Source organism: Erythrolamprus reginae, chromosome 1 (assembly GCF_031021105.1).
Source record: "Erythrolamprus reginae isolate rEryReg1 chromosome 1, rEryReg1.hap1, whole genome shotgun sequence".
Classification (NCBI taxonomy): domain Eukaryota; kingdom Metazoa; phylum Chordata; class Lepidosauria; order Squamata; family Dipsadidae; genus Erythrolamprus; species Erythrolamprus reginae.
The window spans coordinates 218400475-218522370 of NC_091950.1; the positions used below are offsets into that span (position 1 = coordinate 218400475).

Genomic DNA, 121896 nt, shown 5'->3' on the forward strand with positions numbered 1-121896 from the left:
AATCTTGATTTAGCAGACTAATTGGGCGGTAGGAACCTGGTTCTTTTAAGTCTCGGTCTGGTTTAGGAATTGTTACAATTTCAGAAACCTTCCATGTTTGTGCAACATCTAATGTTGTGAGGATATTATTATACAATTTCTCCAAATGCGGTAACAAAATTTCTATATACGTTTTATAATATTCACTTGTAAATCCATTGGGGCCTGGTGCTTTACCAGGTTTTAGCTCTTTTACCACTTTAATTATTTCATCCCTTGTTATATTTGCATTTAACATTTGTCTTTCTTCTTCATTCAGCCTTTCTTTAATCTCTATTTCTTGTAACATAACATATTCTTTTTCATATAGTTTTGCATAAAATTCTCTTATTACATTTTCTAATTCTCTGTTACCATATCTCATTACTCCATCTTTGTCCTTCAGGCCATTTATTATTAATTTTTCTTTTCTTTTTTTAAGGTAGTTCACCATTTGTAATGCTGATTTCCCCCCCCATATTTCAATTCTCTGTTTCACTGCTGTTCTCATATTATTCCAGTTTTCTTCCTCTATGTCCTTTAATTGTCTTTGTTTAAGTTTTAACAGGTCATTCCATTCTTTATTTCTGGTTATTCTCAAGTTTTCTCTTACTGATTCTATTTCCCTTATTCTTTTTTCCCTTTCCATTCCCCAACTTTTTCTGATATAAGACTCCATACTAATTAGATTATCCCTAATAACTGCTTTCTTCATGTCCCAGATAACTGATTGTCTCCTTCCATCATTTTGATTTATTTCATAAAATTCCTGAATATCTCTCTGAATTTTTTTCTTATTTTCTTCACTTATTGAGACAATTGTGTTATATCTCCAAATTCTTTGTCTACCAGTAGGGTCTATCTTTATAACTGCCGTTATAGCTGCATGATCAGATATCCAATTACTTTTGATTTCTGCCTTTTTAACTTGGATGTTTCCTGTTTTGTTCATGAATATATAATCAATACAACTAAACTTATTATGTCTTGCTGAAGAATATGTTCCTCTATTTAAATTAGCAGCGTGTAAATCTATCATATTTAACTTATTCAAATTTAATTGCTTCTTTTCTTTGTTATTAGCTGTTATTTCTACATTAAAATCCCCAGCAAATATCACCATCCCCTCTGAAAATAAATCCAGTTTACGTTTTGCATTCATAATAAATTGTTTAGCATTTACATTTGGAGCATATATTACCGTTAATGTTATCATCTTTTGATTCATTTTTCCTTTTACAAATAATAATCCTACTTCTTTGTCCCCTTTTGTTTGTATCACCTGAAAAACATTTCTTTGATTTATTAATATAGCCACTCCTTTACTGTTTGTTTTTCCTCTAGACTCAAAAATATATTTCCTTTCTTTACTCTCAATCAATTTATCCATCTTTTTCCTTCCCTTATGGGTTTCAGTAAGAAATAAGAAATCCACATAGTTTTCTTTTGCTAACTTCAATAACCTATACCTTTTCACAGGCGATGCAAGACCATTTATATTTAATACCATAATTGTTCGATCACCCATAGTATTTCCATTTAACATTTTCCCTCCTGCAACCCAGAGTTCTGTTGGTTTTTTCATTTTTATAAAAGAATCTCCCCACCCAGGTGCCTCCCCCCCGAATTTCTCTCACAATGAGAGAAAAACGGGGGGGAAATCCGCTGCTTTGGTTAGGCACCGTAAGGGGCATGGTTCCACAGAAAGCTAATGCCCCCCAAACACCCTTTTAAAGTTGGAAATAAAACCCCACACTCCCCTCCCTAAGTCTCCCTTAATTTGATTAAAGTTAAAACAGATATTGAATTGAAACAGACCTTTACTTTTTCCCTTAATATGTAAAACAGTTAAGACAAAGATTTTTACAAACATTTCATTTCTTTTTTTGCCTCGTGACTCTTGCATCCATCTTGGAAGATTCCGGTGCTTCTTTCTCCTTCCCCAAAAGAGCTTGTTTGCTGAGGAATGTTGATTGTAAAAGTTCCATGAGATCTTTACTCCCTCCTCCTCCTGATGCACCCCCTCTTCCAGCACCTCTGTTGTTTTTCCTACCTGCTGCTGTAAATCCAGATTCAAGCCGAGTTTCGCCAGCATTTCTTTTCCTTCTTGGAATGTCTTTGCTCGATACATCCCCCCCCCCCGGAACACGACGACAATGGCCAGATATTGCCAACTGAAACGCACATTTCCTTTGAAGAAAACCTCTGTTATCGGACGCATTTGACTTCTTGCTTGCAGAGTTGACACCGACAAATCTTTTAAGACCCGAATCGTGGCTCCTTTAAAAGTAAGGTTGGTGATTTTTCTTAGTTCTTTGTAATCTGTTTCAGCCGTTCTTTCTGAGAGGAATTTAATTACGATGTCTCATTGGTTTGCATCTCTTCTTGCTCCAAAAACCCAGCGTGCTCTCTCTATTTCATGATCCAACACTTCAATTTTATTCTCCTTAAACCATTGCTGGATATTTTGGATCATGTTTCTGTTATCAGCAAAATCCGCTTTAAAACCCCTCAGACGTAAATTTGCTCTTCTTAATCTGTCTTCCAACATACTTATACGCTGACGGTCGTGTTCCCTTTCTTCTTCCAGTTTTGAAACCCTATTACCCTGGGCTTGTTCTATTTTCACTGTTTGTAGCTCAGTTGCGGTCTTAGTAACCACGTCTTGCATTTCTTTTAACTGCTGACCGACCATAACAAAAGTTTTCACCAAGGCTTCCATTCTCTCTGTGAGCTCCTCCCCAACTTTCTCCGCCATCTCTTCCTCTTAACTTATTATTTACTCACAGTTCCGAATGGAAAACAGGCTGTTTCCAAGTTGTTTCTCTCTCCTTCAATAAGCCCAAGCTATCTCCGGATTCCAAATTAATAGCTTTTTTACTTAGTTCAATTTATTTGAGACTTCGGGAGGTTCGACAGGGTTTAAAATCCAATGTTTACTTTCTCATTTGAAGAGCGTTCAGCAGAGCGTCTACACTCACCGATGCATGCGCAAACCCCCCCCCCCCAAAGTGTTGGTAATGACCTATGAAGCCCTACATGGCATCAGACCAGAATACCTTCAGGACCGTCTTCTGCTGCACGAATCCCAGTGGCCGATTAGGTCCCACAGAGTTGGCCTTCTCTGGGTCCCATCAACTAAGCAATGCCATCTGATGGGGACCCAAGGGAAGAGCCTTCTCTGTGGTGGCCCCGGCCCTCTGGAATCAACTCCCCCCACAGATTAGAACTGCCCCCACCCTCCTCGCCTTTCGCAAATTGTTGAAAACCCACCTATGTCGCCAGGCATCGGGAAATTGATATACCCCTTAGCTTTTACGATTTATGTATGGTTTGATTGGGTTGTGTGACTATTTTAATGACAAGGGTTTTTTTTAAGTATTGGATTTGTACACTTTGTTGTGAGCCGCTCCGAGTCTCTGGAGAGGGCCGGCATACAAATCTAATAAATTATTATTAATAATTATTATTTAAATTTGGATACATCTTTGCCAATTGTGTAGGAGCCAAATACCATCTATAACACATTTTATAGTAATTTTCTTTATATGCTACTGCTTTTGATAGTTTAAGATTTCTGTTCCAAATCTGCTCCCAATCTGCCAAGTGAATATTATGTCCTATGCTTTGGGCCCAGGCTATCATTGGTCCTTTAACCAGTTCTTCATTTCTTTTGTATTGTAATAAATAATTGTAAAGTTTAGATAGACTCTTGTTTTCCAGGTCTGTCAGAAGTTTGTCTAATGTGCTGGATTCAGTTTCAATTCCAGTATCTTTCATATCTGCTTTGTAACGAGATTGTATCTGGGTGTATGGCCACCAATCTATTTCCATGTTTTGATTGTTTAATTCTTCCCTCTTTCTCAATTTCCCATTTTTATCCAAAATATCTTTATATTTCTAAATTTTATTTGTCAAATGTGTTCGGGTAGAGCATAGCTTCCATGGTTGAAAGCCAGTTTGGAACTTTGATGTAATGTTCTCTTTTAATTTCCAACCATGTTGTTATCAATGTTTCTCTCACTAAGTGCCTTCTAAAATATTTATCTTTATTCCATTAAAAGAAGTGCCAACCCATTAATAAATCATGACCCTCTAGTATCAGGGTGCGATTATAGTCCAAATTAATCCAATTTCTTATCCATGTTAATGTTGCTGCTGCCTGAATGTATTATTTTATTTATTTATTTATTTCTCTGCCATATATTCATTAAAAAATTGTAATCAGCATTTAACGAGATTGGCCAGTAATTTTGTATCAGATTTGGATCTGCTGGATCAAGCTGGAGGCGCCCCATTCATTCTCTGTGATCGGTTCACTTTTGTCTTCTTTTACCGTAGCCACCACCACTGAGGTTATCTGGGGCTGGCAGTGGCGGCTTTGAGGGCTAATCCCAAATCCAGGAGCTCCCCGCAGGTTTCAGACACTGACACTTTTGTCCAGCTTGTTCTGGACAAAAGCTCAATCTGAGTCAGAGTCCTCCCCACCTCCCCGTCCTGCCCACTTGAAGCTGCCGTCCGGGATCCTGAATAGCCAGCCGGCAAAACCTGTCTCCCGAGCCCTCTTGCCCAGCGGAAGGTGAAGTGCTGGGGGGGAGGTGTCAGGCTCTATCAAGCGGGCGATGGCTGGGAGCCTCCGAAATGAGAGAGAACTAGGGACTAGGAGAGTGAACTGGTGGCTCCCGGCCATCGCCTGTTTGATCCAGCCTGACACCCCTCCCCAAGCGCTTTGCCTCCCATAGGGCCAGAGGTGTTGGGGTTCGGGTTCAGCGAACCTACCTGAACTCCGCCGTCAAGTTTGTCCGAACCCGCCGAACCCAAACTCCAACGGGTTCGCCCAACACTACTTATGACCATCTTTCACTTAACAATGCAGCATCTCCATGGTCACATAATCACCTTTTTGACCTGACAAGCAAAGTCAATAGGGAAACCAGATTCACTTAACAACCAGGGTTACTAACTTAACTGCACCGATTCATTTAACAATGGTAGCAAGAAGGATCACAAAATTCACACAACAAATGTTTGCTTAGCAACATAAATTCTGGGGATCAATTGTGGTCCTAAGATACAATATTCCTTTAATATTTGAAATTTATACATTTGTATTAATGTAAACAAACACAGACATATTTATGTGCATATACATTTTATTAATTTATTCAATAATATTCAATAGTTATTTATAATACAAAATATATATTTATAATACTCTCTCTCCCTCCCTCCCTCCCTCCCTCTGTGATGTTCCTTCAATATACCAGGGTGATTCGACACAAAATGTAACCCTTCCCTGGTACAGAGCTGAAGGGATTGGATACTGTAGCCTAGAGGATAATTCTCTGCCTTACAAGGCAAAGGTTGCAGGTTCAAGTCCCAGTGGGTATGGCTAGCTGATGAGGCCAAAATAAGGCCGAAATAGATCTATCCTAGTCTCTCTTAATTTTCAAATTCAGCTTAAACATGTGACATATATATATATATATATATATATATATATATATATATATATATATATTTGTTTTCGTAGATTTTCACGGGTATATGTATGTAGATTGTTCTGTGTTCGGGTTTTGCCCCATGTAATATTTTGAGTGTCTATGCGACGTTTCGGTGAAATCACATTCACCATCATCAGGCTGAAGTTTTAAGCTTTGTGCTGCTGTAAATATGGATATTTATTCCATATTTATATATTATATATTAGTATATAAATATGTACATACATACTAATATATATATATTAGTATGTATGTATACACAAGCACAATTATTTTTAGATTCTAAGTATATCGCACTATCCCCGACATTGCTGAAACCTGCAAATCTAGCTACCTTACTAGCTTTGCATAAAGAAAACCTTAATGCAAGGAACAATCGTATACCAATACTACGGAATTTTGCATGATACAAAGGAGGTAGAAGATACTGTTACCGCCTCAAAACCATTTATTCCAAGCAATGTTCCCTCTAATTTTTTTTCGGGGTGGGCGGAAAAGTATAGTGTCTGAGCGGCAGTCCCCTTGGGACTGGGCGGCATAGAAGTACAAACAAACAAACAAACAAACAAACAAACAAATGCCTTCTTTTTTATTAAAAGAAATTAATAATAAAACAAAACAAAACTCGATTACTATTAAAACTAAAATAACCAGAAAATCCAAAAACATAACTATTAATAAAAACAGGTGAGGGCTGGGGGTTTTTTACTCTGCTATTATTTAAGTGATTTTACCATATGCTTTAAATCAAGAGTCACTTCTCTCTCTGTTTCTCTCTCTTTCCTGTCATTCTCTGCCTCAATCATTTTCTCATTTCTCTTTTATTCTCCCCTTTTTTCTATCATTTCTCTCTCCCTCTCTCTTCCTTCCACTCCTCTCTCTCTCTTGCTTTCTTTCTTTCTCTCACTCTCTCTCACTCTCTTCCTTCCTCTCTCCTCTCTCCCACTCTTTCTTTCTTGCTCTCTCTCACTCTCTCTCTTCCTTATCTTCTCTCTCTCTTTTTCTCTGTCTCTCCCTTCCTTTCTTTCCTTCTCTCTTCCTTCCACTTTTTTCTCTTTCTCTCGCTTTTCCTTCCTACCCCTCCCTCTCCCTCTCTTTCTCCCTCTCTCCCTTTATATTTATCTCTTCCTTCGTTCCTCTCTTCCTCCCTTTCTCTCTCCCTCTCGTTCACTTTTCTCTCCCTTCCTTCCCTCCCTCCTTCTTTCCTCTCCTCTTTCCCTCCCTCTCTTTCCCTTCTTTCTCTCCACGTCTCCGGCGGGCAGCCGGCTTTGCTGACCGGTACAAGGCTCAAGCCAGCTGCATGGGAAAGCCAGGAATGTCCTCCTGCCCCCCCCAGCCAAAAACACAACGGAGGTCTGCCGCCACCAGCTTGAGCCCCCTGTTGCTCCACGCCGCTTCGCCCTGCCTGTCTCCGTTGTGTTTTCGGGGGGGAGCGGCAGGAAAGCCCTGTGCTGGCCAGGAAAGCTGGCTTTCCGGGAAAGCAGCACGCTTTTCAAATGCGCTGCTTTCCTGCAACTCTTTCCTGGGCAGAGGGGTGGGAGGAGGCCACTTCCCCCCCCAGGAGAGAGGTGCAGGAAAGCAGCGTGTTTAAAAGGCGCGCTGCTTTCCCGGAAAGCCGGCTTTCCTGGCCGGCACAGGGCTTTCCCGCCGCTCCCCCCCCCCCCGAAACACAATGGAGGTCCAGGATGACAGGCAGGGCGAAGCGGGGTGGAGCAACAGGAGGCTCAAGCAGGCAGCCTCCACGCTTTTCCTTCGGTGGAAGAGGAGGAGAGGGGGTGGATCGGGCGGGGGGCAGCGCCGAGAGACCGGGGGCACGAGGGGTCCGGAGGCAAGGTGGGGAGGCAGGGGTGGCCGCGGCTCCCTTTCCTTTTACTGCCGGTGCCTCTCTGCCCCCCCCCCATGGGCTGGCAGCGGGATGGGGAGTGCACGCCCGTGGAAAAGGGTGCGCGGGGGGGTATTTTGGGGCGCGCGTGTGCTCACACGCTCAGTTTACAGGGAGCACTGTTTGTGATACTTGAGATCCCCTACCCTAGCTGACTCCAAGGCTGAACAAACCTAGGTTGGCTCCCTCTGGGGCCATCCCACAGCTTTCTCCCCAAACCGAGTGGACCTCGTATTCCCTTTTGAGGTGTGCCACGATGATAAGAGTCAAAGAGGGGGCAGGGTGAGTGAGGTCATAGCATACCCCTCCTCACCTGGTCAGGACTGCAGCAGTGTCCGCCCACTCTACATATAGCAGGAGTGTCCAACTGGATTTCTTCAAGGGCTGGATCAGCATAGTAGATCTCTGTGGGAGTGGCAGGGAGGTGGGGCACTGTGGGGCAGGACGGATGCCTCCTGCAGCACCCTGCAGGCCAAAATAGGCCACATATCTTATGTTGGCAGTGGACAGCATGAAACCAAATAAATTAAGGTGTCACTTAAAGACCTTATACCCAATCACGCTGGTATGACAAAGCGTATACAGTGATCCCCCGCTCGTTGCGAGGGTTCCGTTCCAGGACCCCCCGCAACGAGCGGGTTTTCGCGAAGTAGCGCTGCGGAAGTAAAAACACCATCTGCGCATGTGCAGATGGTGTTTTTAACTTCCGCAGCGCTAGCGAGGAGCCGAAGATTGGGGGGGCGCAGCTGTTTTAAAACGTCCCTGCCGACATGGGGGGCTCGCTAGCACCCCCCCCGAACCCCCAACCCGGGTTTGGGGGTGTGCTAGAGAGCCCCCCATGTCAGCGGGGACGTTTTAAAACACCCCGCGCGCCTTCCCAACTGAGCCCTCAAGCCAACCGCCAAAGGCGAACTTCTGCGCTTGGCTTGAGGGCTCAGTTGGGAAGCGGCCCAAGCGAACAGCGTGGGGGGGAGAAGGGCGCGCTTCCCAGCTGAGTACTCAACTGGGAAGCGGCCCGAGCGAACGGCGTGGGCGGGAGAAGGGCGCGCGAGCCGCGGGCGTGCAGGCAGGCTGCGGACAAGCCGTTCGCTCGGGCCGCTTCCCAGCTGAGTACTCAGCTGGGAAGCGGCCCGAGCGAAGCGGCAGCAGCGAGGAGTTTGCGTGGGTGGTGGTGGGGAAACTCCTCGCTGATGCCGGCCAAGAGGGGGAAGACCTAGGGAAGCCGCCCAGCAGCTGATCTGCCCGGCGCCATCTACGCATGCGTGCCCATAGAAAAAAAGGGCACGCATGCGCAGATGGTGTTCTGACTTCAGGGTTCAAAAATCACAAATTACCCTGTTCGCAATGGTCGGGGACGCAATAACCGGGGGATCACTGTATAGCGCATTGAAGGTCTGAAGCCCCAGATTATATACAGAATACGAGTGTTGGCCCTGTGTGATAACGGATCTCTGGGTGTCCCCATCGATGAGGTGGAGGTCTCCACATCACTGGAGAAAGAAGATGCAAATGATATAGACTACCAATTCCTTCAGGAAAGCTCCCTGGTGGAGGACAGGCAGCCATTAATGTTTGCCCTCACCACTCCCTCTTTCTCTCTCTGTCTCAAATTCCTAGGTTCTATCATATCTCACCTAACATCAAAAACATCATCAAAAAACCACAACAAAGAATGTTCTTTCTGCGCCAGCTTAGGAAGCTCAAATTGCCCAAGGAGCTGCTGATACAGTTCTACAGAGGAATCATTGAATCTGTCATCTGCATCTCTATAACTGTCTGGTTTGGTTCTGCAACCCAACAAGACAGACACAGACTTCAGAGAATAATCAGAACTGCAGAAAAAACAATTGCTACCAACCTGCCTTCTGTTGAGGATCTGTATACTACACGAGTCAAAAAGAGGGCAATGAAAATATTTACTGACCCCTTGCATCCTGGACATAAACTGTTTCAACTCCTACCCTCAAAAAGTCGCTACAGAGCACTGCACACCAAGACAACTAGACACAAGAACAGGTTTTCCCCGAACGCCATCACTCTACTAAACCAATAATTCCGTCAACACTGTCAGACTTTTTACTAAATCTGCACTTCTATTCTACTAGTTTTTCTCATCATTCCTATCACCCATTTCCTCCCATGTTGACTGTATGACTGTAACTTGTTGCTTATATCCTACGATTTTTATTAATATTGCTTCTTCATTGCTTATTTGACCCCTGTGACAATCATTAAGTGTTGTACCACATGATTCTTGACAAATGTATATTTTATTTTATGTACACTGAGAGCATATGCACTAAGACAAATTCCTTGTGTGTCCAATCACACTTGGCCAATAAAATGCTATTCTATTCTATTCTATTCTCTCTCTCCCCACTCTCTGCCCTTTCTCCCTCTCCCCCCTTTCACATTCTCCCTCTCCCCACTGCATCTCCCATCTTTCCCCTCTTTCCCCTCTTTCTCTCTCCCCCTTTCTCTCTCTCTATCTCTCCCCCCTCTTTCTCTCTCTCTTTCTCCTCTCTCTCCTTCCCTCTCATGGGTACAGAGAGAGGGGGGAGACAGGAGAGAGAGAACTGCACACTTCCCTTTCTGCAAGATCCCCACAGCTCTAGGGCTCCAGCCAAGATATATATATACACACACACACACACACACACAAACACACACGGGTCCAGAGATGCTTCCAAGGAAGGAAAGAGAAGAGGGAAAATGGTTCCTTTTTGGAAGCTACTACAGGACCCTCCAGGCAAGACCCCTCCCTTCTTGCCACAGACAGCACAGCCCGACACCCACCCCCGGAGGACCAGAATTTGAAATCTCACTGGGGGAGGAAGGGGAGAGGGGAGATTGCATTGAGAGTCTTTAAATGTCTCTTGATTCCAGCTCTCTTCTTGTTTGGCTGTCTGGGCAGAACTTGGCAGCCTCCTCCCCAAATGACCTGGAATATCCTCCCCCTCCCAACAACACACAGGTGCTTCTGTGCCGCAGCTGTTGTTAAGGCACCTGCTGTTCCCTTTTGCTTTTTCCTCCACCTCCATCCCCTCTGCTAACAAGGAGGGCAGGATCCTGAAGGTCTCAGCTGTTCCACCCACCCATTTCGGACATGGGGATACTTATTCTCGTGCCAACAGGAGCAACTATCAATCCTAGGCCTAGAAAGCTTAGAACTACGTCGCCTAAAACAAGATCTAAGTATTGCCCACAAGATCATATGCTGCAACGTTCTACCTGTCAATGACTATTTCAGCTTCAATCACAACACAAGAGCACACAACAGATTCAAACTTAATATTAACCGCTCCAAACTTGACTGTAAAAAATATGACTTCAGCAACCGAGTTGTCGAAGCGTGGAACTCATTACCTGACTCAGTAGTGTCAACCCCTAACCCCCAACATTTCTCCCTTAGACTCTCCACGATTGACCTCTCCAGGTTCCTTAGAGGTCAGTAAGGGGCGTGCATAAGTGCACCGGTGTGCCTTCCGTCCCCTGTCCAATTGTCTCTCCTTATCTCATTTATCTTTTCTTCCTCTCAAATATGTTCACCTATACTTTTATATCTTTTCTTCTATTCTTTTCTTTACTTATATTATTACATATCTTTCTCTTCAATGTGTATTATGTATTGGACAAAATAAATAAATAAAATAAATAAATAAATAAACTCCTAAGATTCTGTAAGGGTCTCCTGCTCGAGCAGGGGGTTGGACTAGATGACCTCCAAGGTCCCTTCCAGTTCTGATAGATTCACGTGCCTCTAGGGTTTGACTTCCTTTGGGGGGGGTCTTCTCCACATCTTCACAGATCCAGCAGGCCTCAGACCTCACATTTCTTCTCCCTCGGCTTTAGAATCACAGAATTGCAGAGTTTGAAAGAAACCAGCTCAGCTTCAACATCTGAATTTTCTCTTCCCACAAGGGCAACTCCGAAAGAGGATGTTGAAAAAGAAAGTGAAAGCCCTTGTTCAGCTGAAGCATTTCGGAGAAATCTCCACAGATCCTGGAAACCGAAAGTAGGGTTGGTTGTTATGCAAGGAAGCTGGCTTGACCGAGGGGTCAACAAACACATCCTGGCTCTGCAGGGCAAAGATTTATCTTGCCATCCCTGCCATGGGGCAGCAGAGGAAGGAGTCAGCCTTGAGGAGTTCTGGGTTCTGTCAAATGAGACATTGGCTCTTTTGGGGGGAAATCTTCTGAGCTTCTCCAAGAGCTTTAAGACTGAACGTCCTCGACACTGGCAAAGTTTCAAAGTATGTTTTGGACACACGTACACACCTACCAACCCCCTTGTGGACCATGTGATTTCACATGCATACCCGAAAATGTTCTGCAACCGACTCTTCTGCAGGGGAGGGAAAGAGGGATGGATGGATGGGTGGATGGATATACACATGGATGGATAAACAGATGGGCGTAGGAATGGATACATGGATGAATGGATAAACAAATGGATGGATGGATCGATTTATTTAATTAATTAATGGGCTTTCCTAAATATGCCCAGGTTACACCAACACTCCGCAGTCTGCACTGGTTGCCGATCAGTTTCTGGTCACAATTCAAAGTGTTGGTTATGACCTACAAAGCCCTTCATAGCATCGGACCAGAATATCTCCGGGACTGCCATCTGACGCACAAATCCCAGCAACCAGTTAGGTCTCACAGAGTTGGCCTTCTCCAGGTCCCGTCAACTAAACAATGTCGTTTGGTGGGACCCAGAGGAAGAGCCTTCTCTGTGGTGGCCCTGAACCTTTGGAACCAACTCCCCCCAGATATCAGAGTTGACCCCACCCTCCTTGCCTTTCGTAAGCTCCTTAAAACCTACCTCTGTCGTCAGGCATGGGGGAATTGAGACTTTCCCTTCCCCCTAGGCTTATAAAATTTACACATGGTGTGTCTGTATGTATGATTGGTTTCTTAAATTGGGTTTTTTAAATTAACTGAAATATTAGATTTGTTTACCTTGTCTTATTATTGCTGTTAGCCACCCCGAGTCTACGGAGAGGGGCGGCATACAAATCTGATAGATAGATAGATAGATAGATAGATAGATAGATAGATAGATAGATAAAATAAATTTGTATGCCGCCTACTCCCAGAGGACAATGGATGGATGGATGGATGGATGGATGGATGGATGGATGGATACACACACAGATGGATGGATGGAGGATGGGGGATGGAGGAATACGAGAATGGATGGATGGATACACAGATGGAAGATAGATGGATTAATACACAGATGGCTGGATACATGTATGGAAGGAAGGATGGATAGATGGATGGATACACAGATGAATAAAAGCATGGATGGATGGATGATATGGTCATATTCTTTCTCCCTGGGCTTCAGGAGATCACTAGTGATTGGACAATTAAGGAAGAAGAGATGGCTGAGGCCTCCAAGACGGAGAGAGGCTCAACTGCTCTGTGGTGGCACCCTCTCGACTTTTGACCACGCCCTGAAGATATTCCTGAAAATCACAGTGATTTCACACATTATCAGAGGCTGAGAATCTCAGATCACCCTCAGACACACAGAGACACACGGCACAGAGAGCCAAAAAGGTTGTGAGGACTAGAACATCCTTTGTCTTCTTCAACCAGGGATGCTCCGTTCCCCCAGTCTAAAGTCTTTCAAGGGAAGCCCCCCTTCCTTTCCTCCAGGAGCCCAAATTAAAGGAAGGAGAATCAGACTTGCAGGGTGTAGAGTCAGTGTTGTCCCTCCCCTTATATTTTTTAAAAAAGAAACTTGTGGAAGGAAGCAAAAGTTAATTAGCCTGCTTTCCGCAGTTGTGCAATCTTTGGATTCTCTTTCTATTGCCAGCAGTTCAAAGAACAGAGAGATCATTGAGCAGAGAAGCAGAGAAGGGGAGCAGCAGATATTCCACCCTCGGCTGGAGATTCCTGATCCCTCCAACCAAGTGAGACCCCACCTCAGAAACACCAGAGAGTTAAGAGCAGTGGAGCAAAGTAGGGATGAGGGAAGGGATCCTTCTTGGTCTCTGGTGGGAAGCAGGCTCTTTTGACCCAAGGATGGGTGGTCCTTCCTTTCTGGGGGGATGCAAATGAATGGAAGGGCTGAACTGAGACCCTCCTCTGAGGAAAGGCAAGTGGAGAAAGAAGGAGGGAGGTGTAGAGGAACAGAAGATGCCTTCAGAAGTTGTGGGAGCTTCATCCTTGAAATCTTTCCAGAAGAGACTGGACTGCCCCCTGTCAGAAACAGTGTAGGGTCTCCTGCTTGGTTGGGAGGGGATTCAACTAAATGAGCCACAGGGTCCCTTCCAACTCTGAATAGCTGAATTAACAACTGAGATCCTAATGGGGACGGGACAACTGGATCGGTCTGTCTTCTGCCTTAGCAGAGTCAGAGGAGAGAAGGGGTTAGAGAGAAAAGCCAAATCAGAGAACAAAAAAAGAACTTTAAGAGAACTTTAAAGTCGGGTTCTCCATTTAGGCAAGAAAAACAAAATGGACAGGTACAGGATATGTGGTACATTGCTCAACAGTAGTAACTGCGAGAGGGACCTTGGAGTCCTAGTGGATAACTATTTAAATCTGAGCCAGCCGTGTGCAGCAGCTGCCAAAAAACCCCAACACAGTTCTAGGCTGCATTAACAGAGGGATAGAATCAAGCTCCCGGGAAGTGTTAATACCACTTTATAAGGCCTTGGTAAGGCCAACATTTGGAATACTGCATTCAGCTTTGGTCACCACGATGCAAAAAGGATGTTGAGACTTTATAAAAAGTGCAGAGAAGAGCGACAAAGATGATTAGGGAACTGGAGGCTAAAACATATGAAGAACAGCTGCAAGAACTGGGCATGGCTAGTTTAATGAAAAGAAGGACCAGGGGAGACATGATAGCAGTCTTCCAATATCTCAGGGGTTGCTACAAAGAAGAGGGAGTCAACCTATTCTCCAAAGCACCTGAGAGTAGAACAAGAAACAATGGGAGAGTACAAAGAGAGAAGTAACTTAGAACTAAGGAGAAATTTCCTGAAAATCAGAACAGTTAATCAGTGGAACAGCTTGCCTCTAGAAGTTGTGAATGCACCAACACTGGAAGTTTTTAAGCAGATGTTGGATAGCCATCTGTCTGAAGAAGTGTAGTGTTTCCTGCCTAAGCAGGAGGTTGGACTAGAATAGAATTCTTTATTGGCCAAGTGTGATTGGACACACAAGAAATTTGTCTTGGCACATATGCTCTCAGTGTACATAAAAGAAGACCTCCAACGTCCCTTCCAACTCTGTTGTTGGTATTATAATTGTAATTATTCCGAGGTGACCAGTTAAAAAAGGTTTCAGTTTTTACATTGTCTCTTGACTAGAATATAGCGGGTCTAATTCAGAGATCGCTCCGTTCTTTCACAGCAACGCCAAATTTCCCCGCACTTCTTTTTAGCGCTATATCTCAAAGTCTCAGCCATTCAGTTCTCTCCCCGCTTTCCCGGCATGCAATCGTAACCCCACCCCCTTCCTTCGATTACCGCCTCCTCATTTATATCCACCCGCGAGGAACTGGCTTTCTTTCTTGCTGTTAGTTCTTCTCCGGCACTGTTTTCTTGCGGAGGGTCCACAACAATGGCTTCGAGGCAGCAGCAGCAGCAGCAGCAGCTGGGTGAGTCTTGATTGCCATGCTAGTATTTCGACTCTTGCAGGTTCACTGCACTGCAAACGTTTCGCTCCTTTACTTTCTCAGCAGCAAAATACGCTCCTCTTTGAAAGGAGAAGGGAGTACATCTATTACAACAGCCTGTTGGGTTTTGCCTTACTGGAGGGCTCCGCCCCGTTTGGTGATTGATTTGCGGGAGGGTTCCCCTTCAGCCTGGCGTACGTTGTGTGTTGAAGTTCTGTCCGATCTTACCCGTGTTATTCAGAAACAAGCCTCGTGACTTGCATTGACGTTTTTCTCCATATGACAAAATTGAAGGGAAACCGTTACACAAAAGTTACAAAGGCTAGAAAACAGAGTGTCTGCGTGGACTACTAGGTGATTGCGTGTTAAAAATCAATGTGCATAGTTAATCAATGTCCTGATAGGTTAGAGCAGTGTTTCCCAACCTTGGCAACTTGAAGATATTTGGACTTCAATTCTGGGAGTTGAAGTCCAAATATCTTCAAGTTGACAAGGTTGGGAAATACTGGGTTAGAGGTTTTAACCACCCCATCCAAGTTGCAAGTTAAGGCCCGCGAAGATCAGCTAAAGTGAACGGAGTTTCGTTCTTGGGTTGGATCAGTTTCAACTATTGGTACAGAGTTGCCTTTTTCTGCATTTTCTTTAGCTCCAGATGATTGTAATCCACAAGTTTTTCTTCCTGGTTTGTTGGTTTCTTTTGTGCATATTTTTCAAGAGGAGCTTGTTAAATACATAGGGACAATTTGCAGTGTTAAACGCAAAGTGCAAAGCGATGGTCGCTATTTGATTCTCATGACTGTGGTGCAAATTCACAAACTTCAAATGAAATGGAATCCTTCCAATCCCATGGAAGAGGACAGACTACAAAACCATATTTTTAAGAATAGAGGAGCTCTTACCCCATTGAAAGACATCAACTGCTTAGAATGACATGAAAATGAGAAATAAAGCAGATAGTCCTGCCTAATTACATTTCTGTCCATGTTTGATGAAAAGGTCTTTATCCTGACTGAAGTGGATTGATTCAGGGTAATAGAAATATGAATATACAGATTTTTGTAGACACACTTTAAATCAAGGAAAAAAGATGGAAAGAGTTAGCATTATCTTGAAAGCCCCATGCTACATTTAAGTTTAGATTTTTCTCATCCTGACTGTTACATTCACATTACACTTTGCCCTCTTATTTATGGCCAATACATTTTTCTCTTGTGGAATTCCTGGAAAACATATACAATAATTTGAGTGGGAATAAATTTACAGCTAGAGCAGCTGCCCCATTATTTTCAGTTATCCCAAGCATTATATCAATTGGAAGGCAACATAAAAGGTTGTTATACAAGTCCTTTTCATTCTGTTAAAATTTATTCTAGCTCTCCTCCCCCACCAGTTGTGCCTTCCTGGTGTGAATTACAATGGCAACAACACTGAAGATGATTGACACTAATTCAACATACTGTATATTGGAAATGCTGAATTATAGAAGGTTATTGCTGAATTATGCTTAAAAGAAGTGGCAGTGTTTCCATATAGTGGTAGCAGGAAAGACAATGTATTTTATTTATTATTTATTGGACTTATATGCCACCCTTCTTCAAAGAGTTAAAAAGGCTCATAACATAGAATGTATCACAGAAACCTACTTGGTAGATCAGTTTGTAAAAACAATCTCCTTTTTCAATTGATTCATTCATTCACCAGTCCTTAAAATAGAACTGTAATAAATTTAGGTGGTCCTGTATGAATGTAGGGTTTTGCTATGTATAAATATTCTCATTAAATGATTTGTTTTTCTTTCAGCTTTATTTAGTGTCTCAGATAAAACTGGCCTGGTGGAATTTGCAAAATGTATGACTTCTTTGGGTTTGACTTTGGTTGCCTCAGGAGGAACAGCAAAAGTTCTTCGGGATGCAGGTTTGAATGTCAGGTAAAATAAAAGATTGGACTTAATTGGATCTTACTGTGTTCTCTTTAGGCCTCTCCTAACAACTGGGGTGACAAGGTCTCACTTTGCTTCTTCCATTACATCTCAAATAGAGCTTTCTGACATCAGTTCTGGGAAATGTTATTGTATATCTCAGAATTCTGTTCTGTTAAAATTTGCAAGGTATTCTGATAAAATTGCTCATAATGCTTCCTTTGTTAATTTTCATCCTTTCTTTAATTTTCATCCAGTGTAATATTTACTTTGAAAGATAATGAAGTCTTAATAGTGGTAAGTTCCCAGCTGTGCAAGGCTTGGACGAAGCAGATTATCTACAGGTGAAACTTGAAAAATTAGAATATCATGCAAAAGTTCATTAATTTCACATCAAAAGGTTGCATTATATGAGAGAGACACATTACATGCAAAGCAAGATAGTTCAAACCGTGATTTGTCATAATGGTGATGATTATGGGATACAGCTCATAAAAATCCCAAATCCACAATCTCAGAAAATTAGATTATTGTGAAAAGGTGCAATATTCCACATTCAAAGTGTCCTACTTTAATCAGCTAATTAAGCCATAGCACCTACAAAGAGTCCCTAAACCTTTAAATGCAACAAGGGCCTTCTCTGTGACTGCCCCGTCTCTTTGGAACCAGCTATCTCCAGACATCCGGACTGCCTCCCCTCTACTGGTCTGAAAAGCCATAAAGACCTGACTTTTCCAGCAGGTCTGAGGTCGTTGATCAGATGGCACGTCATCAAGATCCAACCAGGAAAGATATGCATGTTGTTCTTAGCTGTTAGTTGTTCATCGCAGGTTTTTAATTGGCTTGTACTGGTTTTATGAGGTTTTGTATTGTATTTTATATTTATTTAACTATGAGCCACCCAAAGACCTCTGGGAGTGGGGCGGCATATAAGCCTAAACAAACAAATAATAGTCCCTCGAGTGCCAAAAGAGAGTGTGTGTGTGCACTATTGCGCATGCGCGAGTGCCCATACCCATAATTCAATGCCTGGGGAGGGTGAAAACAGCTTCCCACACCCTCTGGAGGCCAGAAACGGCCTATTTCCCAACTTCTGGTGGGCCCAGTAGGCTCGTGTTTCGCCTTCCCCAGGCTCCAAAGGCTTCCCTAGAGCCAGGGGAGGGTAAAAATGCCCTACCCCATCCCCTGGAGGCTCTCTGGAAGCCAAAAACACCCTCCCTGAGCTGTGTGCAAGGCAAAAATCAGCTGGCCAGCACACACATTCACGTTGGAGCTGAGCTAGGGCAACAGCTCGTGTGCCAGCAGATATGGCTCCCCATGCCACCTGTAGCACCTGTGCCATAGGTTCGCCATCACTGTAATAGTTTCAGTCTGGTTCAGTAGGAATCACAATCATGGGAAAGACTGCTGACCTGACAGTTGTGCAGAAAACCATAAAGAGGGAAAACCTCAAAAGGTAATGCAAACGAAGTTGGATGTTCCCAAAGTGCTGTATCAAAGGACATTAATAGAAAATTATATGGAAGGGAAAAGAGTGGAAGAAAAAGGTGCACAAGCAGCAGGGATGACTGCAGCCTGGAGAGGATTGTCAGAAGGCCATTCAAAATTGTTGGGGACTTTTACAAGGAGTGGACTGAGGCTAGAGTCAGTAAATGAAGAGCCACCACGCACAGATGGATCCTGGACGTGGTTTTCAATTGTTGTATTCCTCTTGTCAAGCTGCTCCTGAACATTAGAAGTGTCTAACTGGGCTAAAGAAAAACAGATCTGGTCTGTTGCTCAGTGGTCCAAATTTCTTTTCTGATAAGAACAACTTTTGCATCTCATTTGGAAACCAAGGACACAGAGTATAGGGAAAGAAAGGAGAGGCACACTGCAAGATGCTTGAAGTCTAGTGTGAAGTTTCCACACACTGTTGACTTGGGGAGCCATGTCATCTGCTGGTGATGGTCCACTGTGCTTCATTAAGTCCAGGGTCAACACAGCTATCTCCCAGGAGATTTTGGAGCACTTCATGCTTCCTTCTGCAGATGAGATTTATTTTCCAGCATGACTTGGCACCTGGCCACACTGCCAAAAGCACCAAAACCTGGTTCAATGACCATGGGATTACTGTGCTTGATTGGCCAGCAAACTCACCTGATCTGAACTCCGCAGATAATCTGTGGGACATTGCCAAGAGAAAGATGAGAGACATGACACGGAACAATTCAGAAGAGCTGAAGGCTACTATTAAAGCATCCTGGTCTTTCATAACACCTCAGCAGTGCCACAGGTTGATAGCTTCCAATGCCACGTGGCATTGAGGCAGTAATTGCTGCAAAAGGGCCCCCAAAATATACATGATTATGCTTTTCAGAAGTCTGCACAATCCTTGTTTTACTGATTGCATGTAATCTAATTTTCTGAGATGGTGGATTATGAGCAGTATCCCATAATCATCACAATTATGACAAATCACAAATCACTATCTTGCTTTGCATGTAATGAGTCTCTCTTCTATATCAGTTTCACCTTTTAAGTTGCATTACTGAAATAAATGAACTTTTGCACAATATTCTAATTTTTTGAGTTTCACCTGTATACCCTTTTAAGCCAGGCCAGGCTACATGATATTGAGACATTAATTATGCTAGTCATTGACCTTTGGAGGGCTCAGGATGAAAGTGGCTAGTCTTTTTTGGCCCTCCTGATCTCTTAGTGGTTTTTGATACCATTGCTTGGTATTTTGCTGGACTAGCTCTAGGGATTGAGAGTGAAGATGCTATTTTGCAATAGTTCCCCCATTCCACCCCTTTATGGCTGATAGCATTAAGTTATGATAGAAGAGAAGTTCAACCCTTGGCCCTGGTATGTTGAGTTACTCAGTTCATGTCTTCCTTCCTCTTTAACATCTGTATGAAGCCTCTGGGAGAGTTTATCATCATCGGTATCCCATTTTATATATATATATATATATATATATATATATATATATATATATATATATATATATATATATATATTATATATATATCTCATTATACTGTATACCTTTATCGATGATGGACAAATTATTCTATTCAGATACTAGCTCATTGCCCAGAGCAATGATGGCGAACCAATGGCACGGGTGCCACAGGTGGCACGTAGAGCCATATCTGTGGGCACACAAGCCATTGCCCTAGCACAGCTCCAACATACATGTGTTTGTACCAGCCAGCTGATTTTTGGCTCGCACAAAGCCTCTGGGAGGGCGTTTTTAGCTTCTAGAGAGCCTCCAGGGGGATGGAGGAGGGCATTTTTACCCTCCCCTGGGTCCAGGGAAGCCTTTGGAGCCTGGGGAGGGCAAAACACGAGCCTATTGGACCCATCAGAAGTTGGGAAACAAGCCTTTTCCAGCCTCCAGAGGGCCTCCGGGGGGCGGGGGAAGCTGTTTTTGCCCTCCCCAGACATTGAATTATAGGTGTGGGCACTTCTGTACGCACGATAGCACACGCACACACTCTTTCAGCACCCGAGGAAAAAAAGGTTCGCCATCACTGGCCTAGAGACTAAAACGACCTGGAGAGAAGAAACTCAACCTTAATCAGATGGAGTAGTTATGGATCTTTTCCCCCTTGGAGATAAGACAGTTGACATCTCTGGCTCTCTCTAACATTCCTCCTGACTGATCTGGTATGCAGTTTGAGGTTCCTCTTGTATTTATGACTTCTGATGGAAATGTCATTTTGTTTTTATCAGTTGTTGAGACAGGAGAGAATGTACATCCAGAAAATAAATAACAGTTTTCTCACTGGTGTCTGTCAGCAATATTTTTTTTAATCTAGATTTATTTCATGTTTTAGATTAATAGTAGGTTGGAATTGACTGGAGTCACCTTAATGGCTGACCCTTATTGAAAAATCCTAATAAGTCTTGTATGCAGTCATTACAGAACTTGAATAAGATGCCATCAGTATATTGGTGATATTGAGTATTATTATTTTATTTTATTTATTCAATTTTTATGCTTCCCTTCTCCTCAGACTCAGGGCGGCTTACAACATGTTAGCAATAGCACTTTTTAACAGCCAGCATATTGCCCCCACAATCCAGGTCCTCATTTTACCCATTTGGAAGGATGGAAGGCTTACTATATCTTACTGTGACAATTGTGTTTAGCTGCAACTGCTTCTAAGATCCAACTAAAGCAAAAACTAGCTATTAATTGAAATACTACATGGATTGTTGTAGTTTCCATGTGATAAAAACTCTTAGAATGCCATCAAAGTTAGCTACTAATATTAAATAAGAAATCTATGAGCAATCCAAGATCAGGCCACATCAAAGTATGTCTTCATTTGTTCTAATCCTGTGGTTAGCTGCAGCTTTCAAGGAAAACTCTGATATTGTCCTACAGCTTAGATATTTTGTTTGTCTTACAGATGCCCTTATAACCAATAAAAAGAAATTGACTAAAATAAACCAATCAACCAGGACATGGCATTTAATTATGATTGTAATGTTTGTATTACCTGTCTGAAAATAGTTCAGCACATATTTGCAGCAAATCCAAACTCAAAGTAGTATTTGTACAAAAAGTACCAAAAAAATGAAAGCCATGAGTAGCCATACCTAAAACTGATGTAATCAAATTAAAGAACAGAGATCCTCTGGTAAGAAGAAAATCAAACAAAGGATGCAAAAATAATGGATGAGAGAGAACCAGATACAGTATATGTTGTCTTACGAACTTAATTGGTTCCAGGACGAGGTTCGTAAGGTGAAAAGTTCGTAAAAGGAAACAATGTTTCCCATAGGAATCAATGGAAAAGTGATTAATGCGTGCAAGCCCAAAATTCTCCCCTTTTGCCAACCGAAGCGCCCGTTTTCACGCTGATGGGATTCCCCTGAGGCTCCCCTCCATGGGAAACCCCACCTCCAGACTTCTGCGTTTTTGTGATGCTGCAGGGGAATCCCAGCATCGCAAAAATGGGCGCTTCGCTGGCAACGGAAGTCCGGAGGTGGGGTTTCCCAGCAATGGGAGCCTCAGGGGAATCCCACCAGTGTGAAAACGGGTGCTTCAGCTGGCAACGGAAGTCCGGAGGTGGGGTTTCCCAGCAATGGGAGCCTCAGGGGAATCCCACCAGTGTGAAAACGGGTGCTTCAGCTGGCAACGGAAGTCCGGAGGCGGGGCATCTCAGCGGCGGGTTCATAAGGTGAAAATAGTTTGGAAGAAGAGGCAAAAAAATCTTAAACCCCGGGTTCATATCTCGAAAAGTTCTTATGACGAGGGGTTCGTAAGATGAGTTATCACTGTACAAGTAATAAAAAAGGTACTTTGTACCACTGGAATTCAGAAATTGCTTGTAGAGGTTTGCAAAGAATTGGGTTCTTAATTTTCAGAGGCAGAAAAGAGATTCTCCTGGACAAGTGGTTGTCAGTCCTGGAAGCCATCTTTTTTGTTGGAGCTTCAGGGCTGCCACATTTAGTGCCTGGAAAACTGGAAGGGGGAATTACAAGGAGTGGTGGAGGATTAGCCATAACAACATTCCTTTCTCTGGGAGTCAAGGGCATTTGACCTGCACCTGAATGGGAATTACTGGGAGATACCTCCAGTTGGGATGGTGAATTGATTGGACCATGTGATGGACTTGTGGGTGCAGGGGATAAATCTTTGACTTTTTTTTGGATGGGGAAAACCTGGAACTCTCAGATTCAGGTTTTCCTGAATGTGGCAATATAATATCTATAATAAATTGAACTTTGAGGAACTTCAAGCCTCAGAGTCTTCTTTTGTTGGGGCTGTTACCTGAACCCTGACATTGGTAGGATGATTGACCTCTGAAAAATAGAGAGAAGCAGCTGCATCTAGCACCTGGCTGGACCCAGAGGGAGATGTTCCTCTCTCTGAAATGTGCCCAGACGGGTTTTAGGTGTGGCACTAGCCACGATCGCAAGGAAGTGGGGAAGGTGTAGCTATTAGAGCCAAGAAGACCATCAGCCTATGCAGGCTCTCTGCTCCTGAGATAATGGGTTGTGAATCTCTTTTTGTGAAGTTGGACCTAGGGGTTTAGGTGGGCTTGTTGCTCACATACCTACCTCCCAGCTGCATGTCAACAGCCCTGCCTGTGCTAATCAAGGAGGTAGCCGGGCTGGAGATAGAGGAAGTAAGTTCAGGATACTAGGAGCTCAAGAAGTCTTCTTCAATCATTTTCCCAATCTTGAAGAGGCTGGGGAAGGAATATAAGAACTCAAATAATTATTGGGTTTGCAGGAAATACTTGGTTTCTGTTTCAAAAGTCTGGATGATGACAGATTGTTGGCATGAGATGGGTTGAAACTTACAGGGACTACAAAAATATGTGTAACTGAAATATAAGCTTGCTTAAAAGATTAAAATTGAAAATTGAGGGGTTTGAAAATGAAAAATGTGAATGGAGGTTAAATACCCCAAATAAAATTTCAAGCCTCAATATGGTGAAGAATTTTCATTCAATTTGTGTACCTCTACTAATATTCAGTATGTGAAATAAGATGAGCTTGAGTTCTTAACATAGGAAGGTAAATACAATTTAATAGTTATAACAGAAAGGATGATCCTTTCATTAGAATAGTTTAAATATGTTATGATCAAAGACCAAAATAAACATTCCAGAAAACATTATTGCTATTGCTATTCAAATAACCAAAAATTACAATCAAATGCTTACATTAAAAATGTAATGAAAGGACATAAAATGTTTTATCTCCTTTATTGCCACAGTTGTTAAGTGAATCACTACAGTTATGTTAGCAACATGGTTGTTAAGTTAATGGCTTCCCCATTGAGTCTGCTTGTCAGAAGGTTGCAAAAGATGATCACATGACCCTGGGACATTGCAACCATCATAAATACATTCCAGTTGCCACATGTCTGAATTTTGATTGCATGACCATGGGGATGCTGCAGTGGTCGTAATGTGATAAGTCTCTTTTCAGTGCCATTGTAACTTTGAAGTTACTAAATAAATGGTTGTAAATTCAGGACTACCTGTATATAAATGAGGTAAATTGATGCAGATAATTATCTATTACATCAGTGACATAAATATACCCTTTCTCTGCAAAGTGGTCCATTAAATCAACATTTTACTGTAAGATAGTCCTTGACTTACAACAGTTCATTTCGTGACCATTCCAAGTTACAATGGCACTGAAAAGTGTGATTTTTGACCATTTTTCACAGTTAAGACAGTTGCAGCATCCACATGTTTATGTGATCAAAATTCAGATACTTGACAACAGGTTCATATTTATGACAATTGTTGTGTCAGGCATTCACAACCTCACAAGCAAAATCAGGTGAGCCAAGTTCATTTAACAACCAGGTTAATAAAATATCAACTGCAGTGATTCACCTAACAGCTGTGGCAGGAAAAGTGGTAAAATGGGGCAAAACTCACTTAACAAATGTTTCATTTAACAACAGAAATTTTAGGCTCAATTGTGGTCCTACATTGAAGACTACCTGTTTAAATAGTATACTAGGAATAAGTATTATCGTATTTTTCAGAATATAAGATACACCTTAATTTTGGAAGAGGAAAATAGGGAGGAAAATCTCTACCAGATATTCATCTGACTAGCATCATTAGTCTGGTCAGATTATTCTATCCCCTGGCTAGGGCTTTAAAAAAACCCTTATTTGGAAAGAGTAACAATGAAAGAGCTTGCAAGCTGCTAAGAGCTGGGAACATCATTAGCACCTGGTTACAGCTAGAAAGAAACATTCTGAATAAGTAAAGTAATAAAAAAAACCCTGCACAGACATAGGGCTTGGAAAACATTCTTTGCAGAGAATAACAATGAAACAGCTTGCAAGCTGCCAAGAGCTGTTTAGGGCTGGAAAGAAACATTCTGAGTAAATACAGCAATAAAAAAACCTGCACAGACTTAGGGCTTGGAAAAGATTTTTCGCTGAGAAAAACTATGAAAGAGCCTGCAAGGTAAGAGCTGGGAAGATTGTTAGCAGCTAGTTAGGGCTGGGAAAAAAGGCTACATTCAGAGTATAAGACGCACCTGAATTTTCAGCCTCTTTTAGGGAGTAAAAAGGTATGTCTTATACTCCGAAAAATACGGTATATATCTCCCATGGGTAATTGTTTCCTTCAAATTTAGGGTTTGCTACACAACTCAAGACTTTAATTCTATGCCCTAGCTATATTATGATGGTATATACCAGTGATGGCAAACCTTTTTGACACCGAGTGCCCAAACCGCAACCCAACATCCACATATTTATCTCTGAGTGCCAATAGGGCAAATTACCATATTTTTTAGACTATAAGACACCAAGATTATGAAGAGGTAAGTAAGAAAAAAACTTTTGTCTCCCCGCCCCCCCCCCGGAGTACTTTGCAGGCCTCTCAAACCCTCTGCACACCCCACTGTTTGCAAAAACGGGTGAAAAACAGACCCATTTTTGCAAAAAAATGGGGCACACAGAGAGTTTGGGCACAAAACACCCCAGTTTTGGTGAAAACTGGGTGCCATACGTTCACCATCACAGGGCTATAGGATGAGCTTAACATCTTCATGATCCACGTGGCTTAAAGGTAGCCTTGGCTTCTGCTTAGGAAATGCACAACTAGCAGCAGCTGTGGCACTCCACCAGTAGTAAGAGCTGGAAGGGACCTTAGAGGTCTCTACAACCTTAACACTCCAAGAGCCCTTTGGACGCATCCTTTCCCACAGTAAAGAAAATACCGTGAGCCCCAGAACCTTGATGGGCATGGTCAACATCTCCCCCCACCCCCCACATAAACCTCTCCAGCTACGTGGGTGAATTTTGTGGCTCCCGGTATTTTCTGTGGGAAATGTCTTCCTTCCTTCCCTCCCTCCTCCCTTCCTCTTCAATTCTTTCTTTCCCTCCCTCTCTCTTTCCCTTTTCTTTCTTTCTCTTCACTTCTCTCTCTCTCTTTCCTCTTTCCCCCTCTCTCATTCTCTCCGTCTAGGTCTCTCTCATTGTGTGATTGTGAGTGCCCTATTGTGTGATTGTGCCCCCTCCCTCCTTGCCTTCCGAAAGAGCTTAAAAACTCATCTTTGCCGCCAGGCTTGGGACTTTTAGATCGTCCCCTGACCAATGAATGCCTTAAGTATGATAGCTGAATGTTTGGTTAATAAGTTATTTTTTGGTTAATCTTCTCTTTTAATTGTTTTTAAATTGTAGTATTAATTGGATCATATTATTGTTCTGTTTTATATATGCTGTGAGCCGCCCCGAGTCCTCGGAGAGGGGCGGCATACAAATCCAATTATGTTAAGTCTGTATAAAAAATACTGTAGAAAAAGCTGTCTCCGGGCAGAGAATGTAAATATAACAAGATCGCGTCTGATTGGCTGAGACGCATGACAGTTCCTTTTAGGCGCGAGCCTCAAAGAGTATAAATAGAGCTGTATTTTCCACTGACAGCTCAGACGAGTTCCCCGCTGAGTCACTTCCAAAAAGAGCTAATAAAGGAACCGTCTTCCAAAGTACTTGTCTGGTCTCCTTCACTTCACTGGCGACGAGAGAACCGAAGAATCCACGTGTCAAGAATGAGCAACCTGCAGATCGGCCGGGCTCCCGACTACTTTGATCCCGAGAAATCATCATGGGACGCCTACATGGCAAAATTCGAAATCTTCCTCGAAGCGGCAGGAATGGGAGAAGCCGAAGCCGTCAGGAAGCGGGCTATTTTTCTCAATTATTGCGGTCCAGAACTCTTCGACCTCGTTCAAACTCTAACCGACCCGCTCCCGGCTAAATCTGTTCCATGGGACGACCTACAAGCAAGACTCGCAAATCACTTCAAACCAACGAAGCCTGCCGTAGTCTACAGACACCAATTTTCGAGAATGGCACAGCGTGAATCAGAGTCGATAAACCAATTCGCCACGCGACTTCGAACGGTGCTGTCAAAGTGCAAATTTGACAGCCCGGAAGCTCGCCTCACCGACGCTCTTATTTTCGGAATGAAGAACGCCACAGTCCGAAATAAACTCCTAACCGAGGACGAGCCAACACCTCACCTCAATCTGTCATTAAGTTGGCTCAAACCGCCGAGGTCGCTGACGCGGCCGCAAAAGAACTAAAAGAGCACGACAAAAAAGAAATCGTTTCAAAAATCTCCGTTGCTGTTTCCCACACCGAGGCCCCGGATGACCTCAGCCCAGCAGCCGCGGACGACGACAACTGTCTCCTGCTTCCAACTGACCCAGCCAGACAGCCCAGATACCCTCGAGCATCCAACCCTTGCTCCGGACGCCATTTGCCGCCGCTGCAACCGGCGCGGGCACATCGCCGAGGCATGCAGAGCCCCCCTACCCGAGGAGTCCTTCTCTGCACCTCGCCCTCAGAGGTACACCAACCAGGCACAACAACCGCGAGACAACAAATTTTCCAGAGGCTTCAACCGAAGAAACTACTCAACTGCTAACCATGACTACTCACGAGGTAACGCACAACTTTACGTAAATTGCGCAAATACAAAAAAAGGGAGCAAAATTGTTATCTCGTTGCTCCTAAATGGCAAACCTTGTAATCTGGAATTGGACACAGGGTCAAAATATTCTATTATGCCTTGGGACAAATTTAAAATGTATATGCCTAACTTTCTTAAATCTGATTTAGCTCAAACAACTTTGGTAATTAGAGATTTTCAGGGAAATGTTATACCTGTCTTAGGGAAAGTGGATGTGCCTGTCCAATTTAAAAAATGTAAATGTTCTCTTCCATTAATTGTGGTTGAGGGAGCTAAACACTCCCTCCTTGGGTTAACTTGGATGTCTCCTTTGGGTATTGAAATTTCAGGAATCTGTAACATTAATTCTGATGATGATATTCCTAACTTTGTGCAAGAATTTCCAGAGGTTTTCAGCCCCACATTGGGCACTTATAATGGGCCCCCTATCTCTTTTTCTATAGACCCCAAGGTTCCCCCGGTCAGACTCAAGCCTCGCAGAGTACCTTTACCGCTCCTACCTAAACTAGACAACCAACTGGATAAACTCATAGCTCAGGGCATTCTAGTCCCAGTGGAACAAGGGCCATGGGAAACCCCCATAGTCACACCGCTTAAACCTGATGGCTCTTTAAGGGTCTGTGCGGACTACAAAGCAACGCTAAACAAAGCCCTCCAACACCACCCATATCCAATCCCGGTAGTCCAACAACTCCTGCATTCCCTAGGGGAGGGGAGGGTCTTTTCAAAAATCGACCTCGCACAAGCATACCAACAGCTTCCGGTCGATGAGCCCACATCTCTGGCGCAAACCATAGTGACCCACAGGGGTGCCTTCAGATGCACCCGGTTACAATTTGGAGTCAGCATAGCCCCAGGCATTTTCCAAAGCCTAATGGAGCGTTTATTGGCAGGCATCAAGGGAACTACCCCCTACTTTGATGATATCCTTATTTCAGGGGAAACCCAGTCACAATTGAATCAAAGAATCAGGGAAGTGTTGTCCAGGTTACAATCCAGGGGATTGAGAGTCAAGTCAGAAAAATGTGTATGGGGAGCCAAAAGCATAGAATTCCTAGGTTACAGGATAGATGGTAATGGAATCCACCCCACAACAGACAAATTAAAAGCCATAACAGAAGCACCCGAACCAAGCAATAAGATAGAATTACAAGCATTTCTGGGCCTTCTTAATTTTTATTCTATCTTTTTAAAACAGAAGGCAACGGCAGCAGAACCCCTACACCGGCTGCTGCAGAAGGGAATTCCCTGGACCTGGGGCACACCTGAGCACGAAGCTTTTCGTAAAATAAAACAATTATTGACCTCTAAAAGCGTAGTGGTTCAATATAGCTCAGTATTGCCCATAAGGCTTACGTGTGACGCTTCGGCTTATGGGGTAGGCTGGGTATTGGCTCATATAATGCCTAACAAGACAGAAGCCCCAATCGCTTTTTTCTCTAGGACATTGTCCATGGCTGAAAGAAATTATAGCCAACTGGACAAAGAAGCATTGGCTCTAGTAACTAACGTAAAGAAATTTCATAACTACCTGTGTGGGAGGAGTTTTGAATTAATCACAGATCACAAGCCCTTATTAGGTCTGCTGGCTTCTAACAAGCCAACTCCTCCTTTCATGTCCCCCAGATTAATTAGATGGGCATTATTCCTATCGGGATATCAATATGAATTAACCCACAAGGGGGGAAAGTCAATAAACCATGCAGATGGCCTAAGCAGGTGCCCCATGACGGAATTAGTTAAAGACCCAACCCCGTCAGAGGACGTATTACTATTGGATTTCGAAGAAAACCCTCTGACCACAGCCAAAGAGGTAGCAGAGCACACTAAGAAGGATCCAATTTTGCTAAGAGTTATTAATTGTATACAAAAGGGATGGTTGGGAGACCCTGAGGAAGCAGGGCTAACAGACTTTAAATCAAAGAGGTTAGAATTGTCCTACATGAAGGGTTGTGTCTTATGGGGTGACAGGGTGGTCATTCCTAACAGTCTAAAACAAAAGGTGCTCCTTATGTTGCATGTGGGCCATCCCGGCATCGTCAGAATGAAGGGTTTGGCCAGGGGACACTTGTGGTGGCCAGGCCTAGACACCGACATCGAACAGTGGGTAGCAAATTGTGACCCTTGCCAGGAGTCGCGTCCCAAACCCCCTAAAACTACACCAGTAGAATGGGAGAAACCCACTGGGCCATGGTCACGAATACACATCGATTTCGCAGGCCCTATTGGGTCTCAGAACTTCTTAATTGTGGTAGACGCTTTCTCTAGATGGGTGGAAATAATAGCTATGCAAAACATCACCACTTGTGCCACTATAAAAGCTTTGTACCATTTATTTGCTACTCATGGGTGTCCAGATATTCTGGTCTCTGATAACGGGCCACAATTGACTGCCAGACAATTTGAATGTTTTTTAAGCAATTTGGGAGTCAGACACGCCCTCACATCCCCTTACTCGCCATGGGTTAATGGTCTGGCAGAACGTTATGTTCGTGTAGCCAAGGAAGCACTGCGCAGGGCAGGCCCAGGGGAAATACAACACAATTTAGATCAATTTCTACTGATGCAACACATCACCCCCAATTCCATCACAAATAAAAGCCCTGCAGAAATTCTAATGGGTCGGAAAATAAGGTCCCCCCTGGACAGGTTACACCCTCGCTATTGTACAAAGAAATATAATGATGTAATATGTATAACACCTGAAAGAAGTTTGTACCTTGGACAAAATGTTTTTGCTAAAAATTTTGATGGGGGTTTAAATTGGTTCAAGGGAAAAATAATTCAACAGACCGCTCCAAAAACATATGTTATACAACTAGAGGATGGCCGCACATGGAAACGGCACATTGATCATTTGCGGGGGCGTATAGCATCTAACAACGAACGGACCGCTAACAAAACTTCTTCCCCCCAAGCAGACTCTCACACACAGCCTGAAATTTTGGATTTACAAATGGACTCACCAGGGCTGGAAGAATCCTCCGGCGACGCCGAGCCGTCTTCCTCTTCAGAGGTTGGTGCGGCACCAACATATTCTTCTCAGCAGGCCGGAGCCCCAACTCGGGCCCAGCCGCACTCAGGAAACAACAGCGAACCGACCTCCACCGTAGAAATCCCAGACTCAAATGATCTGCACAGGTCTGAGCGAGCTTCACGCAGGCCAAGCAGATTGGAGGATTACATCACATGGCTCACTGATTGACATTTGTTACAAGACTAAGGAGGGAGGGGTGTTAAGTCTGTATAAAAAATACTGTAAAAAAAGCTGTCTCCGGGCAGAGAATGTAAATATAACAAGATCGCGTCTGATTGGCTGAGACGCATGACAGTTCCTTTTAGGCGCGAGCCTCAAAGAGTATAAATAGAGCTGTATTTTCCACTGACAGCTCAGACGAGTTCCCCGCTGAGTCACTTCCAAAAAGAGCTAATAAAGGAACCGTCTTCCAAAGTACTTGTCTGGTCTCCTTCACTTCAAATTAAATAAAATTTCTGTGTACCTCCCTCTCCCCCTTCCCGTTCTCATTTGTTTCTCTCTCCCCCCTTTTTGCTCTCATTTCTCTCACTTTCATTTCCATTTTCTCTCTTTCTTCTCTCCCTTTTTCTTTTTTATTTCTTTATTTGTTTCCCTTTTCTCCCTCTCTCATTCTCTCTCAATCTTTCTCTCATTTCTCTCTCCCTTCTCTCTTATTTGACTCTATTTCCTCTACCTCATTCTTTCCTTCCATCATTTTCTAATTTCTCTCTCTTTCTCCCTTTCTCTCTCTCATTCCCTCCCCCTTTCACTTCCCCCTCTTTTTTTTCCATCCCTGTCCCTTCCTCCGCCCCCCCCCCCGGCCGGGTGTGTGTTCACTCTTGAACCATTTCCAAACACAGGTGAAGGCTGTTTTTTCTCTGTCCTTTGGATTCTTTTTAACCATATGATTTAAATCAAGAGTCACTTATCTCTCTCTTATTTCTCTCTCTTTCCTTTCATTCGCTGCCTCCATCATTTTCTCATTTCTCTCTTTTTCTCCTCTTTTTGTTCTCATCTCTCTCACTCCCTTTCATTTCTGTTTTTCTTTTCCCTCTCCCTCTCTTTTTCTCTCCCCTTCTATTTCTCATTTGTTTCTTTTTCCTCTCCATCCTTCTTTCCCTTTTTTCCCTCCATTATCTCATTTTTCTCTTTCTTCTTTTCTCTCTCTCACATTCCCTCCCCCTCTCACTTCCCCCTCTCTCTTTACCTCTCATCTTTTTGCCTCTGTCTCTGTCTTTCTCTTTGCCTCTCTCTGTCTGTGTCTTGGCTTCCTCCCAGGGCGACTGTGGTGATGGCGGGCAGAGGCTCCCTGTGTCTCTTTCTTCCGGGGCCATGTGGGATCTGCGCCTCCAGTTGCTGTGGTGCCCCTGCCAAGAAAAGAGAGCGAACAGAGGACTGGCAGGGGTGGGCATGGTCCCCATAACCGAGAACGGGAGAAGGCCAGGGAAAGCTGAAGCTGCAGCAGTGACTATCTTGGCATGGAAAACTGGATCGGGAGCAGCAACTGAACCTCTGCACCCCACCAATCCCAGTGGAATTGGCCACAACACAAGCAAGCTGCTGCCCACCTGGTTTGCGCCCCCTGGCCCCCACTGACACACAGCCATAGCGCATCTGCCACAGGCAAGTGGGGGCTGGGGGACGCAAGCTGGGCGGATGGCAGCTTGCTTGGTGCTGCGGCCGATTCCACCGGGATTAGCAGCATGTGGGGTGCAGAGATTTTGGACATTACTCCCGATCCAGCTTTCCATGCCAAGTTAGCCGCTGCTGCAGCAGCAGCGGCTAACCTGAGCTTCAGCCACCACACAGCTACAGAGTGACTGTCAGGCAGAAGGGGCACAGCAGCAGAGTGTTCCTTGGCGGCCCGCAAGGGCTGAAGCTGCAGCAGCGGGTATCTTGGAGTGGAAAGCCAGATCGGGAGCGGCAACTAAAACCTCTGTGAAACCAATCCCGGTGAAATCGTCCGCGGTGCCACCCATCTTGCACCCCCCGCCGACTCACAGCCACAGTGTGGCTGCTGTGGGTGGTTTGCTTGGCCTCGTGGCAGATTCCATTGGGATTGGCTTGTGCCCCCTCGGCCCTTACTTCCCCACATGGACTCACAGGCATAGTGCGGCTGCCGGGCAAAAGGGGTGCGGGAGCAAGCTGCTCCTCAGTGACGCGCAGGGGCTGAATCTGCAGTAGCCCTTATCTTGGGCACAGAAAGCCAGGTGGCGGCTATCAATCCTGATTGAATCAGCCCTGATGCCAAGCAGGCAAGTTCTAGCCGCCCACCTGGCTTGCACCTCCAGCCCTACTTGCCTGCGTGGACTCACAGCCATAGTGCAGCTGGGTTATACCAATGCCGTCGCTTTCCTCTGGAGCAGCCATGGGCATGCAGCGGTTCTCTGGTTGGTGCTGATCGGAGAAAGTGCAATGCAGCACGTGCCATGGGAGGGCAAAGGAAGGAAGATGAAGGGGAAGTGGTGGGAACGAGCAATCAGAAGCATGCCTGGGCAGCCCTGCCAAGTCTCTTCGCAGCTGTGCTTGGTGGCCTCTCCCAGGAAGCGGGTGCCCTGCTGGAGGTCCTGCTAGAGCCTGGTGCCTGGGCTGAGGGCTCAGCAGTGGCAACTCAATGGATAGTCTGGCAGCGAGTTTAGAGTTCAGGAAAACAGTTGTTAAAGAACCTAACAATGACAAACTGCCTTTTTCCAAACATCTGGTTTGTTCTTTGGGTGATTTTTTTGCCTCCGGAGCTTCAGGGAAGCTTCCCTGAAGGGTCTGGAGGATGAAAGGTCTTTTTCAAGGCCGAAAATCAGCTGGCCAGTGTGCATGCGCGCTAGAGCTGAAACCTGGCAAAGTGTTGCTTGCCCTCCAATATGGCTCCGCGTGCCATAGGTTCGCCATCACGGGTATATACCATCTTAAAAAGTGGCAAATATATCAGAAAATAAATAAAAAGAAAAAAAGTGCAGTAGAAATCTAAGTATCGATAATGGCATCCACTTTGGAATATACAGTATATTAGCATCTTCAGTTTTTCAAGATCAGACATTTTACCTGTAATTATTTCTTAAAAGGTACATATTTCTATATTCAAGCCAATTTCTATAAGACTGGACTTCACTAAGTCCAGTCTTCACAATTTCTTAAGAGTGGACTTCATTCAGATTCTCACTCATTGAATTATAAGGCTAGCTTAGAGTAAATAATTCTCTTTTTAACTTTTGTCTTTCACCTGAAAAGCAAAATAGGAATTCCTCACTGCATCTTGGAAAAAATCACTTTTGTGTACTTACAGTACTTCATGTCTATTTTTCACACATAATGACCATTACAACCTCTCCATGGTCATGTTATAAAAATTCAGATGCTTGGCAACTGACTCGTATTTATGACATTTGCAGTGTCCTGGTGTCATGTGATAATCTTTTGTGACTTTCTGACAAAGTTAAGGGGAACCCAGATTCACTTAACAACCTTGTTACTAATTTCATTGATGCAATGATTAACAACTGCAGCAAGAAAAGTCATAAAATGGAGCAAAATTCACTTAACAAATGTCTCACTTAGCAACAGAATTATTTATTTATTTACTAGAGTTATATCATGCCTTTAACTTAAAGTGATCAATAATTCTTGTTCCTCCTATTTTCTGCACAACAGTAACATGGCAAATGTACAAATGACAACTTATCCACTACTTCAAACTGGCTTTTGGTGTACCCTATATTCTTTTAAACTTTGTTTCATGTATCTCCACTAGCATAGTGGTAATTCCATAATCTTTTGAGTGACTTTTTAATGGTGAAATTTACTATTCCAAATCATTTTTTACATTTTTGGCTTTTTAGTATGGAAACATTTTTAGGTATTTTCAAAAAGCTTCTTACCCAATCCTAATAATGAACTCATTGACAGTAGTGATAAAGGTTTGTGGCATTTCTACTTCTGTGACTCAGGTTTTTTTTTGCAATTATCAGACATTGATCAGAACAAGAAATAAAATTCAAATGTCAACAAAAGTAAGCAAGTTCATTCATCCCATCAAAACATAGTCATAAATATATTTAAATAAAATAAATATTTGAAAATTAAAATATACAATTATGTAAATGTTTTATTTAACATATATTATAACATGAAATTTAAAAGTATTTCCTTGCCTAGCCCTTATGCCAGTGAATGCATTAATTTATTCATAAATTGGGTTGCATAAAGTTGTTTATCTTTTAAGGAATCGGTTTCAGAATTTGAGAACCTCTATGGTTAGATTCATTAACTATTAACAAAATACATAGCACTGCTCAGGCATGAATATTTATTTATTTATTTATTTATTTGTTTGTTTGTTTGTTTATTTATGCATACATACATACATACATACTTCCCGAAGGGACTACCGCTCAGACACTATACTTTTCCACCGAAAAAAAAATTAGAGGGAACATTGGTTAAAATTCATTAGGTCTTATTTTGGGGGGATGTCTTATTTTGTAGCCGGTTGGCCATTCCCTCCTACCATTTGCTTGCCCACAGTTTTTGCCCCAACCCCACCCCGACAGAGAGACAGAGAAATAATGGAGACTGGAAGCTTTGTCTGCTTGCAATTGGGACACTTTGAAAAGGAGTGATTTAGTTTCAAAGTGCCTCATTTACAAGCAGACAAAGCTTCCGGTCTCCTGGGCGAAAAGTGTGGTGGAGGTAGTCAGAGGCAGGGGAGGTAGGTGATCCCAACGTACCACCCACTCTTTCCCACTGTGTCTCAGCTTAATCGCGTCTACACTGGGGCAGGCATGTACATGGAGTGTCAGGATCACCTGCCTCCATCTGTTGCCGGTTCTACCTCACAAGCCTCCCATGAGCCAGACAGCTGCAAAATAGATCTGGATTCCCTGTCTCCCCCCACCTCTGCTTCCATGCTTGCACTTCTTTCTGCCAAAGGCCGTCGGGCTGTGGTTGCTGCTGAACACTGTCAGCCTCCACATGTTTGCCTTCTCTTGTGCTAGCCATGCCATCCCCACAGGCTTATTTTTGGGGTAGGATTTATATTAGTTGTCCCGTCTCCCCCAAATATTGTATGTTAGTAATATATAATTTGTATATCAGTGTGCTGAACGACCTTTGCAGATGCCATACACTAAACAATAAATAAATAGAATCATAGTGCTGGAAGAGACTCGGAGCATGCAGTTTGAAGCATAGATGTGAAGAAACATCAATAATTGCTTATTAAAGGAAGGAATATATCATGGTTAAGGTATTTCCAAATGGTTAAAAAAATCTTTGGCAATCTTGGAGGAGGAGGAGAAAATGCCCTAAGAATAATGGCAGAATTTGACTTCCGGTCTGGCTCGGGACCGCAGCAGAGTCTCCCGGGCAGGGCTCTGCCCCGAGACTCCTTTCACCTCTCCAGGGCTCGCTGATTGCGATCGGATTGAGTCCGGATAGCTCGATCCTAGAACAGGGGGCTTCCCTCTGTCCGAGGAGCTGTCGCCGAAGCTCCGGAGGCAGCGGTCTGTCCTACAGCTCTGGAGTAAGGAGAAGCGATCCTCCATCCAAGAGGATACGGCCATTGCGTTCCCTCCAAACCATCGGGAAGCAAGAAAAGCTCAGCAAAAGTAAAGATTTTAAATCCTCTTGAAGTGAAAAGGAATACACAAACGCAAGGCAAAACCAAGGTAATCTTTTTTTACGTTCCATGTTAAAATAAGATCGGAGTTAAAAGAAAGTTGAAAGTAAAAGTATTTCAAAACAAGGCGAAAGAGAAAGTTATTTAAAAAATTATATCCAAGCGCGAATCAACAGCCGGATCTATTTCTTTTCACTTTTACTTCTCGCTTTGAATTTGAACTTGAACTTTTGAACGTTTAAAATTAGAGAAAACTACTTACAAAATATTTGAAATGAGATAATAAAAGACTAAATACATTTAAAGTGAAATACTACTTAATAAATTTTGGACCTAATTTTTGCTAAATATGGAACAATGAATCCCGGGCTCTAACTTTATTAGCAGAGGGATTACAACTGCTTTTGACTCAACTACTAACAAAAAATATGAGTAAAATACAAGAAAGCAAGTTGGAATGCATTTCTGGAATAAAAGTAGTTAAAAAGGTCAAATATTTGGGAATATGGTTAACAGCTAAAACAATAACATTAAAAAATGATAATTATACAAAATTAATGACGGAAATTAAAAAAGATTTAGAAATTTGGAATACAGTGGTCCCCCGATTATCGCGAGGGTTCCGTTCCAGGACCCCTCGCAATGATCGGTTTTTCACGAAGTAGCGGTGCGGAAGTAAAAACACCATCTGCGCATGCGCAGATGGTATTTTTACTTCCGCCGCAGCAGCGAGGAGCCGAAGATTGGGGTTTCCTCGCCGCCCATGCAAACTCCTCGCTGCTGCCGTGCCCGCCGCTTGTCTTGTCCACCCGCCGCTTGTCCGCCGCCTGCCTGCCCGCGCGCCCGCCGCTCGCCTGCCCTTTGCCCGCCCACGCCGTTTGCTCGCGCCGCTTCCCAGCTGAGTCCTGAAGCCAGAAGGCAAAGGCGAACTTCCGCATTTGGCTTCGGGACTCAGCTGGGAAGCGGCGCTGGGGTTTCCCCACCGCCCACGCAAACTCCTCGCTGCCGCTTGCCCGCCGTTCGCCCGCCCACGCCGTTCGCTCGCGCCGCTTCCCAGCTGAGTCCTGAAGCCAAACGCGGAAGTTCGCTTCAGGACTCAGCTGGGAAGCGGCGCGAGCGAACGGCGTGGGTGGGCGAAGGGCGGGCGAGCGGCAGCGAGGAGTTTGCATGGGCGGTGGGGAAACCCCAGCGCCGCTTCTCAGCTGAGTCCCGAAGCCAAACGCGGAAGTTCGCCTTTGCCTTCTGGCTTCAGGACTCAGCTGGGAAGCGGCGCGAGCGAACGGCGTGGGCGGGCGAAGGGCGGGCGAGCGGCGGGCGCGCGGGCAGGCAGGCGGTGGACAAGCGGCGGACGGACAAGACAAGCGGCGGGCGCGCCAGCAGCGAGGAGTTTGCGTGGGCGGTGGGGAAACTCCTCGCTGATGCCCACCGCTCGCCCTCCCGCCAGCAAGAGGGGGAAGACCCAGGAAAGCCGCCCAGCAGCTGATCTGCCCGGCGCCATCTACGCATGCGTGGCCATAGAAAAAAGGGCGCGCATGCGCAGATGGTGTTTTGACTTCCGGGTTGAAAAATCGCCATATAGCCTTTCGCAATGATCGGGATCGCGAAACGCGGGGGATCACTGTAATTTAAAAATATCCTATTTGGGAAGAGTGGCCACAATTAAGATGAATATTTTGCCTAAAATTTTATTTTTGTTTCAGGTGATCCCAATAAATCCAGGGGAAAACTTTTTTAAAAATTTAACAAACATCGTTAAAAAAATTTTATGGCAAGGGAAAAAAGCAAGAATAAATATAAATATGTTAGAAGATATTAAAGAAAGGGGAGGATTCGCACTTCCTAATTGGAAATTATATTATCAGGCAGCCGCCCTAACGTGGATTAGAGATTGGATAACTTTAGAAGATAAAAGAATATTAAATTTAGAAGGACATGATCTTATGCTTGGTTGGCATGCCTTTATATGGTATGACAAGGATAAAAACCACTCATACTTTAAAAGACATACTTTAAGAAAATACTTATTAGAAGTTTGGAAAGATATAAGAAAAAATCATTTTCTAACTATCCCTGAATGGGTCGCCCCCCTAGAAGCAATAATACACCCAAAGTCTATAAAGGATACGAAAATAATAAGAAATAAAGACTTATTAAATGATCAAATGAAATTAAAATCTAGGATTAAACTACAAGAAGAAGGGACAATAATTGATTGGTGGCATTATGCACAGATCCGATCTAGATATCAGAAAGATACCACGCTCTATATTTTTAACAAGAATAAAAACTTATTAAGTAATTTAATTACTCTTAATCAACCTAAAATAATAGGGAAAATTTATAAATATTTGATTGCACACAAAAACATAGATCTGACCCTAAAAGACAATATGATAAGTTGGTGCAGAAATATCGGAAAAGAAATAGATATAGATACATGGGAGAAAGTTTGGACTTACAATTGGAAAATGACAAAATCAGTGTCCCTAAAAGAAAATCAAATTAAAATGTTTTATAGATGGCACCTCCCACCAAATAGGATAGCAAAAATGTTTCCCAAAACTTCCCCGATGTGTTGGAAATGCAAGAAAGAAATAGGGTCTTATTATCACCAATGGTGGACATGTAGCAAAGCCAGAATGTATTGGAAGATGATAGAGAAAATAATGAAAGAAATAGTAAAGCAAGATATAGAAATTACCCCGGAATTCTATCTATTAGGAATTACAAATCAGAGCTATAAGAAAGAAATTTTATATTTAATTATACATATTTTAACTGCGGCTAGGATTATATATGCGCAAAATTGGAAAGGGGAGGATATCCCCAAAGAAGAAGAAGTCATTATAAAAATATTGGACTGCGCCGAGATGGATATGATGACAAGACGCTTGAATGATCAAGAAGATACGAAATTTTATGAAACATGGAACAAAGTTTATATATGGATAGATAAGAAAAAATAATAGAATATTAAGAAACAAATGTGTAAATTGTTTTGGTTTAATAGCGTTAGATAAATTAAGTTTGGTTTAGAAATATATTAGAATTAGCTTATATATAAAGAATTATTATGAGAAGAATTTTTTTTAATGAAAAGTTTAACAAATCTTTTTTTAACATTCAATTATATATTCAATTATGTATTCTTTTTTATGTACTTAAATTCATACTTTTGAGATAAGCGGGGAAAATATATCCCCACCTTTTATGTTGTATGTATGTATGTCTGTTTGTCTATTTTATGAAAATTAATAAAAAAAAAAAGAAAAAAAAAGAATAATGGCAGAATTTGAACTATTAATACATAATCAAAATTTATTAGGTTGCATTTACAAAGTTACTTAAATACAACATTGAGACAACAAATAAAAAATGATAAGAGAGATGTGAAATTTCAAAGAAAAAAACCCAGTGGAGCAAATCAATAAAATTTACATCAAATTATAATCTGAAGGAAAACTGGTACAAAATGTCTTATAGGTGGTACCAACGTGGCCAAATGTATTGACCCCTCCACTTTCCCCCAAGAATCCCAATTTGATATGAAATAAATTGGCACAAGTAAATGGTATCCAGCATTCTTTATTCTATAGAATAGACACTTTGCTTCTGATGCATGACTTAATGTATTCTTGTATATAGTCAAGAGCAGTGATGGCAAACCTTTTTCCCCTCGGGTGCAGAAGTGTGTGTGCACACACTATCGCACCTACATGAGTGCCCACACCCATAATTCAGTGCCTGGGGAGGACAAAAATTACCTCCCCTGCCCCTCAGAGGCCCTCTGGAGGCCAGAAACAGCCCGTTTCCCAACTTCTGGTGGGTTCAGTAGGCTTTCCTGGAGCCTGGGGAGGGCAAAAACACCCACCCACATCCCCCCAGAGGCCCTCCGGAAGCCAAAAATGCCCTCACAGAGCCTCTGTGTGAGCCAAAAATCAGCTGGTCAGCATGCACATGTGTGCTGGAGCTGAGCTGGGGCAACAGCTTGCGTGCACTCAGATATGGCTCCACGTGCCACCTGTGGCACCCGTGCCATAGATTCGCCAACACTGGTCTAGAGGCAGCAAAATCGAAGCCTAGATGCTAACCCTTATGTTTTATGAATGCTGTAGGTGCTGTATAATGCTTTTGAATCTTTCCCTTTTGGAACAGAGATATTTCGGATCTTACTGGCTTTCCAGAAATGCTTGGAGGACGGGTGAAAACTCTTCATCCTGCAGTTCATGCAGGTATGTTATTCTGTTGGGAATGGATTACTCTATTATGGCCCTGGAACAGCTAATAATAAAAAAACAGATTCTGTTATACAAAACTGATCCAATTTCAATAGCTATTTCTGTTCAGTTTTCTCAAAAGACACTTTACAATATAATACTATAGATGGATATAGCATTGCTTCCAGTGATCTTAGAAGCCGATGTCTTAGAAGAACTTGAACGATTAAAGATAAATAAGGCAATGGGTCCAGATGGCATCCACCCCAGAATTCTGAAAGAACTCAGATTTGTCATTGCTACCCCCCTGACTGATTTGTTTAACCAATCCCTGTTAAAAGATGTTCCTGAGGATTGGAGAATGGCCAGTGTTGTGCCTATCCACAAGAAGGGCAGTAGAGAAGAAGCTGGTAACTACAGGCCAGTTAGCTTGACATCAGTTGTAGTTAAAATGATGGAGACTCTACTCAAAAAGAGGATAAATCAGCACCTAAAAAACAATAACTTATTGGACCCAAATCAGCATGACTTTACTGAAGGCAAATCATGTCAGACTAATCTCATTGATTTCTTTGACTATGTCACAAAGGTGTTAGATGAAGGTGGTGCCATGGATATTGCCTCTCTGGACTTCAGCAAAGCCTTTGATACGGTTCCACATAAAGAGCTGATAGATAAATTAGTGAAGATTGGTCTTAATCCCTGGATAGTTCAGTGGATTTGCAGCTGGCTGAAGCGTAGACATCAGAGAGTTATTGTTAATGGCGAGTATTCTGAGCAGAGACAGGTTACAAGTGGTGTGCCACAAGGGTCTGTTCTGGGTCCTGTTCTTTTTAATATGTTTGTGAGTGACATAGGGGAAGGTTTGGTAGGGAAGGTTTGCCTATTTGCCGATGACTCTAAAGTGTGCAATAGGGTTGATATTCCTGGAGGGGTCTGTAATATGGGAAATGATTTAGCTTTACTAGATAAATGGTCAAAGCAATGGAAACTACAGTTTAATGTTTCCAAATGTAAAATAATGCACTTGCGGAAAAGGAATCCTCAATCTGAGTATTGTATTGGCAGTTATGTGTTAGCAAAAACTTCAGAAGAGAAGGATTTAGGGATAGTGATTTCTGATAGTCTCAAAATGGGTGAGCAGTGTGGTCGGGTGTTAGGAAAAGCAAGTAGGATGCTTGGCTGCAGAGCTAGAGGTAAAACAAGCAGGAAGAGGGAGATTGTGATCCCGCTATATAGAGCGCTGGTGATTTGGAATACTGTGTTCAGTTCTGGAGACCTCACCTACAAAAAGATATTGACAAAATTGAACGGGTCCAAAGACGGGCTACAAGAATGGTGGAAGGTCTTAAGCATAAAACGTATCAGGGAAGACTTAATGAACTCAATCAGTATAGTCTGGAGGACAGAAGGAAAAGGGGGGACATGATCGAAACATTTAAATATGTCAAAGGGTTAAATAAGGTTCAGGAGGGAAGTGTTTTTAATAGGAAAGTAAACACAAGAACAAGGGGACACAATCTGAAGTTAGTTGGGGGAAAGATCAAAAGCAACTTGAGAAAATATTATTTTACTGAAAGAGTAGTAGATCCTTGGAACAAACTTCCGGCAGACATGGTTGGTAAATCCACAGTAACTGAATTTAAACATGCCTGGGATAAACATATATCCATCCTAAGATAAAAATACAGGAAATAGTATAAGGGCAGACTAGATGGATCATGAGGTCTTTTTCTGCCGTCAGTCTTCTATGTTTCTATGTTTCTATCCTGTAATTTGCATGGCATTTGCAAAAAGATGGATTGATTGGAGTTTCAGTTAATCTGTAGCAGGCTTCCTCAACCTATTACATTTAGTATATCATTTCAGTCAAAATGGATATGATAAAGGAGTTGAGAATTGAAGTCTGGGACATTTCATGAATAGCCAGCTGGAGAAGGGTGATCTAAAACTGTTGTTATTCAGACAGCTAACTTGTGTCCCAGCTGCATCCATTCAGACTAGAAACTGGTAACCTGTCATAAAGGATTCTTCTATATGAATGCATTTTCAGCAGGATAGATGTGCGTGACAAGATAAGGCATTTTATTTCTGATATTTTGTTTCACACATCAAAGACTAAAAGTAATCTTATATAGAATAACTTAAAATAGTGTGCATTACAGATATTGTTTCTCCGGTAACACTTTTAATATACAACATCTTCATGTGTTTCGAGCAATATGGGGATAGCTAGAGTTAAAAAAAGAAACTTGCTTGCTTTCAAGAGTAAAACTTTTACAAGAGAATGTGATGGCATTCTTTTTCATACACCAACTCTTTTACATTATTTTTTTAATATAAGTCCTACTACTATTCCCCATTGGCCATCTTTAGCAAGGGCTTGAAGGGACTGGATTGTCTTACATTTTCTGAGCCTCTCTTTCTTTTTCTCACCACAAAAATTAGGCATCCTGGCTCGTGACATTCCACAAGATAAAGCTGACATGGAAAAATTGGATTTCAGCCTTGTAAGGTAAAAAGGGTATTTGGGGATTAATAAATAATTATGAAAACAACCTTTGATATCAATTGATGGAAGTTAACTTGCACAGAGATTAAAAGTTTTTCATTATAATAAATTACCTCTCTCTTTTCTTTCTGAATGCACATTTTCAGAATTGATTTTTGTGAAAGTCGAGAGGAATTTGTAATTGTGCAAGAGATTGCCAAATCTTGACTTCTCATCATTTACTTTAAAGCATTGGCAAATACACCCTTTTGAGATTTACTTAGCTTTATTTGAATTTCAACATGTAAATCAACTTCAGACGTAAGAGGACAAAGTGTCAGGGTCAGTCTTTGATGCTGAGATTTTGTTCTGCCACGTTACTTAGTCTGTGACTACATAACTTTTACCTCTTTCTTTAATCAAATATTGAAAGAAAAAATACTTGATGGAGACACAAGTATTGCAAATAAAATTTATCTGTTTATTTATTTATTTAGATTTATAAGCCGCCTCTCTCTTGACGGACTCAGGTGGCATACAACAATAAGATCAAATACAAATGTTTGGCTTTATTTATTTATTAAATGTTTATGTACCCATCTCAGTAATACAACAACTCTGGCTGGTTTTCGCTATAATAAAAGGTGAAAAAGGTAAAGAATGCAATTAAAATTAGGAGAGTTAAATAGAAAAACTAAAAAACCAAGATGAATGGCAGCCTCAGGCTGGAGATTTTCTCTACATTGTTAGCTACCTCCAACATAGTATGCAGAACCTAGTTTTCAGGACCTTCCAGAAGTCCAGAAGTTTGGAGACAGACATTGTGAAAGTAAAAGTTAGATTATGACTTTTCTAACCTTTCAATATGTTTAATAGTCTTATTTTTTCCCCAATACAGTATTCAAAATCAAATTCATTTGCAGCCAAAAGGCTAAAATGACTTTTCAATAGGATTAAGACCCTTAATGTTGGTGGATGAATAGGATCCTATTTGGAAGTGCACTGCATCAAAGAAATTGCTGAGACTATTCCCTCTATATTTATTTTCCCTAGTTCACAAACATTCTAGAAATAGTATATAATAGAGACAGTCTGTTGATATGATGTAGGATCACGAATGTGGTCTTATCTTGGTTTATTGTAGTGCTCTTCCTTTAACCATACTTGATAGAAACTATAGGAAGATCCCTATCATCAGAGCACCAATGTCTTGAACTGTCTTAAAATATTTCTCATGTGATGATTCAGGAAAGTCTAACTAGCATAAGACTCTTCATCGGCCACAGTAGGGATAAAATAACAATTGCATTACATTGAGACATGATTAAAAAATGGCTGAGAGTCATGCAAATGACACTTCTGTTTGTTGAATTTAATTTAAAATTATTCCATGCTTCTTTTTCTAGAATTGTAGTTTGCAATCTGTACCCATTTGTCAAAACGGTTGCCTCCCCAAATGTCACTATACAAGAAGCTGTTGAACAGATTGATATTGGTAAGTCAGTATGGACTACATATTGCAAATGCATTGCTTTGAGTCAGTACGTTGGATACAATCACCTTTTAAGTGAAAGCAGTCTTTACATATTGTGTTCATATATTCTTTCTTTTATTGACCTTCCCATTTTGTTGCATAATAACTCTGCTAAGGAAAAATTTGGAATTATTAAGTTGGAAGGGGCCAAATAGACCACTGAGTCTAGGCTCTGCTCATTGATGCTTTGCTCAAATCTGAGCTCCCCAATACATGGTTTCATTAAGGTAAAATGCTTCTGCTATTGAGCTATTTGTGCTGTTAGAATTGTTGTTCAGCATTTAATTATAATCTGCCTTCTTGGAACTTAAATCCACAATTTTGCATCCTGTATTGTGGAGCAGAATTGTGATCTTACCCAGATATTTGAAGAGCAGTGTCATATCCCTCCTTGGCCTATCTTTTCAAGGCTAAACATTCCTGGTACTTCCATTCTGTCCTCATTAGCTCTTTTAAATCTCTTTTTCTTGATTTGATGATAGGAGTTTTAAATCCATTCAGAGTCAAGAGATAGTCAGAGTCTGCGGAGAGGGGCGGCATACAAATCTAAATAAACATAAACAAACATAAACATCTGTCAATCCTACTATTACACCTTTCTCTTTTCCTAGTGAAATGGATAGAAATGAACAAAAATAAAGTTTAAAAGTGCTAATTTTTTTTCATTACCTGAAACATTTTAGCATATTCAACCCCTTTCCTGATTAACTTCTGCCATTAACAGAAGTAACACTTGTGTTATTATCCAAGATACCTGTTTATGTTCAGTTTTGCTTGGAATCTGCATGAAGAAGATTTCATTCAAGAACTTAACATTACACAATATCTCTCTCGAATTTTCTTTCTCCTGGTACTTTCCTAATGGTCAGTAAGAACTGAAGGATAGCTAAACCTCTTGTGCCTTCTTTTATCTTATGAAAGAGAAAGTTATGGGCAACTTTCCTGAAAGAAACACATTGCAAAATACGTTGTGGAAATTAAAATCATTACTACTTTGACTCCCTCGCGCTGCCTCCCATACACCCGGTGTGAGGTTGCCTCCCGGAGTGTCTGGGCGCGGAAAGGCAAAAGGGGGTGGTTCGCCCTGTCTGGATCAACTCGGCTTTAGCCAAACCAAGGAGTCACCAGAGGGGGAGCCCTTCAGCATGGGAAGGAAGAGGAAGCAGGTAGCAGAGCAGCAGCCGCCTTTCAGTCAAAGGAGCAGGAGGTTCCCCTCTCTCGTCCGCCTGGGTTTCTCTCTCTGGCACAGTGTATGGGAGGCAGGCTTGCGCCGGGTGTATGGGAGGCACATGCTCGTCCTCGCCACCTCAGAGCAATGTTCCCTCTAATTTTTTTTCGGTGTGGGCAGAAAAGTATAGTGTCTGAGCGGCAGTCCCTTCAGGACTGGGTGGCATAAAAATCTAAATAAATAAACAAACAAACAAACAAATAAATAAATAATATATAGCAGCGCTATGTATTTTGTCAATAGTTAATGAATCTAACCATAGAGGTTTTATTTATTATTTATTTATTACTTAGATTTGTATGCCGCCCCTCTCCGAAGACTCGGGGCGGCTCACAACACGTGGAAACAAATCATAAATAATCTGACAATTTAAAATATTAAAGATTTTAAAAAGACCCCATATACTAACAGACATACACACAAGCATACCATATATAAATTAAACATGCCCAGGGGAAGATGTTTCAGTTCCCCCATGCCTGACGGCAAAGGTGGGTTTTAAGGAGTTTACGGAAGGCAGGAAGAGTAGGGGCAGTTCTAATCTCCGGGGGGAGTTGGTTCCAGAGGGCCGGTGCCGCCACAGAGAAGGCTGTTCCCCTGGGGCCCGCCAACCGACATTGTTTAGTTGACGGGACCCGGAGAAGGCCCACTCTGTGGGACCTAATCGGTCGCTGGGATTCGTGCGGCAGGAGGCGGTCTCGGAGATATTCTGGTCCAATGCCATGAAGGGCTTTAAAGGTCATAACCAACACTTTGAATTGTGACCGGAAACTGATCGGCAGCCAATGCAGACTGCGGAGTGATGGTGAAACATGGGCATACCTAGGTAAGCCCATGACTGCTCTCGCAGCTGCATTCTGCACGATCTGAAGTTTCCGAACACTTTTCAAAGGTAGCCCCATGTAGAGAGCATTACAGTAGTCGAACCTCGAGGTGATGAGGGCATGAGTGACTGTGAGCAATGAGTCCCGGTCCAGATAGGGCCGCAACTGGTGCACTAGGCGAACCTGGGCAAACGCTCCCCTCGCCACAGCTGAGAGATGTTTTTCTAATGTGAGCTGTGGATCGAGGAGGACGCCCAAGTTGCGGACCCTCTCTGAGGGGGTCAATAATTACCCCCCCAGGGTGATGGACGGACAGATGGAGTTGTCCTTGGGAGGCAAAACCTACAGCCACTCCGTCTTATCCGGGTTGAGCTTGAGTCTGTTGACACCCATCCAGGCCCCAACAGCCTCCAGGCACCGGCACATCACTTCCACCGCTTCGTTGACTGGGCATGGGGTGGAGATGTAAAGCTGGGTATCATCCGCATATTGATGATACCTCACCCCATGTCCTTGGATGATCTCGCCCAGCGTTTTCATGTAGATGTTGAATAGCAGGGGGGAGAGGACCGACCCCTGAGGCACCCCACAAGGGAGAAGCCTAGGAGTCGACCTCTGACCCCCCACTAACACCGACTGCGACCGGCCAGAGAGGTAGGAGGAGAACCACTGAAGGACAGTGCCTCCCACCCCCAACCCCTCCAGCCGGTGCAGAAGGATACCATGGTCGATGGTATCGAAAGCCGCTGAGAGGTCAAGGAGCACCTGGACAGAGGATAAACCCCTGTCCCGGGCCCGCCAGAGATCATCCATCAACGCGACCAAAGCGGTTTCCGTGCTGTAACCGGGCCTGAAACCCGACTGCTGGGGACCTAGATAATCGGCTTCTTCCAAGGACCGCTGGAGCTGGAGTGCCACCACCTTCTCGACAACCTTCCCCATAAAGGGAAGGTTGGAGACTGGACGATAGTTGTTAAGCACAGCTGGGTCCAGGGAGGGCTTCTTGAGGAGGGGGCGCACGAGCGCTTCTTTATAGAGTGATGGAAAAACTCCCCTCCCCAAGGAAGCGTTGGTAATCTCCTGGGCCCAGCTCCGCGTCACCTCCCTGCTGGCCGAAACCAACCAGGAGGGACACGGATCCAGTAAACAGGTGGCAGAACTCACAGCTCCAATGGCCTTGTCCACTTCATCAGGTGTCACCAGATCAAACTCTTCCCAGACAGGTGGACAAGTACGTGCCCCAGTCACCTCGACTGACTCGTTGTCAGTCGACTCTGTTTCACAATTGGAGTCGAGGTCGGCCCGGATCCGAGCGACTTTATCAGCGAAAAACGTGTTAAAATCCTCGGCACTACTCTGCAAGGGCTCCCCAACTCCCCCCTGGTTAAGAAGGGAGCGGGTCACCCTAAACAGAGCGGCCGGGCGGGATTCCGCTGATGCAATCAAGGCGGCATGGTACGCGCATCTTGCCGCCTTGAGCGCCACTTTGTAAGTCTTAATAAAAGCTCTTACAAGTGTTCGGTCGGATTCAGACCTACTCTTCCTCCATCGCTTCTCTAGACGTCTCTTCTGGCATTTCAACTCCCGGAGCTCCTCGTTGAACCATGGAGCTCTACGGGGTCTAGTGCCTCGGAGAGGTCGCAAAGGCGCAATCCGGTCAAGAGCCTCCGCTGCGGCCTTGTTCCAGGCTTCCGCAAGAGACTCTGCCGAACTGTGGACAAGTGCCTCTGGTATAACCCCAAGCGCCGTCTGAAAGCCCTCTGGGTCCATCAGGCGTCTGGGGCGGAACATCTTAATTGGTTCCGCCTCCCTGCGGGGAAGGATTGGAGCCAGGAAGTCAAGCCGTAGTAGGAAATGGTCTGACCATGACAAAGGCAACGCATCTAAGCCCGTTAGTCTCAGACCATTACTCAGTTGCTCGGAAAGGAATACCATGTCAGGTGCGTGCCCTCCCTCGTGAGTCGGACCCTGTACTACTTGAGTCAAGTCCATGGCTGTCATGGTGGCCATGAACTCCTGTGCCAACCCAGAGGTTTCGCCGAGTGAAGGCAGGTTGAAGTCCCCCAGGACAATAAGTCCGGGGAACTCCACCGCCAACCCGGCTACCTCCTCGAGTAGCACAGGCAGGGCTTTTGACACGCAGCTGGGAGGCAGGTACATGAGAAATAAGCCCACCTGAACCCCTAAGTCCAACTTCAGCAAGAGAGACTCGCAACCCGCAATTTCCGGAGCAATGAGTCCACGCAGGCAAAGGCTCTCCCTGGCTATAATAGCCACTCCTCCCCCCCCTTCCCTGGGGTCGAGGTTGATGCCATATCTGAAACCCGGCTGGGCAGATTTCAGAGAGAGGAACACCTCCCTCCGGGCCCAGCCAGGTTTCAGTAATACATGCCAGGTCGGCCTCCTCATCCAGGATCAAATCCCGGATGAGGAGAGCTTTATTTACCACCGACCTGGCATTAAGCAGCAGCAACCTGAGCCCAGGGCCAGAGTTACACTCATCACCAGTACCCAAGATTGGGCTCACAGAGCCAGAACAAGGGACCGTTATTAAGCAACGATCCCTCGTTCCCCTGGAACGGCTAACTCTGTGGCCCCCGCCATATCTGCCTCTCCCCAGCAACACTGGAATATTCCGACCCTCTGCCACCCCAGAGATCAGTGCCCCTTCCTCTCCTGTCTCCCGAGCGTCAGGTGGGCCAAAACTCCCATTCATACTATTATCAATCAACTCATCCATACCATAACCCCACCCACCCCCACCAACCCAGTTATACCAATCATTCCATTCATACCCACAAGTATACTTATCCCAGTCATCCATTACTTAACACCCCAATTATATTAAAAAACAATTAGATTAATAACAGTATAAAATAGCAATTGATAAAAATTTAAAACACAATAACATTAAAATTATACTTATATAAATATAGGATAAAAATTATAAATTAGTAAAAATTGATTTTCTTTTGATGGTATAAAATCAGATCTTAAAACATTTTATAATCATCAGTAATCAAACAGTCAGTCCAGGTGCGGTGTTCCTCGGTCTCCATGGTCTAAGGTCTTAATCTAGTTCAGTTCAAAGAGTCTTGATGTTAAACCTCCTCTCTTTCTGGTTGTCTTTTAAAATCAGACCACAAGGGGGCATAGTTCTTCAATCCATCCACAATCCACATAGTTCTTCAATCCATCCACAATCCACAAGGGGGCATAGTTTCTCAGCGATGATACACAGAAATACACACGAATCATGAATCAAGGTTAAGAGGGGAAGGGGGGGGGAAAGTTGGAGAAATAATCCTCAGTTCCTCAGTTCTTAGTTTTTTTAATCTCCCCCTGGCCCCCAGCAGTTCTCACCCATTGGTGCCATATGGGGGAGGGGGCTGAATTATTGCCCCTAGATGTCTTCATTCCTTCCCAAAGAAAGAGCTGTCTCTCTCCCCCACGTTGTCTCCGTCGTTCCCCGACACTGCCATCTCGACACCGGACCTCTCACCTCCGGAGTCGGGCTGGAGGTCTATTCCGGCGGGGACTTGACTCCTCTCGCTCCCCTCGGCTCCTCTCATCGCCTCCCTGCCGGCGTTCCGACCCTCCGTCCTCCACCCGGTCCGGTCCCGCCGCCCTTTCTCCGCATTTCTCCGCACCGGCAAGATGTTTCTCCAGTGCCATGCTTTCCCTCGACTCTCCCTCGGCATCTCCACAGCGGTGGCTCGGCGTTCCTCCGTCCTCTCCTTTCTCCAGAAGGCCGCATCTCCTGAAAGGCTGCTTCCTCTGCGAGGCTCCACCAGACGCCGCCGCCATCTCCGCGTCTTAACCGGCCACCTCTCCTTGCCGCGGTCTCACTTGGCGTCCCCCCCAACAGGCGGGACATTCCCAGCCTTCAAGCTCATAACAACAGGGGGACAAAGTGGCCCGTGGACTCTGACCCATCGTCGACCGCCTCAGACCTGGACTGACCCATTTTTCTGATGACTTTCCGTTGTTTCAGAGGAGCAGCGGGCCCACCATACTCCTCACTGCTCGCACCGGAACCGGATGTTTCTCAAATTCTCAAATTCTGAAACCGATTCCTAAAAAGATAAATACATTTATGCAACCCACTTTATGAATAAATTAATGCATTCACTGGCATAAGGGCTAGGCAAGGAAATACTTTTAAATTTCATGTTATAATATATGTTAAAACAATTACATAATTGTATAATTTAATTTTCAAATATTTATTTTATTTAAAATATGACTATGTTTTGATGGGATGAATGAACTTGCTTACTTTTGTTGACATCTGAATTTTATTTCTTGCTCTGATCAATGTCTGATAATTGCAAAAAAAAAAACCCTGAGTCACAGAAGTAGTAATGCCACAAACCTTTATCAGCACTGTCAATGAATTGATTATTAGGATTGGGTAAGAAGCTTTTTGAAAATACCTAAAAATGTTTCCATGCTAAAAAGCCAAAAAGGTAAAAAATGATTTGGAATAGTAAATTTCACTATTAAAAAGTCACTCAAAAGATTATGGAATTACCAGTATGCTAGTGGAGATACATGAAACAAACATTTTTGACAGAAGCAATGCACCGTAACATTTGTTATTATAATTTAAATGATTTAGTTGGCCGCTCATACACTTCTTGCCACTACTAAAAAAAGAAGCTGAAAATTGATTTGTAAGCATAGCAATGCCCACAATTCCAAATTTGATTATCATGTCTGAAACATATCTTTAAAAAATTTCCTACATACCACTCCCAAACCAATGTTGAACTTTTTACTTTATAGAGAAGAAAACAATTGCTAGCTTTATTTTCCAAAACAAATATTCATGGTAGACTTTTTACAAAAGTTATTAGCATTATTTTGGAAAGACAATTTAGAAATGGTTACAGATATATTGTGTAGGCTCTACTAGTAATGCATTCTTCTGAATTATTGGGAGAGTGCCTGCAAATATAGTACTGTGTTTAATAATTGTTCAAAATTACAACCGTCTCAAGAGAGGGTGATTTATGGCCTGTAAAGCACTTCTGGCCATCTTAAAATGTCATATGTCACTTCACAATTACCGTATATACTCGAGTATAAGCCGAGTTTTTCAGCCCAAAAAATGGGCTGAAAAACACAACCTCGGCTTATACTCGGGTCATTGACAAAGTCACCACACGAGGGCGCCATTGCTTGAGCCAGAGCGAGGAGGCACCAGCTTTTGTCCCCTCTCGCACCCCGTAGTTCCTCTCCCTGGCTCAAGCAAAGGAGGCAGCCATTTGCTCCAACCGAGAGGGGAAAAAAGCAATGGGAAGCCGATGAGGTCGTGTGTGTGTGTGCATGCCCCCTCTCCCCCCCACCGTGAAAAAAGCCAGCTACCTCTTGCTGAAACCCAGAGGCTTTTTTTTTTTACTCCCTGTGTGTATTTGTCAACAGGTTTACAGTAACTATTCCTTGCTCTCTCTGCATTGCCCTTAGTTGGATTAAAAAGGCCCCCTGCTGTCAGATTCTCCTCCCCCTCCTTTGAAAGGATTTAAACTGTTTAAAAAATGGTATTTTGTGGTAGTTGCTGTCCTTGCTTGGATAGGATCTAATAATGTGTTATGAGGCAGAGCTAGACAGGAATTCTTTTTCTATCTGTCTATCTTTCTATCTATCTATTTTTCTATCTATCTATTTTTCTATCTATCTATCTATCTATCTATCTATTTTTCTATCTGTCTGTCTGTCTGTCTATCTATCTTTCTATCTATATCTATCTGTCTGTCTGTCTATCTATCTATCTGTATCTATTTCTATCTATCTATCTATCTATCTATCTATCTATTTTTCTATCTTTCTATCTTTCTTTCTATCTATCTATTTTTCTATCTATCTATTTTTCTTTCTATCTATCTATCTATCTATCTGTATCTATTTCTATCTATCTATCTATTTTTCTATCTGTCTGTCTGTCTGTCTATCTATCTTTCTATCTATATCTATCTATCTATCTATCTATCTATCTATCTATCTATCTATCTATCTATCTATCTATTTGGTTTTCTATGCTGATAACCTCACAGCAGCTAATGCTGAAGCTCTTCTTTGGATACACTTATTTGTTTGTTTGTTTGTTTGTTTATTTATTTAATTGGATTTGTATGCCATCCCTCTCCAAGGACTCAGGGTGGCTCACAGCATATATAAAAACAGAACAATAATGTAAATCCAATTAATGATGAGAAGGAATCCAGTTTTGAAGGATTTTAACTCTTAGGTTTTAGCTTTGTTGCTGATCGAGCTACTTTTTTTACTTTTTAATTTATTGTTAATATTGTTAATTTGTTTACCCTCTTTTAAATTTACAGAGCTAGTTTACTGGTTTTCTTTAAAATAAATATTCTAAAACATGTCTCAATTAATGTAATTTTATTGTTTTCCATTTTTATAAGTTACCAGTAGCCACTGCATTTTCTAACCTCGGCTTATACTCGGGTCAATACGTTTTCCCAGTTTTTGTGGCAAAAATTGGTGCCTCGGCTTATACTCGGGTCGGCTTATACTCGAGTATATACGGTACATGGCCACATTTTGGTGTTTGATAACCTGTTTTCATTTACAACTGTTTGTCAAGTGGTTGTCCATTATCATGTAATTACTATTTGCAAGTTTCTCTAGAAAATCAATGAGGAAACTGGCAGAAAAGACACTGCTACCTGCCAAGAGAACTGAAAATCTGAGCCTCTTCTTTGCATCATGGCAGAGGCATCCTCTTCTATACAGAGAGGAGTGTTCAGCACCCCTGAAGCTTTCTAGCCTTATTTCCAGTGAACACCACTGTTCTCAAAGCTACAAAGATTTGTAGATTTCAGAAAGATGACATTCTCTATCTTTCTTGGGAAGACTAGAAAATTAGGATTACTAGCCTTTAGAATGATCGTCTGTGCTAGTTTCTAAACTTCCTAGGCTGGGAAGCCTAGCAAACGTGACTATTCTTGGAAGGCCCCTTCTCCAAATCATACATTTGTAAAAGGAGTCTTCCAATATTGAGAGAACGGGGCTTGGCTGTAAAAAAAGAGAAAGATAAATGGTCCTAGCATGTTGGAGTGGAGAGAGAACCCAGCCCTCCCAGACACAGGAAAGCAGGCAGAGGGGCCCCTCCCTGGTGCTCAACTTAGCAACCTGTGCAATTGCTTAATATTGGAACCAGGAGAGCCCGGTTTGCGACTGTTGAGTGAAGCAGTCATGTCTCATTTCACTTAACTGCCTCCTACAATGTCTGAGAGTCTGCTCCTGCTGTGGATGGAAGTCGAGAACTATCTGAACTTGAGCTATAAATTGTAATTGTGAAAGGTAGTGAGCTATAAATGCTGAATATGATTTTTCTGTGCTTCCATTTTTATCATAGGAGGTGTTGCTTTACTGAGAGCTGCAGCAAAGAATCATGCCCGGGTGACAGTTGTTTGTGATCCTCAGGATTATATTAATATAGCAAAAGAAATGAAAAACTTCTCTGATAATGATACCAGTTTGGAAATTCGGCGTCAGTTGGCTTTAAAGGTAAAGTGTACTTATGACAAACTAATGACAAATATATAATGTGCCTGTGTTCTGTTACACAGATTTTTTATTTTCATTACTTTAATGATATGCTGCATCTCTCACACATTTCTTGTAGGCCTTTACTCATACTGCTCAATATGATACAGCAATTTCTGACTACTTTAGGAAAGAGTACAGCAAAGGAGTATCTCAACTTCCACTGAGATATGGCATGAATCCCCATCAAATTCCTGCTCAACTCTATACTTCAAGACCTCAACTTCCTCTCTCAGGTAGGAGGCATTCAAAATCCATTTTAAGGCACTCCAGCAGGTTCATTAATAAATAGCAATATTGTTCAAAATATTATGTTGCTACAGTTATAGCAGTAATTTTATCAGGTAAGTCAAACCCATTATTTTCATTTTCCTACTAGTTTAAGCTAAAAACTGCCAATGTTTTTGAGTTTAAATCTCCAGCACCTGATTAGTAAGTGATGTAGATATTGATGGTCTGGCTAAAGTTTTGTTATGCAAAGAACAGAACAAGTGCCCAGAGGATGCCTATTTTCAAAAGGGCAGGGGAAAGAAGAATTCCAGGAGCTAAAGGCCAATATGACTTCAGTAACTGGGAGGATTTTAGAGCAGATCATAAAGTGCTCAGCCTGTAAGTACCTCCAAAACAATGAGATTATGAAAGCGAAGCATCTGACAGAATTCTCCATGATATTCTGATGAGTAAGTTAGTGAAACATGTGCTGGATTATAGATGTGTAACTAGATGAGTAGAAAATTGTACTCAATAAATGCTTATTTGTCAAGCTAATACGAAATATCAAATGCAGAGCTACAAAGTTCCGTTAGACATTGAGAGAAGTTTATTAAATTTGCAGATGACCCAAATTAATTGCGATAACTAGTGTCCTAAAAAATCAAGTAATCTTGAGAAGTTAGAAAAATGAAGTAAGAAAATGAAATTTATGAGAGACAAACACAAAGATTTACACTTAGAAAAAAGAAATCAGATGCACTGGTATAGAATGGGATAGCTGGCCTTGTTGTATTTGTGAATATTTGATTGTAAATGGACTATAAGTTAGCAGTATATTGTTATGCAAAAGAGGCAAATTAATTTTATGAAATATCAACAAAATAAAGGTTTTTTTAAATTATAAGGAATAATCATTATTTCTTTTTTCCTGTGTTAGTCAGATCCATATCAAATAATTGTATTCATATTTGGGTGACACAGCTAAAAAGCGAAGCAAAATAAAATAGACACAGACAAACACTTTGAAGCTGCTCAGTAGACTAGAGACCAAGAAAAGAGATTGAAACAACTAGAAACAGTCCAGAGATGACAAGCCTGAGGTATATTGGGAGAGGGTGGCTGTTAGCAAACCAAATAGCATTTGAGAAATAAATCACATTCCACTCCTGTGCTCTCACACAAGGTTTGATTTATTAGCAAAGCCATTTTGGATTTGTGGCTGATCATTCCAACACTGAATTTCTCTTCAGTTCCCATCCAGCTTAAGGTTCATTTCACATCCTCCCACCCACAAGTGCAATCATGTAGACCAATCCAGGGCAGGGATTACTGGCTTCTTCATTAGTTCAGTTGATCTAGAACTCTGCGTAAAGGAATGTGTGGTGGTATCTCTCTCTCTCTCACCCCTCCCGTTTCCCTATCACTGCTAACTGTGTCAGGCCAAAACATCTAACTTCACATAATGATTTTGGGCCTGACAGCGGCATAGAAGTTAAATAAATAAATAAATAAATAAATAAATAAATAAATAAATAAATAAATAAATAAATAAATTATATATCTATGAAAACAACATCTACTAATATATATATATATATCATATGTTTTTTGCTGAAATTTTAAAATTAAGGGAGACTAGGATGGCACCATTTCGGCCTTGTTCTGGCCTCATCAGCTAGCCACACCCTTACTGGGATTTGATCCGGCAGCTTCTGCCTTGTAAGGCAGAGAAGTAACCTCTAGGCCACCAGATCTGATCCTTTCTCCACTGCATCTGGAAGGAGAGTCCAACATGGGTAATTCACCAATCTTATTGGTAGAGACTGAGTTAATTTAAATATTTAAATATGAGGTAGTCACCGCCCCTTAGCAGCCCCCAATACCTCAGTTTTAAAAACTCAGTCTTAGTGTAGAGTCAGTTTTTATGGCTGGGTTACGTTTGAGGGCTGGTTTCCAGATGTCTGGAAACGTAACCCAGCCATAAAAACTGAAACTAGACTCAGAACACACATTGCAAAACAATCAAGTAGCCTGCAAGCTCCAACGACTCAGGATATCACGCCTAATCAACAACCATTAACTAATCAGCATACTTCAGCTACATCAAAGCCCCCAGATGTTACCCCACTGACTCACCAGGAAGTTTCTACACAGCAGGCAATTGCTGAGCCATCAAACCACACCCAGCCACCAGTATTTCTAGAAGGAAGGCAGCTCAGGTCTCGCAGTGTTCGCCTTAGAACAAGGACAGAAACACCAGCCTGAAGATGATGAGTGGGACCTCGTCGAAACGTCGCCAGAAATTTCCAAATCCTACACAGGAAGAAACCCGAATATACCAAGACCATCATACCTATACCCCTGAAAATCTACGAATATATTCAAATTCAGCTTAAACATGTGACACATACAGATAGAATTGTCGGCTATCAATAAAATTAACTGCCTTGGAAATGGCCCTGGGTTGGGCCGAGAGGCAAAAAAGGAGCTGTGATGTTCCTTCAATATACCAGGGTGATTCGACACAAAATGTAACCCTTCCCTGGTACAGAGCTGAAGGGATTGGATACTGTAGCCTAGAGGATAATTCTCTGCCTTACAAGGCAAAGGTTGCAGGTTCAAGTCCCAGTGGGTATGGCTAGCTGATGAGGCCAAAATAAGGCCGAAATAGATCTATCCTAGTCTCCCTTAATTTTCAAATTCAGCTTAAACATGTGACACATACAGATAGAATTGTCGGCTATCAATAAAATTAACTGCCTTGGAAATGGCCCTGGGTTGGGCCGAGAGGCAAAAAAGGAGCTGTGATGTTCCTTCAATATACCAGGGTGATTCGACACAAAATGTAACCCTTCCCTGGTACAGAGCTGAAGGGATTGGATACTGTAGCCTAGAGGATAATTCTCTGCCTTACAAGGCAAAGGTTGCAGGTTCAAGTCCCAGTGGGTATGGCTAGCTGATGAGGCCAAAATAAGGCCGAAATAGATCTATCCTAGTCTCCCTTAATTTTCAAATTCAGCTTAAACATGTGACATATATATATATATGTGAATGCAGTCAAAAAAGAAGAAAAGACCTCCTCCCTTGTCCAGCACATTAAAAAAACAGGGCACGAAATTGACTTTGAAAAAACTAAATTACTCCACAAAACAGAGAATTTATATAGAAGAATTTCTCTAGAAGCTATAGAAATTGAGAGGAGACCCCTTTGCATAAATAAAAGAGATGACACGTCCCGCCTACCAGAAATTTGGAAACCAGCCTTAAACAAAAAAAAAAACACTTCATAATAATCAGCATGTCAATCCTTCTAATAATTATGATTTTAGAATTTTATATTTGGAAATCAGCCTTAAACAAAACACTTCATAAAAATCTCCATGTCATTCCTTCTAATAATTATGATTACACCAACCAATCAGATCACTGAAACATAATCACCCAATCTATTTGCTACATTCAAAACAAATCTCCACCCCCACACTATATACTAGGAAGAAATGACAGTTGCTAACATTCAATTTACAACAACACAAAGATTGGAACTTCAGCCTGATGATGGTGAATGTGATTTCGCCGAAACGTCGCATAGACATGCAAAATATTACACAGGGCAAAACCCGAACTCAGAACAATCTACATATATATATATATATATATATATATATATATATATATATATATATATATAATATGTCACATGGTTTTTTTTGCTGAATTTGAAAATTAAGGGAGACTAGGATAGATCTATTTTGGCCTTATTTTGGCCTCCTCAGCTAGCCATACCCACTGGGACTTGAACCTACAAACCTTTGCCTTGTAAGGCAGAGAATTATCCTCTAGGCTACAATATCCAATCCCTTCAGCTCTGCACCAGGGAAGGGTTACATATTTTTGTGTCGAATCCCCCTGGTGTAAGGAAGGAACATCACAGCTCCTTATTTGCCTCTCTGCCCAACCCAGGGCCATTTCCAAGGCAGTTAATTTTATTGATAGCCGACACTTCTATCTGTATGTGTCACATGGGTTTTTTTGCTGAATTTAAAAATTAAGAGAGACTAGGATAGAACTATTTCGGCCTTATTTTGGCCTCATCAGCCAGCCATACCCACTGGGACTTGAACCTGCAACCTTTGCCTTTTAAGGCAGAGAATTATCCTCTAGGCTACAGTATCCAATCCCTTCAGCTCTGCATCAGGGAAGGGTTACATATTTTTGTGTCAAATTTATAATTTATATTATTATATTATATATATGTTTTCTTAGATTTTCATGGGTATAGGTATGAAGGTCTTGGCATATTCGGGTTTTTTCCCATGTAAGTTTCAGAGATTTCTGGTGAGGTTTCGATGAGGTCCCACTCATCATCTTCAGGCTAGTGCTTCTGTCCTTGTGCTAGGGCGAACACAGTGTTCCCAACTTACACGGGAAGAAACTCGAATGTGCCAAGACCTTCATATATATTATATTATATGATCATATATAACAAAACCAAAAATATCCTAATGTAAGATCAATTTTTCATTAGTATTAAATTACTGGACTTTTCAGAGTATAAGATGCATGTCTTTACCCCAAAAGAGGGTAGAAATGTTGGTGCACCTTATATACCGAATACAACCATTTTTGTCCTTTCAAAACCCTTCCCCAGGTTTTTCATTTTCACTAAGAATAGGTCTGGTTTTTTTGCAAAAATGGGACGTGCAGAGGCTTTGGGAGGCTTGCAGACCTCCTGGGGCTGGGAGGGCAAAAACGTGACACGGGGCTTGGGTAGGTGAAAATCGAGCCCGTTTTTTTTTTTTAAACAGTGCGCAGAGGCTTTGGGAAGCCTGCAGAGTGCTCCTGGAGGCTGGGAAAGGCAAAAATGTGACATGTGTGGGGTTTGGGAAGCAAAAAAAATGCCTGTATTTTGCAAAAATGGGAGCGTTTTTGCCCTCCCCAGCCCCCAGGAGCATTCTGCAGGCCTCCCAAAACCTCTGCACACACTGTTTTCCATCATGAGTGGAGCCAGCAGTCGTGATGTGTTGCCCTTATCCATTCAGCAATGAGGACTGAGCCTGTCTGTTTTTGTCAGGATCCGCCCTGCTAGGACCCAGCTTTTGTCTCGGTCCTCTGTCAGACAGACGTGACAAAACTTGCTCCCATCCGGATTGCTGGCTTCTTTGAGGATTTCTCGGCAAAGACACACTCTGAATTTTGGGATTCTCTTTTGACATCTTGAGAACCCGAAGATCTATATTCATATTAGTGTCCCGTGAGATTTAAAATTATGAATGTAGTGGTCCCTGAGGTTCGAAATGTTGGTGGCCCTTAATCCAGAGTATGTTGTAGAGCAGGGCTGTCAACTTTCGACCAACGGGCCAGATATATCACATGCATGACCATTGGCATGGTCTGGTGCAAATTATTTCATCTTTGTTCAAGGTGAGCCCCCTGGGAAGGAACATGCATTTACACTCTCAGAAACCATCTGTGCCAAAAATAATTTTATTGATGGGCAGCTGCAGTTATAGAATTGTCAGAATTTGAACCCAAACTACACACAATTTTTTGCATAAAAATAGACCTGAATGTATACATGCATGAATTTTACAGCTGTCTGGGGGGGGGATGGGATGTGATGTAGGTGGAAGTTGCAAAGGAGGAGGAGGAGGAGGAGGAAGAGGTGGTAGCAAACACTCTAACCACTCACTCAGGTGATGGCCCAGCCAAGTCCCATGGGATCCTGGTTCATTTTAAGGAATGTAAGTATATCCACGTTGTCTATGGATAGGCGGATCCTTTTGTCAGTGGTGACCCCTCCTGTGGTACTGAACACACGCTCGTAGAGGACACTTGCCGCAGGGCAGGCCAGCACCTCCAGGGCATAGAGGGCAAGCTCTGTGTCCAATTGACCTACCCCAAAATTGAAAGGGGTGGAGGCATCAATAAGTACCATGAGACGCGTGGACAGGTAGTCATCCACCATGCATGTCACATTCTGCCTTCTGGTATTATGGGCCATCACATCCGATGGTGGGGGATGTGTTGGATGATGGAATAGGTTTTCCCACATTGTGGCCATGTTCACCCTCCCCTGTGAGATGCTGCCAGTGGCCCTGCTGCGTTGGCAACTGTGTCCTCCTACTCCGCGTGCTACCATTCAGCCCTCCAAGTCCTATGGGAACTCTGCAACTAGCGCGTCCACCAGCACACGCTTGTACTCTCTCATTTTGCGCTCCTGCTCGAGTGCTGGTATCAAGGAGGTGATGATGTCCTTATAACGGCGATCCAGCAGGGCGGCCACCCTGTAACTGGCAGAGGTGACGATGTGGGCTACCCTGGGGTCATTGCGCAGGCACTGGAGCATGTAGTGGGTCATGTGAGCCAGGCTGCTCTGAGTCAAGGAGAGGTTGTCAGTAACAGGTCTCTCCTCCTCTTCCTCCTGGGCCTCCCTCCAGCCACGCTCCATTGATGCCCGTGAGCTGCACTGGGGACCGCCGTGCTGCAAGTCCTCCTCCTCCTTCTCATCATCCTCCCCCAAAACTATGCTGGCTGGACAGCAGAGTACCTGGCTGCTGTCGGCCCAGCCACCCACCCTGCGAGTCACGTATGCGCTCCCTTGATGCCTGGGAAACTGGGCCTTCCTCCTCCTCCTCCTCTGCTTCCTCCTGTGCCACATTCTCCATCATAGCCTGAAGGGTTTTTTCCAGTAGGCAAAGGATGGGGATGGTAGCACTGATGATGGCATTATCAGCGCTGACCATATCAGTGGCATACTGGAAGCACTGCAGCATGGCAAAAATGTCCTTCATGGAGGCCCAGTCATTGGTGGTAAAGTGCTGTTGGTGTACTTCTACCGGGCGTTTTGAAGCTGGAACTCCACTATTGCCTGCTGCTGCTCACACACACTTTCCAGCATATGCAGTGTGGAATTCCATCTGGTTGGCAAATCGCATATGAGGCAGTGGTTGGGAAGGCCAAAGTTCCTCTGCAGGGAAGATAGGCGAGCAGCAGCAGGGTGGGAATGGCGAAAGTGCACACACACGGCACATACTTTATTCAGCAGCGCCGACATGTCTGGATAATGGGTCAGGAACGTCTGCACCACTAAGTTGAGCACATGCGCCAGGCAAGGGATGTGCGTCAACCCCGCTCAGCCCAAGGCTGCCACAAATTTCCACCCGTTGTCGCACACCACCTTGCCAGGCTTCAGGTGCAGCGGCAGCAACCACTCGTCTGTCTGCCCCTGGATGCCGGTCCACAGGTCTTGGGCAGTCTGTGGTCTCTCAACCAAGCAGATGAGTTTTAGCACCGCCTGCTGCCATTTCCCCGTGGCTGTGCTCAAATCGGTAGTTGCTGCGCTGCGCTTACTGCATGTGGAGGGTGAAGAGGAGGAAGCAGAGGAGGAGGAGGAGGCTGCAACAGGAGGCAACTACTGATGTCCAGCAATCCTGGGTGGTGGAAGGATATGCGCTAAATTGCTTACCACCTCATTCCCAGCCGCCACTACATTCACCCAGTGGGCAGTGAGAGAGATGTACCGACCCTGGCCATGTTTACTGGTCCACGTGTCAGTGGTGATGTGGACGCGGGAACTGACAGCATTGCGCAGTGCACATCTAACTTTCTCCACTACATATTGGTGCAGGGTAGGGATGGCCTGGCGTGAAAAGTAGTATCCGCTGAGAATGACATATCGTGGGACAGCCATTTCCATAATTTTTTTGAAACTTTCTGTATCCACCAGTAGGGGAGCATTCCAAATGCCAGCAGCTTTGAAATGCTGGCATTAAGTGCCTGGGCTTGTGGGTAAGATGGGCCGAACGTCCGCTTTCTCTCCAAAGTTTGAGGAATGGACAGCTGAAAGCTTCCCTGGGATGGTATGGAAGGCTTGGCGATGGTGGTGCTGCTGCTGCTGTTGGTGGAGGTGGTGTTGGTGGTGATCTTATATTGTCCCTTTGGGGAGAGACAGATGGCCTTGTTGTTGGGGAGCCAGGGGCAGGGGCCGAGGCAGCCATAGCAGAAGAGGAAGACCAAGACATTTGAATACTTTTTAAGGTATTGCTACCATCGAAGCTCATGTTTTCTATTCAGGTGCCTGGTCAAAAGTTCATTTTTTTATTTTTATGCAATAATTCTACAAGAGACTTTCTGTCGGCAATAAATACAGTTAATGTATTTTCTCTAATCAAAGAATCTCTCAATTTCACCAATCATTCCTCGATAGTGGATAATCTTTCCATCTCTGTGTACACAGTACTTTCACAGCTGTTATTAAATATTGAAATAATCTTCCAATAAGTGGCTATCTGTTAATCTTAAAAATAATAGTTGTGGCTTCAATATTAATTTTAAAAATTCTCTGTATCAAAGCATATATTTGGATTAGCTTTTTTACACCAGGAGTGGATTAAATGTCCCTTCGTGTTGTTCACTTTTCAAAATACGTTTGAAGTATCTTTATACTTTCTAGAAAATTTATCTGGCATCATGCCAATGATGTTTCATTTTATAAAAAATACAATTTAATCACATGCTTTCCAATTGATATATTATTTCCAGAAATTGATAGCCCACTTTATCATAGATTTTGCACCATCTTGTCCTTTCTCTGCTTCAGGTTTTAATGATGTTTGTACATGTTCCTCAACAATAGACAATTGTATTTCAAATTCTGATCTACTTTCCTTTATACCATTTTAAATCTTTCAGATAACTGTACATGGGAGAACCATTGATAACTACATGTAGCCCTTGACTTACAACAGTTTAGTGAACCCTCGAAGTTAACAATTGCACTGAAAACTCTGGCATATTACTCTTTTTCACACTTAATGACCTTTGCAGCATCCCCGTGATCATGTAATTTACATTCGGATGCTTCACAAGTGCTTCATAATTATGACTGTTGCTGCCTCCCAAAATCATGGGATCACTTTTTGCAACCCTTTGACAAGCAAAGTCAATGGGAAAGCCAGATTCAATTAACCACCCTGTTACTAATTTAACAACTGTAGTGATTCATTCAACAAATGTGACAAGAAAAGTCTTAAATGGGACAGACCTCACTTAGCAACATAAATTCTGGAATCAATTGTGGTTATAAGTCAAGGACTACCTTGACTTCTGTTATAGTTGTTATTTTAATTTCATTATAAAATCCCCTTGATAATTTTCCCATAAGTCCTGATATGTCAACCATTTGTTTTTATTGGGACTTCTCTTTTACACTATGCTTATTGAGCTGAGATCCATAAAGTGGTTTTCGAGCACAGTTTATAGCTATTCACAACTGCTGTTCTAACTTGAATTGATGACAGATGTAGTCTACACATGCTTTTGGTGCTATCTTACAGAATGGCTTTTATAACTGAGTGAGCCTTTTCATCTCTTCACAGTTCTGAATGGTTCCCCAGGGTTTATAAATCTATGTGATGCTCTGAATGCCTGGCAGTTGGTCAGGGAATTGAAGCAAGCATTGGGCATTCCCGCTGCCTCTTCATTCAAGCACGTCAGTCCAGCAGGTAATGCTGAACTTCCAAGTTCTCACCAGTTTTTGACATGATCTTGTAAAAAAAACATGACAGGGTTTTAGCTAAAGAAATTGACTTTCTAACAAAGTTGTGTATAATGTAATGAAAAACAATGATGTGGGTTATTTAAGTGGAATAGAAACAATCATGGGTCTCAGGAAACATGTGGGTAATAATGTTACACTTTAGTAACTTGAGAAGTCACCTTCAGACCTCTGAAAAGCAGCTCTTATTGTCTTTCACTTACTAGGTGCCGCTGTTGGTGTGCCCCTCAGTGAGGAAGAAGCTCAGGTCTGCATGGTGCGTGACTTGTACCCTACTCTAACACCCTTGGCAACCGCATATGCCAGAGCAAGAGGTGAGTGGGGTCTCAAAAGAAGACCATATTTTCATTTAACATTCTGGTTAAAATTGTCTGTATAATGATGGTAGACAATGGGACTGGCCAAACTGTTTAAGGCATTTTCTCACATCTGTCTTTCAGAAATGACTGACAACTTCGTACTATTCAAATACTTTATAAATGCCAGTTGCTATAAAGTAGTTGAAAGATACTTGATTTGTCAAGCAGCAAGTAAAGAAAAAGCTTCTACATATTTTAAAGCTTTAAAGCTGGATCCAGCCTGGAGCAGGTTCCATCCAGTTGCTGTGTTTCTTTATAACATGGGTATTTCTACATAATACGGGTCTTACTCAATGAGAGTTTCTCAGTTTGAAAACATTTTTTCCAGGTGCTGATAGGATGTCATCTTTTGGGGATTTCATTGCTTTGTCGGATATCTGTGATGTTCCTACAGCTAAGATCATTTCAAGGGAGGTCAGTGACTAGCATTTTCTCCTACAGTCATAATTGCAGTGAAAATAATTATATCAGTGTATGACTGCCCAGAGTCACCTTGTAAATTATTAATAAAGTAAGTAAGTAAGTAAGTAAGTAAGTAAGTAAGTAAGTAAGTAAGTAAGTAAGTAAGTAAGTAAGTAAGTAATGACAATGCATTTGGGGATAGTTGGGGGACTTCATGGGTCTTCATGGGTATCTTAAGCTTTGTGAAACATTAAGAGATTGATTTCGTCCCCCACAGTCCCGCAAATAAGGCTAGTTTTTATCCATATCCCCAACAACCAAGACACAAGCTCTAAACTTAGAGGAGATCACAACATCATGGTTACATACCCTGTGCTCTAATAATGATTCTAACCATAGTAATTATATACTCCTGCACTAGAGGATTGATCTTATCCTACTTCTAGTATTTATAATAAACTGGAACTTGGGAAAGTAGTGCTTTCAAACATGGAATTGTAAAAGGATTTTATGAAAGTGAAAAGGATGCTGATAATATTTTAATTCTGCAGTGCTGGTTAAGGGCTCCCAGAATAGGCAACTCCAGTTGAGGGAGCATTTAAGCTTTTTCTGGTTGGCTGCAAACTGCAAGAAATTGCACAGCAAACAGATTAACAGAGTTGGATGCCCAGTCAGGAGACCCTACATCATTTCTGACAGATGGCAGTCTAATATCCTCTGGAAAGCTTCCAATGATAAAAGCTCCCATAATTTCTGAAGGCAAGCGGTTTCATTGATTAATTGTTCCCATTGTCAGTGCTGAGAGAACTTCTGGTCAGCTCCAGTGTAGGTTGTGAGGAACCCCACAAGTATATGCCAAAATGGCACTTAGGATCCACAATTGTTGGCTGTGGACTTTGCATGGACTTTGTTCTGAGCCACAGAACATTCCCACCAACCCCCATTTATTTTTTTTACCCCCAATAAATTTTATTATTTTTGATCTTTCAACATCTCATGTCGTGAGCATTTGCTTTCTGAGTTTCATACATCCATATAATAGTCTTAACAATATATAGTGGTACCTCAAGATACGAACCTAATTGGTTCCAGGGGGAGGTTCGTAAGACAAAAGGTTCGTAAGACGAAACATTGTTTCCCATAGGAAACAATGTAAAGTCAATTAATCCGTGCAACAACAAAAAAAAACCCCGCAAAAAAACGCTGCGGCCCGGCTGTCACCTTTTAAAACAGCTGGGGGGGGGGGAGCTTCCCAGCAGCCTCCCGAACCCGGAAGTTTGGCAAAAGTTCGGGGTTCGGGAGGCTGCTGGGAAGCCCCGCAGCTCGGCTGTCACCTTTTAAAACAGCCGGGAGGCTTCCCAGCAGCCTCCTGAACCCCATCGCCAAACCCTCCATGCACTTCGCCCTGAATGCCTCCTGGCTCAAGCTGGTGGCGGCAGACTGCCTTTGGGTTTTCGGCTCGGGGGGGGGAGCAGGAGGACCTTCCTAACTCCCTCCTCCCCGAGCCAAAAACCCAAAGGCGGTCTGCTGCCGCCGCTTGAGCCAGGAGGCATTCAGGGCGTGGAGGAATGGGAAGCTCAAACGCCGGTGGCTTCAGCTTCCCATTCCTCCATGCACTTCACCCTGAATGCCTCCTGGCCACCTGGCAGAGCGCTCGCAGCCAGCGGGGGACAAAAGAAAGGCCAGCACCTGGCTCCTGCCTCTCCGGAGCCGCCAACCGAGTGGAGCAGCGGCGCGGGGAAGGAGAGAGAGAAGCAGGCGGCGGCGGGGGGGGGGGACAAAAGGCAGGCCAGTGCCCGGCTCCTGCCTCTCCGGAGCCACCGACCGAGCGGGGCGATCTTCTGCCGGCCATGGGCGAAGGGTAGGGAAGCCGGCGGCTGTAGCAACTGGTGCAAAATGCCCAGCCCAGCCCCCCGGAGGCGTTTTCCTGGAAGGAGTGCCATCACCACCACTGAGCTTTTTGTAATCTGTTTCAATTTTCTTCACTCCCCCCCCAACATTCCCCGCCAAGCCCCGCCTTGCTTCGCTTGACTGGTCGGAGGACACGACATTCACCGCCTCCCGTGCTTCCTTCAGCTTTGCGATTGGGCAGAGTGACGGGAGGCGCGTCCATAGGCTTGGCCGGGTCGGCGCAGCACCCTCCCTTCGCCAACCCTTTGGCGGTCACCGGTGGGGTTAGGCTGCCTCATCACTGACTTCGCTGCCCCCGCCCCACCCACCCCTCCGCCACCACTTAGGTTAACCTTCCCCGTCAGCCAACATGAGCGGTAAGGAAGGGACCATCGTGTCCGGGCGGGGAGCACCGCCTTCTTTCTCTTTTTCCCGCCCCTCCCAGCCCAGCCCCCCAGGCGGGGAGGGGGGGAGATCCGAACGGGGGAGGGGTAACGATTCTGGGGAGGGGGAGTCGGTGACGAGGCAGCCAAACCCACCGGTGACCGCCAAACGGTTGGCGAAGGGAGGGTGCTGTGCCGACCTGGCCAAGCCTATGGACGCGCCTCCCGCCGCTCTGCCCAATCGCAAAGCCAAAGGAAGCACGGGAGGCGGTGAATGTCGTGTCCTCCGACCATTCAAGCGAAGCAACGTGGGGTTTGGCGGGGAATGTTGGGGGGGGGGAGTGAAGAAAATTGAAACAGATTACGAAAAGCTCGTTGGTGGATGGCACTCCTTCCAGGAAAACGCCCAGCTGCTGCCCGATTGCTCTTAGCCGGCGGGATGCAAAGTGCTGGGGTGGGTGCGGTGTCCTGACAGCCCCCCCACCCCAATGCGAGTGGCGGGGAGTCGCCCATGGCCGGCAGAAGATCGCTCTTGCTGACCTGATGCCTCTCGGGGAAGCTGGGCAAGAGCGATCTTCTGCCGGCCATGGGCGACTCCCCACCGCTCGCCCACGGCCGGCAGAAGATCGCTTCCCCGCGAGGCATCAGGTCAGCACCCCTCTGTCCCACCCATCGCCCATATTCCCCCCCACCACCGCTGGCTGCGAGCGCTCTGCCAGGCGGCCAAGAAGCATTCAGGGCGAAGTGCATGGAGGAATGGGAAACTGGCGGTGGCGGCGGAGGGGGATACGGGCGATGGGTGGGACAGAGGGGCCGGGTTAAGTCTCCTTCGACAGCTGGGGAACTGCCCGGCTTTGTTGTTTTGGCTGCAGCAGGTGCTGTGGTGGGGACCTTTGGGTTTTTGGCTGGGGGGGAAGGTGAAGCACTGGGGTGGGGTGGCCGGCCCTCCTGCCTCCTCCCCCAGCCAAAAACACAAAGCCAGGCAGCCCCCAGCCGCCAAAGGAGCCTCCTGATTCTCCCCGCTTCTCTGTCCCGCTCATTGCCCGTGTCCGGCAGAAGCTGTTGCCCGATTGCTCTTAGCCGGCGGGATGCAAAGTGCTGGGGTGGGGTGGGTGTCCTGACAGCCCCCCACCCCAATGCTTCACCTCCCGCCGGGCAAGAGCTCTCGGGTGGCAGCTTCTGCTGGATACGGGCGATGAGTGGGACAGAGGGGCGGGGTTAAGGCCAGGTGGCTGGGCTCTGCAACAGAGACCCGGCGGGCGGGAGAGCGGAGCCCACATGGCGTTCGGCTTCGGGAGGCTGCTGGAAATCCGCCCGGCTGTTTTAAAAGGTGACCGCCGGGCTGGGGGGCTTCCCAGCAACCCCCCGAACCCCGAACCTGGAAGTTCGGCAAAGGTTCGGGGTTCGGGAGGTTGCTGGGAAGCCCCCCAGCCCAGCTGTCACCTTTTAAAACAGCCGGGCGGCTTTCCAGCAGCCTCCCGAAGCTGAACGCCAAACCCGAACTTCCGTGTTCGGTGTTCGGAGGCTCCTGGGAAGCCCCGCCGCCCGGCTGTCACCTTTTAAAACAGCCGGGGGGCTTCCCAGCAGCCTCCCGAACGCCGAACCCGGAAGTTCGGGTTTGGCGTTCGTAACACGAAAAAAGTTCGTAAGAAGAGGCAAATTTTTTCTGAACCCCGGGTTCGTATCTTGAGTTGTTCGTAAGACGAGGGGTTCGTATCTTGAGGTACCACTGTATATGGTTTTTAAATAGTAACAATTCATTATGATTTCATTTTAATACATCTCTCATGTTTCTTTTCATCTTAATATCTACCCCGTAGTGTCAGTTCTCCAAATAGCATCTGAGAAATAAATCAGATTGCAGTTCAATTCTCTCATCCAAGGTTCAATTTATTAACAGAGCCATGTTGGTTACACTGTAGCCATCCCGTTACTAACTTCCTTCCAGTACCCCACCCAGGTTAAAGTTCATTCCTCATTCCCACACTCACAAGTTCATCACGATGACCAGTCCGGTTGCAGGGATTCCACTTACCTCCTCCTTACATCTGCTGGTGCAGAACAAAAAATGACCTTGGACTCCAAGAAAGAAATTTGTTGTGGCTAGTAACTTTCCCTCTCATGCAACTACCCTACCCCATAACTATGATACTAGTCTACTGTGGCAGGCCAAAGTCATTAACTCCAAATAATGGGTTCGGCCTAACAAGTTTATTAAAAATTACTTTTCTATTAAACTAATTTAACATGCACATTCTTATGCACAATTCAAGGTGTTGGTTATTACCAATAAAGCCCTACACGGTTCAGGGCTGGACTATTTATGGGATCGCCTCTTGCCGCATACCTCCCAGAGATCTATAAGAGTATACAGAGTTGGCCTCCTCTAGGACCCGTCGACTAAGCAATGCAGATTGGTAGGGAAGGACCTTCTCTGTTGTCACCCCGACTATGGAATCAACTCCCACCAATTGTACATGGGGATCTTGATCAGAAAGAGAAGGCAAAACCCTCCCTTTCCCTTGACCCCCAACCAATGGTACTCAAGGGAATCCTTCCTGCCTCAACCAACATAGAGGCAGCACAGGGACATCCGTTTCAATAACCACCGATACACTTGGCATCCATGAATCTGTCTAATCCGGCCTTGAAGCTATCAAGGCTGACAGCTGTCACAACTTCTTCTGGAAGTGAATTCCATAAACCAATGACCCTCTGGGTGAAGAAATATTTCCCTTTATTTGTCCTTGCTTTCTTATCTATGAGCTTACCTAGTATTGTGTGATAGAGAAAAGAATTTTTCTCTATCCACCTTTTCTATCCCATGCATGATTTTATACACTTCGATTAAAGTCACCCCTTAAACGTCATCTTTCAAGGCTGAAGAGACGAAGGCGTTGCAACCTGGTTTCATAAGGGAGGTGCTCCATTTCCTTGATCATACTTTTTTTTTTTGCACCTTTTCCAGTTCCATTATATCCTTGTTGAGGTGAGGTGACCAGAACTGTGCACAATATTCCAAGTGTGGTCTCACCATCGATTTGTACAGAGGCAGTACAACACTTACTATCTTATTTTCGATTCCTAATCATGCCAAGCATGGAATTTGCTTTTTTTACTGCTGCTGCGCACTGGGTTGACATCTTCATTGAGCTGTCCACCAAAATCCCAAGATCCCTTTCTTGGGTTGTCTCAGAAAGCTTGGTCCCCATCAGTTGGTAGGTATAATTGGGGTTCTTTGCCCCAATATGCATAACTTTGCACTTGTTTAGGTTAAAATGCATTTGCCACTGTTGCCCACTCACTCAATTTCGAGAGATCCTTCTGGAGCTCCCAACAATCAGTTTCACTTTTCACTACCTGAAACAATTTAGTGTCATCAGCAAACTTTGCTACCTCACTATTTACTTCTACATCCAGATCATTAATGACTAAATTAAAAAGTAAAGGTCCCAAAACTGAACCTTGGTGTACACCACTTCTCACTTCTTTCTATCCAGAGAATTGTCCATTTATTGCCACCCTTTGCTTCCTACAATTTAGCCAGTTACCAATCCAGGACAAGACGTGTCCTCTACTTCCATGGCTGAAGAGCTTTTTTAGGAGCCTTTGGGGAGAGACTTTGTCAAAAGCCTTTTGAAAGTCAAGATATACAATATCAAATGGGTCCCCTTTATCTACCGTATTTTTCGGTGTATAAGACGCACCGGTGTGTAGGATGCACCTAGATTTTAGAGGAGGAGAACAAGGAAAAAAGTATTCTGAACCAAATGGTGTAGTATTAAATAGTAATAGTAGAATAGAATAGAATAGAATAGAATAGAATAGAATACTTTATTGGCCAAGTGTGATTGGACACACAAGGAATTTGTCTTGGTGCAGATGCTCTCAGTGTACATAAAAGAAAAGATACATTTGTCAAGAATCATGTGGTACAACACTTAATGATTGTCATAGGGGTCAAATAAGCAATGAAGAAACAATCAATATTAATAAAAAATCTTAGGATAGGAACAACATAGATATCAGAGTTGCCCCCACCCTCCTAGCCTTTCGTAAGCTCCTTAAAACCCACCTCTGTCGTCAGGCATGGGGGAATTGACATGTTCCTTCCCCCTAGGCTTATAAAAATTTATGTATGGTATGCTAGTGTGTATGATTGGTTTTAACTTGTGGTGTTTTAAAATTAATTTAAATACAGTATTGGATTTGTTTACATTGTATGGCGATTGCTGTGAGCCACCCCGAGTCTGCGGAGAGGGGCGGCATACAAATCTGATTAATAAATAATAAATAAATAATAAACATAGGTTACAACAAAGTTACAATCATACAGTCCTAAGTGGGAGGAAATGGGTAATAGGAATGATGAGGAAAAAAAACTAGTAGTAGTAGTGCAGACTTAGTAAAAAGTTTGACAGTGTTGAGGGAATTATTTGTTTAGTAGAGGGATGGCATTCAGGGAAAAAACTGTTCTTTTGTCTAGTTGTTTTGGTGTGCAGTGTAATAGTAACCTCTCCAGCCACGAGGGGGTGGGTTTGTGGTTCCTGGTATTTTCTGTGGGAGATGTCTCCCTTCTTTCCTTCCTTTCTTCCCTCCCTTCCTCCTTCCTTCCTCTTTCCCTCCCTCTCTCTTTCCCTTTTCTTTCTTTCTCTCAACTTCTCTCTCTCTCTTTTCTCCCTCTATCCTTTTTGTTCTCATTCTCTCTCTTTCATTTCTGTTTTTCTCTCCTTCCTCTTTTTTATTATTATTATTATTATTATTATTATTATTATTATTATTATTATTATTTATTAGATTTGTATGCCACCCCTCTCTGTAGACTCTTCCTCTCCCTTTTACTTTCTCTCACCTTCTCTCTCTCATTTGTTTCCCTCTTCCCCCTCTCTCAATCTTTCCCTCATTTCTCTCGCACTCTCTCCCTTTCATTTCTGTTTTTCTCTTCCCTCTCCCTCTCATCCCTTCTCTCTCTCATTTGTTTGTTCTTCCTCTCCCCGTTCTTTCCCTCCATCAGTTTCTCATTTTTCTCTTTCTCCTTTTCTCTCACATTCCCTCCCCACTCTCTTTCCCTCTGTCTCTGTCTCTCCGGGGACAAGCCAGCACCTTACCCCACTTCTTCTTAGCTTGTCCTCTGGGGATGAGTGGGGTGTGAGGCATCCAACTGGTGGATGAGCCCGTGGGGCAGCTTCAATCATCCGAACGGGCTTGGCTCCATCAGCCCCCACCACCTCTGCTCGGAGCACCTTTGTCAACCACTGCGCCCGCCAAAGGCGGGAAATTAGGGTGGGGGCCATTGTTCAGTCTAAGCTGCGCGCATGTGCGCACGCGCACCCCAAAACACCCCCTCCACACACATTTTTCCAAGGGCGTGCAAGGAGCTGCGGCCGCCCCCCCAGTGCCTACGGCCACCTCGTGCCACTGGCTTCTTGCCGCTGCCCCCCTGCCCGCCCGCCTGATCCGCCTCTCTTTCTCCTCTCCACTTCCCGCCTTGGGGCACGGCTCCTCCTGCAGCAGCGGTGGCAGCTGCAGCTCCTCGTCCTCCCCATCCGGCCGCTAGCTGCTCCGAGCACTTTGGGAACGCCCAACCCTCTCGCAGTCCCTTCACCGAGAGTGCTTTCGTCCCGGGCTGTCAGCGAGGGAGCTGCAGGAGAGGCGGGGCAGGCGTTCTTCTCACAGCGGAGGCAGGCGAAGGTGATTTTCAATGTTGGGTGTGCGCGCTCCCCATCCCCCTGCCAGCCCGCCTGGAACATTCAAAATAAGAAAAACCTTATTTTTTTAACCTTTAAGGGGTTAAAACCATCAAGTACTGCCCCTTCTCATTGAAAATCACCTTCGCCGGCCTCCGCTGTGAGAAGAATGGAGAGAGAACAAGAGAGAGTGAGAGCAAGAGACAGAGCAAGAGAGAGAGAGAGAGAGAGAGAAAGAGGGGGGAGAGAAAGAGAGATAGCAAGAGAGGGAAAGATTGAGAGAGAGAGAAAGAAAACAAGAGAGAAAGAGAGAGAGAGAGAGAGAGAGAAAGAATGAGTGAGTGAGAGAGAAAGAAAACCAGAGAAAGTGAGAAAAAGAGAGAGAGCAAGAGGGGGAGAGAGAGAAAGAGAGAGAGAAGAAAGGAAGGAAGAAAGAAAGAGAGAGAGAAAAGAGAGAGAGAGAGAGAGATGAGAGAGGAAGGAAGAGAGAGAGAGAGGAAGAAAGCAAGAGAGAGACAGACAGAGAAAGCAAGAGAGAGAGAAGAGTGGAAGGGAGAGAGAGAGAGAAATGATAGAAAAAAGGGGAGAAAAAAAGAGAAATGAGAAAATGATTGAGGATGACAGGAAAGAGAGAGAAACAGAGAGAAGTGACTCTTGAGGTAAAAAGGTGCATCTTATACACTGAAAAATTATTTGTTATATACTGTCCCTAATGATTGGCTTTCAGTGTCTTGTACCCTTTCATAGCTAAAAATGCTTTTGTCTCAATATCCAGTTGAGACATTTCATCAGAAATCAAATAAGACTATTCTGGATGGATTTATACCCCCAAAGAATTCTAACAAGTTAGTAAGATGGTTTCCATCACTTTGCCTGGAACTGAGGTTAAACTGACTGGTCTATAATTTCCTGGATAAGCTCTGGATCCTTTCTTGAAAATGGGGGTTACATTTTCAACTGTCCAATCCTCAGGTACAGTGCCTGATCTTAGAGAAAGATTATGTATATTTAGCTCAGGAGTCTCAAACCCGCGGCCCGTGGACCAACTGCGGCCCTTGGGACAATGATTTGCGCCCCCCAACTCAATATCAAAGTTTAATGTTAGTACGGCCTGAGTTTGATACGAATTGCACTATTCAGTGTTGTATGCGGAGCTGATGTATATACCTAATCACGATGGGGTATATTGTTCTCAGGGGCGGGACATCAGCCGGGCTTATTGCGAACTTGCGCCATTATCCCAGGCTCAGAAGAGAAGGTGGCCGCGGAAATTGCTACTCAGTGAGACAGAAAAAAAAGCAGAAAAGACGCATTGGCTAAAAAGACCATGTGTCTTTTTGGGAGCACATACTTGTGCGAAAAGCTCTTCTCTACGCTGAACTTCAGTAAGTCCAAGTACAGGTCCAGACTTACTGATGAGTATCTTCAAGCCCTACTAAGGGTCTCAACGTCTTCCTCCCTTAAGCCAAATGTGGCTCGGCTATGCGAGAGTAAGCGCTGCCAGATCTCTAGCACCAAGAAGTAGGCAGAAGAAGACATGTTCAAAACAGTTTATGTTCAATGTTCCATTCATGTTCAGAAAGTTAAATGTTAAAGAACTGTTAATATAGACATATGAATCTGAATAATACCGGTAGTGTTCTATGTCTGCTGTATTATTAGTATTATTTATTATGATTTCTTATGAATTTGTTAATTTATTTTTATTTTTAACACAAAATAAGATGAAAAAATAAAGACACTTGATAACATTGGAATGTTTTTATAAAAGCTTTTCTTGTGGAAAACCTGATGCGACCCAGCCTCACCCAGACTCTATCTCCAGCGGCCCCCGGGTAAATTGAGTTTGAGACCCATGTTTTAGCTAGAAGTTCAGCAATTTCACTCTAGGGTGGATGACATCTGGACCCGGCGATTTGTTGACATTTAGTTTAGAAAGGCATGCAAGAACATCTTGTCTTGTTTATCTCTATCTGGTTTAATTCTTCTAATTTCCTCCCTGAGAAAATTAATTCAGTGGCAGACAAATGTTCACTATCCTCCTCAGTGAAAATGGAGGCAAAAAAGTCATTTAGCCTCTCAGCAATCTCCTTGTCTTCTCCGATTATCCGCTTCTGACCATTGTCATCGAGTGGCCCAACTGTTTTTCTGTTTGGGTTCCTGCTTCTGATGTACTTTTAAAAGGTTTTGTTATTATTTTTAATATTCTTTGCTATATGCTCCTCAAAATCTCTCTTGGCTTTCCTGACTATCGCCATGCATTTGGTTTGCCAGAGTTAGTGATCCTTCCTGTTTTCCTTGGTAGGAAGCGCCTTCCATTTCTTAAATGAGTTTTTCTTCTTTCCAATAACCTCCTTTACCTCATTCGTAAACCATACTGGTATCCTCTTGGACTTTCCAGTCCTCTTTCTTCTTTTAGGAATGCACTTGAGTTGAGCCTGTTGTAACACGTTTTTAAACAGTTTCCAAGCATTTCAGAGGGATTTGGCGGGACCCAGGAGAAGATCCTTCTCTGTGGCGGCCCCGACCCTCTGGAACCAGCTCCCCCCAGATATCAGAGTTGCCCCCACCCTCCTTGCCTTTCGCAAGCTCCTTAAAACCCAACCTCCTTTACCTCATTCATAAACCATACTGGTATCCTCTTGGACTTTCCAGTCCTCTTTCTTCTTTTAGGAATGCACTTGAGTTGAGCCTGTTGTAACACGTTTTTAAACAGTTTCCAAGCATTTCGGAGGGATTTGGCGGGACCCAGGAGAAGAGCCTTCTCTGTGGCGGCCCCGACCCTCTGGAACCAGCTCCCCCCAGATATCAGAGTTGCCCCCACCCTCCTTGCCTTTCGCAAGCTCCTTAAAACCCACCTCTGTCGTCAGGCATGGGGGAATTGAAATTTTCCCTTCCCCCTAGGCTTATAGAATTTATACATGGTATGCTTGTATGTATGATTGGTTCTTTAAATTGGGGTTTTTTAGATTATTTTAATATTAGATTTGTTTACATTGTCTTTCTTATTGTTATTAGCTGCCCCGAGTCTTCGGAAAGGGGCAGCATACAAATCTAATAAATAAATGAATGGATGGATGGATGGATGGATGGATGGATGGATGGATGGATGGATGGATGGATAGATAGATAGATAGATAGATAGACAGACTTTTTTTACTGTTCCTTTTAGTTTCTTTTTTACTATTTTCCTCATTTTGGCGAAATTCCCTCTGAAAGTTTTAGGTCACTGACAATTTGCTATCCATAGTTAAGTTGAAGGTTATTGTGTTGTGATCGCTGGTTCTTATGGGTTTGGTTACAAAGACATAATGAACCAAATCCTGTGCATTAGTTAGAACTAAGTCCAGGATCCCAATTCCCCTGGTTGTTTCCATGACCATCTGCTCAACGGAATAATCAGCTAACATGTCAAGGAACCTTGTCTCTCTTTCATGTGTAGAATAAGAATTTACCCAATCTATTCGGGGATAGTTGAAGTCCCCCATTATGACTACTCTATTTCTTTTTGAGGTCTCCTTAAATTCATTTTCCAAATAGCAATCTGCCTCTGCGGTTTGGTTTGATTTTTCTCTCCCTCACTTTCCAAACTCAGTCCTTACTGGTTCTTCTGAGTGGCTCCTTATCACAGATTGTATAATTCTGATTGTTCCTTTGTACTGTACATAAATATTGCTGTTTCTGCTATGTAAAAATCAGTACTCAAACCTGGTTGTCTTGTTCCACTTCATGGTTTAATCTTTATTTGTGTAGGTGTCTGATGGGATTGTGGCTCCAGGCTTTGAAGAAGAAGCTCTCAAAATTCTATCCAAAAAGAAAAATGGCAGCTACTGTGTACTCCAGGTCAGTGTTTTATTCTTGAGGATAATTGATTTAACTATTTGCCTGTTCCAAATGTGTTCACACAAATGAAGCTAAAAAATGAAGTCTCATTCTTAAACCTCTTTAAAATGCTTCCAAGAGTTTTATATTAGAGCATCAGATATTTTTTTACTGTTAGTGTAGTAATTTGAATGTCTGATCAGTTCTGATTGATTATCTCTTGGTTGCATCTCACACAAGCGCTCTAAAATCCCACCTCTCTAGCCTCCTCCCTGTTCACATAGTTGAGTTTCAGGCCTTTTAGCAAATGTGCATTACCGCTCCTCTGCCCTCAAGCTGGCAAATTTTTCCTTTTATTTTTCCTTTTTTGGGGAGGGGGTTTAAAGGGTGCTTTAGGCTTTTGTATAAATAAAACATTGTGGCTGAAAATTTCAGTCTTACCAATTCTGAGGTCCAAGTGGAGCCCAAAAACAAAAAAAGCTGTCTATCACTCTTGCAGACCAACATGAAACTTTTAACAGTGCCTGTTCTCTGGAATAAGGTACATTGCTAATCCCACTGCTGTAAATATTTGGATGATTAGAGATTTAACAATTTGGGGTTGACCAAGTGAGTTTTGTTTCCAGTTGCTCTCAAAAGCAGAACAGTCCAACTCACCTTTACTAAAAAGGATTCCTTATGTGTTATGAGGTTTCTTCTCCAGTTAAAGAAGTTAGAATTACAAGCCAGTATTCCTAAACAGAAGGTTGCAATTCTGAACATCCTGAACACCAAATATATGCCACTTCAGTATTTTGAACTATATCTTGTTATTGTAAGGACCACCATTTCTTGGAATCTTTTATTTGAAATAATGGTAGTTAAATATTTCAGTAACAAATACTACACCCACAGGCTATGATAATGCTACTGCACAAAGATATTCCAATACATAAAATATTAGACTCTCTACTTCTCACTAGGCTGAAAAACAGAAAACCAATTTGAAATACCATACCACAGTCCTACAGTCTAGATGTAGAATGGAATTAAGATGGGCAATTTTTAATAACTAATAATAAATAGTATTATTTCATTCAAAGAGTAGTAGATGCTTGGAACAAACTTCCAGCAGATGTGGTTGGTAAAATCACTGTAACTGAATTTAAACATGCCTGGGATAAACATATATCCATCCTAAGATAAAATACAGGAAATAATACAAGGGCAGACTAGATGGACCATGAGGTATTTTTCTGCCGTCAATCTTCTATGACAACCAAACAGATCACACGCATCCAACAAAACCATTTCCAGGAATGCAGTTGCCCTGAAAAATATGGAGACACCTGAATAGAAGCAGGACAGGACATGCCAGAACTAAGGTAAAGCTCTTTAAATGGATAATGGCCAGGAGCCAGGAATGCAATTGTGGTGTACCCGAACAAACTATAACACATATAGTTCAACAATGTACCCTCAGGAAATTTCGAGGATCATCGCATGATCTCACAGCAGCAGTCAGAAGCAGTTAGATGGGTAGCTTCCTTAGATACCGAACCATAACTTCCATCCCATTTTAATATGGGTTTACCCTTATGTTATCTCCTTTATTGTATTGTCCACATATCTTTATATATGTGTGTATTTATATATATATATATATGTACACACACACACATACATACATACATACATACATACATACATACATACATACATATTTCCTGACGCTTTATTTTACCATACACTTAATAAATAATAAATACCAAATAATGAGTCAAGGATGTGCAATCTTTTTCTGATTTTAGATGGATCCAACTTTTGAGCCAGATGAAAATGAAATCCGTACTCTCTTTGGATTGCATCTAATGCAGAAAAGGAATGATGGTGTGATTGATAGATCACTTTTCAAAAACATTGTTACTAAAAATAAAAATGTAAGTGGGTAAAAACATGTTTTGATATGGGGTATCTGTAAGTTATATATCTAATAGGTTTGTCATTCTAAATGAAAATGGGATTAGTTCAAATATGAATGCTTAGTCATATTGCATCTGCTGTTAAAATGATCTCTCTCAACAGGGCTGTTAACAATCACTTTTGAAAATTCTGGGTAAGATTGCTTATGAACCAGATAGTGAAAATTGTTGTGTTTGTGCAAGTTCTGTATAGACAATAAATGCAGAGAAGACTTGTTCAAGAACAAGTGGTTACTAAAAATTTTTTTTGGATTTTTTGCTTTATTAATCTGGATTAGGAAAGGGGAAAGGGTTGTGGTCAATTTGGTTTAGTCTTTATACCACTGTTTTGGTGCACTTTCTGCTTGCTTCACAATAGCCAAAAACTATTCTGCAAAATTGAATTTGGGTGGCAAATTTTATTAAAAAGATCTTTTTAGGATTTCTTTGGTAGCCATGATTAGAGACACCAGGTTTGAACTAGGATTATCTGCAAACAGAGGGTCTAGTCACTTGTGAGGCTATATCAGATGTTTAAACCCAGTTGGCATTCAACAAAATTACATAGGCACACCTTTGGAACCCATACCCGACTAAAATACATGGCATGCAGACAATGAATATTAGGAGACAGATGAAAAGTGTGTTGGTGAAACAAAGAACAAAAGGCAATTGAACTTTCTTGAGTTTTTTTCCCCTTTGCAAAAAAACCTTGGAAAACCTTGGATAAGGCTCAAAATGTTTTCAAGGAAAAAACCAAGATAATACAGTTGCCTATTGAAAAAGCACTTTGAGACAACCATGACTTGCCCTTATTTATTTGATAGACATCAAAGTAAGAGAGCTTTTTAAACTGGAATTAATCTCAGACATTTTAAGAAATTGCTTCCCATTAAAAAACATTTTTATTTTAATTCAACCATCCAACTTTTGGTATAGGTAATCCCTAGGTAACCCGCGTTCACAGTGAATGTTCAAAGTTATGCAATTGGCATATTTACGAACAAGTCCTGAAACTATGAATGTTGCAGCAGTTGTTCGCCTTTACAGCTCAGCTCTGCACTTTGCTGTCCAAAACAGAGATTTGGAGGGGCAGGTCTGATATTTTGGCCCACACCTCCAAACCTCCATTTCCTCTCCAGCCTCTCAGCCAAGCGGGCCTGCCCCTCCAAAACTGCATTTTAGCCAGCAAACTGCCAAGCAAGGCCTGTGCAGGCCAAAACAAGAGCTGCGGAGGGACACACATGGCCGAGGCTGGAGAAGAGACAGGTTACTAGAGCTTCACACGGAAGTGACCTAGTGTGGCAGGTTGAGGAGGGGAAGCAATTGTGGGGAGCATGAGGTACTTTAATGGGCCGGGGAGGCCTTGGGTGGTTTTAAGCAGGTGGCTTGTTCCATAAGTAGGCCCCTCACGGCCCCCACCCCAAAATACCTCATGTGCACTTAATGAGCCTCACATTTGATTAGCAAATGTGTTGGCAAAAGGAAGTGATCCTATTCAAGGTACGAGATTCACTCCCATGAATCCTCAGGTTACGAATGGAATGGGCAGGCTCCAATACATTTGTAACTTGAAGACTACCTGTATTTGGAATAATACAATTATGTATGCTGATGGATGATACAATTCAAAGTCAGGGGTCTAATTAATTGCCCAGTGTCTGTCCGTCAGCAGGATAACTCTCTGAAAACTGAACTGAACAGAATGGGACCACAAATGGGACACATTTAGTATACAAAGAAATGGTATGGATCTACCTGGGACTGAAGACAAAAATTGGGGAAAAGTAATATAGTATAATCCTAGGTAACATAGAATGTAGCTGATATTTAAAATAGTGCTGAGTCTTTCATTCTAAACCACCTTCCCCTTCCTGGTCAAGTGACCAGAGAAGAGTTATTATTAAGGAGTTGGAAATAATTCCAGAAACAAATCCAGCATGAATTCCTGATTTTGACTTACAACAAAAATTGGGAACAGAATGAGGTCAGTAATGGCGGACCATTTTTTCCTTGGGTGCCGAAAGAGTGTGGGTGCATGCTATAGCAGAGGCACGAGTGCCCACACCCATAATTCAATGCCTGGGGAGGGCAAAAAACAGCTTCTCCTGCCCCCCCTCCCCCGAGGCTCTCTGGAGGTCAAAAATGGCCAGTTTTCCAAATTCTGGTGGACCCAGTAAGCTCGTGTTTCGCCCTCCCCAGGCTCCAAAGGCTTCCCTGGAGCTGGGGGAAGGTAAAAACACCCTCTCCCATCCCCACCCAGAGGCTCTCTGGAAACCAAAAACAACTCCAAGAGCTTTTGTGTGAGCCAAAAATCAGCTGGGCAGCACACACATGCAGGTTGGAACTGAGCTAGGACAGATATAGCTCTGCATGCCACCTGTGGCACCCGTGCTATAGGTTTGCCATCACTGACATAGGTCATTAAGTGGACAGAGTGAAAGTTGCCTGCTGAAGGATTTTGGCTGTGTTTCTGCAATCTACCAAAGAATTTCAGCTCTCCTCCCCTTGGCAACCTTCCCTCCAGCTTTCTTTTAATTTCCTGAGGAAACTGAGAGAGAAGATTAAAAAGGCTGATCACATGATCATAGGGTGCTTGGCATGGCAAGTATTTGTAGATGCCAAGCACCTGAAATATAGTTACATTGGGGGGGGGGGGATTTTTTGATAGCTGAAAGTAAACCACTTTTCCAAGGCCATTGTAACTTTGAAAAGTTGTTAACTGACTAATCATATGTCAAGGACTATCTGTAGACAGGTTATGTTGTCATTTCCCTTTAAATACCCAAGATGCCTTTGTAATAATATTTCTTTGTTTCAGTTGCCTGATTCAGCTATCAGAGATCTCATTGTTGCCAGCATTGCTGTTAAATACACTCAGTCTAATTCGGTTTCTTATGCCAAGAATGGACAGGTATGTACATGGGACATTTAGAAGACTGTTTTATTGTTCTTCCTGATTTAATATTCAATTTTAAAAGTGATTGCTATCAAAACAGATCTTCCTGTTACAAAATTGTTCCTAATATAAATTTTATATCTTGGACAACAAGAGTTTTCATCTTGTGTGATATGGTCTTCAAGAATATGAAGAGTGCTATGATATCAAGCAGTGATAAGATCATTTACAGTTTCTGTAAAAGCTCATAATTTAAAAATATGTAATCCATGCAGGTTTTAACTAGCATGATCTATAGTCAGTTGTTGAGTGTTCAACAACATTTCACCAATATCCAATTCTCAGATCTGATGTAAACATTTTTACAGATAGTTAAATATTGTGCAAAACTACAATGCTGTCTTTCTGTTATAAAGTTTCATCCAAATTTTGAACTACTGAATCATCAGGGCCCACCCAGTCTGTACATTCTGATGGTGTGGACTTCCTGGCTTTCAGTAGCTCAAATTTAGATGCACGCATTAATCTTCCTCTTCTCACCATCTTTATATAGTGATCCTGAGACATTAATTACGCAATAGATAATTTAGTTTTATTTGTCTGTTTACTGTATTTTTTGGTGTATAAGATGCACCTTTTTACTGCAAAAAAGTGCTTTAAAAATTGAGTGCGTCTTATACATTGAATGTTACCGAGGCCACCTGGCAGCTCAGCCCTGGGGATAGGCAGGGTGCTGGGCATAGCACCAGCAGCAAAGCATCTCTTTCCAGGCGGCTGCCTGGGGCATCTATTTCCAGGCGGCTGACAGGGACAAGACCGGTGCGCCACTTGAGTAGTCAGTCCTGATGGCTCCATCATATTCACACCTCAGGCTGCTCTCAGCCGGGGAGAGACAGCCCCTCCCAGAGCCGCTTGCCCATTCGAGCCTGCCACCCAACAACACAATGGTGGGAGGGCTGATGGAGGGGTCCCTGCAGGCACCCCCCCCAGGTGTAGATGCCTGTGGTGACTAGCTGCCCCATCTGGGGGGGTGCCAGCAGGGACCCCATGAGAAATGCCCATCGTCAGGCAAGTGAGCCAGGGTGCGTGGTGGCAGCTGAGGAGAAGTGGGCGGGCATCCCCTCAGCGCTCTGTGTATTCAGCCAATAGAGAAAGCCTGTGAGGCTGCCTTGATCGGCATGAGAGAGAGCTCAGCTCCATCAACACCCAGCCCAATTTTCTGCCTTTAGGGGTGCTTTTGGGAGGTCTCAGTGAAGCAGGTAAGGTGGGCTCATGTGACGGCAGCTGCAGAGAAGCGGGTGGGTGTCCTCTTGGTGCTCTGCACATCCAACAGGTTGTGTTGGAGAGTGACACGCCCCCACACCCGGCGTCCCTTCGTACCATCCAAACTGGGGATGGTGGAAAGGGAGGGAGGGAGGTAGATAGGAAAGGCAGACCCTGAAACTTTTGAGCAGACAAGGTGTTTTTGCTTGTCTGCTCAAAAAGGCTTTGGAGGAAGACGGAGGGAAAGAGCAGAGGAGAGGGGAGGGGAGGGGGAGAAAACAATTTTCACTTTTTCCTCAACCAGATTAGGATTGCAGCAGTTAAACTGCCCAACGGAGAGCAATGGACCTGTTGTGTATGTGTGTGTGTGTGTGTGTGTGTGTGTAGTGTTATCCTCCAGCCAAGACCTTTCTCCAATGACTGATGGAGGAATTCTGAGGGTTGAAGTCCACTAATCTTAAAACCGTCAAGTTTGAAGATCCCTGAGTTAAGCGTTAGAAGTGCAAGGGTCTTCAAACCTGGCAAGATTAAGGCTTATAGACTTCAATTCCCATTCCTAAAGTAGCATGACTGGTGGAGGAATTCTGGGAATTATTATTATTATTATTATTATTATTATTATTATTATTATTATTAATTAGATTTGTATGCCGCCCCTCTCCGCAGACTCAGGGCAGCACACAGCAATAATAAAAACAATGTATAACAAATCTAATAATTAAAAGTCACTAAAAACCCCTTATTAAAAAGCAAAACATACGCACAAACATACCATGCATAAACTGTATAGGCCCGGGGGAGATGTCTCAATTCCCCCATGCCTGGCGGCAGAGGAGGGTTTTAAGAAGTTTATGAAAGACAAGGAGGGTGGGGGCAATTCTAATCTCTGCGGGGAGCTGGTTCCAGAGGGTCGGGGCCGCCACAGAGAAGGCTCTTCCCCTGGGTCCTGCCAGACGACATTGTTTAATCGACAGGACCCGGAGAAGGCCAACTCTGTGGGACCTAACCGATCGCTGGGATTTGTGCGGCAGAAGGCGATCTCTGAGATATTCTGGCCCACAAGCTTGAAGTCCTTGAAACTGTCACGTTTGAAGTTTATAAAAAGTGTACATGGTTTTAAAAAGTATACATGGTTGTAAAAAGTATTCTGCTACCTTGGTATTTTGTTAAACAATATAATACTACACCATTAGGTTCAGAATACTTTTTTCCTTGTTTTCCTCCTCTAAAACCTAGGTGCGTCTTATACACTGGTGCGTCTTATACACCGAAAAATACGGTACATCCTGGAAGAATATGTGAAGTTAAGCCATTCTTGGCTTAAAGATTAATTTCATGAATGTATCCAAATAATTGGATTGATAATTGGCTTGCCTCATTTATTGAAATGAAAATAAAATTATTCTTAAGAAAGGCTGAAATGCCAAATTGCAAAGCAGGGAAAAAGAGGACTTGAGGAACTACATACAGATTTCTGGCATTATCTCGGAAGATTCTGTGTCTGATCATGTAGCGGTTAATGATATACAAGCCCCTTGAATATAGTAATTACTATTACACAGAAAAGATGTGTTAGAATAATATTTAGGTTAGAATTGTGTCTATTTTTTAATAAGAAAACTTAATTAATAAATAGTGAGTATACTGTATCTTGATGTCAGCAAAAATTATTGAAACACAATTCTTTAATTAGCAAGATAATTGAGCACTGAATTGAATGGTTGTAAGTAAAAAAGATACAAAAAGGCTTGAAAATAATATTTATATACAAAAAGTATGCCTTTCAAATTTGAGAAAAATATTGATTGACATTATGTCCAAAAATAAAGTATGTAATGTGAAATATTGTGCTTGACAATCATATTTGTGAAAAGGATCTTAAAATACTAGCCGATTTCATATTGAATTATACTAGTGTACATGTCTGAAAAACATGTACATAAATTAACATAAATAGTGTGTATTCAGTTCATTCAGTTTTATTGAACCCCAGCTTGAGTACTGAGTGTAGTTTGTGGGAAGGAAGTTCTTTATTGAAAGGAAATATTTCTTAACAATACAGTATGAGTAGTTTAACCATGGAGTCAACTACTCAGAAAGGTAGTTATACTTCCGTACATCAGGTATATTCAATCAGCAGAAAACAGTCATGTCAGGGTTGCTTAATTTGGAATAATTTAGATATTTAGATATTTAATAGTTTGGACTGAATGGGAGAAATGCCATTTCGGAGTATAAGATGCACCCCTTTACCCCCCAAAAGAGGGTGAAAATTTGGGTGCATCTTATACACCAAATATAGCCCCATCCACCTGCCGGCCCCCATCCTTCGGAGGTTTTCAGCCTCCACGTGTCGCATTTTTGGACAGCTCCAGGCCACGGAGATTCTCATTTTCATTTGGAACTTTAAAAGAAACCCTATCACCTTATGGGCATTTAATTGGAGTCTCTGGTCCTGAGACGTCCCATCTTCCTACCTAAAGTCTGGCTTTCTCCCAGCAAGGTCAGATAGAGAGGCAGCAGTTCAGTCCTCCTGGAAGCTGCCATCTCATAAACACATTGCTGGACTTCCCAGCAAGCCCCCTTTTCCTTTGCTGCCTTGGTTGGAGCCCGATTCTTGAAGTGAGAGGTTGGGACTCGTTTGAGGAAGGGGGCACTGCATGAGAGGCAATCATTCCTCTGTCAGTCTGGATTTCCAAAAAATAAAAAATAAAAGACATAGCAAAGCGCCCCGAAAAAAGCTTGCTGGCTTGGTCCAGCCGCTGAGAGAAGGTGGAGGCGGGGAGAGAGAGAAATTTGTGTGTGTGTGTGTGTGTGTGTGTGTGTGTCCCTGCCTCTGCCAGTGCCTGCTGCTGTGCCTCCTCTCTCAGGATTTTCATTTTTTTTCCTTTTGGAAAGCTGGGCTGCAGGAGCAATGAGTGCAACCTCCTCCTCCCCCTCCTTCTCTCACACCCACCACAGCCGGTTAGGGAGAGGAGGGTGGGAAGCCTCCACTGTAGATAGTATAGGCAGCAGGGCTTTCTGACAGTGAGAAGAGGCAGGAAGCAAGAGAGAGCAACACACACACACACAGACATAGACACAGAAAGATGAGGGGAGAAAAAGAGAGAGAAACAGACTGACAAAGGGAGGAAAGTTTGGACGAGGTTGGGAGCGGGCATGTTTCTTGACTTCCAAAGCCATTTAAGTTCCATTTCGCTGATTGCTCTTATAAGAACTCCGCTGCTGCCAAGGCTGCTTATGAGATGGAAGGGTTTGTCCAGGCGCGTATGGTGCAAGGCATGGAGTAAAGCTTGCTTTTGGAAGGCTGCTTTTTTAAAAAAAAATATTTTTATTAAATTTTTATTACAACAAATAAAGAAACAAAAAAAACCTTAAAGAAAAAGTGCCCAACACCAATAAACCCCACCACCATTTAGGGGGTTAAATTATTTCCAATAAATTTCAATTTCTTCCTTAGCTCCGGTTTACATTTCTTTACATACAAAAAGTGATTGGAATTTATTTTTCACATTGTCGTCATCAATTCTACTTAAGATATAACTTTTCACTTTATTTCACCTTATTCCATCGTGCCATCAGCTTCTCCAATTTATTTTCATCAAAGTTATTTAATCTTATTTCCATAATTTCAAAGTGGATGTGGTCCACCATATACCAGTACCAATTCTGGATTGTCCATTTATTACTATCCTTCCACCCTAGTACCACTACTGCTTGAGCGCTTTCCAAAGCTGCTGTTTTGATTTCTTTAAATTCTCGTAATTCCCCATGTTTAACTAATGTTGCTAATTCTTTCGTGATTATCCAATTAATGTTTAGCATATTGTTAATTTCATTCTGTACTTCCTTCCAAAATTTTTGAACTTCAGCACATTCCCAGAGCATATGCATAAAAACTCCTTTTATTTGGCAACCATGCCAGCAATTTCCTTTTCCTTTCCTCTGGATGTGTGCTAGTTTTACTGGCGTAAAGTACCATTTATGTAAAATTTTCCTTCTCATCTCTCTAATTCTTGTGTTCTTCATCTTATATATGTTTTCTACTACTTCTTCCATCTTGTCTTCATTGATCGGTAATTCATTTTGCCAGTATCTTGTTAGGCCTTTAATCACTTCTTCTTCCACTTGTAGTAACATGCTATAAATCTTACTAGCCTCTCTTTTTGAATCATTAATCTTTTCTTTCAATATTTTCTCTAGACAGTTTTCTTCTCTCAAAAATGCTTCTTTAATCTCCGTTTTATTCAAATATTTGCATATTGCATTAATCTGCAACCATTTTTGTTGGCCCAACCACCAATCGAAGCAAGTTCTATTAACTCTTCCATCTGTCTCATATAGTTTTTCTATTCTCATTATGCCTTTATCATTTAATTCCTTTATAACTCTACCTAGGTTAACATCATTATTTATATTTAAAACATGCAACGTTGATAATTTTGAATTCCTATTTGCTAATTTCCCTTGCCATTTTGACCAAATATCTAGAGCTGCTTTCAAAGGATCGGCTAATCTATTAATTTCTATTTTACTCCATTTTTTAAATAGAATCTCTTTATTTTTAATATTGTTAATCTCCCTTTCAAGTTTTACCCACTTCTTTTCTGTCAATGATTATAATTCCATTAATCTTTCTATTTGAAATGCTTCTCTATATAATTCTAAATTTGGGCACCCCCATCCTCCATCTTTTTCTCTGGCAATCAGCCATCATTTCCTTGTTCTAGGTTTTTTATTTCCTTCAATCCAAAAGTTCATTTTATTGTCCCATTCCCTTAGTTTTACTCCTGGGAAAGTACCTGGTAAAACTTGGAATAAGTACATCATTTTTGGAATAATCATCATTTTAAGAGCTCTTATTTTGGCCATTTTTCTCAAACTTTTATCTTTCCACTTTTTAATTTGCTTTTGCATTTTTTTCCATATTAAATTGTAATTTGCCTCAGCAATTTTGTTTGGGTTTTTGAATAACCAAATTCCTAAATACTTCATTTTTTTACATCCTAATTTCAATCCTGAAATTTTTCGTATCTCGATTTGCTCTTTGGGACCTGTATTCAAACTAAATATTTCTGATTTCTCAATATTAATTGAGAGACCTCATTGGTCTTTAAATTCCTGAAGTACAACCATTAATTTTTCCATCATTTCAATGGGGGTTTCAGACAATATTATGGCATGTCCCATTTAATATTTGTTTGTCTTCTTCGGTTAGTTTCTCGTTAATGTCTATCTTTTGCAGAATGACCTGATCTTTTTTATATAACTTTTCATAAAACTCTTTCATTATTTTTTGCAATTCACCATTACTATGTTTTATTACACCTTTTTTGTCCTTTAATGCAACAATACAAGATTTTTCTTTTCTTTTTTAAAAATAATTTGCCATTTGTTTCATTGATTTATTCCCCCATCCCATAATTTTCTGCTTTACAATCAATCTCATATTTGTTGATCCATAAGTCTTAGCTGCTTTTTTTTATTTTTAATAAATTATTCCACTCCCTATTTCTTGTAATTTTCGATCTTTCTTGAATTGACTCAATATCTTTAATTAACTTTTTCCTTTCTACCTCACATTTTTTTAAAATATAGATTTCAGTACTAATACAATTACCTCTCATGAAGGCCTTATGTACATCCCAAATTATTGATTGCTTCATATTTCCCGTATCATTTATTTTAAAATATTCAGTCAATTCTTTTTGGAGTTTCAATTTATCTTCTTCTCTTCCTGACACAAGAGGATTATATCTCCATATTTTTTGTTTATTGTTTGAATCAAATACAGTCACTGCTAATAATGGGGCATGGTCTGATAACCAAATGCTTTCTGTTTCAGCTCTTTTAAAATATGTATTCCCAGTTTTATTCATTAATATATAGTCAATGCAGCTAAACTTATTGTGCCTAGCTGAATAAAACGTAGCTCTATTTGTCACTTCGGCATGAAGATCCATCATACCTAATTTATTTAAAGGCAAATTATTTTTTTCCTGTTTTTGGAAGGCTGCTTCAACTCCTGTTTCCCAGTTGGAGGGATTCCCCCTCCAGTTGGAGGGATCCCCCCCTCTTCCCGTTACAAAGTTTCCTGGCCGGAGAACCACACGGATTACTTCCCTGGCAGCTGGCCTGCAAGAACTGCTTAATCTGGATTGAGGAGCATAGATCCCCCCCCATCCCACGGTCTCCTTCCCCCCTTCCACTCCTTTCCTAGCCCTTCCCTTCTCCACGCACGGAGAAAGGTGAAGCAGCCAGCGGTGGGGGAGAACAACTTCCTGCTTCAGGAATCAGGCTCCAACCAAGGCAGCAAAGGTGCAGGGGGCTTGCTGGGAAGCCTGGCAATGTGTGTATGAGATGGCAGCAGAAGGAGTGGAGCCTTCGGTATCAAGTCTCTTGATATTTCTTTTTTCTTTTTTCCTTGTTTTGCTACTCTCAAATTAAGGTGCGTCTTATATTTCGGTGCGTCTTATACTCCGAAAAATATGGTAGCTCTTTCCATCTGATTCTATTAAAGGAAAGTTGAAGGATTCCAAATACTTGAAAAGGAAGTAGAACAGCCAACTTGCCTTAACAAAGGGATGCAACCAAGAATACTGCATCCAGTTTTAGTTACCATATTATATAAAAGATGTTAAGGAACTAGAAAAAGTGCAGAGAAGAGCAACCAGGATGTTTACCGGACTGGAGATTCAAACATATTGAAGAATGGTTAAAGGAACTGAGCATGGCTATTCTAGTGAAGAGAGGGGACATTTTCTGCTACGGCTTGACTTCAAGGCTCCAATCCTCCCCCTCAGGGAGGTGGAACCGACTACGTGGTTCCATCCCAGGCGACTGGTGGACCCAGAGGGTTTTCAGAGGGCGCTTGGGGTTTAACCAGAGTCTCTTGCTGTGGCCTGGAACAAGGCTGCAGCAGAGGTTCTTGACAGGATTGCGCCGTTGCAGCCTCTCTCTGGCACTAGACCCCGGAGAGCTCCTTGGTTCACCAAGGAACTCCGGTTGTTGAAACGCCAGAAGAGATGCCTGGAGAAGCGGTGGAGGAAAAGCAAATCAGAATCTGACCGAACACTTGTAAGAGCCCATATTAAGACTTACAAAGTGGTGCTCAAGGCGGCAAGATACGCATACCATGCCGCCTTGATTGCATCAGCAGAATCTCGCCTGGCCGCCCTGCTTAAGGTAACCCACTCCCTTCTTAATCGGGGGAGTTGGGGAGCCCTTGCAGGGTAGTGCCGAGGATTTTAACACGTTTCACTGATAAAATTGCTCAGATTCGGAAGGACCTTGACTCCAATTGGACAGCAGAGTTGACTGACAACAAGTCAAATGAGGTGAGTAGAGCCCATCATTGTCCACCTGTCTGGGAGGAGTTTGATCTGGTGATACCTAATGAAGTGGGCAAGGCCATTGGAGCCGTGAGTTCCGCCACATGTTTACTGGATCCGTGTCCCTCCTGATTGGTTTCGGCCAGCAGGGAGGTGACACAGCGCTGGGTCCAGGAGATTGTCAACGCTTCTTTGGGGAGAGGGTCCTTTCCGTGCACCCCTTCCTCAATGGGGAAGGTTGTTGAGAAGGTGGTGGCGCTCCAGCTCCAGTGATCCTTGGAAGAAGCCGATTATCAGCATTCAGGCCCGGTTACAGCATGGAAACTGAGTTGGTTGCACTGATGGATGATCTTTGGCAGGCCCAGGACAGAGGCTTGTCCTCTGTCCTTGTGCTTCTTGACCTCTCAGTGGTTTTCGATACCATCAGCCATGGTATCCTTCTGCGCCGGCTGGAGGGGTTGGGAGTGAGAGGCACTGTTCTGCAGTGGTTCTCCTCCTACCTCTCCGGTCGGTCGCAGTCGGTGTTAGTGGGGGTCAGAGGTTGTCCTCTAGGCCTCTCCCTTGTGGGGTGCCTCAGGGGTCGGTCCTCTCCCCCCCCCCCCGCTATTCATGAAACCGCTGGGTGAGATCATCCAAGTGCATGGGATGAGGTATCATCAGTACACTGATGATACCCAGTTCTACATCTCCACCCCATGTCCAGTCAGCGAAGCAGTGGAAGTGATGTGCCAGTGCCTGGAGGCTGTTGGGGTCTGGATGGGTGTCGACAGGCTCAAACTCAACCCTGACAAGATGGAGTGGCTGTGGGTTTTGCCTCCCAAGGACAATTCCATCTGTCTGTCCATTACCCTGGGGGGTGACCCTCAGAGAGGGTCCGCAACTTGGGCATCCTCCTCGATCGACAGCTAACATTAGAGCACCATCTTTTGGATGTGGCAAGGAGGGCGCTTGCCCAGGTTCGCCTGGTGCACCAGTTGCGGCCCTATTTGGATAGGGAGTCTCTGCTCACAGTCACTCATGCCCTAATCACCTCGAGGTTCTACTACATGGGGCTACCTTTGAAAAGTGTTTGGAAACTTCAGATCGTGACTGCGAGAGCAATCATGGGCCTTCTCAGATATACCCATGTCTCATCAACATCTGCAGCCTGTACTGGCTGCTGATCAGTTTCCGGTCACAATTCAAAGTGTTGGTTATGACCTATAAAGCCCTACATGGCATTGGACCAGAATATCTCCAGGACCGTCTTCTGCCGCACAAATCCCAGTGGCCGATTAGGTCCCAGAGTGGGCCTTCTCCAGGTCTCATCGACTAAGCAATTTGTCTGGCAGGACCCATGGGAAGAGCTTTCTCTTTGGCAGCCCCAGCTCTCTGGAACCAACTCTCCCCAGAGATCAGAACTGCCCCCACCCTCCTCGCCTTTCGTAAGTTGTTGAAAACTCACCTTTGCCGCCAGGCATGGGGAAATTGACACCTCCCCTAACTACTTGGTTTATGTGTTGTTTGATTGGGTTGTGTGATTATTTTATTATAAGGGTTTTAAATACAAATCTAATACATCATCATCATCATTATTATTATTATTATTATTATTATTATTAATAATTATTAAGGACCAGGGGAGACATGATAGCAGTGTTCCAATATCTGAGGGGCTGTCACAGAGAGGAAGGGGTCACGTTATTTTCCAAGGCACTTGATGGCCAGACAAGGAATAAAGGTTAGAAACTAATCGGAGACATTCAATCTAGAAATAAGGAGAAATTTTCTGCCACTGAGAACAATCAACCAATCTAACAGCTTGTCTTTAGTTATGGCAGCATCATCAAGAAGCTTTCAAGAAGAGATTGGACTCCCAAAAATGGTGTAGGCAGGATATCCTGTTTGTAGGGCGGGGTTGAACTGGATGACCTAGAACAGAGGTCTCCAACCGCCGGTCCGTGGACCAGGACCGGGCCGTTGGGGTTTTTCAGCCGGTCCGCGGCGGCGCTGACAGCTAGCTCCGCGGCCCTGAGCCTGGTCAGAGCTCGCGTGGAGGCTGCCTCTCTGCTCCTCCCATATTTTGCACCCCTTCCAGCCTCCTGGCCGCATTCACCTTCCTCCGCCACCTCCAGCATCCAGCTCTTCCTCCGCTTCTCACTTCTCTACAAAATGACAGCCGAGCGGCGGCCCGGAGGCTGGGAGGGGGGCGGAGCACTTTGAATCCTGGCAGAAGCTGCTGCCCGAGTGCTCTTGGCCGGTGGGATTCAAAGTGCTGGGGTGGGGGGTGTCCCGACAGCCCCCCCACCCCAGTGCTTCGCCTCCCGCTGGGCAAGAGCACTCGGGCAGCAGCTTCTGCTGGATACGGGCGATGGGTGGGATGAGCGGCGCGGAAGCCGGTGGCTGTGGCAGCTGCTGCAAGAGGCTTCCGCGCCGCTCTGTCCCACTCATCGCCCGTATCCAGCAGATAGGCTTTGAGTTTTTGGCTGGGGGGGGGAGAAGTAGGACCTTCCTAACTCCCCCCCCCAGCCAAAATCACAAAGCCAGGCAGCCCCCAGCCGCCAAAGGAGCCTCCTGATTCTCCCCGCCCTTCTGTCCCGCTCATTGCCCGTGTCTGGCAGAAGCTGCTGCCCGAGTGCTCTTGGCCGGCGGGATTCAAAGTGCTGGGGTGGGGGGTGTCCCAGCCGGAGGCGAAGCACTGGGGTGGGGGGCTGTCGGGACACCCCCCACCCCAGCACTTTGAATCCCGCCGGCCAAGAGCACTCGGGCAGCAGCTTCTGCCAGACACGGGCAATGAGCGGGACAGAAGGGCGGGGAGAATCAGGAGGCTCCTTTGGTGGCTAGGGGCTGCCTGGCTTTGTGATTTTGGCTGGGGGGGGAGTTAGGAAGGTCCTACTTCTCCCCACCCCCACCCCCACCGGGCCATGGAAAACTGGTCTAGCTTAAAGCCGGTCCCTGGTGCAAAAAAGGTTGGGGACCTCTGACCTAGAAGACCCCTTCCAACTCTGTTAATCTGTAATCTTTCTACTGTTTATTGCTCTCTGTCTTTCCACCTAATGGACTCATTAAGTTTAGTGTCCCTTCATTTATTTTCTAGCCCATGCGTATATGTGTATAATTTCCAATAAAGTTCAACCTTCAGATTTGGTGTCTTTGCAGCATAGTAGTCACTGATACATTATATCAACGTCATTTTGCTTTATCAAAATGTTTTGCAATTAGGCAGTTCCGTCAACAATTCATAGTTCTGAGATCATGAAATTGTTAACTTAATGAATAGTGATTCCAGAAATCTTAGATAATTTCAAATGTTTGCATATCTCAGATTTATATCAGGGTTTCTGAGATATGTATTTTTGCAATTCTCAGTGTAAATGGATTCTTTTGAATGGTATAAATATGCAGCTTTGCTTTAGAAGACCCTGATTGAATCTTAACGTGCATCCTTCAAATGCTTTTGTGGGTAGTCCTTGACTTATGGCCATATTTGAGCTCAAAGTTTCTGTTACTTAGCAAGACAATTGTTAAGTGAATTTTATTTGTTTGTTTATTGATTGATTGATTGATTGATTGATTGGATTTATATGCCGCCCCTCTCCGCAGACATTTATGACATTTTTTACTACAATTGTTAAGTGAATAACTGTAATTGTTAAGTTAGTAGTAACATGGTTAAGTGAATCTGGCTTCTACATAGAATTTACTTGTCCGATGGTCACAAAAGATAATCACATGACCCTAGGTCATAAATACAAGTCAGTTGCAAAGCTGCTGAATTTTGATCACATGAACATGCTGCAATGCAATAGAATAGGCTGTTTAACACATTAGCATTATATTCCTCAGTGCCCTATTACTTGAGTTTACAAAGATTTCTAAAATGTTTTTCCTTGAATTTTAGAAAGCTGCTCTTGAAGGATTCACAAAGCTTTTGTTTATTTCTATCACTGACTCCAACTGAGTTGAAAATTTTTTGTTTTCATAATATAATTAAATAATTAGCCATTCCCATTAAACTCTTTCATAATTAGCCATTCCCATTAAACTCTTTCATAATTTCTGGCTCAATAAAGGCCACAAGCTCTAAATGGAAGTAACTACTATTGTTTCCTCCCAAGGAAGCAAGCTCCCAAGTTGTATTGTATCTATATTGTTATAAGCATGCAGTTGGGTTTTACTGAGTACTCAGCTTTTATTAAAATATCCTTTTTAATCACTGTTCTTACAAATAGCCCTACATGACATGAGTCTTTATTGATTAGCCCCTGGAACCATATCAAAGTGCATAGTTCCAGAAACAAATTATTACTAAATTTGATTACAGTACTAAAATTTGATTAAAGCAATTTAAAAAGGAATTTGATAAAATACAATTTAAAATGAAATTGGAATAAATTATTATTTGAAATGAAGTTGGAATAAAATACAATGTAAAATGATATTGAATAAAATACAATAATTTAAGATATAGATATAAGATCATTAGTTTGGTATATAGACCAAGGTACCTGTGTCTCACCCACTTATATAAGCAACAATCAAATAGGATTTAAGCCTGGTCTTCTACCTCTGCCACTCCGCAAATGCAGAGACGCTCATTGCAGGGTATAAAATGAAATCTGCCATATCTGACTATTGTGTCAAGCTGTTCAAATCATGCTCTAAGATATTTTGACAGTTGTAACTTCAAATAGCTGTCTACTTGAAAAGTATGTTTGTATTTGCTCAGCCATTTCAAGCCACCCACCTTACTAAGGATAGTTATATCATTTTGTGTTTCTATGTCCTTAATTCTTTGGGCAGCTCTTTTTTTCAGTTGTTCTCCCGTTATGCAAGAGACAGGAAGGCCACAGCATCTTATGAAATTTGTTAATTTGGTGATCCAGGAGATTTGTGATTGTAATTTTATTTGCTCTAATAGACATAACTTGGGGAGTCCTCTCTCTGCCTTTCCCTGTAAAGCTCATGCGATGTAACCTTCTTTGGGTGTTCGCAGCGGAGCACTCAGCCTCTCCCGCCCTCCAAGGCGCATGGTGAGGTGCAGAAGTTGATTGCTTTCCAAGTGCAATGCATGTAAGATACATTTCAGTAGGTACACAGAAATGAGAATAGACCTGGTGGGAGAGAATGAGAGAGAGGGAAAATAGAGAGAGAAAGAAAGAAAAGGGAAAGAGAGGGAAGGAAAGAGAAGTGGAGAGGAAGGAAGGAAGGAAGGAAGGAGAAATGGAGGGAACAAGGAAGGAGGAAAGGAAGGAAGGAGAAATGGAGGGAACAACGAAGAAAAGGAAAGAAAGAAAGAGAAATGGAGGAAGGAAGGAAGGAAGGAGGAAGAATGAAATGAATGGAGGGACCGAGAAAGGAAGGACTTTGTTAGAAAAATAAAGGAATTTTAGTTTTCAAATTAATTGTTCATGTTCTAAATTTAATTTTCCATTGAGCTAGCAGATGAGGCCAAACGTACTTTGGATTTAAAGCTGGACCTCTCTGTTATTAATCCTTTAATCCACATTTTCATTAGATTTCGTTATAAAATAAGAAATACAGAAAAAAGAAAATTAAGAAAAGAAAGAAGAGTGACTTCTGGTTTTTTTAATGTGTGTTAAAATGCAACACACATCCCTTCCCCACAAAAACCCCCTCAAGCTTTTCCTTTACATTTCATAACATTATCTGCTATCCAGGCTTTTTGGAGAGGATTTACAATGCCAGGTATGTAACGAAAAGCAAATTGGTCATGTTTAATGTTTCTATACAGGATAATGACAATTTCCCTTCTAATTTTATTATAAATGTATTGTACAGATATCATATTTTCAGTTTTTTTAAAAATCAGCAACTTATTTCTGTACAAATGTTTTTTTAAAGTTGGATAGTAGATAAGCTGTCTCAGACAGTTCTCTTAAAACAGAGCTCTTATAAAATTGAACATTAAGTAATATGCTAATTTACATTTCCAAAATTTGAACTGGAGGAATCAGCAAATGTATGATACTTTAGTGACTAGACCAATATTTAGCAAAATATTTAGTATATTCCACTGCTAGATGGCATTTATAGCCAAAGAAACATGCAAACAATTGTAGCCTTTTGTTAAAATGAAGCCTTCTGTGAACATAATCTACGGAGAGGGGCAGCATATAAATCCAATAAATAAATAAATAATAAATAATATACTAGTTGGGAGCAAATATATCTTTTAAATCTATCATTTCCACTCATAAATTAGTTTAGTTAACAAGTAAGCTATAAACAAGCTTAACATGGTTTCTTCCCTTGCACATCGGCTGATCTAAGTTTGCCTATTTGTAGTCTTCTGTTCTTTAAATTATGGATCATGCTAATTTGAGTTGGAATCTTTGTATGGTAGTGATGTAAATAATTAGGCAACCAGAATAACAATAACATAGTGGGAAGGGACCTTATTCTGCTCCAGCCCCGAGCCCCAAATAATTACGCGACAAGTTGTTTTGGGTCACATAATTTGTTTGTTTGTTTGTTTATTTATTTGCTTGGTTAGTTAGTTACCGTAGTTAGTTAGACAGACTTCTATGCCGCCCAATCCCGAAGGACTCGCCTAATGTGCTGCTCAGACCCTATACTTTTCCGCCCACACCAGAAAAAAATTAGAGGGAACATTGGTATAGGCCCCAAACCTCTGTTCCATGTGAGAGCATAGGGGTAACCTTAGTTTTATAAAGTTTAATTAATGGGGTTAGGGACCCTGGGATTACAGATAGGACTGAAAGTGCATTGAACTTTTGCAGCAGAATTCAATAAGAAGCAACAATAATCTGAGCAGTTTGTAATCTAAGGGATTACGTATGAGGCGAAAAGGCATCTGTAATAGAGGCCACAGTTAACTCAGAAGTTTATTACAGAACTCATGCCAGGCCTGGCAGGTACAGACTTAAGCAATAATATACACACAGGCTTATATATAACAAGCTGCCTGAGGCAGCACCCAATCCCCGCAGAGAGAAACTTCCCGCTTACATTGTAACTACGGGCTGGCGGCCAATCAGCACCCTGGATAGGGACGCCTATCGCCCGGCTCTAATCTGCGGCTGTAACTGAGCAGATACAACACTCCTATCCCTTTCGTTAGCACATACGTAATCTTTCAAATATTCCGGTCTCTTACACAGACGTCCCGATCTCCGTGGCTCTATTACTTGTTCCTCCCTGGTCTCCGGACTCGCCTCTCTGCTTCCCTCGCTTACAAACGGCGAGGCTTCTTCCGAGCTGTCAGTTCCCCCATTGTTTCCGCCCCGGTTTAGGGTTTCCTCCATAACAATTCCGGGGTGGCCTTGACCCCTTTCCTCGCCAGTATCCATTCCCTTGTCTAACCGAATCTGGTCCAAATGTCTCCTCCACACTCGGCCATCCCTTAACATGACCTCAAATGACCTGGGACCCAGCTCCCTGCTTATTTCTCCTTCTGCCCAATTCTGCTCTCCTGAATATGAGCGCGCAAACACCCGGTCACCCACTTTCACCTTTCTGACCGGGGTTTCTGGCCAAGGCACCGACTGTGAATACCACGGATGAAGCCTATCTAAAACTATTCGAAGTTTGCGACCCATTAATAGCTCTGCAGGGGTCTTGCCAGTGGCCACACAGGGTGTAGTGTGCTGTGCTAATAACAAATCTGCCAACCTTTTCTGCCATGAACCCCCAGTCATCTTCTTTAAAGACTCCTTGACTGACCTAACTGCCCGTTCCGCCTGGCCATTACTGGCCGGATGCCAAGGCGAGGTCAGCGCGTGGCGGATGCCCACCGATGCCACGAACGACTCGAACAGTACCGATGTGAATTGCGGGCCGTTGTCCGAAACCAGGAGGTCTGGGAACCCCTGTGTGGCAAATACTGTCATCAGTGCCTCTATAATCGTTTGTGACTGTGTGGATTTTAGGTGCACCACCTCCACCCACTTAGAGTGTGCGTCCACAATTACCAGGAAAGACTGCCCGATGAAGGGGCCGGCCAAATCAATATGTATCCGGGCCCAGGGGCCCGCAGGCGGCTCCCAGGCCAATGGCTCCCCCCGGGGAGGGAAAGGCCGGTGCTCTTGGCATGTCCTACAATCTGCCACTCTTTGCTCTACCCCCTTATCCAGCCCCGGCCACCACACGTAATCCCTCGCCAGGCTTTTCATGCGCACAATGCCTGGATGGCCATCATGCAAGAGAGCTAATACCTGGCTGCGCTGCCTACTCGGAATTACCACCCTGCAACCTCTCAGCAGAATTCCTCTTTCCACGGAGAACTCGTTTCGACACCTGAAGAAAGGCACATACTCCTCGGCAGGGGCTGAGACAGGCCACCCCCTTAACACCCATTGCCTTACTTGGGACAAGATGAAATCCCGCCCGGTTTCCCAAGCTACCTCGGCTGCAGATAGAATAAGTCCTCCTTCTGACAACGCAAAGACTGAACATGCAGGTGCGGGATCCACTAAAACTTCGGCCAGGGGGCATCTGCTAAGGGCATCTGCATGAGATATATGGCGCCCAGGTTTGTATAATAAAGTGTAATTATAGTTTGCAAGGAAAACTATCCATCGTGACATCCTGGGGGAGATTACTACAGGGCTTTGACGGGACCCAGACAATAATCCCAATAACGGCTGGTGGTCTGTCACCAGTTCGAAGTGACGGCCATACAGGTACTCGTGGAACCTTCGGACTCCAGCAATCAGAGCCAGCGCCTCCTTGTCGATGTGGCCGTAATTACGTTCCGCTTTAGCCAGCGTGCGGGAGAAGAAAGCCAGGGGAGCTTCCGTACCATTTGGCAGTCTGTGGCTTAAGACTGCGCCCACCCCATATTGAGAAGCGTCGCAGGTGAGTACCAGGGGCAACCCAGGTGAGTATTGAGCCAGGATGTTATTAGAAGTGAGTAACTCCTTAACCCCCAAGAACGCGGCTTCCTCCCTCTTTCCCCAATGCCAAGGGGACTGTTTGTCGAGAAGTCTGTGTAAAGGCTCAGCCACCGATGCCTTATGCGGGATGAAGACCGCATAAAAATTTAGTAAACCCAGGAACGCCTGGAGCTCCCCCTTGGATTGTGGCCTGGGGGCATCCCTGATGGCACGAATCTTTTCAGGAGTTGGGTGTATTCCCTGCCCATCCACCGTGAAACCTAGAAACTCGACCTGGGCCACACCAAACACGCATTTCTTAGCTTTCAGTTTAAGCCCAGCCTCCCTGAATTTAGCCAAAACCTTCCTTACTCGTGCCATTAATTCGTCTGTGGAACTCCCCGACACCAGAACATCGTCGAAATACGGCACAGTTCCTTCCAGTCCATATAACAGGCGCTCCATCAAACCTTGGAAGATGCCTGGGGCGATGGAAACCCCGAACTGCAGTCTGTGGCATTTAAATACCCCCCTATGGGTGATGATCGCCTGGGCCTCGGCTGTCAAAGAGTCTACGGGGAGCTGCTGGTAAGCTTGGGATAGGTCGAGCTTGGCAAACACCCGACCCTCCCCCAGAGTGTGTAGCAGCTGTTGCACCACTGGCAAGGGGTATGAATGGTGGGCCAATGCACGATTCACAGAGCACTTATAATCCCCACACAATCTGATTCCCCCATCCCCCTTGAAAGCAATCACCACAGGGGTCTCCCATGCAGCCTGATCTACCGGCTCTAAAACCCCCTGGGCAATTAATCTGTCCAACTCTGCATCTACCTTAGGGCGGAGGGGAATAGGGACACGGCGGGCCTTTAAGCGAACTGCTGGAACCTTCGGATCTAAATTGAACGAGATGGGGATGCCAGTATAACGACCCAAATTGCTGTCAAAAATGGCAGGGAACTCCCGTGCCAGCTGTTCAAATCCCGACTCCCCCACGATTGCATTAACCCCCTCCAAGGAGAGTCCCAGAGAAGAGAACCAGTCCAGTCCGAGCAGGCTGGCAAAGGGTCCATCCACCACTACGAGAGGCAGTCTACCGGCGAAAGACTTAAAGCGGACTGCAAAACGGCCTTCTCCGATGATAGGAATTGCAGCTCCTTGGTAATCCCTCAGGCTCAAAGCGCAGGGCAGCAGGCGACTCTTCCTCCATGCAGGGAAACAGCACTTGAGGGTGGCCCAAGAAATTAAGGAATGAGCAGAACCGGTGTCTACCTGCATGTTACAACGAGAACCCCCCAATTGAACCACCACAGAAATTTTCTCAGCCGAGCCGGCGGTCCTCCTGACATAAGACGAAACCGGACGAGGGCAGCTGTACACCGCGTTGGAGTCATCTCTTCTAGGGGGGGGGGAAATCTTCTTTGTCCCCGAGAATTGAAGCCAGAAAACTCACGCTGCTCCCGGAACGGGGGAGCCGGGGATCTACGAGACCGGCAAACTCTGGCGATGTGACCTTTGGCACCACATCGCCAACATGCCACATCTCGGGACGGGCAATTTGAACGATAATGACCCCCCCCCCCCCACAACCACGGCAAGGCGACAAAGGAGGACGAGGACGTCCCGTCGGTGCTTCTCTAGCCCGATTAGTAGCCAATCTGCAGACCTCTTCATCTTCTTCGCCCCCTAAATCGCCCACCTCCTCCGGGGCCAGCTTGGGTTTTTCCGAAACAGTGGCTGCCTTTTGCGTGATATTAACTGAGCTGTCCATAGAAGCCAAAGATTGTGTAGATAACTCGAAAGCACGAGCCTCCGCCACCGCAGCTTGAAAGGTTAAATCCCGAATTGCCAGGAGGCGCCGCTTGAGGCGACCGTCCCTGACTCCGAAAACTAGTCTATCCAAAAGGTAGTCATTAAGGTCCCCAAACTCACAATATAACGCCGCCCTCCGGAGAGCAGCCAGAAAGTCATTAATAGACTCCCCTTCGGCTTGATTCCGCTGATAAAAAGTATAGCGACGAGCACACCTTGAAGGGGCAGGGGCATAATGATCTTGTAACGTTTTCAAGAAATCCTCCCATGACACATCATGGATGGAAACTGGGGCAAACAGGGCACGAGCTGTTTCAAACATATCGGGGCCACAAAACCCCAAAAAATAGGACCTCTTCCTATCCCCCGAAATGTCCTGGTATCCATTTGAGATCAGGAAACAATCAAAACGGGCGACATAGGAGTCCCACGTCTCCCCTTGAGGATCAAAGGGGGGGAATGTTAAATGCACAGACATCCTGACTTACTGTCACCACTGTCAATCTTCCGCATAGGCTCGCTACCTCGTCGCCAATGTAATAGAGGCCACAGTTAACTCAGAAGTTTATTACAGAACTCATGCCAGGCCTGGCAGGTACAGAGCAATAATATACACACAGGCTTATATATAACAAGCTGCCTGAGGCAGCACCCAATCCCCGCAGAGAGAAACTTCCCGCTTACATTGTAACTACGGGCTGGCGGCCAATCAGCACCCTGGATAGGGACGCCTATCGCCCGGCTCTAATCTGCGGCTGTAACTGAGCAGATACAACAGCATCCATGAATTTTCTTTTTATTGCAAAAGGTGAATCCTGAGAGTTGTTGTTTTGCATTGTGAATAATTGATTGTTTCCTCTTGAATCTCTTGCAGTGCCTATAGAACGGATACAAGGCAGTCAGTTTCCAAAGAGTCAGTTAATGTGACTCTTTGGAAAAGGTCAGGCAAGAGCTCCCTAACAAATGTTCCTTTTAATGGTGTTGTAGTATTTATTTATTCTAAAAGGCCTGATTGAGAAGTTGCAAAATGAAATAATTATTTTCTGCCAAGTAAGTAGAGGCTGCTGCTGCTGCTATGGCTGCAGACACTGGAGAAGACATATACCTTGTTGGAAATAAGTTAACTTTACGAATGAAAGGACTGAGCTAACAAAAGTTGAGTAGTGAGAAGACCCTAAGACATGGGTGCCAAATTTGTGGCGTCACATTATCGTCATGTGATATTTTGCTACATTTTTCCTTTTTGTAGAACAGAAGTGGGCGTGGTCTGCACTTGATGCAATTGCCAGTTTGATACCCTCCCCTAGGATAGTTTTGTACTATTGAAAACCTGTGATTTTAAATAATAAAACTCTTGTCTACGGGCAGTGCTGTAAGGAAAACAAAATAAATTTTGTTAGTTTGAGCCCACAGTACAGATTAATACTGGGGGCTCAAACTAACAAAATGAAATTTAATGTTGAAAAAAGCAAAATCTTACACCTAGATTAGAAAAACCTAAGACACGCATACAAATTGGGAGCAATTGTGAGAGAGATCTCAGAGTCTCGGTGAATAACCAACTAAATATGAGCCAGCAATGTACAGCGCTAAAAAGCCGACACAATCTTAAGCTGCATCAACCTCCAAGACTAAGGAGGTACCAATACCACTCTAAAATGCCCTAGTCAGATCACACGTAGAGTACTGCATTCAATTTTGGTCACCCAACTACAAAAAGGACATTGAAACTCTAGATAAGCTATAGAAAAGAGCAATCAGAATGATAAAGGGTCTCGAAACCAAGACATACAAAGAGAGGTTGCTAGAACTGGGCATGGATAGTCTAGCAAAAAGGAGGGCCAGAGGGGACATGATAGCAGTATACAGATATTTGAGGGTTTGCCACAGAGAGGAGGGGGTCACACTATTTTCCAGGGCACCAGAGGGCCAGACAAGGAATAATGTATGGAAACTGACCAAAGAGATTCAACCTAGAAATAAGGAAGAATTTTCTGACAGTGAGAGCGATCAACCAGTGGGACGCCCTGCCAGTGGAGGTTGTGAACGCCCCATCACTTGACACATTCAAAAGGAAATTGGACTGCCATCTGGCTGGGGAAGTGTAGGGTTTCCTGCTTGAGCAGGGGGTTGGACGATGATCTGCAAGGTCCCTTTCAACTCAACTCAATTCAACTTAATAAATAAACAAATAAATAAATAAATAAATAAATCTTCACTATGGTGTTTAGTGATACTGATATAATGAATAACTATATACAAAGTTTTTCATGTTCCTTTTTATTATATTGTTCCATGTTTTTTTAGGTGATTGGAATTGGGGCTGGTCAGCAATCCCGTATCCACTGTACCCGCTTGGCTGGAGACAAGGCAAATTTCTGGTGGCTCAGACATCACCCAAGAGTGCTTTCCATGAAGTTCAAAAGTGGAGTAAAAAGAGCAGAGATTTCCAATGCTATTGATCAATATGTCACTGGGACCATTGGTGAGGTAAAGCAATCAGACACATAAACAGAAACAATTCTAAAATCATATGTGGATTTCAACTCCCAGAATTTTCCAGCTAAATTCCAGAAGTTATGGGTAACTGGTAACTGTTGTCATATTTTCCTGGAAACCTTTGTTCATGTTTCTGTTTATTTAACATATCTTTGAAAGGATTACTAGAAGAGAATAATATTTCTTTGACAATGTCACAAAGGTGTTGGATGAAGGTGGTGCTGTGGATATTGCCTATTTGGACTTCAGCAAAGCCTTTGATATGGTTCCACATAAAGAGCTGATAGATAAATTAGTGAAGATTGGACTTAATCCCCGGATAGTTCAGTGGATTTGCAGCTGGCTAAAGCATAGATATCAGAGGGTTGTTAATGGCGAGTATTCTGAGCAGAGCCTGGTTACAAGCGGTGTGCCACAAGGGTCTGTTCTGGGTCCTATTCTTTTTAATATCTTTGTGAGTGACATAGGGGAAGGTTTGGTAGGGAAGGTTAGTTGGGGGAAAGATTAGAAGTAACATGAGAAAGTATTATTTTACTGAAAGAGTAGTAGATGCTTGGAACAAACTTCCAGCAGACATGGTTGGTAAATCCACAGTAACTGAATTTAAACATGCCTGGGATAAACATATATCCATCCTAAGATAAAATACAGGAAATAGTATAAGGGCAGACTAGATGGACCATGAAGTCTTTTTCTGCTGTCAATCTTCTATGTTTCTATATTGGAAGCACCAGTTTCATAGCTTTTCCATATCAGTCCTTAAAGGCTGTTGATGTTGCTAATCACTGAGATTTTGTCTGGACTGCATAAAAATGTTTCTGCTTTTTAAAAATAATGAGTGAGAACATGCTAAATATGGGTAATCCTCAGGGTACAATCATAACAGTTATAACTGAATCACAAATAAACGAACTCTATCCCTCCCCAATTCAACATTATGTTGAATGCATGGGTAGTTAAGTTCTCAGGAATAGTGAAACTATGGCCTCCAACATGTCAAGGCATCTCCCCCACCCACTGAGATACCTCATGGTCCCTTCCCACCCCATGGGGTCTCCACAGCTGCTTGTCCCTACTCCACACCATTCCCCTATTAGCAATCATTTATTTGGGGGGGGGGGTGTATAATTTTTTATTGTTTTTACAGATATTCAAATTCACATACATCAAATTAAAATACAATGCAATATAATAACAAATGCCAAGTTCTAAATCCAAATTTCCTAATTATTTATCCAATTTTATTCTGTCACATATCATTCATCCTGTGTTACCTCCTTTTCAAACCCTATCATCTAGATTTCAGATATTCTCCTTCGCCCTGATCTGAATTCAAAGTGCTATTAGCTATCTCAATTTCTCATGGCTATTTGCTGTTTATTTACCAAAACTATGCTGTCGTGCTACAATCCATTTCTTATATTCTTAAGCTCATTCTTACTTTTTTTAAGACCCTCATTTTATCAAAGCCCTTAAAAAAAGAAATTTCCAAGTTTACTTCTCTTTATATCCCAGGAAGGAAAGAAAAGATAATCATTCATATCCAATCTTAATCTAATTATAACAATATCAGTATACATAGGAGGAAGGGTAGTATTTTAAAGATTTTTTTAAAAAAAGTATTTCCCATTCGCTTCATTCCTTTCATTTTTTCCATTATACCAATACAGTGGTACCTCGGTTCTCGAACACGTTGGTTTTTGTACATTTCGGATAGCGAACAAAATTTTCTGCAAAAATTTGCTTCGGTATCTGAACAAAAATTCAGATACTGAACAGAAAATTTTGTTTACTATCCAAAATGTGCGACCAGGGCAGTTTTGCAAAGCAGCTGCCACAATATCTGAGGGGATGGGGTGAGACGGAATGGGAGTCAGGATCTGACACACCCCTCCTGGCCGCCCTCTTAACAGCCTCCCAGTCTCTACTGTCTAACTGCTCCAAGCTGCAGGAAGGGTAGCGCTGGCTGCAATGCCAGCAGCTTCGGGGGGCTCCTTTCCTCAGCGGTTCAGTTTGTTACCTCCAGGTAGCTGCACCAACTTTTTCCTTCCCAGCGGCGGCGGCTCTGGTGGCTTCCCTTCGAGGAGCAGCAGCAGCAGCGTCGGGAACGTCACGTAATGAAGGGAAGCCGCCGGAGTCACCACCACCGGGAAGGAGGGAGGGAAGGAAGGAGGGAAGGAAGGAGAGAAGGGAAGGAGGGAGGGAGGGAAGGAGGGAAGGAGGGAGGGAAGGAAGGAAGGAGGGAGGGAGGGAGAGAAGGGAAGGAGGGAGGGAAGGAGAGAAGGGAAGGAAGGAGGGAAGGAAGCTAGGAGGGAAGGAGGGAGGGAAGGAAGGAGGGAAGGAGGGAGGGAAGGAAGGAGGGAAGGAAGGAGGGAGGGAAGGAGAGAAGGGAAGGAAGGAGGAAAGGAGGGAGGGAAGGAAGGAGGGAGGGAAGGAAGGAGGAAAGGAGGGAAGGAGGGAGGGAAGGAAGGAAGGAGGCGGGCATTCTAAAAGCCGAGAAGCCGTTGCCACAAGCGCTGCTGAAGGAGGACTCGTGCCCCAAGAAAGCCGGTGAGAGGGGCGAATCGGGCGGGGGGGGGTAGCGGCGAGGAGCCCGGAGGCGCTGGGGGGGGGGGTGGCCGGCATGAAAAACAACCATTGCCAGCCTCCGAACTTTCGTCGCTCCACCATCTGCGCATGCGCGGCCATGGAAAAAGGGCACGCATGCTCAGATGGTGTTTTTACTTCCGCACCGCTATATCGCGAAAAATCGATTTTCGCTAGAGGTCTTGGAACGGAACCCTCGCGATAATCGAGGGATCACTGTAATGCCATTGTATTTGGGCTCGAAGTCACTAACCAACCTGATATAGAGCAAATTCGAAAAATCATCCCATCCAATTTTCCAGCTGATGAAATCATTGAAGTGACCAGAGATGGCCCGGAATACAATTATAGAGATGGTTCAGTAGCCCCCAAATTCTGCAGAGTGGTTCTCACAAATGAACTTAGCAAACACAAATTCATTAAGACCATAAACTCATTAAACAGAGATGACTCAAACCTGAAAAAACTTCGCTCTACACCAGACTTATCAATTTTACAACGTATCCAATCCCATGAATTATGAGCAGATCTTAAAAAACGTCAAGACCAAGGCCAAACTGATCTTTATATCTACTACTGTGCCAGCTGCATCAAAACCAAGTTACGCAATTCACCAACCAACCCCCAAACCATCATCGACCAAAACCACCTCAACCTCCAATCTACCCTCAACCAAGATCAACCCCTCATTAACTACTACTTTCAAACCACCATCGCTCACAACCATCCTAACTTCCAATCCACCACTACTCAAAACCAACTCTCAATAAACCAAGACTAGGTATGCACGCCTCTTACTTCCTCAACACCATCCACTGCTAATCTCAAATGTAAACTGATGAACTCAAGAAGCATCGTTAATAAAATACTTACTACAAACTGCTAAATTCGACATCATATTTATCTGTGAAACATGGTTAAATGAATCCCTCCCAGACTCCGTTATCACAGTAAGTGACTATCAAGTTTACCATTCTGACCGTACTAGCTCCTTACCCACGCTATGCGCACATGCCACAGTCATCCCTATCTTCAAAAAAGGAGATCCAAGCAATGTTGAAAATTACAGATTTATCTCTTTCTGTTGTGTCCCCTGCAAAGTTATGGAATCAATCATAAACCAATCCATTACACTCTACCTTGAAGCTAATAACCTACTTTCCAATAAACAATTATCCTGTAATCTACAACTCTTACACTGTAAAAATATTTGGACCACTCAACTTGACCAAGGTAATTCAATTGATGCAATCTATATCGACTTTTGCAAAGCCTTTGACTCAGTTGTCGACGACAAACTTCTTCTGAAACTCAAATCCTACGGCATCTCTGGTCTACTACACAATTGATTAACAGCATTCCTATCTAACAGACAACAAGTGGTCAAAATAGGAAGTGCCACTTCTCTTCCTGATCCTGTTAACAGTGGTGTCCCCTAAGGCAGTGTTTTAGGACCAACACTATTCATACTATATATAAATGAGCTTTGTGATTGCATCATTAGCAATTGCATTCCCTTTGCAGATGATACCACCGACAATACTGCTACCCTTCAAAAAGACCTTGACCACGTAGCAGAATGGTCTAAAACCTGGCAACTTCAAATCTCCACCACTAAATGCTCTGTCTTACACATTGGTAAAAAGAATCAGAATACTAAATATAAACTTGGAGGAATTGAACTTTTTGATAACCCTCAATCTGTCAAAGACCTTGGAGTACTCATATCTAATGACCTAAACCCTAGAGCCCACTGCAACAACATTGCCAAAAAGGCTTTAAGAGTTGTTAACCGAATCCTTCGCAGCTTCTTCTCTGGTGATTTTGAACCACTAACAAGAGTTTACAAAACATTTGTCAGACCAATCCTAGAATACAGCTCACCTGTATGGAACCCACATTGCATATCTGACATCAACACAATTGAGAGAGTCCAGAAATATTTCACAAGAATAGTCCTTCACTCCTCTTCTCAAAACAAAATAGTTTACTCCGCCAGACTTGAAATACTTGGATTAGACAATTTACAACTCTGTCATCTCCGTTGCGACTTAAATATTGTTCATAAAATCATATACTAAAATGTCCTATCTGTTACTTCACCTTCAACTGCAACAATACATAAGCATGAAATCGATTTAAAATAAATGTCAACCGCTCCAAACTTGACTGCAAAAAATACAACTTCAGCAACAGAGTAATCAACGTCTGGAATGTACTACCTGACTGTGGTTTCTACTCCTAACCTCAAAACCTTTAACCTTAGACTATCTACAATTGACCTCTCTTCCTTTCTAAGAGGTCTGTAAGGGGCGTGCATAAGCGCACCATTGTGCCTACCATCCCTGTCCTATTGTCTTCTTTTGTTTCTTTTTATCACTACTTATCTAATGTTTTATTTGTACAAATTACCACCTTATAATTGTTAGATAGATAGATAGCTAGATAGTGCATGTGCGCGCTATTGCACAGTTGTGTGTGCCCACACCCATATTCAGTGCTCCCCAAACTTTTCCATTTTCTGACTTCCGATGGGCCCACTAGGCCCATTTTTTGCCCTCCCCAGGCTCCAGAGGCTTTCTTGGAGCTTGGGGAGAGCAAAAACACCCTGCCCTGCCTCCCTGGAGGCCCTCCGGAGGCCAAAAATTTCCTCCCAGACACACTGTGCAAGCCAAAAATCAGCCACCTGTGGCCCGTGTACCAAAGGTTCGCCATCACGGATCTAGGCCCTTGGCAGTCTGGTTTCAGCCCCACCTACAACACTGAAACTGCTTGGGTTGCGCTGACAGATGATCTTTGGCGGGCCCAGGATAGAGATCACTTCTCAATCCTGGTGCTTCTTGACCTTCAGCGGCTTTCAATACCATTGACCATGGAATCCTCTGCCAGCTGGAGGACTTAGGAGTGGGAGGCACCATTTTACGGTGGTTGGCCTCCTATCTCTTCGGTTGGTTGCTGTCGGTGTTGCCAGGAGCCAGAGGTCAACTCCTAGGCCCCTCCCCTCAGGGTTCCTCAGGGGCCAGTTCTCTCACCCCTGTTGTTTAGGGTCATTCCATATCAAGTGATCCAAATATGAATATTTTTTTTAATTGACCTCTTTAGATTTCTTTTATCTTTATTTTTTTATGAAGTACTATTTTAGTTAATTACAAGTTAAAAATTAAGGTAAAGAGGTGGGAGAGGCCTCATTTTTCTCAGAATGGTACCAGTTTTCATTTGATATGTCACAAGACTATGTTTCTTTATATTATGTTTTGGAGAAATCAAATTCAAAATTTTGATGCGCAATTGTGAAAAAAACATGTTTTAAAATTGTGAAAAAATGCATGTGTGTTACTTGTGTTCTTGGTTATATTTGTACAGGGATTCAATTTGGGACCCTTACCCTATCAAAAAAAAAATTAAGCCTTGAATCATCTGATTTTATATTTGTGTGAGTTTCTTCCTTTTTTCTTTTCAAATTACAACTTATTTAATTCAACATTTATATGCAACAATAAAGAAACACAAAATACCATATATATTTTAATCATCATAACACAACTTGCTCAGCATTTTCAACCTGAATGTATAGAACAAACCAAAAGAAAAAAGGTGATCATAAGTGTGATTTTTCTAAATACAGTCTCATCCTAAATATATATTAAAAACAAGATTATAAGAACCAATATTGTTAACACCTATTTATACATGTAACAATTTTTATTATTATATTATATTTATATATATTATATAAGAGCATTTTTCTCTTTTGCAAGTTGCTTTTACAATTGTCACAAATTTTCATGCCTGTATTGACTGATGGATTTATATGAAACATCCAATCTTGTACTGACCTAAGTTTTTTTTTTTCTTGTTTGTCCAGTTTTTTCAAAAAGATTGCAACAGCATATATCAGTGATGGTGAACTTTTTTTTGGCTCATGTACCAAAAAGGGGTGGGTGGGTACTAGCATGAGTGACATGCCCACACGCCTTCCCTCCCCCTGCGCATGTGCAAACCCCCCCCCCCATGCTGCTTTTTCTGTTCCTTCCCGGCTCAGCTCCGGGATCTTTGTGGGTTGGGAAGCATCAGGATGAGAATCTGGGGAGCCGCGCCGGACTCCGGGATGGTGGGGGCCATGGTGGGAGGGGAGGGAGAAAGTGCCCCTACCTGAAGAGCCAGTGGATGGGTGTGCCAGGCAGCACCTTCTTCTTTCTGCTGTGTCCTGCTTTCTTTTTCTCTTTCTCTCCATCCCCCACCCCCACCCAGCCACCACCATCTCAGAGGCCGGCACAGCTCCACAAATTCTCACCCTGATGCTTCCCAGCCCAGAAAGGTCCCTGAGCTCAGCCAGGAAGGCACAGAATGAGCAGCTCCCTACCTCCATGCAAACAGCAGCACGTTTTAAAGCGAGGGGGTGAGCAAAGGAGACAGAGGCAAAGATTGTTTTGCTTCCGGGGCTTCAGGGAAGCTTCACTGAAGCATCCGGGGGGGGAGAAACGGCTTTTCCCAAGAGCCGAAAATCAGCTGGCCAGTGCACGCATGCGGGCTGGAGCTTACATAGGGCAACGTCTCACATGCCCTCCGATATGGCTCTCCATGCCATAGGTTCGCCATCACAGGCATATATTATAAACAGCTGTTCCTTGAGAAGTAGCAGCCATTGCTGTGTGAGAAAAATACAGTTAATATTAAGTAAGGAAAATGGATAATAAAAATAAAGATTTACTTGAGACTTGAGATATAACTGTGTTACTATAAAGTGAGTATTAGGGATAGCGCACACACAGCCTTTTCTGTCTGCGGCAGCATTTTTCTACTAAGTTTTCACTATATCTGCATTAGTTTTTTTAATCACTAGTGAAAGCGATGGCAGTTTTTTATATAAATAGTGATAAATGCTGCATTTATTGCAGCGATCAAAAGGTAGTGCAAACACTGCATGTGTTTAACCCCGTTGAAATCAATGGGGGATGTTTTTCTGAACAATGATCACTCAGAATAGCAGTGTGTGTGTATTAGCCCTTAATAAGAAAAGCATTAGACTATTAATATAAATTTATTCAAACTTTAAACACACTCACCAATATTGTAGCACACCGACTCCCTTGATGCCTATGTAGAGACTACTGTTTGTTCAAGAGTGAACCTGTTCAGGCATGTCAGGACATGAAAGCTCTGAAGGTCTGTCTTACTTCCTCACTCTGCGGTGGGCAGATATTTCAACTGATTGATAGGGTTGATGGCCTGTCATCTGCTCTGCATTCAGTGTCTACCCCTGTTCGTTTTCAGGTTGAATCCTAACAAATCTTTCTCCTCTGTCCTCTCCTGCTTTTAAGCTGTAACATAATAAAATAACAAAGTAATATCTAAAAATCATGGATTATTTAGTAAATATAGACAGGCTGAACAGATCTGAATTCAAGATTTTTGAATTGACACTGTTTAATAGTTATATTTTAAAATATGATTCCATCACAATCCCAACTTGAATTGTGGTACTGATGTGGCTAGGAGCATATTAGGCACATGCGCATTTTTGGAATTTTTTAAATTAAATGTTTTTTTCAGAAATGCATTTAAAAAGTTTGTGTTTGTGTTCTCATGGGTAAAATATTAACAGAGATACTCTTGTGACATATCTGGTGAAATCCTGTGCAGTTCTGAGTAGAATGGTGTTTATTATGTTTCTCTATCTTTTTTCTAGCCTGGTGTATGAGGAGAAATGTAAAGACAGGCAATACTGAAATTTGCACTTTTTCCGAACTTTGAAAATCATTTTCATATTTTGTATTCTTTGACACACTATTACCAAATAACAAAAACTCAAAAGAATTAAAAATATAGAGGTAAAAATCATTGTTTCACTTGACATGGAATGACCCTTTAATATCTACATGAAACAGTGTTCCCTCTAATTTTTTTTGTGTGTGGGTGGAAAAGTATAGTGTCTGAGTGGCAAATTAGGTGAGTCCTTCAGGACTGGGTGGCATAGAAGTATGAATGAATGAATGAATGAATGAATGAATGAATGAATGAATGAATGAATGAATGATCATGCCTGAGCGGCGCTATGTATTTTGTCAATAGTTAATGAATCTAACCACAGAAGTTCTCAAATTCCGAAAAAGATTCATAAAAAGATAAACAAATTTATGCAACCCACTTTATGAATAAATGTTAAAAAAAAACAATTACAGAATTGTATAATTTAATTTTCAAATATTTATTTTATTTAAAATATGATAGCATAGCAATGCCAACAATTCCAAATTTGATTATCATGTCTGAAACAAATCTTTAATAAAATTCCTACATACCACTTCCAAATCAATGTTGAACTTCTTACTTTATAGAGAAGAAAACAACTGCTAGCTTTGTTTTCCAAAACCCATAAACATTGAAACAATTGCTATCTCATCTTATAGATTCTGTGCAGTATTTAGAACAGTATCTAACATATATGGGAACATAATTGTTAAACTTTACTGAGAAGTCAGTCCCTTGTTCAAGACAGCCGACCCATGTGAGGTGAACATAGATTTACAAACTGTCTTTCTAAATGAAACCATAAATGCAACTTTAACAACTTTCCATTAAGTTATACTAACTACATTCATAATATACTACTACAAAAAGATGTTTTGAAGAAGCTGAATATAACGCTACAAATTTTCTTAAAGCAAAATATTTATAATGGTATTGGCCAGGAGTTCACTTCAATTAATTTACTGTAGGGCAAAATGTATATTGAAATGTTCCCTAGCAAATAAACCCCACTATCAACTCAGTATCAATTGTCACATTTATTTATGGAGAGATATGGAAAAAGCATACAAGCATATTCTCTTAGCGGCTTGACAATAAATATGTCCACTGCTGCGGGAGAAACAGTCGCTTCCCGAAGGAGAAGGGAAGAGACCGAACCGCCACCTTCTCCCTCAGCAATTGTCTCCGCCTGCATGCAGAGACTCCCCCTTCCCTCCGAGGGAAGCGACTCCCTGCCCTCGGCCATTAACAGTTTAAGAGAAACCACCGGGCTCGAGATCCACCGCCCGCCTTCCAGAGAGATGCCGACATTCTGTTCACTCCTCCTCCTCCCCCCCCCCCGGGATTTCCTCTCTCCTGCCCCAGATTTTCCCTTATTTCCCCTGCAAACAGTGCGGGGGGAATTCAGCTACTTACCTCCTGCTCACTGCCTGCTGGTTCCTAGCCGCGCTTGTCCGCCAGCTGTTCTCTCCAGTGCCCAGGCTGGGCGGTTCAGCTTTCTCCCAGCCCGGCCCGGCCTCCAGGCCGAGCCGTTTCTCAGCCACCAGTGAGACTCTCCCCTCAGTAAGGGCAAAGTGGGGAGGAGGAGCATGACTGCCCGGCACTTTGAAAGTGCCGCCGCTGTCGTGCTCAGCAGGGTCGGAGTGGAGAGGAGCCAGATTGCAGCAGGCGGGAAAGTATAACTGCAGGCACTTGGAAAGTGCTGTGCCAAGACACCCTGATGCTTATGGGGAACATTGACATGAAACCGCTGGGTGAGATCATCCGATGGCATGGGGTGAGTTATCATCAGTAAAATGATGATACTCAGCTTTACATCTCCACCCCGTATCAACTCAGTGAAGCAGTGGAAGTAATATGCTGGTGTCTGGAGGCTGTCAGGGTTTGAATGGGTGTTAATAGGGTTAGACTCAACCCTGACAAGATGGAGTGGCTTTGGGTTTTGCCTCTCAAGGACAATCCCACCTATCCATCCATTACTGTGGAGGGGGAGCTTTTGCCCTCCTCAGAGAGAGTCTGCAACTTGAGCGTTCTCCTCAATCCGCAGCCGAGCTTAGAAGACCATCTCGCTGATGTGGCAAGGAGAGCGCTTGCACGGGTGCACTTGGTGCTCCCTTTTAAGAGTGATCGGAAAATGCAAATAATGCAAAAGGCAGTTGTGTGAGTTATTGTGGGTCTTCCAAGATCTACCCACATCTCAACATCATTCCACGAGCTGCATGGGTTGCCAATTGGTCTCCGGACGCAATTCAAAGGGATGGCTATGACATATTTATTTATTCATTTATTTATTTATTCAATTTTTATGCCGCCCTTCTCCTTAGACTCAGGGCGGCTTACAACATGTTAGCAATAGCACTTTTTCTAACAGAGCCAGCCTATTGCCCCCACAATCCGAATCCTCATTTTACCCACCTCGGAAGCATAGTTCCCTCTAAGCTGCGCAGCGCGCTATAGCGCAGAGGTTTTTAACCCCCAGCCCGGGAATTTCAAATTCCAGCGCACAGGACCAATCGCTGCGCCGGAATTTGAAATTAAAGGAACTGCCGCTGCTCTGTAAACAACAGTTTGCAGCAACAGTTCCTTCAAGTAAAGGCGGGAAAGAAAGGGGCCAATTATAGGCCCGCTTTCTTCCCCGCCCCTTAAATCCCAGACGTTCTCCGCGTACACCCCCCCCCGAGCCAAATGGTTGTTTAGCTGCTGGCCTGGTAAGGTAAGAAAACCGTTGGGGGTCCCTGGGTCTGGCGGCGCGGTCTGCTGCCGGGCCTTCTAAGCATCCATGCGGTGGGGGTGGGAACGAGGGTGGGGGGTGATGACCGGGGGCCCTGGGCCAGGCCGCCGGCCTATCGCGGTTCCCCCACCGCCAAGAGCCGGCTGCCGGCTTGCCGCGGCATGCCCGCCACCGCCCAGACCCAGCCGCCAGCCTACCGCGGCTTTCCTGGCTTGCCGTGGCCCGCCGGCCGCTGCCGAGACCCGGCTGCCAGCCTACCGCGGCTTCCCCGGCTTGCCGCGGCCCGCCCGCGGCCGCCCAGACCCGGCCGCCAGCCTACCGCGGCTTCCCAAGCTGCCGCGGCTTCTCCGGCTTGCCGCGGCCCACCCGCCGATGCCCAGAACCAGCCGTCAGCCTACCGCAGCTTCCCGTGCCGCCGCGGCTTCTCCGGCTTGCCGTGGCCCGTCCGCGGCCGCCCACACCCGGCCACCAGCCTACCACGGCTTCCCACGCCGCCGCGGCTTCTCCGGCTTGCCGCGGCCTGCCCGCCGCCGCCCAGAGCCAGCCGCCAGCCTACAGCGGCTTCCCGCGCCACCGCGGCTTCCCCGGCTTGCTGCGGCCTGCCCGCCGCCGCCCAGAACCAGCCTACCGTGGCTTCCCGCGCCGCCGCGGCTTCTCCGGCTTGCCGCGGCCCGCCCGCCGCCGCCCAGAACCAGCCTACCGTGGCTTCCCGCGCTGCCGCAGCTTCCCCAGCTTGCCGCGGCCCGCCCGCCGCCGCCCAGAACCAGCCGCCAGCCTACCGCGGCTTCCCACGCCGCCGCGGCTTCTCCGGCTTGCCACGGCCCGTCCGCGGCCGCCCACACCCGGCCACCAGCCTACCGTGGCTTCCCGCGCCGCCGCGGCTTCTCCGGCTTGCCGCGGCCCGCCCGCCGCCGCCCAGAACCAGCCGCCAGCCTACCACGGCTTCCCGCACCGCCGCAGCTTCTCCGGCTTGCCGCGGCCCACCCACGGCCGCCCAGACCCGGCCGCCAGCCTACCGTGGCTTCCCACGCCGCCGCGGCTTCTCCGGCTTGCTGCGGGCCGCCCAGAGCCAGCCGCCAGCCTACCGCGGTTCCCCCACCGCCCAAGCCCGGCCGCCGCCCTGTCGCAATTCCCCCAACCTTCCCATGGGTACTGCCCGGTGTCTCAGCAGTCTACTTCGTTACGCGAATTGCTCGGGGTGATGGCGGGGCTCTTGCCTCCGAGCCTTTTCACCCCAAATCCGACGGCCGCCTTCTCCGGGTCCCAGGGAAAAAGGAAAGTTTCCCAGGAAGCCCCCGTGCTTCTGGCCCCAAAAAACATACTTGTGCGAGTGAGTGGTGTTGCAGGGCAGGAAAAATAAGAAGAGAGTAAGACAGAGAGAAAAAAGAGAGGAAGGAAGAGAGAAAGAAGGAAAGGGAGGGATGGAGAAATAGGAAAGGAGGATGAGAAAGAGGGAAAGAGTGAGAGGAATGGAGGGGGGAGGGAGAGAGAAAGAAGAGAAGGGGGAAAGAGAGGGAGGGAGGAAGAGAGGAAAAGAGACAGAAACAGATAGAAAAGAATGGGAGCAAGAAAGAGAGAAAGAAAATCAAAATCCAGTTTGAAACTAGCTCAACTATTTAAGTGGATTTTAAAGCATAGATTTATTAATAGTTTTGATTTTGTTTTTGCTGGTTGTTTTAGTTTTAATAGTAATAGATTTTGATTTTGTTTTATTATTAATTTCAATAAAATAGAAGGAATATATATATATATATATATATATATATCAAGAATAGTCCTAAAAATGCGAGTTCCAGGTATGTGTGTGAACATAGAAACTTTAATAAAACCACTTAGCTTTCGTTAGCGTGCTGCTAACTTCGTCAGAGTATTAAAAATGCCATGGGAGACAATCACCTTTATAAAGCATTATTCAGTCTGCTCATTGCCCGCGTCATAGGGCCACACACTTCCCTCCCCTCTGCGGCAAGCCTAATTGTGGGCTTGCTCATGCTGGCTAAAGGGGGATCTACCGCTTTTACTCGTGTCTGTTGCCTCTTTCCCTCCCCAAGGGAGGAGGTGGAGTTACGAGGCAATACTTCGGAGGTGTTTGGTATTACTTTTTCCCCCCCATTATCGTTGTTACTTTCCATAGTGGTACATGTCTGCTCTTGCAATTTTTTTGCCCATGCCCTCGTCTTAGGTCTGCACTGTTCTAATAACCTCAGTGGCCAAAACTCTCATCACCAGAACCAAACGCTTAGCTGACCATGAGCACTTAAAAACTGAATTGAACAAACTCAAAGATGTATTAATTTCTAATGGATTCAAAGAGAAAACAATAACAAACCTAATCAAAAAAGAGACACCCCCCAAAAAACAAGATCAAGAACAAGACAATGGCACCACCATCCTTCCTTACATCAAAGGCACCACGGATAAAATTAGTAAAATTCTGCACTAACATAACATCAAAACTTCATTTTGCACCAACCAAAAAATATCTAATATCCTAAGGAGCCCCAAAGATAAAATCCAATTGGAATACCAAGGAATCTATGAAATCCCTTGCAAAACATGTGCAGCCACATACATTGGACAAACTAACCGAAGAGTGAGCCAACGCATAGCAGAACATGTGAATGCAGTCAAAAAAGAAGAAAAGACCTCCTCCCTTGTCCAGCACATTAAAAAAACAGGGCACGAAATTGACTTTGAAAAAACTAAATTACTCCACAAAACAGAGAATTTATACAGAAGAATTGCTTTAGAAGCTATAGAAATTGAGAGGAGACCCCTTTGCATAAATAAAAGAGATGACACGTCCCGCCTACCAGAAATTTGGAAACCAGCCTTAAACAAAAAAAAAAAAACCACTTCATAATAATCAGCATGTCAATCCTTCTAATAATTATGATTTTAGAAATTTGATATTTGGAAATCAGCCTTAAACAAAACACTTCATAAAAATCTCCATGTCATTCCTTCTAATAATTATGATTACACCAACCAATCAGATCACTGAAACATAATCACCCAATCTATTTGCTACATTCAAAACAAATCTCCACCCCCACACTATATACTAGGAAGAAATGACAGTTGCTAACATTCCATTTTACAACAACACAAAGATTGGAACTTTAGCCTGATGATGGTGAATGTGATTTCACCGAAACGTCGCATAGACATGCAAAATATTACACAGGGCAAAACCCGAACTCAGAACAATCTACATACATATACCCGTGAAAATTTACGAAAACAAATATATATATATATCAGCTAAAAACATTATATATATATATATCAGCTAAAAACATTATATATATATATATATATATATATATATATATATATATATATATATATATATATATATATATATTTGTTTTCGTAAATTTTCACGGGTATATGTATGTAGATTGTTCTGAGTTCGGGTTTTGCCCTGTGTAATGTTTTGCATGTCTATGCGACGTTTCGGCGAAATCACATTCACCATCATCAGGCTGAAGTTCCAATCTTTGTGTTGTTGTAAATGGAATATATATATATATATGCCGCCCAGTCCTGAAGTGACTGCTGCTCAGACACTATAGTTTTCCGCCCACACCGAAAAAAAATTAGAGGGAACACTGCTCGGAAGGATGAAAGGCTGAGTCAACCTTGAGCCGATGATGAGATGTGAACCGCTGACCTACAGTGGATCCTATATAAAGCCCTACATGGTTTAGAACCAGATTACTACATGCCTGCCTTCTGCCTTCATGCATCCCAACGATCGGTCAGGTCAAGTCCCACATCCCATCGGTCAGGCAATGTCATATCTCGGGCCCTAGGGGAAGAGTTTTCTTTGTGGTGGCTCCGTCCCTTTGGAACCAACTCCCTCTAGAGATTCATAACCCACCCCCCCGGCCTTTCGCAAGGCCCTGAAGATCCATCTTCACTGGCAGGCATGTGGGGCCATGAGTGTTATGAAGTAATTCCGGCCAATGTTATGAATGCCTAATTCCAGCTGGATGAATGTGGATGATTGTGTTTTTAGGTAAATGGGGTTTTAGAATTTTTTAGATTTTTAATATTAGATTTCTTGCACATTTTGCATTTGTATTTATTTTGTTGTAATTCACCCTGAGTTGGTTGAGAAGGGCGGCATAAAAATCTAATAAAATAAAACAAACAAACTGGTTAGAAAGACTATGTACTTGGTAATATTTGGATTGTTATTCTGACTTATGTGTATGATTTTGGACTGTTTATAGGAACATGCTATTTCTCAAAGTAAACTTTAATTCAAGTTAGTATATCGGTGTGTGGCTGAGTAGTTATTCTCAACTAATCTCAGTGTAAACATTTCTGTGTGTGCACAACCTTGGTAAACAAGAATTATTCTGCTCATGCATTAACAAAAATGCTCCACCAGAAAGAGCCATGTCTTCATTTGTATGCTGCAGCTCTTAGAACAACCCTATTTCAAATTATGGGGCTAGGAAAAAGGTGGATAAAATAAATCGCCACTGATTTGCCATGTTTATTATATGAATGAGATTCCCTCCATTTAGCAAATGATTAAAAATACATTTTTACAGGGTGAAGATTTTGCAAAGTGGAAAGCACAATTTGAGGAAGTCCCCAATTTGCTTACAGAAGCAGAAAAAAAGGCCTGGATTGGAAAATTAAATGGTGTCTCGCTAAGCTCTGATGCATTTTTCCCTTTTAGGGATAATGTAGATAGAGCAAAACAGGTAAGATAGTGACATTTTGATCTTTTATTAAAGTCACATAAAGATGTTCATTAAAGATGTTAATCAGCTACCCATACTCTAATGGAAATGTTTGGCTCTTTGAAACATACTTAACATACTTAAAGCAGCAAACTAAATTACCACACGGGTGATTGTGCAGAAGTGTTAGAGAATGATCGGTATATGTATCTCAGGCTGATACCTATATTACTTCCTGCAATTCCAAACCAGGCTCCCTTAGTAGTCTCTCTTTTAGCAATTTAGCACTCCGGCAAAACACAGGCTTCATTTCATCTTCTGAAATTCCAAATTCAGAGTTTCTTGGTTAACAGAAGATATTAGTGAATTTTAAAAAAATATGTTACCAACTTGGACTGCACCCCTCAAAGGATATGAAAGAAGTCTTGTTAATCATTGCAAATCAATAAATCAGGACTCATTCCAAAACAGTTTCTTCTCCTACCATAAATTACAAAAGAACTTGAGAGATCTCTGACCTTTTAATCATATGCTGATCATATTTTAATCATATGTCTGCTCTAGAAAGCCAGAAGTTATTCCCATCTCCAGTGCCACGTAAGGTCTCCTGAGAAGAATAAAGATAATGAAGGTGGGAGTGGCATGCAACCTGTGCCCCTCCTGGTTGGTCTTGGCCAGCAGGTAGTTGACACATGGTTCGTTCCAGGCGTTGATCAATGCTTCTTTGAATGAGGGGTCCTTTCCGTAGCCGCTAAAGGAAGCGGTTATGAGGCCCCTCCTCAAGAAGCCTTCCCTGGATCCAGCCAAGTTGAAGAACTTTAGGCCAGTCTTCAATCTACCCTTTATGGGTAAGGTTGTAGAGAAAGTGGTAGTGCTCCAGCTCCTAGGGTAATTGGATGGAACTAATTACCTAGACCCATTCCAGTCAGGTTTCAGGCCCGGCTGTGTTGTGGTTGGCTTTGGGCCAGTTCTTGCAACGGGGAATTTGGATGTTGGTTTAGGAGAATCCTCAGGTTCCCAGAGACTTGTCTTATTGCCAGCATCTTCTAATAGTGAAGATTCATTGCCAAGATCAGACGCTGGGGGAATGGAATCGGACGGAGAAATGGATGCAGCCAGCCCATTAGGTAATGACCCCATTAGTGAGTCATCAGACTCAGAGAATAGGTTGATAGATGCTCATATGCGCAGGCTCATAGCTAGAAGGAACCAACTGCGCAGATATCATAGAAGATAAGGGAGAACACCTGTGACTGAGGCAATTAGGTTAATGGGGTTGCTGATAAATTACGGGCGTTGCCGAGTGCGCATGTGGGCATTTATCCGTTTGGAGAAAGACTATTGTTTTGGTTTGAACTGTTCCAGGACTTTCACAGACTTTTTGGATATTTCACAGTTAAGTACATCTTGTGAACTCATTGCAGGAGGGTGGCTGTGACGCTTTCACAGCTGCCTTTATCTGCTCTGCCTTTGACTCTCGCAGCATTCCAGGACTGTAATCTGGGAGAAATTTTGGCTCTGTTTAAAGTGTGTGCGTTCAACACTATTTTTGGATAAACGGATTTTCTTTTTACTCTTAGACGGGATGTGTTTGAATTTACATTCCTAACTCATTAGCGGGGCTCTTAGTGAAGGGCCCAGCATAACAAGCTACAGCACAGAAACTGCTTTGGTCACACTGATGGATGATCTCCGGCGGGCCCGGAATAAGGGATCATTCCACTATCCTGGTGCTTCTTGACCTTTCAGAAGGATACCATTGACCATGGTATCCTTCTGCAACGACTGGTGGGAGTTGGGGATGGGAGGCACCATATTGTGGTGGTTCTCTTCCTATCTCTGGTCGATCGCAGTTGGTGTTGGTAGGAGTTACTTACAACAGTCTGAGGAGAAGGGTGGCATAGAAATCTAATAAATTAATAAATTTATTTATTGATTAGATTTATATGCTGCCCCTCTCTGAAGACTCGGGGCGGCTTACAACATATACTGTAATAAAAAACAATAAAATACAATGGCAAATCCAATTAATTAAACTAGATAACTAACCTAAAATCCCCAATATTTTAAAAATCAATCGTATACATTCGGACCTCACTCATTGATAACATTCATCAGCCAGGGGCCCAAGATCTAATTGCCTCAAATCTAGCGAGGTAAATGAGTCTTAAGACTCTTGCGGAAGGCAAGGAGGTGGGGGCGGTGCGAATCTCTGATGGGAGCTGATTTCACAGGGCCAGGGCCCCCAGAGAGAAAACTCTTCCCCTTGGCAACGCCAAGCCACATTGGTTGAAGGGATCTAACCGGTTGCTGAGATTTATACGGCAGAAGGCAGTCCCACAAGTAATCTTGCTTGATGCCATGTAGGGCTTTATAGGTCATTACCAAAACACTTTGAATTGGTTTTAAGTTTTAAGTTATAATGCCACTGAAAAAAAGTGACTTATGATCATTTTTTACACATAAAACTGTTCTAGCATCCCTGTGGCCACCTGATCAAATTCAGAAACTTGCCAATTTGACTAATTTATGTTGGTTGCAATAACTCAGTGTTATGTGATCCTGTTTTGAGATCTTCCAACAAGCAAAATCAATCGAGAAGCCAGATTCACTTAATAACCATTACTAACTTAACAGTTGAAGGTGAACATAAGTGAGTCTTGAGACTCTTGCAAAAGGCAAGGAGGGTGGGGGCAGTGTGAATCTCTGGAGGGAGCTGATTCCAGAAGTTATTCACTTAACAACTATGTTTTCCTTTCTCAGAGTGGAGTCCAATTCATTGTTTCCCCGTCTGGATCTGCTGCTGACCAAATTGTGATTGAAGCCTGTGATGAACTGGGAATAACTGTTATTCATACCAACCTTCGCCTATTTCACCACTGATATTTAAAAATCAGTATTTTTGAAGCATATTCTTTACACAATCTGCTAAAATCTACATATTTTGAGAGTACTAAAATAAAATAAAAATTATGAAAATTTCTTGAAAAATAAAAGTGCAAAACTATCAATAGTGAATCTGAATTCTTTAAGAACTTGGCATGGATGTGCACATAAAATCAATCACTGTTTTTTTATCATTCTCAGCTAAGGATTGTACATATTGGAAATTTGTTTTTAAATTAGTGAACTTGACTGAGATGTTCATTAACAGTAGAATGGAAGTTTCTCCTAAAATTGATTCCATGTGGATAGAAATATGATTATTTCTGGGTGGAACAATTGTGCAGAGAAAGCAGCGTAAGAAATGGGGAAGGAGGATGTTGGAATCACTTTAGTATTATTTGTAACATTCCCATCTCATCTG

General features: G+C 43.4%; 1 protein-coding gene and 1 long non-coding RNA gene across 2 annotated transcripts; both read left to right on the forward strand.

Moving 5' to 3' along the window:
* Positions 1–13254: 13254 nt before the first annotated feature.
* ATIC (5-aminoimidazole-4-carboxamide ribonucleotide formyltransferase/IMP cyclohydrolase) lies at positions 13255–121600 on the forward strand. The gene is made up of 17 exons (XM_070732228.1): positions 13255–13330; positions 14781–15027; positions 16846–16972; positions 40212–40288; positions 42722–42788; positions 44171–44259; positions 53732–53883; positions 54002–54158; positions 63516–63641; positions 63901–64008; positions 64382–64467; positions 76169–76258; positions 78028–78156; positions 80999–81091; positions 102627–102809; positions 118455–118610; positions 121353–121600. The coding sequence occupies exons 2-17, from the start codon at positions 14991–14993 to the stop codon at positions 121470–121472; spliced, it is 1797 nt and encodes a 598-aa protein (XP_070588329.1). The 5' UTR covers positions 13255–13330; positions 14781–14990; the 3' UTR covers positions 121473–121600.
* On the forward strand, positions 26447–30880 carry LOC139156518 (uncharacterized). The gene is made up of 2 exons (XR_011557326.1): positions 26447–27401; positions 30351–30880. It is a non-coding gene; the product is annotated as an uncharacterized lncRNA (long non-coding RNA).
* Positions 121601–121896: the final 296 nt, after the last annotated feature.

Excerpts from the sequence above, each read along its gene's own strand:
- ATIC (XM_070732228.1), top strand. The coding sequence starts at position 14,991 with ATGGCTTCGAGGCAGCAGCAGCAGCAGCAGCAGCTGG. Across the intron at positions 64,468-76,168 it reads CTAAGATCATTTCAAGGGAG|GTGTCTGATGGGATTGTGGC; the intron begins GTCAGTGACTAG and ends TTATTTGTGTAG. Across the intron at positions 81,092-102,626 it reads CTTATGCCAAGAATGGACAG|GTGATTGGAATTGGGGCTGG; the intron begins GTATGTACATGG and ends ATGTTTTTTTAG.